Source organism: Trematomus bernacchii, unplaced genomic scaffold (assembly GCF_902827165.1).
Source record: "Trematomus bernacchii unplaced genomic scaffold, fTreBer1.1, whole genome shotgun sequence".
In the NCBI taxonomy this organism is placed as follows: Eukaryota; Metazoa; Chordata; class Actinopteri; order Perciformes; family Nototheniidae; genus Trematomus; species Trematomus bernacchii.
The window spans coordinates 17,321,899-17,464,565 of NW_022987689.1; the positions used below are offsets into that span (position 1 = coordinate 17,321,899).

Here is a 142,667-nt window from a genome sequence, read left to right on the forward strand (position 1 = left end):
ATCAAAGCAAGGTTACATCTGTGAGTTGGATGTAGAAGTGTCAGAATCAATATAGATTTTTCTCAGTCAGAGTAAATTCAGATGGAACATAGTAAAAAACCTCCGCCTCCGCCTACAAAAAACCCATTACTTATAGTGAAAACCACCCTTGGATGATGGGTTAGTAGACTAAAAGCTTTAGGAATCCAAACTATAACATATAATAAGTACCCTGTATCAAGATTGAGGCAAAACAAGTTAAATTTGACCTTTTTAGAGAGATTTAGCAAAAAAAAGTTCCAGGCGGAATAGGCTTTCGGCACATTTGGGTATATCTGGTTCCATCAGTGCCATTTGACCTTTTTCAGGTACCAGACTATAAAAATGATGTATTACATTGAATTATCACCATAGGTATTCATTCCATTCAAAGAAAAAAAATTAAAATTAAAAAAATTAATAAAAAATTAAAGAATTAAATTTTTTTTATTTTTTTATTTTTTTATTTGTGAACAAAAAAAAGACCCGCCGAGGGGGGCTTTGGGGCTTAACGACTAATGGCCACGCCCCTCTCAGAATTGATTGGTTTAAAAAACACAATGGGGCTCTAGGAGGAGATTCAGATTTGAAGGTGGGCGGGTGTTACCTTGGTTGGTTTGGCTAATAGTTGCACAACCCAAAAATAAACAGGACAGACAGGTTTTTATATAAATGGATCAGGACCAAAAGAGAGAGGATCTTTTTTCCTGAAACTTTCTGAATCTTTTCACAAAGAGGGGACAAATATTTATGTATGGAAGTCATGAAAAAGTGGATTTTGCATAATAGGTGACCTTCAACATGTCAAGAGGAAACAAAAATAAGGGAAATATACTACAAACATCAAGAAACATGAACATAAAATAGATAAATGACCATAAAAATATGTACAATAGAGCGGTGCAGTGATGATGTGTTTATGAAGGCCGCTGGTGAAGCATCACAAGGGCTCCCTCGACAAAAAGCCATGGCATTTTTCCATTTATGTTTATGATGCTTTGTTGACACCATTTGTTCAGCAGGATAATCTTCACATGTTGACACCACATTGTGATTTTTAAAGTGAAAATGCAACCGCCAGAAATAAAAAGCTACAGTAACAGCTAAATCCAGGTTGAATGGCTACACATCACCACCGCTAAGCTAAAGGCAGCTAATGTTTAGTTGAATTGAATTGGGAGGGATGAAACCCTCTTTAATGGTCACACATGCAGAGCACACAGCACACACAGTGAAATGTGGCCTCTGCTTTTAACCCATCTTAGTACCAGGAGTCTAGTACTAGGAGCAGTGGGCAACTATTGTACAGCGCCCGGGGAGCAATGGGAGTGAGGGGGGTGGGGGGTGTCCGGTGCCTTGCTCAAGGGCACCACGGCAGGGCAGGAGGTGAACTGGGACCTCTCCAAGTAGCAGTCCACACTCCATATTTAGGTTTGCTCGGGGACTTGGACCGGCGACCCTACGGCTCACAGTCCAAGCCCCTACTGACTGAGCCACTGCCGGACCTATTGTATTATTTAGAGACACGTGTTAGCAACCACCGTTTTAAAGACAGGTAAGAGCTTCAGGCGCTCACTTTTGGGGTGGTTATCATATTTATTGTGACACAACTTGAACATCTTGTAAGCTTGTATTAGACCCTTTTTTGGTCTGATTAAAAAGAAAACATTAACTTGGAGATAAGTGAGCCCAAAAGTGCTAAATGCTATCTCATTTCCAAGTTACTCTGTATAGCTGTAATATGGATGTAAGCAGGATGAGAATGAGAGCTGTTGAGTTTTGTACTTTAGTATAACTTCCCCTCACCATTAAATACACTTCTACATAAACAGTACTAGCATGGACACGTCGTGAGTATGTTTTTTCAGCCCTGCTTTAAGTATTTAGCTTTAAGTAAATATGTACCTGTTTGTACAGTAGTGAGCATACAGATTAAAGTTTGTAAAAGGATGTTTATATAGTTTTACTTTTGCTCCCATTTACTTAAATTCATCGTAACTTTTCTCTGTTTTGGATTCTTGGTTTGCCATGGAGGAATGTGAGGAAATGAAAGCTTATCTCAAGCATTCAAAGTTACATGGGGTGGGTTAATGACATACAAATAATAAGTGTTTCTTCAAGCATGTGGCTTCACATGATCTCCTGTCTGTACTGTGTATACGGTTTCGTTTCTGCAGGATGTGTACACACTGACGTCATCCTTGTGTGCATAAGATTTATATATAAACAGTCGTGTTTCTCACCACCATAAATTACATTTATTCAAGTGCGGTAATTAAGTACAATTTTGAGGTACTTGTACTTTACCTGAGTATTCTAATTTCATGCTTCGTTATACTTCTACTCCACAACATTTTAGAAGCCAATATGGAACTTTTTACTCCACTACATTTATTCGTCAGCTTTTGTCACTAGTTACTTTTTAGGTTTAGATGATTAACTAATACAAAATAAAAATTAATTATTAAATACACTTTGACATATATTTATAGGTTAAAATATCAAGCAGCAGTATAAAAAGGTATTTCAATTCGCTCCACTTTTACCAGCTATGATAAAAACACACCAATAACCCTAAGAGTAACCCAATAACTCAGTATATGAATCTGAAATGGACCATTATGCTTAAGGAGTACTTTTACTTTTGGTACTTTAAGTATATTTTATAGCCGATACTTTTGTTCTTTTACTTAAAGTGGACCTATCATGCTATATTTAAATTATATATTGTAGGGCCATACCTATATAAGGTATATTTATACGTTTCTGTTTTCAAAATACCAAACAGATCATGCATTTTAGCCATGCCTCATTTCGCTCTATTTGCTGTTCTCCAGCCCTGTTTTTGCAGGGGGCTGATTCTGTGAGCTGCAGCTGACCACGCCCCCCTGCAGGAGAGGGGAGCCGCTCTGATCAAGTCAGAAGAGGGGGAGAAAAATAGATCTCCGTCCTCTGTGTTTTATTATAGCCTATTATTATATAGAGTCGTTGTTTTTTCATTCATTTGTTTTAAAGCTCAATAAATAATAAAGAAGACCTTTGACCAGCACTTTTCTAATTTTGTCCGGAAGATTTCAACTTTAACGGACATCTTGACCGGCGAAAGAAAACCTAACTGAAACTCTACCGCACGGTCCCCTCGTTCCTTGGAAGAGGCGGAGAGGTGGGTGTGTGTCATCTGCTGGTGGACTAACCGGAGAGAATTACAGTGCTTGCCTCGACGGGGAGGGATTGCATTGAATTAAAGCAGCGGGAGCAAACGCTTGCCTCGGGGAGGGAGAAAAAAAGCCACAGCGGAGAATAAACAGAAGGGTAACCATGGTAACCATGCGCGGGAAGTCTTCTTCGCTGCTTTTGTGACAGACTACAGCGCCACTTACAGGCCTGGCATATGTACTACAGCGTCTCCAGCGCTTTCGAGCGGCAATGGCCGGCCGTGGCCCAACCCCACATTCCCCTGATAGGTGGAGAGTTGGCCCAATAGCCGTAGCGCCACCGTCCTGACGTCAGGACAGTGTTCAAATCTGGATCAGTTTTTATCAGATCCGTTGCAGCCCCTTTTTTTAGAGATTTGGGTATGGAGGAAAATAGAGAGGGTTGTGTTTTCTGACACTTGGTGAGTTCCCTGGAACACCGGGGACACATATTCATGTATAAAAGACGTATAAAAGTGCATTTTGCATGATAGGTCCCCTTTAAGTAAGGTTTTCAATGCAGGACTACGGTGGCCCTGAAGTGCAAGTCAAAACAGCATTTCAGGAAACACCACAGCATTTCACAAAATGCTACAGCATTTCACAAAACTGCAGCATTTCACAAAACGCCACAGCATTTGAGAAAACGCCACTGCATTTCAGAAAACACCACAGCATTTCAACTTATACGGAAAGGGTATTCCAAGTTTAGGGAGAACACTTCTTGTTTGTGATTGGACAGAGCCAGCCAGAGAAGCACTGCTGTGATTGGTTGTTTTTGCTGCCAGTCAAGAAATGATCAAATCAAATCAAATCAGGTTTTATTTATAAAGCACATTTAAAAGCGATTTTTGGTCGAGCCAAAGTGCTGTACATGTAATAAAAACACATTACTACAATCACAATAAAAGACAATAAATTACAACAGATATATATAAAAAATAAAAATAAAACACAAGGAAAAGTCAGGAGTCGTACTCCGCTCTAACTAGAAGGCCAGAGAGAAGAAGTGTGTTTTTAGTGTAGATTTAAAAACCCCTAGGGTCTGGGCCGACCTCACATGGAGGGGCAGAGTGTTCCAGAGCCTAGGGTTAGCTGCTGCGAAGGCTCGGTGCCCTCGGGTTTTAAGCCTGGTCTTGGGCACTACCAGCAGCAGCTGGTCAGCAGACCTTAAAGCTCTGGCTGGGGTGTAGCGCTGGAGGAGTTCAGCTATATAGGCCGGAGCCAGCCCATTTAGTGCTTTAAAAACAAATAAAAGGATTTTAAAATCAATTCTGAACCGAACTGGAAGCCAGAATAGGGGTGATGTGGTCACGCTTTTGTGGCCAGTCAGCAAACGTGCAGCTGCGTTTTGGACTAGCTCCAGGCGTTTAATTGAGGCCTGGTCCATACCCACATACAGAGCGTTGTAATAGTCCAGTCATTGAGGTAACAAAGGCGTTAATAACCCTTTCTAAGTCATTAAAAGATAAATACGACTTGGTTTTGGCCAATAGTCTTATTTTAAAAAAGCAGGATTTGACTACAGTGCTGACCTGCTTGTCGAATTTAAAAGTGCTAGTGAAGGTCACTCCAAGGTTCATGACAGAGGGGAGGATGTTTTTATTGAGGGAGCCCAGAATATCAACCGGAGAGGCTGGAGGTTGGGGTCCAAAAAAGATGACCTCAGTCTTGCTCTCGTTGAGGTTGAGAAAGTTTTTGCTCAGCCAGGATTTTATCTCTGTTAAGCAGTCCATCAACTGCTGTAGTGAGTGTTTGACATTTGCTTTTAGAGGCAGATATATCTGTACATCGTCGGCGTAGCAGTGGAAGGGAATATTATGTTTTGTGAGAATTGAACCTCGGGGCAGTATGTACAGTAGAAAAAGGATGGGGCCCAGAATCGATGATGCTTCGTGATTGGTCAGCACCCGACAGCGCAACATGTCCCGAAACATCAGCCGTTAGCTGTTAGCACACAGAGCTCACAGCTCCTCATATCTGTTCAGAAACTGGACAAAAGTTAAACATGAACAAAATACAGACTGTCTGTGTCCTGGCGAATACAATCACTGCTTTATTTATGTCTATATGCCGTTGTTGTGAGTTTGGACGGAGCAGCTACACGTTGGTTTATCCTGATCGATCCGATCTCCATTCAGAAAACATTTAAAAAGGTTTTTCATCTGCCGTCTTGTCTGCAGACTTGTCACAGCATTAATTCATGATTTTTACTAACCGGTATCAGTATGTTGTTACTTAGGCATCATTTTGAAACGTGTATTACAATTAAATCACGGTAAAATATGTTCATTTTGTTGTAGTTGGTATCTACCAAAGTATTTGCATGGATATAAGCCCCGCCCCCTCTCCTGCGCGTCTTGTTTGAATGACACAGCTGACAGCCGCGGTGAAACCTGAAACTCGAGCGATTAGAGCGATGCGAATATTCGGGGCTTATATCCATGTAAATACTATGGTAGATACCAACTACAACAAAATGAACATATTTTACCATGATTTAATTGTAATACACGTTTCAAAATGATGCCGAAGTAACAACATACTGATAGCCTACCAGTTAGCAAAAACCATGAATTAATGCTGTGACAAGTCTGCAGACAAGACGGCAGGCGAAAAACCTTTTTAAATGTTTTCTGGAGAATCGGATCGATCAGGATAAACTAACCTGTAGCTGCTCCGTCCAAACTCACAACAACGTATGTATTCACCATGACATAGACAGTCTGTGGTTTGTTCATGTTTAACTTTTGTCCAGTTTCTGAACAGATATGAGGAGCTGTGAGCTCTGTGTGCTAACAGCTAACGGCTGATGTTTCGGGACATGTTGCGCTGTCGGGTGCTGACCAATCACGAAGCATAATTTCTTGACTGGCAGCAAAAACAACCAATCACAGCAGTGATTGGCTGGCTGGCTCTGTCCAATCACAAACAAGAAGTGTTCTCCCTAAACTTGGAATACCCTTTCCGTATAAGTTGAAATGCAGTGGTGTTTTGTGAAATGCTGTGGTGTTTTGTGAAATGCAGTGGTGTTTTGTGAAATGCTGTGGTGTTTTGTGAAATGCTGTGGTGTTTTGTGAAATGCTGTGGTGTTTTGTGAAATGCTGTATCGTTTTCTGAAATGCTGTATCGTTTTCTGAAATGCTGTATCGTTTTCTGAAATGCTGTAGCGTTTCCTAAAATGCTGTTTTGACTTGCACTTCAGGGCCACCGTACAGGACTTTAATTTGTGGAAAAATATTGCTACTTTACTTAAAACATCTGAGTAGTACTTCCACCACGGCCTCCGATGCGAGGAATCCTAACACTCAGAAACATTATGAGACGTGGAGGAGGGCGTGGCATGCCTTCAGGGTCTGTGCACGAGACAGTGCGTCAATATTTATCACGGTCTCTGTGCTGGTGTCTGCACAGATCAGAGGTGGGAGAAGTACTCAGATCTTGTATTTCAGTAAAAGTGGAAGTACTCGGATCTTGTACTTGAGTAAAAGTAGAAGTACCAGAGTGTAGGAATAGATGAGAGTAACACCTACGTCACTTCCGGGCGAAAATTACGGCCCCGCCAACTTTTGGGGGGAAACAACGCTGTCATTTGAATGGTGGTCAATACAAATTCTGAAGTTTTTGCCAATCCGATCAGAAATTTAAGAAAACCGTGGATTTTTGGATCTTCAAAGAGCCCGATTACGATGGCCAGTCAGGCAAACAATTACATTAAATCATTTGAAATCGACAATCGGGCTCGATATATGGTTCTCCTGCCCTGCCGTGGTGCCCTTGAGCAAGGCACCGGACACCCCCTTCCGGCAGTGGCTCAGTCAGTAGGGGCTTGGACTGTGAGCCGTAGGGTCGCCGGTTCAAGTCCCCGAACAGACCTAAATATGGAGTGTAGACTGCTACTTGGAGAGGTCCCAGTTCACCTCCGCCCTGCCGTGGTGCCCTTGAGCAAGGCACCGGACACCCCCCACCCCCCTCACTCCCATTGCTCCCCGGGCGCTGTACACTAGCTGCCCACTAGCTGCCCACTAGCTGCCCACTGCTCCTGGTACTAAGATGGGTTAAAAGCAGAGGCCAAATGTCACTGTGTGCTGTGTGCTCTGCATGTGTGACCATTAAAGAGAGTTTCATCCCTCCCAATTCAAGTCCTGCATTCAAAATGTTACTCAGTAAAAGTAGAAAAGTATTAGCATCATCAGAATATACTTGAAGTACCAAAAGTAAAATTAGTCATTGTGCAGATTGGTCCATTTCAGAATAATATATATGATATGTTTTATAATAATTGATCATGAAAGTGTTCTCAAAGCTGGTAGAGGTGCAGCTAGTTTGAATGACTTTGTATACTGCAGGGTAGCTTGTGAATTTACTCCAGGTGTAACTAAAGTCTGATTTAACACTTGATTATATTTCACATCATTCATCCAAATCTGTAAAGTAACTAAAGGGATTAAATACATGTAGTGGAGTACAAGTACACCATTTACCTCTGAACTGTAGTGGAGTGGAAGTACAGAGTAGCAGAAAATTGAAATCCTCAAGTAAAGTACAAGCACCTTAAAATTGTACTTTACAGGATTTGAGTAAATCTACTAGTTACTCTACACCCCTGGCAGAGATGAATCTGGAGGGCTGATCTGGTTTATTAAACAGCCATAGTGCCACTGTTTCCTGTTTCCATTGGCTCTGCATGCAGGACATTTAAATGAAGGGAGGCACATTTTCCTTATTTTTCCAGAGCCTTGGCAGACAAACAGCACACTGCTGATTCATGAAGAAACTCTGCTCAGTGGACTTTGTCCTCCCTACCTGAACACGTAGGAACCTGCCCATTAAACCACAAGCAGTCAAGTTCAAGTTCACACTGCACTAAAGGGAAGACTTACAAATGGAAAGGGAACGCTTGAATGATATCAACAGTTAATTTCTTAGAGGAAATCCTTTTTAAGTGCAAACACAAGCATCCTTATTATCATTGCTGCTCCTGTCGACCAATCAGAGCCCTCTCTCCTCCTCAGACAGACCCACCCCCTCTCTTCTCCTCCTCCTGCTTCTTTACTACACATTAAAACATAAAGACACTCACTCCCACACTAACCTCCATCCGACTGTGTGCTTCTCTCTCCTGTCTGATTCTTTTCGCAAACGGTGAGTTTTTCCACTCGACTTGCACTCGCACCTTGTTTTCCTTGACTTTGATTAATCGCATGCGCTTTAGTAAACGTGCAGAGTTGTGTAGATCGAGTTGATTTGATGTGTTTTGTGCACGATTCAGTTCAGGATTTAAAAAACAAGTTCGGAAGGATTTCTCCAGATGTGTAAAAGTTTCCGTTCATTTCTCTCCTCTGAGTCACAGCAGCTGGAGAAAGCTGCCGGACACAGAGGAGGCAGAACCAATCCGTTTATCGTGGAAACATTAGTTATGGAGTTATTGCATTGCTTTTTATGATGACATCAATGTATTTTTTATTAACTGTAAGTGAGACAGCGTAAAATCCTGCAACAGAAGTGCAGGAAGTACTTGTTTGGATGTTATGTAATAGTGAAAAAAATATAAAAGCAGTCAAATACTACTTTTACAATTATTGTAGTCCTTTTTTCTTTTGGAGGAAGTGATATTTTGTGTCATGTTGAAATAGTGATTGTAGTGTATTCATATCCCCACCCATTCAGTACAAATGAAATGTATACGAAAACAATATTACTTGATAGATTTAACCCTAACCCTTCTAAAATAATAATAAAAGCAATAATAAATAACAATTAAACAAAAAAAGTACAAGATAACTTTAATTATGAGCATCAGAAGCAGAAAATGTAATACTTTTAATTAAACACAGTCTTCCCTGCAGTATTGAGATCAGTATTAAGATCAGTATGAAGTCACAGTAGTGTTATTACCGTGTTATAAAGAGTGCATCCTCATCATTTATCTGAGGGTGTGTCCATGATGCAGCATTTATCGATCAGCCTCTTACAGGAAGTGCACTCTGTTTCCTCTGCACTGAAACATGAGCCGCTCTGTAAACACACATCTGAACACACTCCAGTTAACACAACTCCTCTGGTGGTGTGTGTGTGGATTACCTGTGTGTGTGTGTGTGTGTGTGTGTGTGTGTGTGTGTGTGTGTGTGTGTGTGTGTGTGTGTGCGTGTGTGTGTGTGTAAACACCACAGCGTGCACAAGGAGCAGGTGTAGGCTGTAGTTAGTGTGGATCAGAGTGAAGTATGGAGTGTAAACTGTAATAAAGGATTGAGGCGTGGTGTGTCATCTCAGAGGACGTCAGTACCCATAATCCTGCTGCCACACTGATTTGTAATCTGGCTCTTGTGTAATCGGGGAAACCGGTATAATCCCTCTCTGTTATCCTGATATGAAGTTTATTTCTTTCAAATTGAACTTCCTTTGACTTCCAATACCAGACACTGAAGCTGGGCCACGGTATTTATTTATTGAAGCGGAGTTTAGTTCTGTTTTTACGCCATATCAGCAATAAAAACTCAAGATATGGGAGTAAGGAAACCAGGCCAAGTCTGTGGTGTTGATATCTGCGTCTGATTGACAGATGATGGATCTGATGATGGTTCAAAGTTCCTGCATCAATCAGCTTATGGTTATCTTTACAGACTTTAGTTTAGACCGTTTGGTGGGGTTTGCATTCTCTATTTTTAGAAGTGAAGATATTATCAAAAGCTTTAGTCTTTCTGGCACTTGTGACAATTAATATGACTTTAAATCGAACAGGAACCAAGAACGTCAAAGCAAGTCTTTAGCCTTTTTTGTGAAAATCCTGCAATATACAGTAACAAGCTTTTTGGCAATGCATTTTGGAGAATACCTAACATTTTATACTGTAAAAGAGAATTGAATCCTTCAGGTTATGTGCAAACTAAAAAAGAAAGTGATTTCTACCTGTCACATTCACATGTCTATTGCACTTCACCCAAATGACTAATGCATGTGAACGTACTAATGTGACAGCTGCAGCCATACACAGGTTTAAACTAGTTTGCCTGGTTCAGTCTATACACTGAAAGCCAAATATGGTGATTGCTTCCTGTCAACATAACCCATGTATTTATAACCACCGCAGGTCGGTGTTTTAGCTGCTGCATTCAGTTCAGGAAACACATCTTGATGAAAAAAATGACTTCTTCTCATTTTGTTATTTTAATTGTTGGCCGCATCCTGTTCAGTTCAGGGTTTTGCAAGGCAAAAATATTAAAATCCCTCCCTGCTCTTTCCATCTTCCTCTAGCCTCCACATTGACTCTCTTCCTTCTTCTTCTCCCTCTCCTCAGAGCCGTCATGGTGTGCCATAAGGAGTTTGCTGCTGCAGGGAAGCAGCCCGGCCTGCAGGTGTGGCGGATCGAGAACCTGGACTTGAAGCCGGTCCCCAAAGCTCTGCACGGCAGCTTCTTCACCGGGGATGCCTACCTGCTGCTCTTCACCACCTCCGCCCCCTCATACAACATACACATGTGGCTGGGTAAGACAGCGATACACACTGTGCACATAAGTACATGTTAATAAGTTAATCAAAGTATGTAAAATATTCTTCCTCTTTCTTAACAACATTATCATAGTCAAATCTGCATTTGCATCTTGCTTCACAAAAAGGATGTTGTCATGCTGTTTTCAATACAGGAACAGCATTGCATTGCATGTTTGCGCCTTCATTTGAGTGAGGACACAGTAGAAGGAGGTGAGATAGAATGAAAGAGAAAGGGGGGGGGGGGGGGGGAGAGGCTTGGAGGTTATACCATGCAACAAAGGTCCCAAGGTTTTGTTGGCGTCAATACACTGGGTAGCAGAAGCCATTTTACTGCATTTCCCACAATGCTATGCTTGGGGGTTTTCTCCTGTTATTCTCTTATTTCATAAAATGTTTTATAGTTAACAACTGTTATCTTATAGTTTCACCACTTCTCTAAGTGGTTATGTGATGTCTTAAGGTTTCTGCCAATTTCTCTTTGTATGTGAACTAAATGGCAATACTTATTGGATCTTGTGGTAAAGTTGTCAGTAACATTTAAAGGGTTCCTTCAAGGTTGCTACTTATGCTTATTATGTGTTTGCGGTTTCTATAAAAACATGTTTCCATATCTTACACAAAAAAAACCCCATTATCGTTGAATACTGTCTGCCTAAATATACTTGTATCCACCGTATGTCCTAAATGCTCAGTTTTAGCGCGTGTATCTTTAAAACCACTCCCGAAAATAATTTACTTTCACAGTGTTTATATAGCACATAGACCTGCTTTATATATAACTGTCCCCAAAGCTGATAAACAAGTGGTACGTGACCATACAATACACACACTCTAAACTGTTTTAGATCTTATGTGGTCGCTACACTATAGCTGGGCTCTCGAAATGAGGACAGATCAGATAAGGCATCTGATCTCACTTCTGAAACATCCTCTGCTGTATGTGGCGGAAAATGTCTTCTCACAAAGTCATACCACTTTGTGAAATTCTTCCACCCCCCACTCTACGCCCTCTCTGTACTGTCTACTCTCATGGAGGTTTAATTCAGGCGGGACAGAGCAAACTATGACATGCAACTTCAAATCCTTTGTGGAAAGTAACGTTTTCTCATGCTCTCTACTTTTCCTGCTACAAACCAATAACAGAGACTTAAATGAAACTGCTGCATAACTCCTGTGTGCCAAAAGAGACCAGTTGGGGGTGTTCCTGCCAATTTTCCTGCAGAGTCAGAACAGGGACAGTACTTTCTGTTCTCCACTCCCAGTGCAACCCTCTGTAAACGTGGAGGTAGAAATAACATGAGGACATAATTAATCCCTTGTCTGGGATCGATGTTAGTCATGTGGGATCATGGAATAGTTGAATCCCTGGTGAGTGCCATCTGACGGTTATAGCCGTATATAAGCTGCAGATGTGGTTTATGTGGTAGAAGCCTCCAGTCCTGACTCAGGAAATCAGAAACTTAAGTGCTACAGTAGTGTTGATGTAAAATATCTCAAAGCTATTGTACAAACTAGATCCTTAAGCATCTGTGTGATAAAAAAAACAACTAGGATAGGTTGGTTTGACTACAATTGTCTCTTTCCTGTAGGAGACGAGTGTTCACAGGATGAGAGTGGAGCGTTGGCCATCTTTTCCACACAGCTGGATGACTTCCTGGGTGGTGGGCCGGTGCAGTACAGGGAGCTGCAGAACTGCGAATCCAACACCTTCCTGGGGTACTTCAGGTCAGGAATCAAGTACCAGGTGAGGTCACTATACAATCAATAACGCTCAAAAGTGCCACAATGAGTAGTCGGTTTTAGTCTTTGCTTATTTTAATTGTATTAATTTCCAGATTCATCTACGTTTGTGTTAACGCATAACTCATGTGACCACTTTTTAGTGAAGCCTGCATGGTTATCAAGATGTTGTAACAGTAGGCTCACATTACATTTGTTCATACAAAAGTAATCGCTATTTTGTCAATTTAAACATTAAGCCTTTTGAGTTCTTGCGTGATATGACCTACCCTAATTTCCCTCAAAATACGATAACTTTAAGGTGTCTGGTAGGATGGTAAAATGTCTCATTTGGTAACGCGTAGTGTGGTCACAATTTTCCAAATCTCTGGGTTCGGAAAACATCCTCTATGCTAAACATCGGCGTGTTAGCAATGCCATTGTGAGCATGTTAGCGTGCTAATGTTAGCGTTTAGCTACAAGCCCTAGTGTACGTAGGAACAGCCTAACAACAGGGCTGCTAGCATAGCTCAAGTCTTGTTTTCTGTTGAAAAAATGTGTAATATTCAAATGTACTTGTTTGAGAAGGGAAAACTAAAATGAACTGTTCACAATTCAAACATATGCACCATGTGACAAGGGATTAACCAGTATACTTAATTTCACTATGAAATATTAAGTGAGCAATAATCAGTTACATTACATCACTTACATATACATTACGTATACAGTGAACGTTATGATGAACACAAATGGACTCAGGACTTTGTTTGACCTAAAAATATCTACAGGGTTTAATGATTGTCAGCCCCCGATGAACTTTGCCAAACAGTGAAGCGAATGAGTCTGAAGTTCAGAGGAAGCACAACATTCCCACGTCTTCATAGAAACACCAGGGTGTGTCTGCCAGAGTTACTGACTTTAACCAAGGCAACCATCCCGGGATCAAAGGAGGACATTTTGAAAGACTATGCCACATCGGAACCAGCCGTCTGTTTCCCATTTCATTGAAAACCATCCAAACCTCCTTCAGGAGCGAGTTGGGTATAATTAGCCTAAACTAAAGTCACACACACACACACACACGCACACGCGCACGCGCACGCGCACGCGCGCACACACACACACACACACACACACACACACACACACACACACACACACACACACACACACACACACACACACACACACACACACAGTAAGTTGTTTCGAAAAAAAGAGCCCGAGGCAGAACCTAAACTCATTATCCCCTCATAGTTTTGGTAAGTCCAATGTGAGGAAACAATCCAGTTGTTAAACAGAGCCTGCATTGTTGCCATGGAAAATGTTAGTAACTCTCTTGAGAAAGATGAACCTCGTGAATGTGGTTTCTATTTTGAGGAACCCACTGTTCCAGATGCTTACAACACTCCTGTCTTATTCATTGCGAAGCCCTCCACAGACAGTATGAGAACAAGGAAGTCCCTCTCTGTTCTGTTTGTTTGTTTGTAGCCTTTATTTAACCAGGTTAAAAAATCCCATTGAGCTCAACGATCTCTTTTTCAAGGGAGACCTGCGGTACATTAGTTACACATATAAAAACAATAGAAAACAAAAGGACATCACAACATAATTACAGGGGTATTCATTATCAACCTATTTACATTTACAGGTATCCAATAACATTTCATCCAGCCGTGCTTTAAAATGATGCAAGGGAATCAAAATGCTGAGTTTCAATATTTTTTGCATGGTGTTCCAAGCTAGAGGAGCAGCGCACATAAAAGCTTTAGTACCTAAAACAGTCCTAGCACTTGGCACATGTAATAAAAACACATCCTGGGATCTCAGGCAATAGCTACTTGCCACTCTCTGTGAGATCAAAGAGCATATATAAGTTGGGAGTTTACCCAGCATGGCTTTATATATGAATATGTACCAATGACTGAGCCTCCGACCAGTAAGTGAAGGCAGACCTGCCTTGGCATACAGGGTACAGTGATGAGTAAGTGCTTTACAGTTAGTAACAAATCTCAGAGCACTGTGATAGGCGGCATCTAACCTTTCCAGGCAATGGGCAGGTGCATTCATGTAGATCTAATCACCATAGTCTAGCACAGGTAAAAAGGTCACAGTGACTAGCCTTTTCCTGGCTTCAAAAGAGAAACAGGACTTGTTTCTAAAAAATAAACCTAGTCTAACCCTCAGCTTTTTAAGCAGATTAGTGACCTGAAGTTTAAAAGTAAGACAATCATCAAGCCAGATACCAAGGTATTTATAACAGCTAACCACTTGGAGTACTTCTCACGAAGGGACAGTGTTTGATGTCATCTTACTAAATATAAGAACTTCAAAGTATCAGGGCAGTCACACGGCTTTTCTTCCAGCAGAAAGTCTGTCTGTTGCTCATTTGCACTGAATCATTTGCATGGCTTGTAAATACCTGTTTTGTTTAATGGCTTCACCAAGGACGGCATGTTACGAGACAATCCCAAACCCCAGGTACACTGAAACAGACGTGATCCTCCTCTCCAGAACCAGCATCCTGTTACTTTCGTTTCCCCTGTGATAAGGTTTATTGGCTTTGCTAGCTGTGATTTATAGTACATTTCTTTATTGGCAGCACAATTTACAACCTTTTGTCCTTTGAGGATTTGACTGTGTTGTGTTAAAGTGAAAACAGACAGCCTTTGTCTAAATGGCAATGGTGTTATTAAGGGCTGCAGCCAGCAGTTTTTTTTCCGTTAAGGGTTGATTAGGATAAAGCTAATTATATCAATTAATACAAGATTTAGAGATAAAGTAAACTACATTCTTTCTCTGTCGATAGAATAATCAATTACTCAACTAATAACTTAACTAATCGTTGCAGCTCTAGAGTCAACAGCAATCGAAGTTACCTTTGTAATGATAAGATAAAAGCCAAATAAACCTTGTATATTGCAACTTTAATCTCATCTAACCCTCACTGTGCAACAAATGTTGAGTCTCATGAAATCATCTGTGTCCTCCTCACTTCCTCACCCAAACCTCTCCTTGGTGCATTTGTGACTGTTTACTGGACCTGTAAACTAAAACGTTACAAATGATGTGAAGTGTGTGCCCCTTTTCTTTACTTAACTGTGCTCATGTACACATTTACAATAAATCAGTTCCCTTTATATAACCTCATTTATTTGTGGCCACAGAAAGGGGGCGTGGCTTCAGGATTCCAGCATGTGGTGACCAACGACTCCAACGTGAAGCGCCTGCTGCACATCAAGGGCCGCCGGGCCATCAGGGCCACCGAGGTGGACATGTCCTGGAACAGCTTCAACAAGGGGGACTGCTTCATCGTGGACCTGGGCAAGGTGAGCCCCCCCCCTTCACTTTCTATCTAGCTGGATACTTACACTGTGTGTAGAGTGGCGAAGTCACGCCCATCTACTTCCGCCCCATGGGACCTTATTTCGGAAAAATAATGTATTGAAGTCAATGGAGAGAGAAAACTTATCTTTCGATCCCGTTTGAATTGTGCCATGAATTACACATATGATGTTTGTCAATCTTAAAATATAATTTCCATGTCAAAAAAGTCACAGTTTGTCGTAAAACTGTTGAAATATAAGACTATGAAAAATACGTAACTAGAAAGACTACAAATTCCAGAGTCGCGTAAGTGATGTCACAATTGTTTTCCTCCACTAAGAGATAGCTAAGATCAGCGCCATATAGATAATCTATCTATATGGCGCTGGCTAAGATAAGATCACTTTAACAAGATGCCTGTGTGCTTAGTACCAGGTTGTTATTATACCAGCAATGGGTCTTGCTCGTTCTTTCGCTTCCCGTCTGATGAAAGGTCCAGCAGTGTCTGGATCAAGCTAGCTAGTAGCTAGCACGTTAGTTAGCATTACAGCCTTGTCATTTTTATTAGCCTTAACATGAAGTAACATTAAGTAACCCAAAATGTTAAACAGTAAGAGTAGTAGTCATATTTCGTGAACCTTTTGAAGAGTACTGTCACCGGTGTGATCATTCTATAATACACAATTTAAGCCCGGGGGAGAAATGCTAACGCTAACGCTAGCATTGACGATCTTCTCTACTTCATGCTATCTGCACAAATGGTTGACATTAAACATTAAAACGACCAGGCAGTTCAGAGAGAATCAAAGGAAGGCAGGCAGGCAGGCAGCTTTGCATGACATTCTTCAGGACGTGTTTCATTGTGGTGATAGTGAGGGTAGTCAATCGTTTTGTTGACAAGACAGTAGTGACGGCCATCTTGGTGACGTGTGTTGTTGACCAGAGATGTAGTTCATTGAGCGTTTCACACAAACAAATGTGTTACTTCACAGTTTTACGACACATTTTTTTACTTGCAAAATTATCTTTTAAATTGACACACATCATATGTGTAATTCGTGGCACAATTCAAACGGGATCGAAAGATAATCTTTCTCTCTCCATTGACTTCAATACATAATTTTTCCGAAATAAGGTCCCATGGAGGTCCACCGGAAGGGGAGGGACTTCGCCACTCTATACTGTCATAGCAGTGTAATACATTTGTTGTATTCCATGAAATCAACCCCGTTTTGATACCATTTATGTGAAATAGAATGATCGACAAAGAAATAAAAAATAGGTAAATACATTATATACAAATATTTATATAAACATAAGTAGTTAAAGGTGGGTTAGGTAAGTTTGAGAAACCGCCTCGAGAAACACTTTTTGTTATATTCCATGGAATGCTCTTAACATCCCGATAGCAATGAAATGCTTTGACAAGAAATCCATAAAAAAATGTCATCTGTGGAAGCCGTAGTACTGTAAAAAGCACGACCAATCATTTTAGCCGGCCCGGCTAAAATAACTGGATGGCCTACCTGCCTGTCAGCCTTCCATCTGTGCACAAACTTATCTCGTGCCCTCATTGGTCATGTGCGCGTTCGTGTGTGTTGGAGGAGGGGCTCTGTAAGGAAGTGGCAGATTTTTTCCGGTTGTGTATTTTCAAATTCTAGCGCACTCGAGCCGGTTTCTCCAAAATGACCTACCCCACCTTTAAAGTTAAATGTCCAATAAAAACAAAATTGAATAAAAAAGAATACAAACATTTACATAAAGAAGATAAAGTAAAAATATCCAATAAAAGATAAAATAGAATAGAATAAACATATTTACTCAAAGATAAGAAGCTAAAGTAAAATGTCCAATAAAGAAAGAAAAATTGAAAAGATTGAAAAGAAAAATATATAAATATTTATATAAACATAATAATAATAATAATAATAATAATTCATTACATTTTTATTAGAGCGCTTTTCCAAGTGCTCAAAGCGCTTTACATTACATATTACACATATTGGACATGTATGTGTACATTGTAGTACATGATATATGACATACATATTATAATATGTATAGTTGTGTACTAGTATTATTAACATATACATGCTGAATTGCACAGCTGAAGAAAGTTTGGATGAACCAGAACCAAGCTGCTCATAAAATTATTTCTAAATCTTACATTTTAAAGTGCACATACATTTTGCTAGCCGGGTTTGACTACAGGTTTTGACCAACAAACACAGATCTCAATCACACTCTTGGTAACATTTGTCAACAGGACCATGCTACACATCATTTGATCAGGATAATGTATTTAATATCCTGTCCCCCCCCCAGGACGTGTACCAGTGGTGTGGCAGTGAGTGCAACCGCTTCGAGAGGCTGAAGGCCGCCGAGGTCAGCCTCGGCATCCGAGACAACGAGAGGAACGGCCGAGCCAAGGTGCACATGGTGGAGGAGGGGGAGGAGCCTGCAGCCATCATAGAGGTGACACACACACACGCACACGCACACGCACACGCACACGCACACGCACACGCACACGCACACGCACACGCACACACACACACACACACATACACACACACACACACACACACACACACACACACACACATACACACACATTTCTTGCCACACACTGGGGAGAAGCAATAAGTGTTGTTGATGCATTTCACGGCCGCTGATCAGTCACCGTGGGAGCGAGTGGACACAGTGAAGTCCTTTGTAATGCCCTGCTCATGTGCCAAGTCTGTGCCAAGGCGGTATTGTAAACACTTCCTTTACAACAAGAGAGGGGGGTAAACTCCACAGAGAACCGATGAAGAATATATTTTAAAAACATCAAGATCTTTATTTTTATTTGTTCAAACTTACTTTTTATTTGAACATCACAAGAACAAACATACACAATAGCCACATTTACATACTTTATTATCCTACACATACAGGTCATCTTACAAAACAATTCAGAAGAATACAGAAATGTTTGACAAGATCAGAACAATATATACAGAAGCCTAAACATAAGTAAAGAAAAGAAAAAAAAGAGAAAAAAAGAAAAGAAAACTTGCATCATCAATGATAACAATTATAGGGAGAGAAAAATAAAATAAACAAATGAATAAATAAATCAAGATAACAAGGTACGATGGTTTAGGGGACTAGGCCTTGATCCTATTCAATTAAGTATACTAAACACTACATTATTGTAGTAGCAGAGGCATTACAGGCATCTATCCATACGTTTATTATTTACTGTTATCTCTTTATATATATTGACTGTGAATACATTTATGTATATATATTTTATTTAGATATTTTAATTTTCGATTTCGATACTCCTGTCTGTATCTCACACACAGAAGATTGACAATAAAGTTGACTTTGACAATTCTTAAAAATATTTTGTTTCTGAAGGCTCAAGGCATATGTCATTTTTTTACCTTTCGTACAACTCCCAAACCTTTGGGATCCAGTGGTTATATGTTGGAGGTTCAGGTTTAACCGTCTAAATGTGATGCACTTGATGGCTGGATAGGATTTGAAGTAAATATGCTTAATCTCTGCCAGCAAGCTTGTTGCTGGCAAACCTTGTTTATCTCGTTGGCTGTCCAGTCTTCATCTGTGTATGAAATCATGATTGAATCTTGGAGTAGTGATGATCCTGACAGAAGAGGAGACTAATGATTCCTTCCTCTGGTTGTGAAGGCTCTGGGGCCCAAAACCGCCATAGCTCCCAGCAGCATGGACGATGATAAGGTGGACACCTCCAACAAGAAGAAGGGTGCCCTCTTCATGGTGAGTAATGTAAGTAACACGCTGTTGGTGTCAACTGAATTTATGTGCACTACACTGCATGTGCATGTGTTCATAAATCAGTTAAAGAGATACTAAGCAGTATATGAAATCAAGCCTGATGATTGTGAAATAAAAGGCTGTACTACAATCTGGAAGCACTGATTTGAATTAAAAAACACAACTTAGAACCCTCTATTTTTAGTTTTTTGTCGTATCTCAAAAACCTGCATGTATGCACTCATCTTTATGGAAAATGTTACTAATCTACATTTTTAAGGCTGCTTTAAATTAATATGCATGTACACTCTACAATCACAAAATAGGACATTAAATTACCTTTGCATTTACGGAAAGAAAAATGTGCATGTTGTAAGAAATGAAGAGGTTTTGAGGCCGTTATAGACACACGTCCTCGCTTACCTTGACGCTTTAAGAACAGAACTACTAGGAGTTGGGGTCTTTCTGGTTCTCAGGTCTCTGATGCCACCGGCGTGGTGAAGGTGACGGCTGTGGCTCCGTCCAGTCCCTTCAAACAGGCCATGCTGTCTCCTGAGGAGTGCTACATCCTGGACAACGGGGTCGACAAGAACATCTTCGTTTGGAAAGGTGACGACAGCAGTGCAGTTTTAAAAACACAGCAGGAAATGAGCTTTCCTTGCTGTTTTACCAATGATTCTCTGATTCTGATTTACTTAAATAAAAGGACGTACTCCTTCCTCAAGTAGCACATGGCACTATGTTCTCATGATGTCATGTCTTATCTGACTCCTACCAGGTCCCAAGGCTAACAAGACAGAGCGTAAAGCAGCCATGGCAACAGGCCAGCAGTTCATCAAAGACAAGGGATACTCCAACAAGACCCAGGTGACGCTGACATGTGCAGAACTACTCAAACACACACCAGGCTTAGAAAAGCAGCATCTTCTTTTACACCATTAGAGGATATGATTTTCTGTTGTGAAAATAAAAAATGATAATGTTGACATTTTACAACCTGGACATTAGTTTCCCCTATTTTTGTGTCTAAGAGAAATTAGGAAAACTATTGTTTTAATTGGTCCAGTATGGGGACACAGCGCTGCAGCTTAGTATGCAAAAAAAGGCTGCACTACTTGTGCCACTGGCAGGATCATATATTTATATATGTTTTGTGTCTGACTGAAAAGATCATGGAAATACAGAAACATTTTTGTCTTTACCTCGGGCCGGATCTGGTCGTTTTGTTAGTGTGTCAAGTGATTTCTTGTCAGCAGAACGGGGAAGATGTAAGTGAAACAGATCATTGTAACATGCCATAAACCCTTCTGTTTCAGCCCTGTTCCAAAAGTGCTGATTCTGTGTCTGTAACTTTAAATGCTAATGAGCTGCTGCTGGACACACCCCTCTGAGAGATGATAGGGTAAAAAAAACAACAATGGTGCTCAAGGAGGAGATTTAGGTGATAAGGTGGGCGGGTGTTACCTGGTGATTGGCTAATGGTTACACAAGCCAAAAAAACTTTGTGACATCACAAAGCGGACAAAATCTGATCAGCTCATTTTCAGACAGGTTTTTATATAAATGGATCAGGACCAAAAGAGAGAGAATAGTTTGTATCTTTATGAATCTCTTAACACAGAGGGGACATATATTTATGTATAAAAGACATGAAAAAGTGGTAATAATAGGTGACCTTTAACAGTGCAAGACTACAGTGCATGGGCGGTTCTAAGGGGTGGCCAACAATACATTTGCCCCCCCTGTGCCCAACTCCAAAAGAAGAATCTATAATAATATAATTTGTGATAGTGTTGCAACAAAGATTGATAACATCAAAACAAACATATAAGACACATATATGATAAGAAACTAATATTTGACATCACATTACAATCACTGAAGACAATAACAAAATACCAAAGTCACACTTGAACTAAAACCCCCTCTCTGTCCCCTGACCTTACAGATCCAGGTTCTTCCTGCAGGAGCCGAGACCACCATGTTCAAGCAGTTCTTCTGCGACTGGAAGGACAAAGACGAGACCACGGGCCCCAGCAAGGCCTACACCATCGGCCGCATCGCCAAGGTGGCCCAGGTGCCCTTTGACGCCTCCTCCCTGCACTCCAACAAGGCCATGGCCGCCCAGCACGGCATGGTGGACGATGGCAAGGGCAAGGTCCAGGTACGAGAGGGCTGACATCTGAAAAGAAGGTGAAGATGGATCATTGTTGTGAGGTTGGGGATAACAGGGTGTGGTCTTTGCTTCCAGATTTGGCGTGTTGAGGGGGAGAGGGTGCCAGTGGACCCCTCCTCTTACGGTCACTTCTACGGTGGAGACTGCTACCTGATCCTGTATAGCTACAGGCTGGGGGCCCGCGAGCAGCACCTCATCTACACCTGGTGGGTAAAACAAATGTGTGAATTACAAGCTGTAGTATTGGGAGCACACATGACCTCAAACACACCATGGATAGATAATGAACCAATGGACCCCACAACCACTCAGACATAGAAGCAAGACACACAGCTGTGAGCCTCTTTTGTTTTTGTGTCTCCTGTTAGTTGTGACTCGTCCCTCTGTGGCTCAGCTTTTTATAGCCTCGTTGTGTCCCTTTGAAGTTACAAAAGATTAAGATTAAGAACAACTACAGCAGTAGATAGTGCAACACAATAGTGCAAAAAACACATTTTTCCAGCGAATTGCAGAGTATATACTTTGAAGTCATGTTTTTCCATTATGTCTTTCACTTTGTAGTAGGTTTCTGCTCTTTTTTGATATTTTGAGTTTCTTTGCAAACATTTTTTGTGTCTTTGTTGTGGTTTTCTTCTTGTGCCACCTCGTAGGCACTTTGTCTCTCTTTGGGGTCTTTGTTGTTGTTTTGTGAATCTTTGAAATCCTTTTTTGTCTCTTTGGTTTTCATTATGTGTCTCTTTATGGTCATTTCCCGCTCTTTGTGGTTGTTTTGAGTCTTCTTGTGGACATTTTGTATCTCGTTGTAGTTGTTTTGTGTCTCTTTGTAGTCTTTACGCATCTATCTGTGGTCTCTGTCTTTGTGGTCATTTTCTGTCTCTTTGGTTGTTTTGTATCTCTTTGTATTCATGTTGTGTCTCTTTGTTGTCCCCATGTATCTCTTTATTGTTGTTGTATGTCTTTTTGAGTTAATGTGTTATAACTGTCTTGGTCTAATTGTAGTTTATTTGTCTCTGTTAATCTCTTTGCAGTTGTTTCCACCCTTCTCATAGTCATTATGCATGTCTTTGTCTCTGTGCGGCTGTTTTGCATATTTCTGTAGTCAATTTTTGTTTCTTTGTGGTTATTTTGAGTCTTTTCCTGGCTGGTACGTGTCTCCTTAAGCGGCATTTTCCGCCTCTGGGTGTGACCGGTAGGCCCGTCTAATGATCCGTCGGAGCACCACACCCATTCTAAGAACACACAAGCAAACAGACACACCAGTACAGTGTGTGTCCTGCTTCCAGTGGAAAATAATTCCGCCTGTGTGTGTGTTCCTGTCTCAGGCAGGGGCTGAAGTGCACAGTGGATGAGCTGGCCGGCTCAGCGTTCCTCACAGTGAAGCTGGATGACTCAATGGGAGGATCCCCCGTTCAGGTGAGCAATGACTCACTGCGAGTAAAAACAGGTTCAGATTCTGGACATTCCCATAGTGATCCTCAACAGAAACACCAGACTTACCCGTGACTCAAGAGCATTAAAGGACTAATACAAAATAAAGCATTGAGTGTAAACAATAATTATGTTAGGAGTTTTTTTCTCAGAAGCTGACATGACTAGACAAAGGTGTTCTCTTGAGGATTGTGGAAGTTGCAGCTGAGGTGTCAACATTGAGAACCAACCCAAATAAATTCACAATAACATAAAGGGTTTACCATCTTAACAATTAGCTAATTTCACTTTGAACATAACTTTCACAAAGTTGTTTTCCTGGTTGCTATAGATGGGTTCATTAGAAACCAAAGAGTAAAATGTCTGGCTTAACAGTAGCAGCAATGTGGGAAAAAAAACTACTTTTATTAAGGGATCTGCTTCTCAAATCCATTAAACCTAATAATCACACAGGATTAAATACAGCTGACTAAAACCAACAATTCAAAAAAATTATTGAACATTCTTCTGCCATGAAAAATAATGACATTGGACCACCAGCAGAGGGAAGTGTCGCTCTAATATTTGATACCACAATTAAAGTTAAAATGTAAAATGGTCATAACAGAGTTGACAAACAAATGCTGCACACATTGAACTCCAAATTTGATCAGTTAGTTAAAACAGATTTCCTTTATTTAACATTCAAAAAAACATTCAATCAAAAAGCAAACAACCTGACAATGATGTAATCCAAAGGTTTGAGATATTTATTTCATACAGGATATACTGATGTATTTTTTCAGCCTATTTACTATACATTACTCACTTTATCCTTCAATTTGGTTCAGTTCTCCATGGTACTGTGCCAAAATAAATTATGAGGGTATTGAAACTTGATTGAATCGTGTGATTACCAAATCTATATTCATTTATGTAAAAGTTCAACTTTGTAGAGATTTATAAATGTCTGTTCCCTTAATCCCTGAGCTTGAATTGATAATGAGAATTGATAAATAAATAAATATTTAATTACAATATTTATTAGATACAAAGATTCTCTTCTGTGTTTCTCTTTAGCAGAAGTAATGCATTTTTCTTATTTGTATATGTATATTGTTGAGATGTATACATTTAGAATGACCAAAATAAAATAAAATAAAACAAAATGAAATGAAATAAAATAAGTTTTCATTGACAAATAGTAATGGAAATATGACTTTTAATGTAAAAAAAACGTGGAATCAAATATATAATAAAAGAATACAAAATTGTAGATCATATTGCCATGTTCCTTCCTACCCATAATTCTTCATATTGCTGTTTTTTATATGACTGGATATGTGGACAATCTGTGTCACTTTTTCAGGCTAGCTAAGTTAGAAAACAGTCTACAACCTTCATTGTGATGTTTTCCTTTGAATGACCTATCCACAGGTGAGAGTGACTCAGGGCCAGGAGCCCCCCCACCTGATGAGCCTGTTCCAGGGAAAGCCCATGATCATCCACAGCGGGGGAACGTCCCGTAAAGGGGGTCAATCTCAGAGCGGCACCACCCGCCTCTTCCACATCCGCCAAAGCTCCTCCAGTGCCACCCGGGCGGTGGAGGTGAGCCCACTCCCAGTACTTGACCTTGTGTTGTCACCACCTTGAGTTCTACCTCTGACCTGTGTCTGTGCTCCCCCAGGTCGAGGTCTCTGCTTCCAACTTGAACACCAACGATGTGTTCGTGCTGAAATCCCAGAGCGGCCTGTTCGTATGGAAGGGCGTGGGGGCCAGTGATGAGGAGATGGATGCAGCCAAGCACGTTGTTGGCTTCCTGGGGGGCAATCCCACCCAGGTGTCAGAGGGCAAGGAGCCAGGTGGGTGTCCTCTGAGGAACTATAGAAACTGCTTTTCATCAAAGGTTGTGTCTTAAAGAGGCGCTATTATGCCGTTTGGGGTTTTCCCTCTTCTGTACAGTGTTCTGTAGGGTTGTATGCATGTTAATGGTCTGCAAAGGTTACAATCCCTTTGTTCCCTCCACACACACTCCCCCCCCCCCCCCCCCCCCCTGCCTCCATTGGACTCCTTTGTTTACTTTAGTAACATAGTGACATCACTATGGAACACTTGCGCTTCTATTGGCTAGCATTACAACAAATTGTATGTGATAGGTTAAGGGGCAGAACATCTCTAAGTGGTTGACCAATCACAACAGAGCCGGCCAGCTAACCAATCAGAGCAGACTGGGCTCTGGTTTCAGACAGAGGGTGAAAAGAGGTGCTGTATGAGAAAAATAAAGAGCTTTTTGAACATTAAAGCATGGAGACATGTCACAGTAGAGACACTACATACTGATATGAATCTGAAGATTACCATAATAGGGCCCCTAACTAAGGACATATTTGATTTTTTTCCTGCCCAATGATGATACTTTATTGGATATCTCTGACAACGCAACAAGAATGCATAACTCAGTGTAAACATCATTCTCATTAGCCTAATGTCTGCACAGTAGTTTAAAGCCAAAAGTTAAATGAACAGACTTTATCGAAGACATTGGTCTTATTGACAGAAGGATTTAGAGCAGCTGTTTGTTTTTGTTGTTTAGAAGAATGTCACTGATTGTCCTTATGGTACTAGAATTTAAAAGGCAAAAATAAAAGGCCCTTAGCCTGTTAAGCCGGCGGGGGCTATGGGCTTTTTTTTCACGAAACTGTGTCTCAGGGCTTCTTAACATTTAACAAACTATGAATGTGTCATACCCACCTAACGGGAAGAAACTCAGCTAACTGACGATGCGAACCATTTTTACCGAAACAAAACACAAGTCTCACAAGAAGCGTCTAAATGAGCCCTGAGAGAAAAAATGCTGACGCACTTAGCACAGAACTCACGGTATAAATACTTGATTACTTATCGGATCTGCACAAACAAGATATCAGATTAAAGCTGAGATTCCACAGATTCCAGAAATATAAGTATCATCACTGTGCGATCAGATTCCCGGCAGGGGAAGCAAACCCAGACAACACACGACGTAGCTTTACGGAGCAAAAACGCAATGCTTTTTCTGATCAAAAGTTGTGTTCAATGAAATTAAAACGAGAAAAACGCTGCTGAAGGTTAATACAATGTGTCACTTTGAAATGATTACTGATAATCCATCATTCCATTTTTGTCAAAAACTGAGATTTCATATTAGCTGCTATTAGCTGCTATTAGAGCTACAACCCAGCTTCCGGTTTTGGGCAAACTGCGTGCGCATCACTCTCAATCCTCAATGAAAATGTTTAGATGGATTTAGGAACTTCCCCTCGATTATATTGGCTCTAACGGTTCAAAAGAGGTGTCAATCATCAAAATCGACCGAGGGGGGCCAGAGATATGGCAAATTCACCCAAATGACCCCAGAAGTGTTTTTATTTGTTGCTAAATCTCTCTAAAAAGGTCAAATTTCACTTGTTTTGCATCAATCTTGATACAGGGTACTTATTATATGTTATAGTTTGGATTCCTAAAGCTTTTAGTCTACCATCCCATCATTCAAGGGTGGTTTTCACTATAAGTAATGGTTTATTTTTGGACGGACACTATAATTAAAAAAGTTTTACTATGTTCAATCTGAATTTACTTTAAAATAAAAAAAATCTATATTGATTCTGACTTTTCTACATCCAACTCACAGATACCTTGCTTTGAGAAAAAAGATGATTAATTTACCCCTTTTAGAAGTGAAGATATAGTCATTTGTTCTGGGAATGTCATTTTCGAGCCTGAGACCTGAAAAACAGGCTTGGGGCTTAACAGGTCATGTTTAATTGCTACATGCTGTGTGTTGCCATGAAGATCTAGCCTTTCTATTTGCCCAATGAGTGGCCTGATAGGAAGCAGATGCTGCAGTTACAGAGGAGTCATCGGCATCTATCTTTGGTGGAGGAAGTGATTCACCTCCAATTGAAGCAAACAAACTGCAAGTAAAAATGGGACAAATGACTTGATGCTGATAGAAATTGTGTTCTCTGCCCCCCCCCCCAAGGTGATTTCTGGTCTGCTCTCGGCGGCAAGAAGACTTACCAGACGTCCAAGAGTCTGCAGAACGTAGTCAAGCCCCCACGTCTGTTTGGCTGCTCCAACAAAACTGGAAGGCTTATTGTAAGTGAAATAAAAAAGTAGCTCTATCTTGGCTAAATTGTAGAGTGTCTATGCGATTAAATAACAAATTCACAAGAAAGATATGTGTCAAAAATCATAAATCCAAACAGTCAGTCTGAGTTTTCTCTGTCTGTCAGGTGGAGGAAGTACCAGGGGACTTCACTCAGTCAGACCTGGCCACTGATGATGTCATGCTCCTGGACACCTGGGACCAGGTAAGCTTTGACATGTGTGAAAATGTCTTCCAATGACTATGACGCACACACACCCCTAAAACTCTGTTTCTCTTCCCTGTAGATCTTCCTGTGGGTCGGCAACGATGCTAATGCAGAGGAAAAGAATGGAGCTCCTAAGATAGGTTAGTTGCATACAATAAGGAATAAACTAAAGTACCACACAGAGCATACTGTCTAGCTTCAGAAACATGTTTAGTACAGTAGAAACAGTTTCTAGTGATCACAGTAACAGTGATCAGCCACTTATTTGGATGAAAGCTTAGCACAGAAACATAACCATTTAGATGCTTTTTAAAATCTTTTTTTATGGTATCATGTTGGCCACTTACAGGTTTCATTTTGGGTCTTTTCATACATTGCAACATATGGAAAAACATTTTTAAATCATATATTTGATTTTAATATTTGACAATTGATAGCCTACCGTTTTAATTTAGGCCTAAAAATTGATCTCTGACATTACTGCGCTTTTCACAGTACAATACATTTGAGGCGTTAGACTAATAGAACTTCAGACTACAGTGAACTATATGTTATATTTAGTACTTGCCTTTATAGCAGCTAAATCATTAAGGGAATAAAACTGAATATTTTACTCAAAATAAAACTGCCACTGGGGCACCAGTTAGCAAATCTTGTCCAGATGTCAATGTCCAGACAAGAACGTAGTTTTTTTGCATTTATTTTGTAGTATTCCGATAATCCAATAGAAATATGGTTTCACCTCTGGCTTTTCCTGTTAAAGAAACATGTTCCATCTCTGGTGCGCCAGTCCCACCACCACCTGTGTCCAAAGTATACATAATCACCAGGTGCCCAAATATCTCAGTGCCCATAACCGCCTTCAAAATAAAAGCACAATGAATTACATGAACTAAAATAATTAAACTAAATAATAATACGTTTACTTTAAAGGTCCCATGTCATGGCCATTTCTACTGATCATAATTCCATTGTTGAGGTATACTAGAATAGATTTATACTGTGCAATGTTCCAAACTCACATTGGTTTCTCATACAGCATCTCTGTATAGTATGTGTATTCACTCTCTGTCCTAAACGGCTTGTTGGAGCTCCTGCCCCCCCCCCCTCCCTGTGAGCCCAGTGGCCGTCTGCGAGACAGCAAGACACAGCGAAACCCAGCCCGAAACACACACACACACTGGCTGGGAGTTTGGTTTAGCGGATTGGTCCAAATGTAACGGCTCCGCGGACGTTGCGTTACGTCACTATACCCGAAATACGTCACTATACCCAAGAAGTAAACAATGGAATAAGAGAAATCTCCAACGAGGCGTTCTGGGGCAGCATAGACAGGTCTTTTCTGTGTTAGAGTTTTACTCGCTACAGGGTGTACTTTGAGGGTTTGTGACTCTGCAGACCGTTTACATGCAGAAAAAGCTACATAACACACAAGGGGACGGGAAATAACCGGAAAAGCATGACATGGGACCTTTAAGAAAAAACTGCAGGAAATGTGACTATTAAATAATCAATGCGTAGCTCCAACACCTTCATTGTTGTGCATTTGAATTACTCACAGTACAATCAAATTAATTTGTGCAGTATTTTTAAGGGTTGAAACTGTCAATAAAATCAGCAGCGAGCTGTCAGTTTCAACACTTTGTGTTCCTATAATAAATATATAAATATTAGACCTAACGTCATTTCCGTTTCCCTGTCTGTTTTTCTACCCACCCCTTCCTCTACCTCTTGTCCTGCAGCTAAAGAGTACGTGGACTCAGACCCGTCCGGTCGCAGGGGGCTGCCCATCACCACCGTCAGACAGGAGGCCGAGCCCCCCACCTTCACCGGCTGGTTCCAGGCCTGGGACCCCAAGATGTGGGAGACAGATCCCTTCGACAGAATCCGTGCACGTTTCTAAAAACACAAAATTCCCCAAGCTCTTTCCACCTATCTGACTCCTTAGCTGGCTAGCACGTTCTATTGCCATTTATTTTAACCTCAATCCCTAAGTGCCAAAAACAAAGTTATCATCAGGTTGAATGGCAGCCTCTATATGCCTTGGTCATGTGCAGAGCATCGGACTTCATAACAGTATCATCAGTATCATCAGTATCACATCAGTAGTCAAATGACTTCCTGTTGCTACATCATTTGTAATTGATAACGTGGTTTATTGATCTGTTGCACCCTATAGCTAATTTGTATCTAAGCCACTATCAAGAATTAGTCTATTTGCCAGCTTATAGAGTCCTACTGTGAACCCGGAAATGTTAAGTACAACAAAGTTTTATGTTAGAAATGAAGAGTAAATATAGCCATATAGTAAAATGGCAGTTTTAACCAGAAAGTGACCATATTTTTACTGAGCTGATTTTGAAGTATTTTGGGTTGATTTGAAAGTTTTAGGGAACTTAAAACTGCCATATTTGACCCTAAACATTTCTTAAATTGATTCAGCATCCTCAATATGTCAGAAACCACACCAAAAATGTGCAAATCGGCCGGGCCATTTTTGTACTATTGTCTGCGTATGCTAATGAATGCTAATGAATGCTACTTATGCAAATTGCCCAACATATGCAAGTTAGCATCCGACAGTTTCTATGTGCTGGGGACCCGTACTGTACATTTCTATCATATAATTTTGGGGTACTCACACTGCTGGCAAGTAGACTAAATAGGAACAATTGGAAAGGAAGTCATTTCAGGGAGCCGGAGATCCTCTGCTTCTCTCTTTCACTTCAGAAGACACAATCATGCTTTCCTTTCAGTCTGTCTTCAAAGTTTTGTTTTTTTCATAGACTCCATTACTTTGCGGTGTTTACATGTGTTGTGTTTTATTTGGTACTGAATAGTTGTACACTTGCTATAAGTTGCATGTTGCATTGTTTTTAAATCATATCCTGTGCTTGTGAATTTTTAAAAGGCGAACAGCGGCGTTTCCGCTGTCTTTATTACTTGACCCTGAAATGCTAAATGGATGGCTTTTAAATAAAAACTCCCAGTATTTCAAATCTGTGTTTTCTATTTGAGTGAATGAGAAAGAATCCTAAGTGTCTACATTCTGCACCAACGCCATTTGGTAATTTCAGTCAAACCTACAGACTGTCAGAAGGTTTATCAGCTAGCTTTCACTATCCTTCTCTCTCTTCTCTTGGGAAGAGAGAATGGGATTTGGTTGCAGCTCTCAGCATCTGTCTAAGTAGGAATAAGACATGAAAGCTCGGTTCACAAACACAGGTTGGAAACAGCAGCCAGGAAGGATTACTACCTGGAAATCTCTATATGTTGATGTGATATCCCAAATTGAGACTTTTGTGATTTGCAGTCTAAATACATTATCCATAATGCAAATTCAGAAGATAGCCAATTAGCCCAACCTATAAACGAGAAAACTGTTCTTGATGGCTAAATTAGCTTTTAATCATTTACTGATTTCCTTACCAGGTGTGCTTGACAAAACACTCAGTAACAGTATTTGTAAGACATCCATACTGCAATACCATGTTCCCTGTGTATTTAAAATGGACTTAAAATGATACTCAGGAAGCACAGTTAGCACAACAACACAATATTCAGTCCCTTTTTCCAGTTTTAGGAAGGATTTTAAACATTGAATTGGGTAAGACAACTCAACTCCCCACTGAATGTAAATGTTTTTTCATGAATTTTAAAGAAAATAGGCTACTTGATAAGCAGATTAGTCATTTATAAGAAATTAAAAATGCAGCATTCAATGACATTAAGGTCAAACTTCATCTGCTGATGAACATCATGTCATATATTGGAATCTCTACAGAAAATTGATCTTGCTCCAAATTGGATTCTAAGGGGAAGAGTCAATGTTGAACCTCTTTTTGAACCAATGTGGTCAAAAGTATTTGCCAGAAAACATTAGATTTACGAAGCGCAGGTCCAGAACAGTTAATAAATTGACTTTGTGGTGAGACTTCTTTGATTCATAATAATACCCTATTCTGGTGAATGTGTCTTTCATTTTTATTAGCTAAATTCCAAAACTGTAGAATATCCCCATCTGTTTACATTTGTATGTATTTTATTATTTCTTCTTAGTAACAGATTTCACAAACATCAATTTTGCTCAATAATAGCTGAAGGACAATGTGTTGACGGTTATTGGCACTAAACCTGAGATGGGACTTCTAAACCTTGCTTTAAATAGCCCTGCAGGCTGTACCGCACAACAGGGGCGCTGTTACAGGCATTCAATGACACGGTAACCTGCATTACCAGCCTCTATTGCTATGCGGCGGCGCTCCACAGATCTCTCCCCCGCTCTAGTGTTGGCTGTTCGGGGATAAAGCTGAGTGCTAGTCGGTCATGTGATTCCTTTTTTTTCCTCCTTCGAAGTTGAAAGGCAGGAGCAGAGCGGTGGAGGGGGCCCAGCTTGCCTTCCTACTTAACGTGTTTGTCCATTTTTCTCGTTCGGAGTGATATTTGTATCCAAACCTTTCCTTCACAATGGCGGGGGCTATTATTGAGAATATGAGCACCAAAAAGTTGGTGATAATGGGAGTAACTCTGCTTTTGTTCCAGGCGTTTGCCTTCATGGTCGGCGGTTTAATTGGTAAGTTTTACCCCTTTTTTATACCTTCACTTTGATAATGTTTAGCTACCGAGTGTCTTTGTTCGCGCGTGCATAAATGTAAACGCTAACATTTGTCTTTGTGAGCGCGTGCACTAATGTGTTAAATGTAAACGCCAACGTCTCTACACGGTAAAAGCACAAAGTGTGCCTCAACAACAGCTTCAAACAACGTTTTAATACAAAAGAAAAGATGTTAGGATCTAACTTAGCTTTTTTTTAAAGAGTTGTGCTTAACAATGCGGTACTTTGACACCTTAGCTGCCGAAATGCACCTCAGTTAAATCACTGCTTTGTATCAAGGTGTCTGCTGCTGCATGCCACAACCGCTGGATTCATGTTTTGGCTAAAAATAACGTAGGATAACACATTTGCACTGGTGTAAAGTACCGTAGTACATTTTCTTAAGTAGGCTACTCTACCTAAGTATAATTTTGAGGTACTTGTACTTCACTTGAGTATTTCAATGTTTTACTTCTTTGTACTTCTACTTCACTACAATTCAGAGGTAAATCGTGTACTTTTACTCCACTACATATATTTTGTACATTTAGTTACTTTACAGATTTGGATTAATGATGTGAAATATAATCAACTCTTAAATCAGACTTTAGTTCCACCTGGAGTCAATTCACAAGCTACCCTGCAGTGTACAAAGTCATTCAAACTAGCTGCACCTTTACCAGCTTTGAGAACACTTTAATGATCAATCATTATAAAACATATCATATATATTATTCTGAAATGGACCAATCTGCACAATGACTAATTTTACTTTTGGTACTTAACTATATTTCGATGCCTCTGCTTTTCCTTGAATACAATTTTGATTGCAGGACTTCGACCTGTAACAGAGTATTCCTACACTCTGGTACTTTTACTTAAGTACAAGATCTGAGTACTTTTCCCACCTCTGCTTTTGCATTTTCAGCACTGTAATCTTTTGTGTTTTTTACTTATTTGATCCAAACTCGACAGCTCCCCCCCCTTTTTTTCCCCTTCACATACCTCCTGCTCTTCCTCCTTTACCCCCACCTCTCATATATAATGTCTGTCTGCTGTTTGGGGCCCCAGGCAGCATCTCTACCTTCCTTTCACTCCGTCCTCTCCCCCCCCCTGTGTAAAGTCTCTCTTTTTCCCCAAATCCCTATCCCCCCGCAGGCGGAACATTCATGTTTCCTCCTCTTCCCCCTAGTTTAATTTGCATTCAGACAGACAGCGGTGCACAAATATAAAACACAAGAGCACCCAGCTGTCAAAGTTGCATTTTGCCTTGAGGACCCCGTTGGAGTTGCTGTCAAGTTTCTTCAAATCCACCCACTCACACATGCAGCTACACACAAACACATTTGATAGAAAATGTGCCTCTTTCTTATGGGCTAAATCTGGAAAAACAGCCCCCGAACACCAGTCAGCCTGTCTCCGTGTCCCTGCTCTCGCTCACTACATAGCTGGTGATAAATTAGCTTGTTCGGTTCGTTCCTGGCTGAGATGGTTTTAATGAAGCCAGATTCCTTTGTGTTTGCTCGGTGGCCAGGGGCGGCAGGGGTAATTGAGTAGAAAGGGTGTTTTCTCCCCTTGTTTCCCCACAATCCCAGGGACACGGCATGGGGTCAGCAGGCTGAGGGGACGGTCATTATCCTGGACACACTGTGAGAGACAGGAGGAGCCGGTGGGCTGCCGGACTCACAGGTCACTGTATTCAAACTGCAAGGGGGGGCCGGATAGATAACTGGGTTTAATTCCGTCCGGTGTGTCATCTTTGTTGCTATATTTGCTTTTTTATGTTATTTTTACACAGCTGTTAACTCACTTACACAGTTGAAGGTTCCTTGAACATGGCCTTGGTTGAGTTTTATGAGTGTCTGTTAGCCAAAGGGTATGCAAACTGTTTGTGTAGTCCACCCCTCTTTTATGAGTTTGAGTTTGATTTTCAGGAACGAGCTATTCTGATTCTTTCTTCTTTGCTTACTTTTATAGTTTTCTTGAAGATATGGAAACCAGGAAGTAAGGAAGAATCCATTCTCAAAGCATTTACTCCTCACGAGTTGCTGCTTGCTAGGTTCACAGTTGACAGTGATTACAGCTTTGAGTCCTCTTAGATATGTCATTAATCCTTTTTGTAAGGTAAATCTGAATATTCTAGGCTTTCATGTTCCCCACCTTGAGTCGGTATACATTCCACAAGCACTGTAATTAAAGCTTCTGGAGTCTTCTTAGATAGATCCTAAAAACGGATGATCACATTTAGGAATGTAGGGTTTCTTTCTTTATTGTATCTTGGAGTTTCAATCAAACGCAGTGGAAGACTTCCGGTATGAGGTGTGCTGAGTAGACGCGTGCTCGACTGGCTCTAACTTTCCCACTCTTATTTACCTTTTAAACGTCGTCTTTTTTCAACATAATTTGTTTGCAACAGTTTTATAAGCCAGTGTTAACTACAAAGACCTCCGGCAATGTCGAAAGGAAAGGGAAAACAAGCTGCAAAGGGTCTCCGTCAGCGTCGACTCCTAGCATAACTCCAGCTTCGACTCCTAGCATAACTTTGGCTGACATTAGCTTGCTGCTGGATGAACATAGAGCAGCTCTCACGGCTGATTTCAAATCCTCATTCGAGTCTCTGACATCTATCCTGGACAGCATACACTCTACTATCACAGACCCACGGGCAGCGTATAAATTCTCTGGAAGCTAATGCTACTGAAGTCGACCAACGTCTCCAGCAACTTGAGGACGCATGCTCCGCTCTGAAGGGGAACAACGAGACACTCAAAACTAAGGTAGCGGACTTGGAGGGACGCAGCAGACGCCAAAATCTTCGGATTATTGGCCTACCTGAATCTATCGAAGGTCCCCGCCCGTCTGCCTTCTTCTCTCAATTCCTCGTTGATACCCTCGGCGCGGAGATTCTTGCTTCGCCCCCCGAGCTTGACCGAGCTCACCGGAGCCTCGCGCCCAAGCCTGCCCCAGGAGGGAGACCGAGACCTGTCATCCTGCGCTTCCAAATTAAGGACCTAGTGATCCGTGAGGCCCGCAGGCAGGGTGAGCTGAACTACAAAGGCCATAAGATCCGCTTGTATGATGACTACAGCCCCGACGTGTTAAAGCCGCGCGCCGAGTACAGAAGCCCCATGGCTGAGCTGTACAAGCGCGGGTACAAGCCGGCTCTCCTCTTCCCAGCCAAGCTGCGCATCACCCTGCCTAACGGTGACCGGACCGAGAATTGTTTGTCCAATGTTTTTTCAGTTAGTTTTTTTATTATATTGTTTAATTTATGTTTTCTTATCCTTTGCCTGTGGGCTGCTTCTACACATAATATATTAAACTCGGTCTCACGCCACACCTTTTCTCTCCCTGTTGCTTGTCAGCAGGCGGGGGGTGCCAGGTATGGGGACAGGGACATGCAGGTACACCACCTGCCCAGTACCATTTTATGCTGAGCTCTAACTCCTTAACAGCACCAAGTGGTGCTTTAAGATTTACTAGTTGGAATGTCAGGGGCCTGAATTCTTCTGTGAAACGTAACAATGTGATTAACCATTAAAAAAGTTTAAACACTAAAATTGCCTTTTTGCAAGAAACCCACCTCCAACCATCAGACCATCTTAAACTTCGCAGAGGGCGGGTGGGCCAGCTTTACCAGTCTTCTTTTTCGAGCAAGGCCCGAGGCTTTACAATTCTTGTTCATAAATCTGTCCCATTCTCTGTGTCCAATGTTATATCAGACCCAAATGGCCGTTTTATTATCGCAACTGGCAAAATATGTGGCAACAATCTGACGTTGGCGAACGTGTATGGCCCGAATTGTGACAATTAGGACTTTTTCAGATATTTTATTTTCTCCATTCCTGACATAAATTCCTGCCAGCTCATTCTGGGAGGTGATTTTAACTGTTGTATTGATCCTTCACTTGATCATTCTTCTAACAAGCCCTCTGCCCCATCCAAATCTTCCAAAGTTATTCAACTCTTCATCGAGCAATACGCAGTCTCGGATGTCTGGTGCTTTTTGAATCCTAGTGCCAAGCAGTTCTCCTTCTTTTCTCCTGTTCATGGTACTTTCTCCCGAATTTATTTATTTCTTATTGATAACAAATTGCTCCCCTCTGTTAGCTCGTGTTCATACAGCCCTATAGTTATATCGGACCACGCAGCTGTCATTGTTGACATCTCTCTTCCCGGCAGGTCCTTGTCACGTTCCCCCTGGCGCTTCAATTCACTACTACTTTCTGACCCGGATTCTATCAAAACTATTAGGAATCGCATTGACCTTTTTATTTCCACTAATGTTAACCCGGCTGTATCTGCAGCAACAGTTTGGGAAGCGTGCAATGCCTATCTAAGAGGGGAAATAATATCCTATTGCGCTTACCAAAGGAAGATCAATACTGAGAAGAGTATCTGCCTCTCCAGGGCTTTATCAGATCTGCAGACAAGATGTGTAGATTCCCCCAGTGCAGATCTTCTTAAAGAATTACTGACAAAAAGGGCTGAATTTGACATTTTGGCCTGAGAAGAGGCAACAAAATCACTTTTAAAAACACGCCATAATTACTACGAATTTGGAGATAAACCGAGCAAAATACTCGCCCACCAAATTCGACAATCCTCTTCCTCTCAGCACATCACTCAAATTAATACTGCTGATGGAATATCTATTAATCCTCAAACCATTAATTACCAATTCAAGGACTTTTATAGTTCATTATATACTTCTGAGGGCTCATCTGATGAGACACAATATGAACATCCCCTCCATTGATCCTGAAATATCGTCTGGGTTAGATGAACCCTTCACAGTTAATGAAATCAAAGCTGCTCTAATGTCGATGCAGAGTGGGAAATGTCCGAGCCCTGATGGCTTCCCTGCTGAATTTTTTTTAAAATGTTTGCTGATAAATTAACCCCTCTATTGCTAAATATGTTTAATGAATCGTTTCAATCTGGCACACTTCCCCCTACGCTACGTCAGGCTACTATTTCTTTTATACTGAAAAAGGACAAGGATCCTCTTTGTGGTAATTTCCGCCCTATATCTTTGCTTTGTGCTGACGTCAAGCTTTTAGCTAAGGTGCTAGCAAAACGTTTAGAATCTGTTCTAACTACTATTATCTCCACAGATCAAACCGGGTTTGTTAAAGACAGACACTCTTTTCACAATGTCAGACGGTTATTTGACATATTATATTCACCCTCTTCTCCTGACTCCCCGGAAATTATTATTTCAATGGATGCTGAGAAAGCTTTTGACCGGGTAGAATGGCCTTATTTATTTCACACATTGAGAAGATTTGGATTTGGCGACACATTTATTTCATGGATTAGGCTTCTATATACATCCCCCCCTAGCTTGCGTCCGCACAAATAATGATTATTCTGATTATTTTCCCCTCAAACGTGGAACTCGGCAGGGTTGTCCACTTTCTCCTCTTTTGTTTGCCATTGCCATTGAGCCGCTGGCAGTGGCCCTCAGGTCCAGTCAGATCAGATGCGGGGCATCTCAAGGGGGAGAGTTGAGCATAAACTTTCCTTGTATGCTGACGACCTTCTGCTATTCATCTCGGACCCAGACAAATCTATTCCTCCAGTATCGGCTGTGCTGAGGGAGTTTGGGCAGATTTCAGGTTATAAGTTCAATTTTAACAAAAGTGAACTGCTCCCCATTAACGCTTCAGCTACAGCCTACCCCCTTTCAAAGTTACCGTTTAAGGCATCTCTGGCAAGTTTTAAATATCTGGGCGTTTGCTTGACCAAGAGCTTCTCAGATTTGTTTAAGTGCAATTTCTCCACTCTGTTGGTTTGACTGAATCAAGACCTCCAACGTTGGTCTCTCCTACCTCTATCTCTGGCTGGCAGAATAAATTGCATTAAAATGAATGTGCTCCCCAAATTTCTATATCTTTTTCAGTGTATACCAGTTTTCATTCCGAGACATTTCTTCCATTCACTTGATCGCTCAATTTCTCAGTTTATATGGAACAAGAAAACACGGAAATGGGTGGATTAGCATTGCCTAACTTTTTATTTTACTATTGGGCCGCGAACATTCAAACTTTATTGTCCTGGCGTTGTATTAACAATCATGGGATATATATTCAGGGTGCGTACGGGTGCTGGAAATCCTTGAAAATGCTTGAAATTGTACGAGGTGTTTTCAAGGTTTGAAAAGTGCTTGAATTTTGGGAATGATGCTTGAATTTGGGATAAAGTGCTTGAAATTGTAAATGCTTTACTTCGCTTTTTAGATTAAAAGAAAATAAAGAAGTCGGAGCGCGCTTAATTGCTTCGCTTTTACATAAAACAGCTCCGCTCCGGCCTTCCCGCGCAATGCGCGTGACCGGCAAGTGTGTTTGTTACGTGTGTGACCTGGGCATTCTGATGAGAGTGATAGATGACAGTATGCCAGGAGGTTGCCGTTTCAAGACAAATAGCAGAAGACAAATACAAGCCATGGCTAAGACGAGGGTCAAGCGAAGCCCAAGAGTAGCCTCCTGCAAAGTGTGCAACAATAACGATGCGAGAGTCTGCGCTGACGAGCCACACACCACACAAAAGGTACGCCAGAGTAGAGCATTTTAGATTAGGCTATCGTTGCATGTAAAATACATGACACTTTTCTCTGTGCGCGGCAAAACAAGCTCGCCAAAATGGCTTCACTAGTCTGGCAGTATTTGAAGTGTCCGAAAATGACAATAAAATAGCGGTATGCAACGTGTGTGTGAAGCAGAAATCCTGCAGCTCCACCCGCTGTGACGGACCGGTGAGCGGAGCAGAACACACATTAAGAGTTAGACCTAACACACTTAGCTATTTGATCTACCTCTGGAACAAGCTGATTCCCAAAATTGGCGATCGGAGCATCCCTAATAATTATATATGATATGTTTTATAATGATTGATCATGAAAGTGTTCTCAAAGCTGGTAAAGGAGCAGCTAGTTTGAATGGCTTTGTATACTGCAGGGTAGCTTGTGAATTTACTCCAGGTGGAACTAAAGTCTGATTTAACACTTGATTATATTTCACATCATTCATCCACATCTGTAAAGTAACTAAAGGGATTAAATACATGTAGTGGAGTAAAAGTAAACCATTTACCTCTGACTTGTGTTTACTGCCCACCTAAAAGTACCTCAAAAATAGTATTGAAAAGTTATTTGGCTGATTGTTTTATATTGGCTCAGCCAGGTTATATGGGATGCCCAGTCTACGTACAGATGGGTCACTCATTTTGAAATATTAAACTTAGTTTTCTTTTCTAAAAATTTAAATTTTTCATCCTCATGTAGAATGCTATTATGAAACACACATTTGGTTGTTTATATTATAAAGAACATCAGATTTAATGTGAGGCAGGGAAATAATCATTTGAGTATAAGTATGTGTATATAAATATGTAATTTACAACAGCTGTAAGATGCTTGAAAATGCACCTTGAAAATGCTTGAAAAGTGCTTGAATTTGACTTTGGAAAAGGTGTAAGAACCCTGTATATTTTTTGAATCCTCTGGAGCAGAGAGAGGAGCTGTGGATTATTGTTATTGATTAATGCATCATTGTTTCTTAGGGTCAGAAACACTAAACTCACAATTTAAAATGAAAGCATTTAGTTTATTTAATAAAAGAGCACATGTGAAAAGTGACAGTAGATATAGATTAGTTGCAATTTGGTGATGTGTGTGTGTGTGTGTGTATATATATATATATTATATATATTCATATTCATATATTCATATTCATATATTCATATATGAATATATATATATATATATTCATATATGAATATATATATATATATATATATATTCATATTCATATATTCATATATGAAATTCATTATATATATATTTTTTTTTTATATATATATATATATATATATATATATATATATATAAAAAAAAAAAAACAAAAAAAAAAAAAAAATATATATATATAATATATATCTATATATATATATATATATAATATATCTTTTTTTTTATACTATCTATATATATCATCTATCTATATACTATATATATCTCTATATCTCTATATCTATCTCTACTCTCTCTCTCTCTCTCTCTCTATCTCTCTCTCTATACTCTTTTCTTCTTTTTTTTTTTTTTTTTTTTTTTTTTTTTCTCATCTCTCTCTCTACTCTCCTATTTTTTTTTTTCTCTCTATCTCTCTCTCTCTCTCTATATATACATTTTTCCTTCAGCAACATTTGTGATGGCATTATCTCCTTTTGGTAAGGTATAGTTCAGTGAACTTTTAACTCACTGACACCTCCACTCTCAAAGCACTCAGATGTCGTTCACATGGACCTTCCAGTTTTAACAGGACACTAACGTTTTTGTCTTCGCATGATAATGATGGATCATTTTTTATTTAGCCTTTATTTATACAGGTGTTTTTTTCGGGAATTCTCCCTTCCCGTCACCTCCGAGAGGGAGAGCTTTGAAACCAGGCAGCTTCTAAAACACTGTTCAAAGTAATTTCCAAAGTGTTTGGATTGGATTTGGCCTAAACCCAAGCTGTTGACTGTTCCTAATGGTTGCTAAGATATTAATATTGTCCTTGCACAGTTCAAACCCGAGTGCTCAAGTTTTATTTATTGATTTCTACTCAAACTTTTCTGGATTTATTAGTTTGAGGAGGCATTTGGCTTGGCAGGACCTTGAAACACTTTGCTGCGGTATTTCAACATGACACCTCGTCTAACATTACTTTGTTTTTGTCTCTCCAGCTCCCAGCCCGACCACAGCGGTCCACTACTTGGCCACGAAGTGTGTGGACACGACCAAACACCGAGAGGAATCCAAATGGTTCATGCCCTGGGGTCCTAACCAATGTGACAAGATCCAGAACTTCGAAGAGGCCATGGCCAAGAAGATTGAGGCCAACAACATCGTGTTTGCTGTTCACATTCCTCTGCCCAACAAAGAGATGAGCCCCTGGTTCCAGTTCATGCTGGTCATCCTGCAGTTTGACATTGCATTCAAGATGTACAACCAGATAGGTGAGAACCAAGGCTTTCTTATGGGTTTTAAGCACAACACAGCTCATGTTTCACCCTCAGGACATGGCTTTTAAGAGCTATGAGCAGGGGCGCCGCCAGGGATTTTGGGCCCCATGAAACATATCACATTGGGCCCCACCACCAGGCACAGGCCACGCCAACCAAGCACAATTGCTGTAACCACACCTCCAGAACCCAACCGACTCATTTATGCTTTAAATAACTCTACCTGTACAGGCTTGCATCCATCTTGTAGTCCAATACTAACTGCACAATATTTACTGACACTGAGCGGTGAAAATATAACACTGTGCAGACTGCAAATTCTACTGCAACATTCTGCTGCAGTAGAATTCAGTATTTGATATAACACTAACATTCCTGACAATAGACCTCAATAGTAATCTTTTATGGTGTACATGCCTTTTTAATAACATTTTTTAATGGAACATTCATAAATCAAAATAAATATAACTTAAATATACATGACCCCCAAATTAAAATAAAGTGAACATTAACACCAATATTATCATTTATAAAATGCTACAACAACAATTACATAAGCAGCAGATTGTTTTATTAAATATACATACCAACTACAAAATAAGCGGGTATTAAAGTGTAAATGGACAACAAAACGGAAATGGAAATGAAAAGGCCTGATGGTGATGCTAAATCAGAGCCTATTACCTGTTCTCAGTCTTTTTCTCATCATGCATCTTGTGTGTAGTGATCCAATATCGTTACCATAGCCTTGCCCTTTAACAGTTATTACGAGCCCTTGCTCAGCCTTATGGCGCGTTTCCACTACACGGCCTCGCTCGGCCCCGCTCGGTATGGCTGGGCCTCGTTAGGACTGGCTCACTTTATGGCGCATTTCCATTACAGTTTAGGAACTGGGGTAGTATCTATAGTAACGCAGTGTAGGCGGAGCCGTGACGTGATCTTCAGAGAACCCCAGAAAAACAACACAGCCGTTAGCTGTTAGCACTCAGAGCTCACAGCTCCTCATATATGTTCAGAAACTAGACAAAAGTTAAACAAGTACAAACCACAGACTGCCTGTGTCATGGTGAATACAGTCGCTGCTTTATTTGTGTCTGTATAGGCCGTTGTTGTGAGTGTGGACGGTCGGAGCATATACTGCGTTAGCTTAGCCAATCTCCATTTAGAACACACGCATTTTAAAAGGTTTTTTGCCTGCCGTCTGTCTGCAGACTTGTCAAAGCATTAATTCATGGTTTTTACTAACCGGTATCAGTATGTTGTTACTTCGGCATCATTTTGAAACGTGTATTACAATTAAATCACGGTCAAATATGTCCATCTTGTTGTAGTTGTAGCCCCCTTGCCAGCGATTCTCTCTCTAGTTTAGCATACTCAGCCCGACTCAGCCTCGTTGTCTCTGGCCCTAGACCCGCGATTTTATGAGGCCAGAAAAACTGTGAATTAGGACCCGCCGGCCGGTACTAGGCCAAGTGGAAACGCAACCAAAGACGGGCCGCTGACGTCACAGCCCTCTTAAACCGTGCTCCGCGCTGTAGTGGAAACGCGCCATTTCTCACCAAGAGCCCAGCGCCTAGCCTTCTTACAGGCAAAGTCACTGATCTAGTCCTCGAAGTCCAGCTTTCTAGCCAACTGGCTTTCAATGGACAGCATGGCAAGACTGCAAAGCCTTATGGGGGGACAGGGCTGCTGAGCCTAGAGATGGATCTGTTGGTCCTGGCACCAGGGGGAGGGACAACTGATTTAGTATGAATAGCTCCTAAAAATGTACCTGCATTTATTAAATGTCAGCTAAAAGAGCAGTGAAATGGAAAAACCTCTGAATTTTCTGTGAAGATATTAACAGTACTTAATGTCAGCAAAACATTTCAATTATTATTTACAATGGACTAAGCTTAGCTAACAGACTAATTTCCACCACTCATGGACCACACCCACCTTTTCTTTTGAAAAACTGGGTGACATACTGTCGCCCTTTAGTCCCTCTCTCTTGTCTTTCTCCCCTTTCTTTTCTTTTTTGAAAGCCTGACTTTGTTAGTCGTTGAGACATCGTACACACGTAAGTACTAGCATCCCTCCTCACATGCTCTCACTCTCTGCTGCTAGAAAGTGCGGTGCCGCACAGCGTTTGGAGGCAGGACCAAACCATTACATGTAAATAGAGGGGGGTGTACAGAGGCTTTGGATAATTAACTTTTGGAAGACAAAAAGTGAAATGAATCGTAAGTTTAGTGAGTACATTATCGATATAACGTTATATTAATGTTAATTATTGATGATTGATGAAAGGTTACTTAAACATTTTTTCTTAATGTTCTAAAAATGTTTGGGGCCCCTGTCAGTCACGGGCCCTTAGAATCGTCCTAACTTTTCACCCCCCCTTATGGCGCCCCTGGCTATGAGAGGGTAGAAAGTCTAACTAAGAGGCAGTGCTAACTTGTATTGGATTGGTGGTAAGTAAGGCTGCCCCCTATCTGTCGACCACACGTTAGTCGGCTCAAAAAGTCTTAGTCAAGCAATTGTATTTTTTTGCATGGACATTTAAAAAAACAAAACTCCATATGGGCGCTGTGCATTGTCACATTGGCCAGAAAACCCCTCGCACTTCTTTTTGGGAGCTGCGCCGAGTTGTTAAGTACATTTTGTCGGGCAGGAAATCCAAAGTTTGGGATCATTTTGAGCGTATAAAGCATGACATGCAAACCCCGAAAAACATTTGCCATCGACATCCACGTATCCTCGGAAGTGCATACTATCAAAAGCCGGCTTCACTGTGAGCGAAACCTGAGGTCCCCTGACGATGTGTTTCTTTTTTCTTAATGTGTAGACTGGGATCGAAGGTAAAAAGCAGTAGTAACTGACAGCGAGTCAGTCGGTAGCCTGGCCTAATATTATAATATATAGACCTATAATATACAATAATACTGACCTTTGGAAAGAAAGACATTACAATTGTATTCCATGAGGACTTCATGAGCCATATTTCCATTTTCAAGTGTTCCGTTTTGCTTTGGTTTATTTATTTAACTGTATCCATCATTCAGGCGCTACGACTGTTTGCATAGTCACACACTACCGCTTATCACGTGTCAAATTGTAGCTCTGGAAATTAAACCATTTTGTGATGCCAATAAATAAATAATCTTATCATAGAAGTGCGACGACTAGTCCACTAATTACTTGAACTGACGACTACTGGTTAACTAAGCAATTCGTGGTAAGGAATTCTAACATAAGAATATAAAGCCATCTAGGTGGTAATGAAAAAATTATTAATAACTTTTTAACGCCTTCCATTTTTTCAGTGTTTTCAACTTATTTCCCCCTACTTTTGTCAATATTTTATTGCTGGTATTTCTTAGTTTCACAATCTGACAGCAAATATTTGAGGCCCAATGAGACCAAGCTAGCGTCTCAAATATTCACATCTATTGTCACGTCTCATCACACGCATCATAAATTCATTCATTCCAACTGTACCAGGAATACTTGTTACATATTACCCTGCCGGCGAGACGTCCTGGTTGGATGTTGTCTTGTGGTCTCATTTCAGTTTATCAGGGGAACGCTTGAGGGACCAACAGAAAAGTGTCTTATTCAGTAGATTGGATTTCTGTTACGCTGAAAGGTGGCAAACAATGATGGATGCCCTGCTGGTTGTTCTCTATAGACCCTTCGGGGGTTTAGACTGATTTAGAGGACACTCTTGAGACGAAATGAAGATAGATGACTGATTTAAACCAGAGCTGTTTCTTGTTAGTTGCCTCTGAGCAATGATCTCTTATGGCGCATTTCCACTACACGGTCGGCCTCGGCCACACTCGGTACGGCTCGGTACGGCTTGGCCGCGTTGGGCCTTAACAGGGCCGACTCACTTCATGCTGCGCTTCCATTACAGTTTAGGAACTGGGGTAGTTACTATAGTAACGCAGTGTAGGCGGAGCCGTGACGTCATCTTCAATGAGAACTCCAGAAACACAACACAGCCGTTAGCTGTTAGCACTCAGAGCTCACAGCTCCTTATATATGTTCAGAAACTAGACAAAAGTTAAACAAGTACAAACCACAGACTGCCTGTGTCATGGCGAATACAGTTGCTGCTTTATTTATGTCTGTATAGGCCGTTGTTGTGAGTGTGGACGGTCAAAGCATATACTGCGTTAGCTTAGCCAATCTCCATTTAGACAACGCGCATTTTAAAAGGTTTTTCGCCTGCCGTCTGTCTGCAGACTTGACAAAGCATTAATTCATGGTTTTTACTAACCGGTATCAGTATGTTGTTACTTCGGCATCATTTTGAAACGTGTATTACAATTAAATCACGGTCAAATATGTCCATCTTGTTGTAGTTCTAGCCCTCTTGCCAGCGCTCCTCTCTCTAGTTTAGCATACTCAGCCCGACTCAGCCCTGTTTGTTGGCCCCGATAGAACCACAATTTTCTAGGGCCAGAAAAGAGGTGAAAAAGTGGCCCCGCGCCGTGCCGCGCCGGAACTAGGCCTAGTGGAAGCACAACCAAAAAAGGGGACGGCACGACACGGCACGCTTAAAGCGAGCTCCGCGCTGCAGTGGAACTGCGCCATTAGTATAACCACAGCTAAATGATTTATATACTTGGTATATAAGATCACGGTTATGGAAATTCACAGCTGACATTTGTCTTTTCGACGCTTTTAAAAGATGTCATTAATTGTTTTAACTATTTCTGAAATGATTTGAAACAGTCGAATTTAAGTATTATTTCATTCTTACACATCACTGTTTGAATTGGGGAGATCCCCTTCAAAGTGGGGTTACATTTGTTGCTGTCTATTCTCCCAATTGTGTTCAGGGGACAGATGCAATAGTCCCCATCGTCCTGCCATTTGAAGTTTTGAGTGCTTTCACACCTTACCTGTTTGGTTCAGTTCAAACAAACTTAACCCTTTTGCCTTAGTACATTAATTTGGGCTGTCTATTGAAGCCCTTGTGCTGATCACACAACCAAAGACTGTTTTGAAAGATTTCAATCGTGAAAGTAAACAAACTAAACACAGGATTTATTAAAGCATTTATGTGATTTACGCATACTTTCTTAACTACTAAGAAATCAGCTGATTTTGAATATGTTTAGAAAATATCTTATACGTTTATCTGTATAAGGCCATGTGTATATACCTCTTTAGGCAAACCATTTAGTAACACGTATGCATGTGAGCCTGGGTGTTTCCTGATTAATGGCTCAGATACTGCAGAGCTTGCATCCAACTCTGGGTAATTTGTCACTTCATTAAGTCCCTTAATAAGTGTGTGACATGGATTCCACGGTAATGAGCCCACAATCAATACTGTACCTGTTATTCTTTATTCATTACATGTGGGCGATTTCGTGAAAAATATACACATCGGAAGCATCAAAGTGCTGCATAACTTTGTCAGATACAGATGCTGTTTTCCACAGAGTAACGTTTGAGTGTGTATAACTTCATGTTTGTGTACTACTCTTGGTTGGTTTTTATAAAAGTCTGAGTGTACACAAATCAGAGAAGAACTAAATGCTAAATGCACATGTATTTTAAAGCTCTGAGGGTTGACAGAAGATTTTTCAGATTTTCTTTAACCCTTTTAATCCAGAGGGACTTAATTTTTTGCCCTGGGCTGTTTCAAATATCTCGTGTCTATTATAATGAAACCCACCAATGAGTGTCAGGGGTTAGAGACAGACCTTAGCATCAGCTCAGTGCTTGAATGAGGGGAAATGGGGGAGGAAAGGGGAGATAACTAATGTCTGGAGGAAGACAGGGTTTGGTATCCTGCTAGGGAGCTAGGGATCCTGGTAAGAGGGATTAGAGGATGGTGACAGAGCCTCATAAGTGACTGGATCACCAGCGGAGCCTGGGAAAGAGGTTTTGACTCCTAATCACATCTTCCGCTTCAAGGCTTAGAGTGCATGCACATTCTTGCTTCATAACAACCTCTGACACACAGTCCACACTGACAAATACCCATAATACTTGATTCATCCAACTTAGGCTAGTTTGTAATAAAGAGGAAGGTAATTGTAAACATATTTGTGTTGTCATTTTATATGACCCGGCCTTTCTGGTCCGGCCTGTCTAAACAGTCATGCTCCAATGGCGGCCTACTCATCGGCATCATTTGCTTGCTCACATTCTCAGCCTCAGTGGAGCTGTGCTGCGGGCTGTTTACTGCCTGGCTGCCAAACAGAGGAGTGGTGAGTCAGGCCGGACCCCCGACCGCTCCGTCTCACACTGACTCTGTCTGATCTACATGAGGTGCTGCGAGAACAAGAGTACATGCTGCTTGTAGTAGAAACCTTCTGCAGTGTGTCTTGACTGTTTTGTTTCTCCTGAGGGGAGTTGTGCTTGAAAGTACTAACTAACTTGTGTATAGCACACTCAAGCCTTTGGCCTGTTGTGTAGTAATTATAATAATAAAGTAATATCTGCTTGCTGCATGGTAGGTGTAACAACACTTGATGCCTCGGCACATCGATGGAGCTTTCATAGATATCCTTCTCAAATATGACTCTTCACACCTATTGGTTTCATGAAAAGTAAAATCAAGCAGTACATTGAAGGAACTTAAACTACTATTTACAACATCCATATGTAGCACGAGTCTTATAAAATAACTGCAGTAATTGTTGGGTTCTGATGGGTGCTTTTATTTTGATAAAGGCAAACATGTGTTTATCTTAGTGTTGACAAATGTAATATGCTCTCCTTTAGGGAATATCATATTCAGATAGTCATTTTGCACAATACCAAAAACTAATTATTTTAGGTAAAACTTTTCTTAGTGTTTCAGTTTAAGCAAGTTACCATCTGAAAAAAATATGGAATAAGGTTGTCATAGAATCTTTGCCAAATTACAGAGAAAGTAAAGGGCTTTCAATCATTAAAATAGTTGTTACTTTTACTCCTTAAACATGTTGATATGAAACCTAAACTGAGTTGATACGATATAGATTCCTTGCACTAGTTACATCCTGGAATCAGATTTAATAAAATGCTAATAATCCCCAATATCTGCTAACCCAGGTCCTCCTTAATGACACCATGGCATCAGCCTGTCTGAACCATGACTCTCTGTGATGAATAAACACAAGTCTGTCTCTTCCCAGTCTACCTTAGCTGTGGAACAATGTGCGAGGCTCGCCCTTATTAACCACTCCACCCACCTGCCCCACTCCACCCGGCTGAGAGCACCCCCTTGGCCAGAGTCCAGCAATAACACAGCTGTTGAGGAGGCTTAGTCTCCGTGGCAATGGCCGCTGGACTGGAGTGGAATGTTAGCATGAAGCGGGCTCACGTTGGAAGGCCTCTGTCTCCACCAATGGCAGAGCGGAGGGCATTACACAGACAGTCGGCTGCCAGTTCTCATCTGGTTCCTCCTCCCTCTACTTTTTTTTTTTCTTCTTAACAGCACAGGCCACCGAGTTTCTTTCTCTTCACTCCAGCTTGTTTCATAACGGCCAAGAGGCACTCTGGAGGAGAGAACACTTGGCTTTGTAATGTGATCTAAAGATGCAGTTCTAATAGCTTGGCGCTGGATGTTTTTGTTGGATTCACCGGGATGGGATATTGGAGGCCACCTCAAGCTCTTGTTGAAATGAATGTCAAGTAGGAAGTAATCTAGATTTGGGCCACCATGGAGCGCACACTGAATATGTTTACATGCTGAGAAATAATCCTGGTAATCTATACAATTCCTCCCAGGTGACAGGATTAACACTGAAATATTTGACCTTGATTGTTTTACAATAAACCAACTATGAACAGCCTAGTTGAAAATCTAGCCTTCATATATTAACATTGGTTAGAACTGCAGCAATGGAGCACTTTGATTTGATGATAGGTTTAAAATGTCCCTCCTAATCCTTTTTACACTGTACCAAACTGGAGTGGTATCAGCTTATAAAAACACTTGCGTGGTACCTGGATATGAGCAGCAATGATATATATTTGGGACTGTCTCCATGTCAGTGCCAGCAGTGATGTCTCTGTGCTCGTTTCATAATTAAAAGGCAGTGGCTGTCTGTCATCAGGATTTCATTTGATCCTATCACGAGAATAATAACAGCCTCTTCTTTGAGCGAAGGAGGTATAATAAGCAACGGATTACAACAACAAGAATGTCTTGTGCCCCTTTTCCACTGCATGATACCATCATGGTTCCACTCAACTTGTTTGGAACTGTCCTTTTTTGGTTTTCTACTGGCAAAAGTTGTGGGTAGTATCGGGTAACTGGTCGATTTTTTTGTGTGGTATTTCCGATGTCAAAGATCTATCCGAGCTAATTTAATAAAAATTGAACTTGCTGAAAATTGCTTTTTATGTTTTGTATTCAATTTAGGCTACTGGGAACAATACTCTCGACCAAACTCCAGTCTACCAAGATTTTTGGTTGACCAACGCCCTTGCATTCTTGCATTTTTTTCTGTTCTTCTATTGGTCTTTATTATGGGCATCTGTGAGTCAGGGTCTAAATGTGTGTCTTCCAATCAGAGGGTTAGTGGTTCAATCCACAGCCCCTGCACTTTGTGTCAAAGTGACCTTGGGCAACTGAACCCATTAGGCGTGTCCATGGAATTAAATGTAAATTCCTTTGGATAAAAAGGGCTGTCAGTCGATTAAAATATTTAATTGTATGATGTCCATAGTTAATCGCACATTTTGTATCTGTTCTAAATGTACCTAAGAGGAATGTTTTTCAAGTTTTTAATACTCTTATCAACATGAGTGGACAAATATGCTTTATGCAAATGTTTGTTTATCATTGGAACAATAACAAATATTCTCCTGAATATTCTCAACACAACAACCTGGAACCTCTCTCTCTTACACTCTCTCCCAACCCTGTCTACTTCTTTGCACTGAGCCAGTTGCTCAAACAGACAGGCCTGTTTACAGTTGTCGGCGAAATGCCGCTCCTCTGTCTTCATCTTCAGTCAAAGCATGAGACTGAAGTTCCCACTGTGGGTCAAAATAATGCGCTGTGATGTGCAGTCGACACGTTGGATGCGATCCGAATTATCTAACGCAGCTTCTCGTCCTCCACAATGTTAAGCTGTAGCCACCCATTTAGCTATCGCTGTTGTTGTCCAGGCGTCTCCCCGGCAAACTTTCAAGCGTGATCTGCCGCAAGCGAGCGGCAGGAGCAGGGCTGTCAGCATCAGCTGTGTGCTTGGCTTGCTGTTTAAAACACCTTTTTTTGTATCCATATCTCTCGCTAGAATCTCCCACCATCCAACTAACAACAACAACAACGTCAAGCCTTTGGGCTCTGAAACTACGGGACGGGCCGAGGACAAATACACATGCGTTAATCGCACGTTAAAATAATTAGTGGCGTTACATTTTTTGTGCGTGAACGCGTTATTAACGTGTTATGTTGACAGCCCTAATAAAAACACCAGCTGGATGACATTTAGGCCCCGTCCACACGAAAACGAAAATGAAAACAAACCGATGTCGATATCAAAAAAAGTATTCCGTCCACACGGAATCGACTCAAGAAACGTGTCCGTCCACCAGAGTTCCCGTTAGAATATTTTTTTGCCGGTCAACATGTCCGACAAAATTTGAAAAGTGCCGGTCAAAGGTCTTCTTTGTTATTTATTGAGCTTTAAAACAAATTGATATGATTCGATATTAAACAAACTAATTATAGTAGATTAACTATTCAAAAGTGTACAGTAATTTATAATAACACGGGAATAATAAACAGAGTGCTCTCTCCCTCTCCTGACAGCCCGCCAGTATCATGCAGCTCACGGATCCAGTAATGAGTGACCCGACAGTAAAACTAAACATAGGCCTATCTATAACTAGTTTAGGTAGTTTGAGAGGTAATTAAAATAGCTACGTGTGATGTTCTAACCTGAAGTGTGTGTGTTTTGTTCCGCTCACCGCTGCAGGTGATCATGCAGCAGCTGATCTCTCCCGTCAGATTAGACTTTACTCGCGTTTATGTCCATATCGATCAGATCTAGCTAGTTCTAGCTAATGATATCACTACCTGCTTATTAAAAGACACCTAAACAATAAGCGTCGCTATGCAACCGGGTGAGGCCACAAAGTATAGCGCAGCATTATGCATTTGTTTACATGCCCACCGGAACCCTGAGGCATTACCAACAGATCAACCCATACAGGACATCTCTTTCTCCACGTGTTGGACATTAGAATTGACTATTCTTGTCCGTCACATGCTCTTTTGTCTGTCACATACTATTCTTGTCTGTCACATGCTCTTTTGTCTGTCACATACTATTCTTGTCTGTCACATAAGTGGCGCAACTGATGCGGTATTGTGCTAAGGTGAAATTATTTTGACCGGACATTTTGACCGGAGAGATTTAGATTTGCTGGTCTTCAGCATATTTTACCGGTCATAGTCCGGTAATTACCGGCTAACGGGAACTCTGCCGTCCACACGAGACCGCTCGACCCGCTGGAGGCGCTGTAGTACATATGCCGGGCCTGTAAGTGGCGCTGTACTTCTGCCACAAAATACACCAAAAGCAGCGAAGAAGAACCCCCGAGCATGGTTGCCCTTCTGTTTATTCTCCGCGGTGGATTTAGCAACATGTAGTTCATGTTGTTCTCCATGTCCACTTGTTGCTGATGGTTGTGGTAGAGGAGCTGTAGATTTTGCACTAACATCTGTAGCATGGTCAGTAGCGTCTGGAGCACGAAGGCAACCCTGTGATCCGCCATTGTTGTTGTTGGCGAAACACATCAGCAATGTGTTTCTGAGCAGCAGAGGTGGGGAGAGGCGGGGCTATGGCGTCATCGTTATCATGAAATGATCGTATAGGGCGTACACACGGAGCCGTTTCGTCCGCAGATCTACCCACCTTGGGAGCCGTTATCACAGGGCTATCGGATCGGGCTCCGTATCCGCGTTTCCGTGTCGGCCTCGTGTGGACGAACCTTCTATACCAGGGGTCTCCACCTTTCTTCATCTGAGAGCTACTTTGAAAAAATGAAAGTGGCCAAGAGCTACTTGCATCACATCGCTTACATTTATTCACATAGCACTCATCAGTTGAATTAAGCTATACTTTTGTACACGTGTGAAATTGCAATACCCAAAGCTTATCAAAAATCTTAACTTCACATCAAGGTCCAAGTAAACGACAATTTCTCACATATTATTATGGCCCACATAGTAAGTACATCACCTTAATCACCACCTTACAAGCAGCTTATGGCACATGTGTAAAAAAAAAAAGAAGTGCATTCACTCTTTTTTACAGTTAGTGAGATGACTGGCACTGCATGGAGTCCACCATAGAGGTGTATGCTGGACCCACTTAGGTTCACTCTAATAGAGTCATTTAAATGTTCATCAGTCAGTCTTGTTCTGTATTTAGATTTCATGACATTCATGTCAGAAAAAGCTGCTTCACAAAGGTCTGCAGAGCCAAATAAAGCAGACATTTTCAGTGCTGCTTGGTCACTGAATGTCCTGAATGTGGCATCACAAACATGACTTGAGTCTGAACACAGCAGACAACAGGAGTATTTACAACAGCATATAAAAACAAAAATAGTGCATGTGGGTGCACACCTATTCTCTGTCTTACTGTTACATAAATCCCATGAATGTATGAGATTAAGTTAGCTTCATCATATCTCAATCGGTGATTAAGTGAATAATAACGTTTCTATCAGGTTACTATCAGCCTGTCACTCATTATTTTCAGGGAGGGGTTTGGAGGAACAGAGGAGACGGTGATCGCGGAAGCTTTTTTCCTCCTGCCTTCACAAACTTTACACAAGTATTTATCAACTGAAAATAGCAAGAGGACATTCATACTCTGTAATCCAAGACTTGATTAAATCCACCAAAATCCTGACATGGTGCTAACGAGAGTATTTTTAAAAAAATAAATCCATGTGTGTCTGAGCCGCAGGGACACGGACTGATTCAGGTGCATTTATTGTCGTCGGATTTTTTCTACAGTCTGTGAACCGCGAGCGGCGAGATACTGAAAAGCTGCCCTATCGACGTGTTGGAGACCCCTGCTCTATACGATAGAGAACGTTGGCGGATACAACCCGTTTCGTCTCTTGTGTGGACGGGGCCTAAGTGTAATGATTGAATAAGTAGTGAGCACACGCATACAAATTAAGAACCTAAAATCATAAATCTCTATCACAGTAACAATTGAGACGGATCAAAACACTTTTTTGAAAGGAACACTCCTCCTCTGCAAGCTCTACGTAATTTTTTTAAACTAATGACTTTGCGCAAAATATATTTTGATTGGGGGACATTAATTGACAGACAATATGTTTGTATTGATCTGAAAGTTAATTGCTGCTGTGGTCTTTGTTCCAGAGGATGGATCGCTGGCCACCATCGACGTGGGGCTGGCCTACAGAGACGACACGGTCAGCGAGTGGACGGAGATGGCTCACTCCTTCGAACAGAGGAAGCTCAGCTGCAACTTCACTACAGCCAAGGTGATCATGACACTCTGAGCCTCCCCATGATGCATCTTTAGAGCAGTGGGGTGCAGGGATGATGTACTTTTGTAGGCCGACCCGAAAGTTAGCGTCATAAGGGCTCCCTCGACTGAGAGCAATTTAATTTTTCAATTAGATTTTGGAATATTACAATAATGACATATGTGGCAAACAGTTGTTCAGCATGAAAATGTCCACATATAAACACCACATTTTATTTTTGAAGCATAAATGCAATTGCCAGGAGTAAAAGCTGACGCTATAAACAGACTACAAACAGCTGCGCATCACCAGCTAAAGACGGACTCATCTTTGGCTTGATGACATTCAGTCTTATTTTGTCAATTGTTAGCAACTGCTGTTATAAAAACGGGTAAAAGTTGCAGGTGTTTACCAGGTTAAGCTGTTTACTTATGTATTTTAAGTCCTAGAACAAAACGTGAAAGTATGTTTTGCTTGTGTTAACCACAATTCTATTGCATATGGTAAAAGTAATTTTTTTTATATGGTTTCTAATCGAACCTTAGAGCTTGTATTGTTGCAGTTTCATGATATGACAGTCATCACACAAAATGTTCTGACTTTGGATGCTGCTCATAATAATGAAACTTTGATGTCACCAGTGTTGGCTTACTTGTTTTATTTATTGATGCGATTTAAAAGCTACATTTCTTTTGCAGAGGGTTTTACAGTGCAGTACATCTTTCAGTTTTTAACCAGATGGTGTGTTGCTGTGTGTTTTTCAGACCTTTGAGAACGAGGGCCGTTACTATGAGTGTGACCTGCTGCCTTTCATGGAGGTGGGCAGCGTGGCCCATAAGTACTACCTGCTCAACATCCGCCTGCCTGTCAACGAGCGCAAGAAGGTCAACGTGGGGATCGGAGAGATCAAGGACATTCGTCTCGTGGTGAGTTGGCATTTGATCGGTAACTTCTTAAAGGTTACGCATTAAACTGAGGGTGTTTGCCATCGAGTGAGGTGGTGTTAGCGCCTGCTTGGGAACCAGGAAACATTCAAAAAGCTAATATTTGACTTTGGTTCCTTTTTTTCTTCTCCAAGAGCATCCACCAGAACGGAGGCTTCACCAAAGTGTGGTTTGCGATGAAGACCTTCCTCACTCCAAGCATCCTCATCATCATGATCTGGTACTGGAGGAGGATCCTGATGATGAGCAGACCTCCTGTGCTGCTGGAGAAGTAAGGCAGCTCCCTCACTGATATTCCCTCTATACTGTTGTATTCTTAGCACCATATGTCATCATAAGGGATGCACCTATACATTTTAATTTGATCAATTTATTGCAAAGATCCTATTTCTTTTTTTTGGTTAGTAATTTAAGACAAGGCATGTTTTATATAGCAAAAAACATATAAACCGAATATAAAATGACATTTGAATATTATAATAAAGTAATTAAAGCCAAAAGAATACAAGTTAAAACCAGCTAAAATAGAATAACACTGGTATGAAATATAAGTTACAGTGCAGTGTAAAATATGAATAAGGCAGCGTCAAAAAGAAAAGTCTTCAATGTAATTAACTATTAATAGTATATTATATTTAGTTATAACCAGGACTAAAACGAAATGTATCTCACAAATCTACTGGTTTTGCTAGTAAATTATTTAACACAATAATTATTGTACCAAAAATACATACCATAAACTTTTCTCATTTATATTTCAAAATGTTATTTAATCATCCTCTCTTAAAACCAATCAAATGTTACAAGATGTAAGACCCTGTTTGTCAGATGCTTTAGGAAAAATGTACTAGACCACAGAATAAAGTGAATTATTTATTTATTAATTCAATACCTTAATGTCATATCAGCCTTTTACCTTAACTAAAGAAACCGTATCTTTATGATGTGCTGAAACGTTGAATGTTCAGGACATGGATTGATTTAATCTCTGTGAGAAATATGCAGTTGGGAAATCCCTGGCATATGTTTATACTATGGGACATGTAAATAATTGAAAACATTTGCAGGGTGATTGAAAACACGAGGTATTTGTGTTCCTTCCTGTAACAAACCCCCTGGAGGTGCGAGCAGCAGCACAGGTATTCCTGCCTGCAGCAGACAGTCTGAGGCCCCGTCCACATGGAGACGAAACGAAAACTAAAACGGAACCGAATTCGATATCAAAAAAGTCTTCCGTCCACACGGCTCAAGAAACGTGTCCGTCCACATGAGACCGCTCGACTCGCTGGAGACGCTGTAGTACATATGCAGGGACTGATCGTATAGTTTTCAAAGTGTGAGGCGCGCCTCCCTGGGGGGGGGCGCCAGAGAGCTTCAGGGGAGGCGCAGCGTGAGAAAAAAATAACGAGAAAAAGATGAGTAAAGTGTCACTTGCACACTTTTGGCTGTCTGTGAAGACCGAGTTCCCCCAACTCGCCAAAAAGGCTGTAAAAGTGCTCATTCCCTTCACCTCCACCTACCTGTGTGAGTGCGGGTTTTCCGCATTGACTTTGATCAAAAGCAAGTACCGGTCAAGGCTGCAGCCAGAGGATGATCTGCGTTTATTCCGATCTACATTGCATCCCCGCCAGAGTCCTGCACGGGTCTGATTTTCAAGACCCGCTCCCGCCCCGTACCCGCGATGTGCAATAGCGAACCCGCCCCGCCACCCGCACATATTGCCAATTAGTTCTGCAAACCGACCCGACCCGTCGGCACAAGATCCGCAAACCGACCCGAACCCGCATATCCTAGGAGCACTGAAAACATGCAATTATTAACACACACAGTTGTGTATTTGGCTCAAAAAGCGTGGGATGTTGGTTATTTTCTCCATCTAGGATGAAACCAAAAGCCCCCCAGACGTTGGATTTCTTGAGGAAGAGTTATTTACAATGCTGTATTCTCCGCTAGAGAGCTTCACCTCAGCCATTTAGAATGTGGCGCGCTCAGCAGCAGATTGATGCGGTGCAGATGCTATCATAATGCGCGGTCCCGCAGGGGAGAGGTCTGAGGAATCTTTAAACATTAAACTAAATTATTATTATTTAAATATATTTATTATGCAACACCCGCGACCCGACCCGCATCTTCTTTGTTTTACCCAGAACCGAACCCGGAAAAAAATGTTTGAAAAAATACCACCCGCGAATCACTTTTTTTGGGGGTCACCCGTCGGGTACCCGACCCGATGCATGACTCTGATCCCAGCATCATCCGCCTGTGCGCATCAAAGACGCAGACTCATTGTTCCCACTAAAGTAGGGGTGAGTGTAATAAGGAGGCAAAGTTGAGTGTTGCCGGGAGCATATAAGGATTTATCCACGATGTTGAAAATGTTAAAAATGTAAAAAAAAAATGTTTAAAACATAAAAATGTTTAAAAAAAGTTATTGTTTAATGTTTTGATGTTCTGACGCTACTCAGCCAATCAAATCGGGGCAGTCTGTGACTAATTTCAAATGGCGTGCTCAAAAAAGAGAAAGGTAGACAGCGAAAACAGAGCATTTAATGAAATGTTCTCTTACTGGACCTCTTTGAAATGCAATTGAATACCCCTGCATTATAGCAACAATAATAGTAATAATAGCAATAATAATTGGGAGGGGGGGCGGGCTGTTATGTTCTCTGAGGGGAGGCTCACCTTCCCACACTTTGAAAACCCCTGGTATAGGGCATACACACGGAGCCGCAAGCGCTTCGTCCTCAGACCTACCCACTTTGGGAGCCGTTATCAACGTGTATCGGATTCGGGCTCCGAATCCGTGTTTCCATGTCGGCCTTGTGTGGATGAACCGTCTAAACCAGCGGTTTTCAAAGTGTGAGGCGCGCCTCCCCTGGGAGGCGCCAGAGAGCTTAAGGGGAGGCGCAGCGGGAGAAAAAAATAACGAGAAACAGTGAAATCTAGTTAGTTAACTTCAGCTAACTTTATGCGAGCGGCAACATGGATCGATTTTTAGTGAAGTTACCTAAAGTGAAAGAGGAGACAGCGTCTGGCAGAAAACGTCAGCTTTGTTTTGAAATAAAAGTTGTGGCTCATCGGACATTTATGAGAGAAAATCCCTAATGTGCAAGTGAATGCAGCACAAGACGAGAGCCTTGTAACCCCTCCCCCGGCCCTGAACGGGACGGCGCATTTGGACCCCAAGTAGACGGAAGGAATGAGGTATTTGCGGTCTACAATGACAGAGAAGAGACTGTGAAGTTTGGCTGGACTCAGCATTGAATCAAAACGCACTAAAGCTTTAGATCTTAATAAGTTTGTGAGGCGTTTTGCTGAACAAGATGGTAATCGCCGCATTCAGCTGTTATAGGCATGCCAACTTGATGCTCTGCTCACGGATGACTCGATGAGCATAACAAACTGTTAAGATGATGACCTTACGTGTGTAAATATATATTTTTCTTTGTGGGGGTGTGCCCCCAAAAAACAGTTTTAAGTCCTGAGAAAGTCAAATAAGACGGTGTGTAAAACTACACTGCCCAGCCAAAAAAAAGTAACCACTTTGATGTAACTAGGCCAGTAGGTAAGGGCTTTCCACTGGATAATAATACCCCTGCATTATAGCAACAACAACAATAATAATAATAATAGCAATAATAATTGGGAGGGGGGGCGCGGCTGTTCTTATGTTCTCTGAGGGGAGGCTCACCTTCCCACACTTTGAAAACCCCTGGTCTAAACGATAGAGAACGTTAGCGGATTCAACTGATATCGTCTCCGTGTGGACGGGGCCTGAATGTTGGAGCTCTGCTCTCAGCCTCTGTTTGTCTAACCCCCCGCTGTGCTGGGAGGACAGATCAGTCAGAGGCGCCACAGGAAGTGCCTGGCCAAGCATGAAACAAAATCTGCAAGCTAGCACTCAGCCGACACATGCTGCAAACACACATTCTGGGCATAGACACACACGCAGACATGTCATAGTCTCTCTCCTTCCCTCTGTATCTTCCGGCTCAAGGCTCTCATTCCCAGAGGAGTCGGCAGGCTCTCAGGATCTTGTACATTATTTGTGGACAGCAGATTATTTTTTGATGAACCAAAAAATGGCACACCTTAGATTATCTTTCAATTTAAGAGGGCACAGTTTTGAGAATCTTAGCAGAAAAGGTTGATGGAGAAGAAGATTAATAGAAAATCTCCATTTATTACAGAAACATCCATCAGCTGAGTCAAACTTTTCTTAAAATGTACAGAAAACATTTCTGTGGTCCGCAAAAAGCAGAAGTGCAACACACACTGACTTTAAATAACAATACCCATGGCTGTGTTCAGTTACATGTCAGTGAGTCAGCAGGCACAGCAGCAGAGCCCAGGAAGTGTCTCACCCAGATGGAACCAGACATAATTAATGTTATTAGCTACACCTGTGCTACTCCTACCATCACATGTCGACAGGGGTAGAAAAGTACTAAAGTGCTTTACTTGAGTAAAAGTAGAATAACTGTCATCTTAAAATACTGTATTACAAGTAAAAATCCTGAATTGAAACACTTAAGGCTCTTTTTACAGTGTTTTAGAATAATATAATTTAGTTGTTGTTCATAGAAAATACCTGCCAACGTATTGCATCACCTCATGCGTTTTCATATGCACAAAGTTGCTAGTAATTATGAGCGTTTAATAATTGTAGTAGAGTACAGAGTAAAATACTTGTATATATATATATATATCTATATCTATATCTATATCTATATATATATACTATATATATATATATATATATATATATATATATATATATTATATATATATATATATATATATATAATCTATATATATATAATCTAGATATACTATATATATATATATATATCTCTCTATATCCTCTATCTCTCTCTATCTATATCTATATATCTCTTACTATATCTCTATCTCTCGCTCTCTCTCTCTCTCTTCTCTCTCTATATATATATGTATATCTTCTCTGTGTATATATTCTATATATATACTATATATATATATACTATATATATATATATAGTATTAAATGAAAATACTCAAGTAAAGTACAATTATGTTAAAATAATACTTTGGTACAATACTTAAGTAAATATACGTTCTCAAATTCCACCACTGCATGTCAAAAAGTCCTGTGTAAAAAAAGAAAGAAGAAAATAGTCTATTTAATTTATAACGATTACACATTAAAATGTCAAGAATCGACTAGACCTACATTTTATATATTTGAAAATGTGTGTACTTGCATTTTAATTTGAGGAATCCCAAATTTGAACCAAGGTAACTTTGCTTTTCATTCAAACCTCTGTAGTGCATCTTCTTTGTGCATGCGTTGTCTGCCAGAGGCTGTCATATAATCACTTTTCATACAGTTTTAAGCCACATTTTGACAAAACACACTTTTAGATCTTGGGCCTTTTTACCTTTTTATATTTGGGCTGAAAAAGGATGTAAGCAATCAGACGTCTGTATCTTAAGATATCAGATAAACAAGCTGAGCCAATGTTAGCAGTTAGCTTACACCCTTTGATCCCATGTCTGCTTTGCAAAAAACTCTTTTTTTTGTCTTGATCGAGAAACCGCTGGTGGCAAAAATGACATATTTGGAAAGAATTCTACTACCAACCCTGAAAACTCATCTGTTCAACATAGCCTTCCAACAATAACTCACTCTCCCCCCACTGCAATGTTACACTTCCATTTCTGCCCCCTGTTTTATGTTTTATGTTTTTTATGTCTTGTCCTTATATGTTTCTTTGTAAAGAGACCTTGAGGTTATGAAAGGCGCTATATAAATTATTATTATTATTATTACTACATTCACTTTTTTTCTTACCATACCCTTTGTCTTACTCTACACACACACACACTCACACACTCTCTCCTGTCTGTGGTGGTGGTACTCAGGACACATTCCTAGCATACCAGCTGAATGTGGTTTCACTCAGTACGCTCCGTAGGACATCGCTGACGAGCTGTCTGGAGCGGTATAGCTCAGAACCTGTGTTACATTACTTAGGCTGGTGTCCCACGAGGACAAAAACGGGTTGTATCCGCATATTTCTCTTGCGTATAGCAATATAATAATTTTGTCCGGAAGATTTAAACTTTAACACACGTTGACCGGCGAAAAAACTCTGCCCGGTTCCCATGGCCCCCACCAAGGAGAATAAACAGAAGGGCAACCATGACAACCATTCTTCTTCGCTGCTTTTGTGGAGGAAGTTACAGCGCCACGTACAGGCTCGGCATATGTACTGCAGCTTTTCCAGCGGTTGGAGCTAAACGGAGCTGTCTCGTGTGAACAGACACTATCCGGTGTATATTGCGTGTGGACGGAAGCCTTTTTTGCGTTTGTGTATGCGTTTTCCCGTATGCGTCCTCGTGGGGCACCAGCCTTATATTACCCAGAAAAAAGTGTACTCGTGCTTTTAGGCCACCTGTTTTATCTACAGCTTCCCCCTCTCTTCTTCTCTCTCACACCTACACACTGCAGCTCTGTTTTGCCCTCTTAACTATCTATTTACGATCATCCTTTCATCTCCTGGCGGCGTGCAGAGACCTGCTGCAGACGCTTTGAAGACGAGCTCTGTTCTTTCTTTCTGAAGGCCCATTGTTCTTAGTTCACCCCCATTTCTTATTTCTCTCTAAATGTCTGGATTTCAAAGTTGAGGGAGGTTGGCTGTTAAAATGAGGCTATTTGGAAAGATAATAAATTATGTAGATTTGGACAGTCAGTGGGAACACACTGTGCTTGTAGCTGTATGGATAATCAAATCAATAATGAAAAATGTCCCGAGATCTAATGATCCTCCTAGAGCAGTTGGAGATGTAGCCCCGCTATAAAACATTGATTGTGTCTGAGTAGTGTAAAGCAAAGTGACCCTATATTTAATCTGCAAACACTGTTATAGACCTCATTATCCTGATTGCTAAGAAAAGTTTATTTTCTTTCTTCAAACTCCAGTATTTCTGCTAAGGCTACATCAATAATACTGCTGTTGACATTCATTTAAAGAGGACATATTATGCTCATTTTCATAATTGTATGTTGTGCCTCTACTGCGACATGTTTACATGCTTTAATGTTCAAAAAGCTCTTTTATTTATTTGTTCTCATACTGCCAGCACCTAATTTCACCCTCTGTCTGAAACCAGAGCCCATTCTGCTATGTTGTGATTGGTCAACTGCTTGGAGATGTCCCGCCCCTTAGCCTATCACATACAATGTGTTGACGCGAGTGTTAGGGAGTAATGTCATTATGTTAGGGAAGTTAAAAAAAAGGTGTTCAAAGGAGGTGTTTCAGGCTGGAGGGGGGAGTGTGTGGGAGAGAAACTCTCTGGAGGGAACACAGGGATTTTAGCCTTTGAAGACCATTTACATGCACCAAAACCTATATAACGCACTACAGGAGAGGGAACAACCCCAAAAAGCATAGTAGGGCCCCTTTTAACCACCCTATTATCTACGAGCATAAATAGATGTGTATTAAAAACGTTTTTTTTCATGATGCCACATATGTAGGTTTTGATGGTAAAAAAGGACTGTTTTTGCTCCGTCAGGGTGATCCTTGCTCTCGGTATCTCCATGACGTTCATCAACATCCCAGTGGAGTGGTTCTCTGTTGGCTTCAACTGGACCTGGATGCTGCTTTTCGGAGACATCAGGCAGGGCATCTTCTACTCCATGCTGCTCTCCTTCTGGATCATCTTCTGCGGGGAGCACCTCATGGTACTGTACCAGGAACCTTTTACTTCATGTTTGATGGTTTTCTCACTCACCTGCAGGGTGACTTGCTAATTGTTTGAAGTTCCATCATAGCCTTTCAAAGACTAGTTTATGTTGTTGAACTAAAAGAAGATAAATTGTCAATCGAGGTTAATGTAAGACGGTGTAAAGCACTACCAGCTTGACCAAAGGGGCACATGAATGCTTCTAGTTGTATGTACCGTTTTTTTTTATCAGATTAAGCTTTGAAACCAGTGAACCTGAATTAGTTGTGATCCTTACATTTGCTCTCTCCTTTTCTCTCAGGACCAGACAGAGAGGAACAGGTTCTCAGTGTACTGGAAGCAGGTCGGACCCATCGTGTTCGGCTCCTTCTGCCTCTTTATCTTTGACATGTGTGAGAGGTGAGAGCAAGTCTTTTCTACTTCACTGTTGAGTCTAAGAGACTTTTTAAAAAAAAAAGTGGTTAATCAGTATGTGACCAGTAAACCTTCTAACAATCTCGTGAAAATCTACTATTGTTTTTAAGTATCTATTCTTAGGCTTAATTTTCACATGCTGTGTGTTTTTCATGAATATTTGTAATACAGTATTGACACTTAAGAGTAGGTAAGCCATAACTGTTTCTGTTTTGTGCCTCCAGAGGGGTCCAGCTGACAAACCCCTTCTACAGCATCTGGGCATCTGATGTAGGGACTGAGCTGGCTGTATCCTTTTTTTAAACAGTTTGACAACAGTATCAGAGAAAGATCACTCATGCAACCAGCTTGTCTGATGGCTATGATGCTGATAAAATCACAAGAGTGTAAATGGCCTTATAATTATGTTTTAGTTTAGTTACATAAAAGTGATAGTTTGCATGCTTTTAAAGTGGGGTTTGAATGAGGTCAAAAGCCATAGTTAATCAGAGATTTACTACATGGAAGCAAAGCAATGTACTGCTGTGAACACCTACAATAAATGCACACCCTTAAAAATCAATATAAGTTTAAGTGTACACTTAAAGTGGACCTATCATGCTATATTTGAAAAATATATTGTAGGGCCATACCTATACAAAACATGTCTGTGAAGTTTTTTTTTTCAAAATACCAAACAGATCACCCATTGTAGCCATCCCTCATACTGCTCAAACCCCTCTTTTGCAGCCCTGTTAGAGAAACGCGGATCTTGGGTCCTTAGCTTGAAGAAAAAAAAAGAAGAGGAGGCGCAGCTAATGCCTGATCAGAATTCTACCGGAGATAAAGTTAAATTCGGTTGTGATAAAACGCCATCCTGTTTAAACCACGTCAAGGATTATTTCTGAAATAGTATGGAGCTCAAATGCTGTTTCTCTTGCAGGTTTATCACAAGGTGAGTTCTTTTTTTATTTCCTGCTTTTTAAACACATGTGCTCTTCACAGTACAGGTTAGCTCTGAGTGTTAGCGAGGCTTGCTAATGTAAACAAAGACGAGATTACGTCCAAAACACGTCAGGCATTGTTTCTGATAGCAACTTTCTGTGGGTCCGGCGCCGATTTGACGTCAGTTCGGATGGAAATCTGTATTCACTCGTTGTACACCCGTTTTTAAAAGATTTGGGTACGGAGGAAAAGAGAGAGGGTTTTATTTTCTGACGCTGTGTGAGTTCCCCGACGCACCGGGGACACATATTCATGTATAAAAGACATCACAAAGTGCATTTTGCATGATAGGTCCCCTTTTAAAGTGATTTTTATTTTATTAAATTATTTTAAGGTGAGCCTTTTTTTAATTCTAGTGTTACGTTTACGGTGTCCACAGCAGTACTTTGCTTTCCTTATGTGAGGTAACTTAATTAATACATAGACTATTGAAAAGTACCTCATAAAACTATTTACTGAAAATGTAACATATCCAAATGATCCTCCTTAATGCCCCACTTTCAGTTCTTGCAGTATTTGTTTGTGAAGTTCTTCCAGTTGGCTTAAACAAGAACTGGCAACGGTCTCTAGACTAAAAGATGAGAAATAATTCAGTCATGCCATATGTGAAAGCATTTCCCAGGGCGTCAGGATGATGTGTTTATGTGCTCGTACCTGTTAGTTTGCTTTGCTTGCAGAGCTGAGCAATGCAAGATTCATCAGTACATTTAATCCAAAAAGGTTTCCAAAGACTCCATGTTTTTCCCTTTCCTGGTTTTCAATTAAGTTCCATGCAAAGGAAAAAGCAGAGTCTACTTGCTTTACAATGATGTTTGATGAATTGAAGAGATTACATCCATATTTCTACAGTATGCTCCACCACTCTTCTTAAAGAGGGTGTTATTTGGTTATTTCCTTGACTGGAGTTGCCTCAGATGGCGTTCATCATTGTGGCAGGGATCTGTGCCTGTCTCTACTTCCTCTTCCTCTGCTTCATGGTGTTCCAAGTCTTCCGCAACATCAGCGGTAAGAGGACGTCCCTTCCCGCCATGTCCAAGGCCCGACGGCTGCACTATGAGGTGGGTGTTTTCATATTGTGTTTGCATTTTCTGATTATGCATCATCAACAATTCAAAGAAATCCCAAATTATTAGGTCATGACTGTATACCAGGACTTCTCTGCTACACAGGTTCATTTTCCTTAAATGTTTTGTCCCCTTTATCCCCCTGTTTTATAGGGTCTGATTTTCAGGTTTAAGTTCCTCATGCTGGTCACGCTGGCCTGCGCTGCCATGACTGTTATCTTCTTCATCATCAGTCAGGTGAGTGCTGTAATGTAATGACATCAGATATAATGCCATCCACAGAAGTATTTATGCAATGATGCTTATGGATTTCGAAAAGAATATAGAAGCTACTTTGCTCCTGTCCAAATAGAGCTGTGCAGTAATAAGTCCTAAAACTCGGGAAATTAGTTAGGATTTTACCACTTCCGGTTCCCTCGTCTTGATGTCAATGTTTTTTTTTAACCTGTCTTCGGTTGGTTGCCTGAAATAAGGTCTGGGGTTAACACAAGCCAAAGAGATTTTGTTCTACGACATAAAATGAAAATGAATACTCCACTGGTGAATTTCCAAAGCTTCTGTGTCGTGAATAAAAGAGACTGCTAAACGTCATCACGCCGAACATTAGCCACCTTTAGCTTAGCGGTGGTGATGTGCAGCCTTGCAACCGTGATGGACTTTGTTTCTAGCCTACATAGATTTTTACTTTTTGTGTTTATTCGCACTTCTAAAATCATAAAGTGGAGTTAATATGTGGAGATTATTATGCTGGACAAAACGTAAACGATAAACGTTTGTTTGCCACAGATCTATATGATATGTCCGAAATCCAACAGAGAAATTCCATTGACTTTTCTCAAGGGAGCCGTTGCAATGCTAACTTCCGGGTCGGCCTACAAAAAAATGTCATTATTTCACCACTCTATATGTTCAACGCTCCAACCTAAAAAGTGCGTGTCTCCTGTGTGTGTGCAGGTGAACGAGGGCCACTGGCACTGGGGGGAGCACACGGTGCAGGTGAACAGCGCCTTCTTCACCGGCATCTACGGCATGTGGAACCTCTACGTGTTCGCCATCATGTTCCTCTACGCACCGTCCCACAAACGCTACGGAGACGAGCAGTCCAGTGGGCAGTGCATCACTGGTAACCACACCTTTCTACTCACTTTTTACAGTAAAAATATGGATTCTGTGTCTCTGCTTTATTACTACAATAGCTAAAAATGTTAAGCATTTTACTCTCCACTACTATAACGTTTTATAGAGTCTAGGATATAAACTAGAGAGAGACTTAAATATACCATATACCAGGGGTCTCCAACACGTCGATCACAAGCTACCCGTAGCTCGCAAGCCCTCAATAAGTAGCTCGCCAAGCAAATCCAAAATGTAAAAAATACACACAAAAAAAAGGAAATGTAATTAAAAGAATCTACCCTATGCATAAACAAAACCTCAATCATAGCGAACTCTATCTACTTACTACAACTCTATATCTATCTAACACCCCTCCTCCCCCCACCCCCCACAATGAATATCGACCAATCACGGTCTTGCTTGATTTGCGGGACCAGCGTTGCAGTCGGGAAGAAAAGCAATGTGGCACCTCCCCGCTGATTTTCCTTCTGGCAGAATCTACACAACACATCAGCCCCACTGAACACAGCCTAGTCGTGCCAGCCTATACAGCACATGAGGGGCAGAGCTTTACTCTGTGTGTGTTGCAACTTGCATATATTTATTGCACACATACGCATGGCGTAATTTCCACTGGGGACAGGGGGGACATGTCCCCCCCACTTTTCGAAATCCTGTTTCCCCCACTTTACAAATATGTTTATTTATTTTTTGCGCAAGCCGTCATCGCCATAGAGGAGCACACATCGTCTGTGAGCGAGCGAGACAGAGGGAGAGCAAGAGAGAGAGAGAGCAAGAGAGCTAGAGAGAGCACACCTTTATCTATTTAATATAGTTGTAAAAGATAAAGTAAGAAATCATTCCAATGTGTACTATACATAAATAAAAAGAAAGAATACTAACTAGGTAACATAAGATAAGAATAAACAAGTTTAAATGATTTGTTATTGGTTGTGATCATATTCTAAAGATGTTAGGATTATTGAAAAGTATACAGCTCCCTTTCATCTGAGTCTTGAGAACTGTATCCATCAATTCATGTTGTGCTCCAGATTGATGCATTTCACTTCAACATTTAAAATAAACATCTTCCCGGGGGAGCATGCCCCCGGACCTCCCTAGAGGATGTGAGCTCCACCCCCAAATAAAGCAGGTTAAAATAATTAAATTGCATACATGTTCTTTTAGTAAACACTGAAAACGGGTCCCACAGACCCAAACAGCACACAAAGGTTAAAGGTCAGCATATCATAATGTTAAAATGTGCTAAATATATACACTGCAAAAAACAAAAAAAGAGGAGTAAAAGTAGCTCACGACTTGTTTTATTTTTTTAAAGTAGCTCTCATCCTAAAAATGGTTGGAGACCCCTGCCATATACTATAAGAATACATATGTTTCAAATATGTCTAGGTTATATGTTTAACATAATCATGAGTCTAAGTGTCTATATATATGAGTTGGTCTGATAGCACTTACTACAAAATGGCTGACCAAAAAGATATCAATGTGTTTTTCTACCAGTACTTTCCTTTTTAACCTTAAATTACAATAATCTGCCCTGGGGAGACAAAGAGATAAATAAACAAAGAATAAATAATTTAAGAATAAAGAGAATAATTTAAGAGCTGCAAGATGATTTGCATCATGTTATATGTTTATTATAAACATCAAATTACATTTTAAGATCTGGTAATTGGCGATACTTGTATAATGTCATCTTGGGAAATCTACTAATTCAGCAGGATCATAGTGCTATTAAAACAAATTAGTTTGCATCTCTAACTTTTCTTCTTATAGTTATTGTCACTAGTGTCCCTCTTTATTCCGTCAGTCCTCTGCTGTAAAGCTGCCTATTCATCCAGAGTTGGTTCAGGAGGAAAGGGGCGGGGGGGGGAGGTTGGTGATAGTGAAGGACCCAGATTCCCAGGGGAAAGAAGGATCTTTGGCCAGAGAGGGTAATTCTAATGGACACCAGGCTTCCTTCCAGACAGACAGAGAGGGAGGGAGGGAACAGTGAGGAGGGTGGGGGGAGGAGCGGGGGAGTAATGAAAACCATCCATCCATCTCCTGACGTCAGGGAGAGAACAAGAACGTTTGGAGATCTGGAAGAGTTCCCTGAAGTGCGTCAACCAGTCTCAGGCAGGCTCTATCCAAGTTTCAGTCTGCATGTTGATTTACTTGAGTTTCACTTCTGTTTCAAATAAGCTGAAAGTATCTCTGTTGGTGAAGTTCAGCTCAACTTGTTATGCAACAGATCTCATGCCTGCAGTAAAACAAGGGAATGTGCACAACAGGAACCCAAAGTACACAATATGAGGGATGAACCCAAATATTTGATTCAAACAGATAGTTATTTTACCTGAAGGAAAAGAAGTTTATAATTGAAGTCTGGGCATTTTTTATTTCTTCAAATTGATTTCAATCATGTTGGATTGCCACAAGATAAAAAAAAAAAAAAGATTCTGTTTTGAGAAATCTGATTTTGATTTCACATGGTCTTTGAAAAGTTTGTCTGAGGGGGGGAAAAAATGTTTCTGTAATGGTGAAAAATAGATATGGATCAGTCAAGTGATTGAATTCATATATTTTATCCAATAATAAAATGCAAAACATATATAATTTGATATAACATTTGTAAATGGGCAGGTTAAAAAGCAAGCGAGATGGCTAAGTTTTAGATATGCCTTAAACATTTAAATTATTGGACTTGTGGCTTACTAAAGACATACAAAAACTGCCTTAATGGGATCCTCACGATATTAATATGGCCCTATGCAGAGCCGTCAAGAAATCTATACAAGTTCATGACCTTGATCTGTGTCCAAAAATACGCCTTTCTTGACCTGCTTGAAAAGTCCTTAAATGTATGTTTAAGAAGGTTTCACTAATTAGTCGTTTCATTAAATACATGTTATTGAAAAGGGGTCGCTTCAGGCCTGTTTGTGTTCATTTAAAATAATTTGTTTTACCCTGTATTTTAGACCCCATTTACACGGGAACGTTTGCGTTTACGCACCGTATGCGTTTTCAAAAAAGTCTTCCGTTCACACGCATTCGATTCATTTAACGTGTCTGTTCACACGAGACCGCTGGAAACGCTGTAGTACATATGCCGTGCCTGTAAGTGGCGCTGCTGCCGCCACAAAATACACCAAAAGCAGCGAAGAAGACCCCGGAGCATGGTTGCCCTTCTGTTTATTCTCCGCGGTGGACGGCGTGTGCTCCTGCTGTAAATCTCTCCGGTAGTCCACCAGCAGATGAAAAACACCCACCTCTCCGCCTCTTCCAGGGACGAGGGAACCATGCGGCAGAGTTTCCGTTAAAAAAAAATTGCGCCGGTCAACATGTCCGTTAAGGTTTAAATCTTCCGGACAAAATTAGAAAAGTGCCGGTCAGAGGTCTTCTTTGTTATTTATTGAGCTTTAAAACAAATTGATAACGACTCTATATAATAATATAAGAATAATAAACGGAGCCTCTCTTTTCCTCCCCCTCTTCTGACAGCCCAGCAGCTGATCTCTGAGCAGGAGACGTGGGGAGAGGGAGGCGGGGCTATTTCATCGTTATCAGAAAATGATCGTGTAGAGGCGTAAACACGGAGCCGTTTGACCCCCCAGAGCGTTCAGTTTGCAGATATAATCAACCTTGGGACCCGTTATCGTTTGCGGGGTACGTTTTTATCGTTTTGTTACAGCCTCGTGTAAACGAAAGGGCTATACGCAAGAGAAACTATGCGGATACAACCCGTATCGTCCTCGTGTAAACGGGGTCTTAGTCAACATTCAATCCTGATTCTGTATGCATCAGCCATAGGTTGCATGTTAAACTCAATTTCGTATTGGTTAATATCCCCAAATTAAAGGTTTGTTGTGGTGGTGGGGTTTCATAAGGATGTAATACGATATTTAATATATAATTAAATGTCATTATTCAATCAATTTGATGCTTTGAATAAGCACAAATTGCATTGCATACTAATGAAAATGAAGTTAACTATTAAACATTAGCATGATTTAACCAGACTTGGGTAAAAAAACATCCCCACTGCCGATCTTCTATCCTAATACAGAGACAACTTTGTAGTTCGAACAGATAATGACGTCTTCGTACACCTCGACGTGTCTGATGGGTTTATGTTTGCAGGAGATAATGGAGGAAACAGTGGAGAGGACATCCAGCTGACCACTACCATCACACATGTGGACGGCCCCACTGAGATCTACAAGATGACCGGCAAAGAGGCCCAGGAGTAGATGTCCCACTGTTAATAAACCCCCCTCTACTACCTACTGCTCCAACAACCCCCTCCCTCCTATATGTAATCCAACAGGCTTTTATTTTGACACTGCCCGGCAATAAATGGCATCATAGATCCAGCTCCCATTTAACCAGTCCCATGGCTGAATATTATCAACACTCCTGTCCTTTTTCATTTCACGGTGGTACCCTTTTCTTACATTTCATACTTTATGTAAACTGTTATGTTTTTAAATGTTGCACATTGTTTTTTTTACACCCAAAAATGAGATTAGCATGTAAAGAACATCATTTCTTGTTGGTCAGAAGTTGCATCTGGCAGCTGTCACACTCCTGATCTTTTTTTTTAGAAGTACAGTTCTGTAAAACTAAATCCTTTTGACAATGGACCGCATTAATAGGTAACGTTTTTCAGATACATTTAGTTTAATTTATCGCTTAATTTCCTTGTTGTATTCTCATTCAAGGCCTCGGAGCCTGTCACACATATTTTTCCATAGAAAGTAGATCATGTTGAGTCCTGCTGTCAATCATTTGAGATCTTTTTTTATATCATAAATGTACAGACCACATAGCCACTTTGGGAAATGCATACTGTACGTTCATTATGTTACAATGTAGATATCTATTTTTTATAAAGTGCTTATTTTCAACTTCACAAAATACATGCATCAAGCTCTATCAATTTTTTTGAAGTGGGCTGTAGCCTATTATACATGGTTCTTAGTTTGTTTTTGCTTTTTATTCTAATTTAAATAAAAACACTTTGACTTAATACCCTGATGTATTGTCATAATGTTTACTCGGAGTGAAGTCCTTATTTTTTACACTTATTCACAAGTTTAAAGAGGAATAAAACTAGGAAAGGGATTATCAACAAAATATCCGTAATTCAGTGTGTCTTGCTTTTTGAGATTTTATTTGTTGGTATAAAACATTTGCTGCAAGGCTTTTTAAATATAAACTAATTTGTTGGTAATTGCTGTCTGACTAAGCGTACATTTATAGGGAAAGGCCGCCACTGCATGGCTCATAGAAGAACAACAACTCCACTTTCACTTTTCTCATTGGTTAAGCTAGCCAAAGAGAGCAAGTGTGAAACCGGAAGTCCTATTATATTTGTGTTTTTACAGATTTTAAGCACAGGATATTTGACATTAACAATGATTGTATTTGCGTTTCTACAACTTCCTTTTTCTTAGCTTTGACTCCACTAATTATTGGAGGACTATTTTAATAATAAGTTGCATGTCAAATTTATTTATCACAAAATCAGAACACAATCCAAATGCATTAATTGATTTGCTAGCAATTCGTTCTTCGTTCGCCAAACTTCTTGGCCAGGTCAGCATTGAAAATGAGATTTTATCTCAATGCTTTTTTATCTGGTTAAATAAAGGTTAAATAGATTAAACTCTAAATGGTATGCCTAAAAGCCTAATCTACGTTGTCTGGAAAAATCTTTGTATTGGCCTAAAATAAGTAATAGTAGTAGTAGTCGTACATTATACTGATTATAGCCTACATAAATGGTCTCACCAAAATGTGTAATCTCACAGGCTGATTTAGAAAAATATTGAGGGTATGACCAGTCTCAGTATTAGGGCCCTGGTTTATTATTTGCACTACGACGAGCATATACTCTGTTTAATTTCCCCCTAAGAAAAGTTGTAATACTCCAACCGGAGTTTTATTTTGACAACCTTACCAGGACGTAGTACTAAGAGAGCCATTAGCTTGACGCTGTGAACATCCGCCAGTGTTTCTCTCGGTCCGCCTTCTCTCCTCCCGACTCAATTCAGCTGTTTCGTCGTGAAGCGTCCAAGTAGCGGAGGAAAGGGAAAGGAGAGGGGGGAGACTGATGTTCTAGAGAAGGAAGAAAGTAAACGAAATTAAATATTAACACCACCCGTCAGCGGAAAGTTGAAGCGGCACTACTTTGAAGTCGCCGCTTTGGTCCATGCAGAGACAGCGTATGGTGTAAACACGTTAGTGGAGTTGTGACATTCCGCGGTGAGCGACACGGCAGAGGGAAAGGTCTCCTCCCAGGCTGTTGACGGATACAGCTCGGCTCCAGTGAAAGAAGACACGGCCGGACCTGACTGTTCACTACCTCGGCCAGGTAAGACTGCCATGTGTCGATAAACTGTCACATTCATTAACAGCTTCTTACCTGAAGCAACAGTTGGTCTGCTCTACTATGAGACATATTTGCTGTCATTGCTGCCAGCTTTCACAGTGTTCATCCGCAACACTTAGGTCGCACAGTTTACCTAACATAGTTTAAATGTCGTTAAAGCTGTGACTTCGGTGACCACACACATACATATTCAACTTCATTCATATTAATGTAATATACTATTCAACAGGTGATAGCTTGAGTTTACTCAGTGCTCTCTGGGCCTTCTGCCCTGGTTATTCCCTACAGGCCCCACCTACTGTTGGCCACATAATCACTTATTTTGAAAAAGCCAATAGATTATTCCAGAACAGAAAAGCACTTTTATAGACCTAAACTAGCCTCTTCCTTCTCAAGAGCTGCAAAGATACATCCGTTAGTTAACTTTCAAATACATGTCCAACTATTTTGATAATCGTTAAATTAGTTTTCAGGAAAAAGAGTATAGCCTACATTCTCTGATTCAAGCATCTTCAAAGAGACTACTTTCTGGGTTTATTTACTCTATGACAGCAACATATACAACTCAAATATCTTTGACTTGTGGAAAAAACTATTTGAGGGTGTCATCCTCGACTTTAGGAAACACAGACTAAACTCCCCATTTAAGAATAAAATAAAATAGATAAAAATGAGAATACAATTATTTATATAAACATTAAAAGTAAAAGAAAGAAACGTGTAATAAAATAATAAATAAAATAAAAACGAATTAAAAAAACATAAATACAAACATAGGTTGAATCTAACATTTCCAAATTAAATAAAAGATCTGTGTTTTTCCACAAATAATCATAAAAAAGCACCACATATCTCGTTTTAAAAAGGAGATGTTTCAGGTAGAATAAAAAACCAGTGACCACACAAGTATTATCCTCACTGCTTCATCAGTATACTATTCAACAGGTGATAGTTGAGCTTACTCAGTGCTGTCATGTGTTTGCCACATCATTGACTTATTTTGGAAAGCAAAATGGATTATTCCAGAACAGAAAAGCACTTTAATAGACCTAAACTAGCCACTTCCTTCACATTAGTCGATTATGCAATAGGTAATCGCTTGTAACACTACCTGTGTAGTCCAACATGAACCAATTAGATGATGTGATGGTTGAAGTGGCTGAGATGTTGACATGAAGCCGTAAGCATCAGCAGCTCTGGCCGTGAGGAGGACAGAATACAGACCGACCATTGATAAGGCCAACTCATTAGTACCCCATTCACAGCATCAAAGCTTCCTCTCAACGCCCATCAGCATGAGTGGGTCGCTACACACACTGGAAGCAGAGGATCACACACGTCCTGCCTTCACGCTGATTACAAGGGTTTGGTTTTGGTGTGACACTCATTACGTTTTATTATACAGCAGCATGACGGACACTGGCCGAGAGTAAGTGCCTCAGAAATCAGACCAACATGCATTGCTGATATTAACTAGAGCTGCTAAGATACATCTGAGATGTTATGCTCATTTCCAGGTTCATATTTGTATTTATTTAGTTCCTCTACTGTGCTTTAATGTTCCAAAAGCTCTTTATTTGTCTCATACTGCCTGTGCTGCAGCACCTCTTTTCACCCTCTGTCTGAAACCAGAGCCCAGTCTGCTCTGATTGGTTAGCTGGCCGGCTCTGTTGTGATTGGTCAACCACTTAGAGATGTCACGCAACTGAGCCTATCACACACACAATGTGTTAAAGCGATAGCCAATAAGGCACGAGTGTTACAGTGATGTCATTATGTTGCAGAAGTAACAAAGGTGTCCAATGGAGGCGTTTTAGGTGGGATTTGAGCGTTTGCAGACCATTTACATGCACTAAAACCTATGTAACAAACTACAAGAAAGGGAAACCCCCAAAAAGCATAATAGGGCCTCTTAAACTAGAGATGTGCTCATTTGCCAGGAATAAATAAATCAACGATAACGTATTATAACTAGGGATGTCCCGATCACCTTTTTTTGCTCCCGATCCGATTCCGATCATTTGATTTTGACAATCTGCCGATACCGATTTTTCCCGATCCGATCTTTATGCAATGCATTAAGAGGAAAAAAAAGGTAACAGATAACGGCTGGTCATCCAACGCGATGAATTCCGCTATCTTGGCTGTTCTGGGGTAGTTTCTCTTTCCTTTTAAAAGTCTCTGAAAGTGTCGGTTGTTTCAGTGCCGTTACCTGAGTGGCCGCTGTGTACTCGTCGTGTTGTTGTTGGTGGTGTTTGTATTAGATTGGTCATGTTGAACGTAGCTCTGTTCTTTCCACCACGCGGAACCTCCGCCTTGCAAACATTGCATCTGGCTGTTACACTGCCTTCGCTTTCAATTTTATAATACTTCCAAACTCCTGACATTTTCTCTGTCCCGACTCCCGAGTCACCAGCTGAACGTAGCCTCTTGTTAGCTTACTGCTACTATTAGACACTGCGCCCTGCCCACTCTGTTGCCAGATTTGAGAGAAATAAGCAACCAGGTCTATGAAAACAAGCCCAAAAGAAGCAACACATACATGATGTTGTGTAATTTTAACCCAAAACTAAGGCCTCAGGATGACTTTAAGACGTGAACATGGTCATTTTTGTTTTGTAACATTAAATAAAATGTATAAAAATATTTTATAAAAAAAAAAAAAAAAAAAAATCCGATCCCCGATTTTTTTCTCCCGATCCCCGATCACGTGATCGGATCGGGACATCCCTAATTATAACGAGTAATGTACTTAAGAAATCCTATCATGAAAAGCTGCATGCTGTTCATTAGAAATGAAGATGATGACGTCCATGAACAGCTGCCTTGTGTAATGCTGTCAGGTCTGATCATGAGCCTGTCTGCTGCAATTCCTCACAACAAACACTAACCGCTTGTTTTATTCCCAATCATTTTTCATTTCATCAACACGTTTCCTCAAATAATACTTTCCGAGACGGGTGTGTTTTCAAACTCTCTCTAGCAGCTTGCTGGTGGGTTCTCCCAGATTGCTGGCAGGATTTAACGTGACGTGTGATGCATGTCAATTGATTAGTAACAGGAGGAGGGGGCTATTTGGGAACAATGGCTCGCCTAATGCAAGGATGAGATTAAAAAACTCCTGGTTTTAGATTTAGGGAAGGATGGATTTTAATCTGATCAGTCTGTCTCCATATGAGTTTAGGTTCTGAACAATAGATGATCTGTTGGGTCATGTGGGAAGTAGCCGTAACCAATGCTGTAGTTTGGCATTTCTCCTACAGAAATGGCAGGAAATGCTGAGTTTCTGCCGCTCAAATATGGAGATTTCCTGGCCTGCCTTTCTCTGTTTAATATTGACGAATCCTCTCATCTATATATCACATTTTCTTCTCTGCTCAGTTTGGACTCACTTTCACCTTTCTTCCTTTTATCTACACACACACGCACAAAGTCCTGTGAAAATTGATTGAAAAAAGACAGGCCATGATAAGTGGACCAAATCTATTAGAAATATCCCAAAAATCGCCAACTCTTTTGTTGATTGTTTTTCGTCATTTCTCATACAAAAAATGATGTTTTTTTCCGCCTTTCAAATATGGAGATTTCCTGCTTTTCTCTCTGTTTTATATTAAATCAAAAATACATATATTTGTGTTTATTTTAAATGATCACCTTGACTTAAAAAAAGTAGAATGGGCATTTAAAGATATTTTCTGCTATTATAAAGACCAAACAATGAATTGAAAAATCCATAAAATAATTAGCAGATTATTCTATAATGAAAAAAATCAGTATTTGCAGCCTAAGCAGCTACTTGCATATTGCTGCTCCTAGTTTTGAGCCCTGCTAATAGGATCAGCGCGTGCGGTGGAAGTGTCTCCTGTGCCTGTCCTCTGACAGAATGCTGCCCGACCCGATCGGCAGCTCTGTGGCGACTTGTTGTCGAACAGGAGGAGGACGCAGTGAGGCGGGATCCTCTCTTCAGGATCCGTTTCCTCATAGAGCGGCCCCACAGCCCTTTCTTTCTACACACTTTGTTGAAATAGGGGTGTGTGTGTACATGCCGGCGTCGTGTGTACTTGCTTTGGTCTGTTTAGTGTGAACTTACTACTTCCTTACATGGCTGAGTGAGTGCTCCCATAATCTGTCCAGCACACAGACGCAGAACTTAAGTATATGTTTCTAAAAGTGACTGTTTAAAGTACATGTTTTTACCTCATCAAAGACTACATCACACTCTCTGCTTCTACACACTCATCAACACTTAAATAGTCCTGTCATGCACATGTTGTGTATTCTTTGAAAGAGTTTAGAGTGGAACCAATTAGTCGATTGATCACATTTCTTGATTAAATATATATATATCATTGGTGAAGAATATCTTAGGGGTCTTTCCAGCTGGTTTTGTTGGTTCTCTAATGCCCCTTTCACACCAACGCGGTTCCCGTTCTAGCTCCGTGCTTGCGCTCTTCTGGTTCGGAACCGGTTTTTCTTTTCAGCCCCCGTTTTGTTCACACCGCCCAGAGCCCGACTGGTGCTGCCGCGGCTGCGTCATGACGTCACCGTTTACGTCGCTGATTTTCTCCCCAACGGCGACAACAACAACAACAATGGGGGACTGCGTCGGGTCGATGATCGTGTTACTTTTAATCATACGAAGCCAGATTAAATTAAATAACTATTTCTCAACCCTTATACTTTTCTCCAGAGTGCCGTGGTGCGTGCGTGCGTGCGTGCGTGCTTGCTCTGCATAGTGCATGTTGTAGTCACGAGGCCTGCAGTGGTTAGCTTGAATTCCTCCCTCCCCAGGAGCAGATGCTCAGAGGAGTGGTGGTGACTTAGCGGATGTACAGTCACACCCATCTGTTGGTTTGGCAACAGAGACATGCTTTCATGAAATACCATTGGTAACTGGATCATTTCCTACTGACTTCAAAGCAGAAACACTCTTACATATACTTTCATTTGTTTGTCATTGTAATCTGCACATTCACTGTAGGCAATGATGGTAGATTTTTCACTGCTTGCTTCAGGAAGCACTAATCAGACATAAAGCTCAGATGTTACACATTGTTTCAAGGCCAAGCAGGAAGTGTTGTCATAGCAACCATCTCAGATAGGTAGTTAGACCTAATTTCCCCTCATTCCTGTAAATGTGTCAAGAGTTTTTGTGAATCATTGCTATGGTTTCTCTTTGCCTTTACACTGAAGTTGTGCATAGCTTTTGTTTGTCAGTCTAAGTTGAAGACACAGTTGACAATTAGAAAGAGAGAAAAGGCGTCTCCACCCAAACCAGGAGCATTATAATCCACCATGACCTGCTTTAAAACGACTTCCACCTGCTCACAGCTACAGAGCTTTATCACTGTCGTGTGTGGGTCAGGATAGAAAGCAGTTGCATTTAGTTTGGTTCAAACTTTGTGTTGAATGATCTTACCTTTCAATCCTTACAAGTTAACAAGAAAAGGCTACTGCAACAACATGACAATCATTTGTTTCAGTTTTTGTTACCTGTAGCTATACGGTGGCCGACAGGTGCAAACACGCTACAACGACCCGCAACACTTCCATTAGGAAAAATGCGCTGCACTTTCAAAAACAATGCAGGTATAAAACACAAATGTTCTAAAACACATGCAAATGAGAAAACATCTTCACCAACTCGACAATCATGCACAGCATTTACTAAAAGCGCTGCATAAACGAAACACTGCAAAAAAATCAAAGCACAACGGAAACGGGGACACTAAAAAGTGACGCACACAGCTCTGAGCAAAACGCTTGTTTATGCTCCGGGTTTATAAAGTTGGACAACTGTCACCGTTGCATAGTTGGTCTGTTTCATATTTGTAATAATGTTGTCAGTATATTTGAAATGACTAGGTTAGCTAGGTTAGGTAGCTAGCCTTTACTTCTCCTTGTCCTCTTGTCCTCCGTTGTGTTTTAAGCACTGCACATGTCTCGTCGAGTTGGTGAATGTTTTCTAAATGCTGTCCTTGTCTTGTCAACTTGGTGAAGATGTTTCATGTGTTTTGGTACATTTGTGTTTTTAAAAGATGCATTTTTACAATTTTCTAGACTTTTTCTATATACATAGATTCTTGTAGAAAAATTAACTTCAGTTTTTTCAGCCTAATTAAATCATTGTTAGGGGCAGTCCCAAAATCAATCGCATACTTATTAACTTTTGTTAATTAGTTTTTGTCCAAATGTACTATCAGTAGGCAATATAGTATCAGTATCTACTTTTCTTCAATAAAATGTTGAAAATCAGCAAACGACAAATCGACAAAGACAAATCAGTGAAGCTGGAAAAAGATTTTTTTCCATGTGGCTTTGAGCATTACCTCATGAGGCGGCGACAAGTCACAACACACCGTGGTGTGTTGTGACTTGTCGCCGCTTCCCAGCACTGTGGGCCTGTGATAGCATGTCGTGAGCTAACACAATAACCCAAAATGCATCACTTTAGTAAAACACACTTTTGGAAGGTTCTTTCTTTGATGAATCTACAGAATGAATGGTGTGTGTGTGTGTGTGGATTCTGAGCACAGGCTTATGACATTACATTTAGTTTACGCTGTTATCCTAAGCAACTGACAATAAGTGCAAGCAGCGATTAAGAAACCAACCCAAAAGCAAGAGTCCTGCAGGAAGCTATTTATTATTGCCGCATGCATCTTAAATAAGCAAAACAAAAGATAATGGTTGGCATGAGCAACAATGCCATCTTCAGTCTGTGTTCCCCGTCGTTTTAGCAGAGGAATTTCATTAGCTGTGGATAAATATTGAACTATGTATGAGCATTTTTAAATATTTATTCAGCCTTTTTCTGAGCTTTAAAAAAAAAAAGAGAATATATACTTTTTTTTACTGACATAATACAAATGCCATGAGGACATGCCTACACAATGACACTAGTTTGACCTTAAATACACTCACTCATGTCTCTTCTTAACATTATAAGGACCTAGGGCAGTGCTTCTCAAAGTGTGGTCCACTGACCACTGATGGTCCGTGAGCGCCCCCTAGTGGTCTGTGAGTATATTGGTAACATTTCACATTTTAAATTAATTAATTAATTAAAGTTTTCCGCACTCTCGCGGGAATAACTCCGCAATGGAGCGAGCTTAAGTTTCACTTTCGATTGCATGATATAGCCCAGCGCAACACCTTCATCACACATGTTGCCACTTGTTTGTACCATTTTCAGACGATTTGTAATCTGTTCTAGAAAAACCTATGTGTTTTTGGATATTTGTGGAGTTAGGTGGTCCGCGAGTGTTTTTTGATTGGTTAAGTGGTCCTTGGTATGAAAAGGTTTGAGAAACACTGACCTAGGGGGTGCATACCGATACGATGTCAATTTCGCCGTGAAACTCCGCAAACGAGTCACTTTAGAAAATCTAACGTGTGGCTGCATATGACTGCCAGTCTGAATGGTGAGGTCTGTAAACACTGCAAGTCTGAATGGTGGGGTCTGTAACCACTGCCAGTCTGAATGGTGGGGTCTGTAACCACTGCAAGAAGTTTATTTCTGGGAAAGGCGGCAACACATCCAACCTCCAACCAATGCTGTCTCGTATGGCAACCAAGTACCTTTGTGTTCAGGGAAGCAGCGTGCCAAGCGAGAGAGTGTTCAGTTCAGCAGGTGATATCCTACGCTGTGAAAGGGCCCGTTTGGATCCAGAGAGTGTGTTCAGTTCAGCAGGTGATATCCTACGCTGTGAAAGGGCCCGTTTGGATCCAGAGAGTGTGTTCAGTTCAGCAGGTGATATGCTACGCTGTGAAAGGGCCCGTTTGGATCCAGAGAGTGTGTTCAGTTCAGCAGGTGATATCCTACGCTGTGAAAGGGCCCGTTTGGATCCAGAGAGTGTGTTCAGTTCAGCAGGTGATATGCTACGCTGTGAAAGGGCCCGTTTGGATCCAGAGAGTGTGTTCAGTTCAGCAGGTGATATGCTACGCTGTGAAAGGGCCCGTTTGGATCCAGAGAGTGTGTTCAGTTCAGCAGGTGATATCCTACGCTGTGAAAGGGCCCGTTTGGATCCAGAGAGAGTGTTCAGTTCAGCAGGTGATATCCTACGCTGTGAAAGGGCCCGTTTGGATCCAGAGAGTGTGTTCAGTTCAGCAGGTGATATCCTACGCTGTGAAAGGGCCCGTTTGGATCCAGAGAGTGTGTTCAGTTCAGCAGGTGATATCCTACGCTGTGAAAGGGCCCGTTTGGATCCAGAGAGCAGATATGCTCATCTTCTTGAAGATGAATGCACAAAACTGAACTGTGATGGGATTTGTTTTCTTTCATCAGGCAAATGTTGATTTGAATGATGCTATTTGTTTTATGTGCAATGCCGAGATCTCATGATCCTTTATGTGTTCTCTGGTCAGTCGAATGCTATTTTCTTTTTGAATTGACAAGATGTACTATTCCCGAAAAAAAGGACCTACATCTGTATTGTAGGGCTGTGCGATTATGGCAAAAATCATAATCACGATTATTTGGGTCAATAATTGATATCACGATTATTAAATACGATTATTCATTGACTTTGAAAAAATCCATTTATTGAACTTTAAAACAAATACAAATAATAATTTGAACAGTATCTTTTTAACTGTTGATTACCCTGAACGTATAATTCAACTGAAAAACCAATACAAAAATAAATTATACATTTAAATAAATAATATCAAAATAATAAATACCAATAAACAAGGTCAACAAATATTTTGGAGCGCACTTCCCCAAGCTACTAAACATATATAAATATGATAAATACAAATAAATGAGACCAAAATTAATTAGATCAAATATGTTCTAGTGCACTGTCACAACCTAGCAAAGCAAAATAATTGTTTTTTTCGATTATTTTGTTTTCGTAATTGTGGCAGGCCAAAATCGTAATTGCGATTAAAATACGATTAATTGCACAGCCCTACTGTATTGGTAATAAAAACATTTTGTATAACATAACCATGAGCGGCACATGTACTGCACCTCTCTAAACAACTAAGAACAATACAATAACTACGATATTAGCCAATCAATAACCAGTGTGATATTATTTAATGTAAAAAATACAGTAAAATCGAGTGAATACAAAACAGAGTGAGTTATGGCATCACCTGTGTAAATAGTGATCATCTTTAAACAGACTTGTTTGTTTTCAGCAGTAAGTGTGCTGTGAGTTCTCCATGATATAGAAATGTATTTGTACCCTGTATACATGTATTAAATGAGGGGCTGCGGCCTCACTATACTTTTTCTGCTATTAAAAGCGTAACTTTCAGTAAGCAATTTAATCTGTCATATTATCAGATAGTATACCAAGTTTATAAATGCCTTTTTGTTTTTCGTTTATTAACATTAATAAAGGCCAATAACAAATAACAGTGTGTGGTTTGTAATAATGAATAACTTATCTTAAATACTTAAATAAAGTAAAATGATGGTAGCATAGTCTTCACCAAACAAATTGAATTGTGCATGTTATTGATGTAAAATAACCCCTTGCATTGCAGAATAACACCTGAATACTACTACTACTACTACTACTACTACTACTACTACTACTACTACTACTACTACTACTACTACTACTACTACTACTACTACTACTACTACTACTACTACTACTACTACTACTACTATCATCTTCTATCATCTTCTATCATCTATCTTCTATCAGTCTGTTGTGGCTAGTGCACTCTTCTTTGCTGCAGTCTGCTGGGGGGGCAGCATCAGAGCCGGTGACACCAGCAGGATCAATAAACTGATCAGGAAAGCTGGGTCAGTCATCGGCATCAAGCTGGACCCCTTTGAAGCTGTGGTGGAGAGGAGGACACTGAACATGCTGTTGTCCATCATGGATAACCCCATCCATCCTCTCCACCTGCAGCTGGACAGTCAGCAGAGCTCCTTCTCCAACAGACTGCTGCAGCTCCCCTGTCACAAGGACAGATACTGGAAAACATTCCTGCCCACTGCAATAACACTGAACAACAAATCACCTCTGTCTGGAAGAGAACTCTCTGCTCCATAGTTTCTCTTGAAATAAAACCACGTTGTACATTTTACTCTATAATCTGTTTCATATTTAATACTCCATATTCCATATATTTTGAATATATATATATATTTGTATATATATATATATATATAATATCTGCATGTATATTTTCTATTTCGACATGTATATTTTATATTTTATTTTATTTTTCTTTCTATTCTTGTATATTTTGTAGTTTTGTTTTATTGTAAAATGCCTTTTATGCTGCTGTAACAACAACAATTTCCCAATTTGGGATCAATAAAGTACTATCTATCTATCTATCATCTACTACTACTACTACTACTACTACTACTACTACTACTACTACTACTACTACTACAAATACTACTACTACTACTAATGATAATAATAATAGTTTTCACACCAACCCTTGGATTACAAATAGTTCTTGAGGCCTCTGTTTTCTGCCAGTGCTGCACACAGCTGTCCATCCTCTGCTCTGATTGGTCAGAGAGGAGGAAGCAGATAAGATAGGTGTGTTTAGAGTGTAAACCGTCCAAGGTTGAAGTTCCCCGTAGACACTGATCTGAGGTTAGATTTCCAACTGTCAAGGTTAGCAAATCAGTCAGCATTCATCAACTCCTTCCGTGTGGAGATGACAGGTTCATATGACTGATAACATAATACAGTATATAACATCTCACACAAATGTAACAACACAAATCCAAACCCAAGATTGAATCATTGAACATAAGTGATGTTTGTAAGTAGAACAGTACATATATTTTCAATTCAAAAGCAACCAGTGCTGAAATAATTAGTCGATTGGTTAAATAGTCATGCCGGCGCTGTAAAAAGCACGACAGCCTACCTGCCTGTCAGCCTTCCATCTCGTGCACAAACTTATCTCGTGCCCTCATTGGTCATGTGCTCGTTCGTGTGTGTTGGAGGAGGGGCTCTGTAAGGAAGTCTGAAGGAAGGGGCAGATTTTTTTCAGCTGCGTACTTTCAAATTCTAGCGCACTCGAGCTGGTTTCTCCATTCTTACCTACCCTACCTTTAAGTTAACTTTGACTGGAAAAGGGGGAATACATGCATTTAAACCTGGCTTGCTAATTAGCTAAGGGCTCAGCCTGAGTACATGGGGTGGCTCCTAATGTCTCAATCTCCATTCTGTTCAAGTCCCATTTCTATTTCTATTGCACTATCAACTTCCAGAGCTACTTCTGCATTTGTATGTGAGGCCAGCTCAAGGTGTTTCACTGAAGGCTGTTAGATTCCTCCTGGTCTGCTCTCTGGTCTGCTCTCTGGTCTGCTCTCTGGTCTGGTCTGCTCTCTGGTCTGGTCTGCTCTCTGGTCTGCTCTCTGGTCTGCTCTCTGGTCTGGTCTCTGGTCTGCTCTCTGGTCTGCTCTGCTCTCTGGTCTGGTCTGCTCTCTGGTCTGGTCTGGTCTCTGGTCTGCTCTCTGGTCTGCTCTCTGGTCTGCTCTCTGGTCTGCTCTCTGGTCTGGTCTGCTCTCTGGTCTGGTCTGGTCTCTGGTCTGGTCTCTGGTCTGCTCTCTGGTCTGCTCTCTGGTCTGCTCTCTGGTCTGCTCTCTGGTCTGGTCTGCTCTCTGGTCTGGTCTGCTCTCTGGTCTGGTCTGGTCTCTGGTCTGGTCTCTGGTCTGCTCTCTGGTCTGCTCTCTGGTCTGCTCTCTGGTCTGCTCTCTGGTATGGTCTGCTCTCTGGTCTGGTCTGCTCTCTGGTCTGGTCTGGTCTCTGGTCTGGTCTCTGGTCTGCTCTCTGGTCTGCTCTCTGGTCTGCTCTCTGGTCTGCTCTCTGGTCTGCTCTCTGGTCTGGTCTGCTCTCTGGTCTGCTCTCTGGTCTGCTCTCTGGTCTGCTCTCTGGTCTGGTCTGCTCTCTGGTCTGGTCTGCTCTCTGGTCTGCTCTCTGGTCTGGTCTGCTCTCTGGTCTGGTCTGCTCTCTGGTCTGGTCTGCTCTCTGGTCTGCTCTCTGGTCTGGTCTGCTCTCTGGTCTGCTCTCTGGTCTGCTCTCTGGTCTGCTTTCTGGTCTGGTCTGCTCTCTGGTCTGGTCTGCTCTCTGGTCTGCTCTGCTCTCTGGTCTGCTCTCTGGTCTGGTCTGCTCTCTGGTCTGCTCTCTGGTCTGCTCTGCTCTCTGGTCTGCTCTGCTCTCTGGTCTGCTCTGCTCTCTGGTCTGGTCTGCTCTCTGGTCTGCTCTGCTCTCTGGTCTGCTCTCTGGTCTGCTCTCTGGTCTGCTCTGCTCTCTGGTCTGCTCTCTGGTCTGCTCTGCTCTCTGGTCTGCTCTGCTCTCTGGTCTGGTCTCTGGTCTGCTCTCTGGTCTGCTCTGCTCTCTGGTCTGCTCTGCTCTCTGGTCTGCTCTCTGGTCTGCTCTGCTCTCTGGTCTGCTCTGCTCTCTGGTCTGCTCTCTGGTCTGGTCTGCTCTCTGGTCTGCTCTCTGGTCTGCTCTCTGCTCTGGTCTGCTCTACTCTCTGGTCTGCTCTCTGGTCTGCTCTCTGGTCTGCTCTCTGGTCTGGTCTCTGGTCTGGTCTGCTCTCTGGTCTGCTCTCTGGTCTGCTCTCTGGTCTGCTCTGCTCTCTGGTCTGGTCTGCTCTCTGGTCTGGTCTCTGGTCTGCTCTCTGGTCTGGTCTGCTCTCTGGTCTGCTCTCTGGTCTGCTCTGCTCTCTGGTCTGGTCTCTGGTCTGCTCTTGAGGCAGACACAGCTCCTCTCCAACAGGCCTTTCTTGACAGGTGATAGCAGGAAAGCACAGGTGTTACTGAGGCACGGACCTGTTCAAGTGAACAGAAGGTCCTGGCAGTGTGACAGTGAGTCCACCTTAAACTAAAGCAGCATGTTCAAGCATCATTTCATTGATCCTGTCCTCCTGGGCTTCTCCTACTGTCAACTCCAAATGGTTTGTGTTGTTGGCCGTTTTTAGTTTTGGACTGATGCTTTGAGCAAACAAGAAATGTGTAGGGCATTTTCTTTTTGGGATAAAGATGAAATAATAATTACAGATTCATTTATTTTAGAAATAATCATCATAATAATTTCCAATTTGAACTCAATCCTTTCAATATATTTTGTATGAATATAAAAACATTTCTATTGCAAATATGGGCCTGATTTTCAGGGATCACATTTAGAACTCAATACGATTTTCTTTTGTCTTAATTCCAGATTCATCTGTTCTGATCGGTTGACATGTACATGTAATGATCATTTGATTGATTATCCTTTAGTCTATCAAATGTCAGAAAACTGTGAAAAATATCCCTCCAGGTTTATTCATATCCAAGCTGATCCTTAACTTTAATGTTATAAAACAGATCAAGAAAATTGTATTTTTAACAAACAGCTTTTCTCACATCTTTGCAAAAAAAAACAGTTGGTTGTCTTTAAGGTATTTTTTGGCAAGAGGGCCTTTTTGGAGAAAGGGGGACACAGAGGGAAGGACTACTAGCCAGCGGTGACTGCATGTGGGCCAGCAGCTCAAACCTCTGAGCTATCTGCCGGCCCTAGTTGTCATTTTTGATTATTCTAATAGCTATAATCGTCAACTAATCGTCATTTATATCTAACAGAAGGCATGCTTCACACGAGTGTGTGTGTGTTTGTGTTTTTCCTGTTCATAGGGGCAGTATGGAAGGAAGAAAAAGTGAAAATAAGGGAAAGAGGAAGGAAATGTTTCAGATCAGTTGTGACAATAAGAAAGTCTATCTTAAGCCCATTGTCATTTTCAACCTGACACATGCAGGAACGTCTCTCTAACGTCCGCCCACCTGCTGCAAACTATAAGCTTCAAATACAAATAATATATAATAATACAAAATGTCTACCAAGTCATTACTGCTAACTCCTGCTAACGGCCACACTCCTCCCAGTGCTCAGCATGAGGGGATGTTGTGGTAATGTCACCGGAGCAGATGACGTGTGCAGTGTCAGAACAGCCAGCACATATCTGTAGGAACACATGAATAGTGTCTTTTTTAGAACATCAAGTCCTAAAGCACATTCAATGGGCTCTGCTTTGAGAGCTGTGTGTGTGCTTTTATTACATACTTCACATAACTTGAAGTCAGACCCTGAGGTAGCAGAGGAAACACTGAGGCTTTGTGTGATCATATCATCGTATTCATATTCTGTACAAACTGTAAAGTCCACTGAGACAAATGTAACATTTGTAATATTGAGCTATATAAATAAACATTGATTGATTGATCACATTAATAGATTCAGCACTTTGTTGGATTTTTGCATTTATTATGAAAAATATCAAAAGATGCATGATTTTGGAAAAACAAACTAAGTACGATCGTTTTAAATGAGCTTGCAGTTGAGATATTAATTTGCAACTGACAATTATAATTTAATAATGTATTCAAATGAGGCTCTGTACCATACAAAGATTTTTAGTCCTCAGAATACTGTTTGTAGGTCTTCTAGCACCTCCATATTTCATATATATTACCTTAAATATGTATTGCGATAACTGCAATTTGGATATTGCGCGAGTCCAAATTGTGATTTCCATAACATTTGATTTATAATGCAGCCCTATAAAAAGAGCCTTTCATAAGGTGTAAGTAAAAACATAACTAAATACTGCTGGAACTTTAATATCTGGAACTGTCACAGAATAATATAAGAATAGTCATCCACACACCTGCAGTAGCTTCTTTCTGCCACATGGTGGTGCACTCTGACTGCATCCTGCCTCCTGCCTCCAGAGCTGTTGCCTGCTTGAAAATGTTCAATGGCCCCTCTTTTACAAGGGGCCTGAGTGAGCTTTTAGTGAACACACGCTCTCTTAATACACACACGTACACCATCTGTCACTTCTGAATGTAAACGTTTCTATTGGACTCATTCATATACATTCTCCCTATAAAACATGTCTGTGAAAGAGCTTTTGGTGCAGAGACGGTGTGTTGTGTGTCGTGTTGCACCTGCACCCTGAGTCAGTGATCTGACAGCTCCGACAGTGTGTGTGCACCCCTGTCCTGTATATCAGGTTACTGTCTGGACTAGTTACTGGACGGACTCTATAGTAACAATACAAGCAGAGTGTCAGTATCACACGGGCCGACAGGTGAGGTTCCCTCTGTAGAGGATCCGCTGTTTGTTGGTAATCTACCTGCAGTTACACTACAGTAATGGCTGCCAGGTTGCCATGCCAACAGATAAATTGCGTCTGGTTGTTGTCATAGGCAACCACTTTTGAACATGCTTTGTTCTCCATGCATACCCTTCAGAATACATGGAAGCCATTTATCTATAAGCACATGCGAATAGTCACTCTTGTATCTCAGCGTTTCCTGTGCAGTGGATTTTGTAGGAATGTCATAAAGCCAATCCTTGTTTCTGGTTGGACCGGGCTTTGAAGTGCTCCCACTCACAGGAAGACACACCTCTGTGAGGACACACACTCTGCACACTTATGCCATTTCCTCTGACTTACAGTACACAGCATTTGATAAGACTGCAGCCCAAATATGGGCATATCCTGTCAGAGGTGTCAGAAGGCTTGAACACACTTCCTGTCTGCCAGGTAGGGAAATATATGAATTATGACTTCATATGTAGATCTAGACAGCATTGTTTCAAGCAGCATGTGCTCCTAAACTAACTTTGGGAGGGTCTCAGATGCAGCAGATGATCCATGCATTTAAATCAAACTCTCTCCATTCCTTCCTTTCCACCATTATGGACCCTTTTTGGTTACCAAACGGGGGGAAAGGATCTTAAGGGAGAGATGGTATGTCAACACTATATGTCACATTCTACAATATCTGAAGCATGGAACATGAAGATGATTTGAGAACCACCTGTGTCAAGTTTGTATAGTCTTTAATGTGTAATAAAATAAACCTTGCGTAAAGATCAGGCGCCTATTCAAATGTTGACGGTTAATATTGTAGAAAGGCTTAAAACATGATGTCATACGTAGTTGTGGCAATCTTTGGGTTGATACTATTTGTTAAACAGATTTGATGCAAAATGTAACCATTTTCAAGAATTCCAAAATGATTCAATAATACCACATTTAACACCAAGACCATGAGGAACACCATGTCAAATAAATCAAACAAACACAATAAACATTTACGTGATTTGATATCATAAACCTTTGTCAAGTAGCAAGCTTGTATTGTCCGTATACCGAGGGATGCCATTGTTTCTCTGAATGCCCTTTTTACAATATGCAAAAATAAGAGATTGATATTGCATGCTTAAAACGGCATGGTATTGGCCCAAACTGCATTGGATTAGCATACATTCAGGATTCCAAGTTTCACATTAAAAGGCTTTATTGTCTTTTGGACAATAGTGACAGCATGTTTTTTTTTTATATATATATATATCCTTTATTTAACCAGGTAAAAGACTCATTGAGATTAAAATCTCTTTTCCAAGAGTGACCTGGCCAAGAAGGGCAGCATGAACAAAGTTACAACAGATAAAACACAGACAAGACAGGCAGACAAATACAGCTGTAAAACACAAATCAAATGGCATATTAGCCAGTCAATATGCAAAATAAAACAAACTATTAAAAATCATTCAAAACTGGCAACATTTAAAACGATTTTTGGATATACGAGCACTCGCATCTACCAATGGTGTCGTGTTCTCTGTCCTTTAAGATGGACCTGAATTCCCCCATAGTGATTACATCTGAGAGTTTCAGCTCCTTCTGTTCCAAGCTGTGGGGGCAGCATATTTAAAAGCTGTTTTAACCAGTTTTGTTCTCACTGTAGGAACCAGCATCTGAATCACATCTTGGGAGCGCAGGCCATATAGACTTTCTCTTTGACACATATATGTGCAAATGTAGGAGGGAACCAACCCAAGCAGAGATTTATAAATAAAACCCAACCAATGGGAAAGTCTGCGAGCAGACAAAGATGGCCAATTAGCAGCAGCATATAAAGTGCTATGGTGTACTCCATATCCACATCCAGTAATAAATCGTAAGGCGAGCTCTTTAGGCACTGGTCAGAGCCATTCATGTATAGCAGATCACCATAATCTAATACAGGTAAAAACCTTGCAGATATCAAATGTTTCCTTGTCTGAAAAGAGAAACAGGATTTATTTCTGTAAAAGAAACCTAATTTTATTTTTAGCTTTGAAACAACATTTTCCGTGTGTAACTTGAAAGACAAGTTCTGATCAATAAGAAATCCCAGATATGTGTAAGTAGTGACCCTCTCAAAGTCAGTCCCTTGAGCAGTACAAATCTTGGGTAGAATAGATGGTAACTTTTTGCCATACGAAAATATCATCACTTTGGATTTTTCTGCATTTAATACCAACTTTAGTTGATATTAATGGGTTTGTATGACATCAAAGGCAGACTGGAGGAAATCTAGACTTTGCTCTATAGATCGTTGATGGCAATGAAACTTTCCTCTAGAACTGCAACATACAATAGACTTAAGACATAAAGTACTGCGAGATACTAGTACAAGAAGTGACACAAAGGTGCAAGTACAAATATAGAGAATAAGTCAACTATGTATTCCTGCATTTGCTCCGATGTGTCCCTTGCACTACTTCCCTGCACTAAAAAGTGCATGTCTGTGAAAGGGAGACTCAAGGGTATCCATTGAACCTGCTTTTATCTTTAGGTGCAAGGTCAAGTGACCCCTGTAAATATGGTCACGTTAATTTATCCCCTCCCCATTATTTTACTTTGGAGCATTTTTGCCTTTTTCCCTACAAGCTAGCATATGCTTAGTCCCAACGGATGTTAAACTGAGCCTGGTTCAGATTCTGAAAGATGGTCCACCGAGGACTCCGGTTTACTAGAGGAGTAAGAGGGAAAGGCTCCAATTACAAATAAATCATTCATAACACATGCAAATCCAGCTGAGTGTGTGTGTGAGCAGGGTCAGAGAAACAGTGTCACTTTGATGGATTCTTTAGCGGCCTTTCTGAGTCTATGGGAAGTTTGCTGGCATCCCAAACAAAGGCCAGTATGTGTGCCTCCTCACTGAGGCCTAGTTGGGACTCTGGAGAAGAGCTGGACACCTGTGGCAGAGGGGCTCGCATCTACTGTGAGGAAGAACCACCACCCCTTTTTGTCCCTGGGCCCCAAACTTTTTGTCCGAGGCCACACTGTGTCACTGTGTTTCCAACAAGCAACAACAGGTGTCCTACAGATACACAATCCCCGCCTGTCTCAATGTCTGCTCCGTAAACATTTGACTCGTATTTGACGCACATTAAAGAGCTCCAAGGCTTTGTCTGATGGAGTCTTTCGCTGTGTTCTGGTGCACGCTGGAACATGGGCCTCACAACTTGTTCAGCTTCTTGTACAGTGGGTCCTTGTGCAGTTACCTCTCTGGGTAACAAACAGGCAATGTCCCCTCTGCACAGACTTCTCGTTAAAAAACGACACTTATCTGATTGTGTGGAACATTTATTTTTCCTTACCAGGAGCAGTCAGCCTCAGAATCTGCAAATCAGACATTTCATATTGCCTCCATTTGGAAAAGATGATTACATTTGTGCGCACACATCCCTAGAGGTTGAAGACTTTTCCACAGTGGAGCTTTGTCCGCGTTTTTCCACTTTACCCTTGCAGCTTTCTGTGTATTTTTATGTATTGAATGTCTGTTACTTGAACTAGAGCTGCATGATATATTATTTCAGCATCAACATTGCTATGTGTACATAGTATAGTATGTAGTATGAGTGGTGCAGAAATGAGTCCTAAAACCGGGAAATGAGTTAGTATTTGAGCAATTCCTGTTCACTCCTATCACAAGACAATGGTCTGAAGAGATTTTCACTTGTTCTACGACATAAAACATGTCACCGAACACCTCTCTTGTAGTTTCCAAAGCTTCTATTGTCATAAAAACAGCAGTTGCTAACAAGTGTCTAAATCAGACAACTAAACGTCATTGCGCCAAACATTAGTCACCTTTAGATTAGCGGTGGTGATACGCTGCCATGTGGGTGTGATGATTCTTATTTTCTGCAATGTTTTCTGAGTTCCAAAGGAAAAATAACATTGCTTTTTGTCAAGGGAGCCCTTGCGATGCTAACTTCCAGGTCGGCCTACAAAAATACGTTGTCAATTCAACACTCTGTATTCTGAACACAATTTCAGGTAAGGCAACAAATATCTCAAAAGTGTCATTCTACACTTTCTTCCTGCTTGATACAAGAGTAGATGAGCAGTCTGAGTGATAGAACATGATGTACCCTGATTTAGCGCTTCTTGGATACACACAGTGTGTTGCCCAGTGAGTAACATGCACAGCAAATCCTTTTTTAATCAATCCATCAAACCACCAAGGCACGATCTGCTAGTTGTTGACCACAATCTGAAAAATATGCAAGGGACAAGAGAGAAATACCCCAGAAGAAGATGAACGTGATATAACAACATGTTAGCATCCCCGGCTGAATGATGGTCATACTCTCAAACTGATGCTAACTGTTTATTTGCACAGCGTTTGAGCTATAAAAGGAAAGATGAGCTATTATCTCACTAATAAAAAATGTGCCATCCTTTGCATTTGTTGGTCTTACATTTAATAAAAACAACGAAATATTGATCTCTAACTGAAAATAAATCAAGTTTTATTTCAGTAAATAATCTTTTCAACTGAAAATGAGCCAAAATGAAGTACTCGTGAATTTGTAGCGCATAACATTAAACATTTGTATTCACATATGCAGCTTTAACCATAATTGTAAAACACATATGTAATGCTATATTTCTTTATATTAGCAGGCAAGCAACGCTGTGCAAACTGCTCGCCTGTCCCTGCACCTTTTCCCCTCCTGGAAAAAACGTGTTCAAAATAAGAGCCCAGATTTGATCATTAACAAAACAAAAAATGTACTATAAGAACATATTTGTACAAAAATACAATTATATCTATAAAAGGTCAAATATTTTGGCATTTTGACAATTAGCATTTTTAGGATAGAAAATGGCAGTTTTAACCAGTAAGTGGCCATATTTGTACTCGGTGGGCTGATTTTGACTACCATGAGTAGTGTTGCGACCATTGGATATAGAGAGCGCAAGATGACAATTATGACCACTACTTCTGCCTTTTTTTTCTTCTAATAAATAAAGAAACCGTCCAATCCAAATGATCCAGAGTCTCCTATCATTTCCAAATCGACCAAAGATTAAGCAAAATCAGCTATTAGGGATTGCAAAAACTTTCTGGTTAAAACTGCCATTTTGGATCCTGAAAATGTCACAAATGTATACAGCATCCTCAATAACCCCCCCAAAAAAATAAAATGTGTCCAAATCAGCCAAGCCATTTTTAAACTATTGTCTGAAAAAGGTTATAATTTAATGCTAATTGACGCAACTGATGCTAATTGCCCAACAATATGAACAATATGCAAGTAAGCTCCCCCCGTACTATACATTTCTACCCTAAAACTTTGGGGTACTCAACATTTCCGGCTTCACAATAGGACTTATATGAGCTGGCAACTAGACTAACTTTAAAGGTCATTTACAAACATAATGTGCAGCTCCCAAACTACTGGTATGAAGTAGACAGGTGGACCCAGTGACCTCAGAGTTGACTAAGTTGTGCTGAGAAATGGATAGAGCATGAAGGGAGAGGAAGTAAAGGCAGAGGGAGGGAGGATGAGTAGGAGGCTACCATCAGTTGCGGGGGGCTGCAGAGGAAATGGCCTCAGTGTGACCCACACAGCGAGCCTCTTCCTCCACCCCACATCTCTTTGAAACTGGGAGATGAACGGAGTGGCCGTGGTCGGAGGGAGGAGCAGCCATTCATGTGGCTTCTGATTAATAGTATCTCAGACCCCTTTGTGTGTGCACGTGTGTGTGTTTGTGTGTTTAGTGGTGGGGGGTTTGTAATTCAATCTGGCTGCCTGAGAGTCTGTCTGTCTCTATTCTTGATGTATTTTACGTAGACTAATCATTTCAGCTTTCATGCTTTGCTGTCTTTAATGTCATGTGACAACACTCAATCTACTTAATTGATCTGACTTGCTTCCATTCGTTTTTTTTTGGACGTGTCTTTAAATGATGCAAGATGGCTGACAGGATTCTTACTTTCCCTTTCTGTTTTCTCTGCCTCAGTAACATAGGTTTCAAAAGCAAAAGTACTTTTGACTACAGTGGAATGATTGGTTATTCCTAGGTTATTCCTTTGCAACATGATGCAATATCTTGAATGACTTCAGGGTTCTTAACGGGGATTTTGTTTGGATTTTTATGCTGTGAGGATGTTTTTAGTATGTATGCAGTCATGCCCTCACCTTCTTAAAGGGGCAGTACACCAATTGTATACAATGAGTTCAGTTAACTCCCTGTTGTATACCGTCTTCCTTGAATTTCAAGTTTCTTTCCAGCTTTTTTTAAAGATGAAAAAACAACCCTAATGATGTCATCAGGTTATTTAAGCTTGGACTTGACACTTCATGTCCTACAAAACTGACTTTTAATCTACTGCCACCAGCATGTTTAAACATTTGTACTTATCCCGAGAAATATGTCCACATCTACTTAGTAGGGATGGGAACGATTAATCGAATATTCAAATAATCGAAATTATTCAGGTATTCGAATGTGAGAATATGAGTTATGAATATTTTTATTGTACTTTTTTTTTTTTTTTTTTTTTTTTTGGGAGGGGTGCCTAATTTGATTACATATTATCAAATGGAATAATTCAATGTATACGACAGTGCCATAGCTAGGTGTGTTAGGTCTAAAGGTGTGTTTTGCTCCGCTCACCGGTCCCTCACAGCGGGCAGAGCTGCAGGTACTGATCTCTCTCTCGCGTCCGGTTATACTTCACTCGCGTTTATGTCCAAATCCATCAGAAAACCAAGTTATGTTTTAAGCATGAAAGCTGTAGGCCTATAGCTGTTAACTGTTCAAACTGTGATCACCAGTTCAATACATTTGACAAATTCGACTTGGTTTCTATACTTATTTGAACATGTATTTATTTATTTATTGTATTTATTTTTTTGTAATTTATTTCCCCACATTTTTCTTTTTTTTGTAATAGGATATGTACATTTCGGTTAATCGGTTAACCGTTTTTTTGGGGGTCGAATATACATTTGCTTTCAAATTCCCATCCCTACTACTTAGCAGAGTTTCTCAACATTTGGTACAAAGAGTCAAGGTCACAGTTCTAAATTCCAAATTTAAAGCGTTCATGTATTTCTCCAACAGTTACCCCCTGGTTAACACTGATAGCTCTGTTAGCAACGTTAGCCACCTGAGCTGTGTAGAGGATCATATCAATCATAGATATACTCTGAATTTCTAATGTAGCACCTTTCCCTGGAGGTGTGAGAGAGCGGGCAGAAGGCTGGAAGTCATTCTTTTCCTCAACTAGGAACTAAAAGTCTGGATATCATTCAGATGCTTCAATTTTAACCTTTTTTTGATTAAACATTTAAAAATGTTAAAGGCTTTATTGTTGATTGCAGTTGTTGGTTATAAACATATGAAGTCCCAGGCTCAGTGCAGCATGCATAATATACTCTACACAATAGACTTACAACAAAACAAAGAAAAACTGTGCAAATGACACATTGGTGCAGTCAAATGCTGGATTCAATAAACGATATATAGATATATATATGTTAAATAGAAAAAGATAACACAGGATTTTAAACAGATGTATGTGCTCTGAAGACACTTTACAGAGCTCAAATCAATCTCTGGTGGGTTTCCAAAAGATATGAAAGTCTAACACTGCTATGGGAAATCTTTTATTTGATCTTATATACATTTGAGAAAATTAAATAATTGCTCAATGAAGTCACAAAAGTGTCATTCTTTCTGCTCCTGGTTTTTAGTCCAGACCATTTTCCCGCTCGGCACTGACCAAGGTCATAAAGTCAGTCACCTGGCCTTGTGAGGATTGAGTCATGAACTGATAATACTAATTAGTTCGTCATTCAGATATTAACTTGCATATTACTGTTTTCAGCTGTACTCAAATCATGTCATGAATGCTATGGTCATAGTGACTTTGGCCTTTTTCTTACTAGGAATTAGGCATCAGCACTCTTTCTGAGACACTTCCCAACACTGCGTTCCTGTTTTACAAGTGTGTGTGTTCCTGCACGGGTTACTCCTCGTGCAACTTGTCTTGGGTTATCACATGCGGTAATCTTATGCCTGTCATTCCTGTCCTTGTTTGGTTTGTTCAGAAATGTCCCTTCTTTTCTCGCAGATAAGGACGACCATTGGTTCCTGAACTAAACTGAGTCATTGCTTTAGTTACAGACTATTAGAACATGCGACTCGTCGTCAGTTCTCACCCACTCCCTGGGTGTTTTTAAGATTCTTTTAAGCTTTGTGTGGCTTGTTTAAGATATGAGGAAAGCAACACATGCTGTACAGTTTGTCTCTTGCAGACTCTTTATGACTCTGAAACTCTCGCCCTCTGTTCTTTCTCTTATCTAAGGTCAGTACAGAGATGATACACAAGTAAGTGAAACTGCTCAGACTCAGGAAAAGAAAACGATACTTTCACTGACCCGGCCTGCCCCGTTGAACTCTGACCTTCAGGACAAAGGTCGGCAGTTTGTAGACAAATACATTTCACCCTCCGAGCGACACACTGGAGTAAGCACGGCTTCCCAGATATCCAGGATTTATTGCAAACATTGACTAATGTCTCGTGCAACAGGAAGCTCTGAAATGGGAATGCAGGTGCAGACTCAAATTATGGGTATTTTGGGTCAGAAATGGTGTTTGTTTTTTACACATTTAATCACTTTCAGCTACATTTATTTTTAGTACAAGGTCCTTTAAAGCTCTCATGAGATAGCAGTGTTAAATCCAATTTGATTGCATCTTCAAATTGCTTGTTTCTGCAATCCTCTGCTACCAACTGAAACATACTGTATTTCTTTCACCCTGACAAAGAGAAGCAGCAAATACCCACTTTTGAGAAGCTGGAACAAGTGACATGAAATGGAGTGTGTGTGTGACATGAAATGGAGTGTGTGTTCCAGCTTTATTGAGCTTTGGTTATATTCCTCAGAGTTGACATCATTCTAGTAAGCAGGAGTACTGCTCGTGATGGCTCTATTTACACTCTGGTTTGCAGTGGAGACAGTTTTCCAGACTTGTGCTGCTGAAACTGAGATACTGAGACTTTCTTCATTCTCAACGTTCTCTACATGCATATGAAACTTGTATAGAGAACAGCAGCTGAGCGCTCACAGTTCTGCTGCTTTCCACACGGTGTCTCTGGAGCTGCTGTAGTCCTGACATCATGTATTCATATTCATTTGAAAAGGCACACGTCAGCTGCAGCAGCTCCACGTCAGCTCCACTGATATGCTGTAATCCCTTAACTCTAGGTCAAACACTTTCTGATTCCATCTCTCTCCCACTACTGAAACAAGTTTCTTTGCATGACCATAATGAGCAATGGCTTTGCCAATGCATTGTACACATCATATTTGACATTCATGCATGTTTGTATACACATTTGGAAAATATCATTGAGCTTCTATACATTTTCAACAGATTAATTAACATGTTTTCTATAATAAAATATATACTTTTGTATATCAGGGCTCAACGCTAACTTTTAAAAGTGGTTGCCAGGCTGGCAACCAGGCATCAGCTTTTGAGGTTTGGTCACCTTGTATTTTAAATAATTAAGATACTATACAGTTATACATCAATTTAATAATGAAAATGTGACACAAAAGAATATTCAAATGCTTTACAATAAGTAATTAACACAATTAATTGAAACTTAAGTGGTAGTAAACTTGTCCACCCTCAATTGCTGGTATACAAAATGCCAGTAGTGCAGCTGTTGTCATGTTCTTCACAGATCCCTCACAAATGAATTGAGCAAGTCACTAGTTTCTTGGTCATCTGTTGTCTCCCTTTCAAATGTGGGTTTTCTTGACCTCTGTGCTGACCCCCACCATAGATCCATTGGCCCTTCAGCATTGAAGTCTTGGATTGGCCAGACTAATACATTTAAAATGTTAAATAAATGAAAACCATTCACAGTTAAGAATTAGATATTCATTATTAATGCTGTAAGTTACCTTTAATATGTCTAACTATATTTAAAATGTGTTGCCTTTTTATAGAAGTGATTATATTTGTATGCCAATATTTTCCTATGGTAAAGTTTCGTTTAGCACTTTTATTTTGGTAGTAATAAGATCGGGACTCTTATTTTGAAGGAACTTTTTCCGGAAGTGAATGCACAACGGAGCAGAATGTACATATATTTTGCCTCCCAAGACTTTACACATTTCCTCTCTGCTTTCGTTCGGATTCACCTTGCGCTTTATCAATTGAATCACTGGTCACAACAATAATTACATATCACTCTTAATACAACAAATAATTAACATTTATCTCTTTTGGGGTGCACATTTTGCTGTTTGCTGTCCTTATTTCTTTATGTTAAAAACTGGTTGCCACTGATGGCGACCAAAGGCCAAGAAGTGGTTGACATTTTTTCTGAATGGTTGCCAATGGCAACCTGGCAACCGTTACTGTCGAGCCCTGGTATATACCTTTTTTGAACTTGAACAAACAAATGTTACCAAATCTCCCCCCACCACTGTCCTTAACACTGCAATTTGACAATAACAGCATGGATCATAGGCGAAGTATTGATTATTGTGCAGGATATAACTGATACATATACACCCTCTCTCTTCTCTCTCTCTCTCCCCACTCCCTCTCTAACCCCCTGACAGAGAAAACCATGCAGCCTGCATTTTCCCACCACTAATCCCTCGGTCTGGTATGGCTTCTAGCTGTTTTTGGTTTCACAACAGAATGATTTCACAGTACTTTTCTTAACATATTCTGCTTTTTTGATTTTTCTTTTCCTGTAGTATTTTATATAGGTTTTTGTGCCTGAAACGCCTCCATGTGACTAATTTGTTAACTTCAGTAACATAGAAACATCACTATACAACACTCTCGCTTCTATTGGCTAGCTCTCCAACACATTGTACGTGATTGGACATCTCTAAACGGTTAACCAATCAGAGCAGCTCTGGTTTCAGACAGAGGGTGAAAAGAGGTGCTGCAGCACAGGCAGTATGAGAAAAATAAAGAGCTTTCTGAACATTAAAGCATGGAGACATGTCCCAGGAGAGACACAGAATACTGATATGAACCTGAAGATGAGCATGTGTCCTCTTGAATAGCGTCTCTTCACTTTAGCCTTGCAGTAGGAGCCCATTAACAGGATCTAATCTATTGATTCCAGAAGGAGCGTAATCACAAGACAAACACCATCATTATCTTCAATTTACTGCTACTATTTAACAATAACGTGTGTTTTCCTCAATATCATAAAAGCTTCATACAAATATGGACTTTGCACTCTCAGTCACACACATGCATAATATTTTCTCCCACTTGAATACCCCCATATCCCCCTGTGACTAATCTCATTTCCTCTTTACTTGAAAAGCAAACTCTCCTTTTACAGCCTGTTTTGTAATCAGCTGTTTGACGTCCACGCCCATTATCAATAATTCCACACTGTTGTTTAACCCTTCCTGCTGCTATATGACAGACAGCCGGCTTTACCACAGACTTTGGCCTGCCCTGCTCCACCTTCACTGTAGCAGTGACATGCAGCCCAGGGGTGGAGGCTGGAAAGACTGCATGCGTTTGTTTATTGTTCCATATAGGCAGGGCAGTGTCGGAGATCCATTGTGTGGTATCTCCCTGCCTTCGTCATGAATAGCAGCTTTCAGACGCTGAGGCGAGGGAAAGAGCTCACCATAGCTGTACGTTTTACTCCGGCAGCCTTTTGGCATGGGTCCAATTGCAACATACACACAGCTGCATAGTTTCTCCATCTCACACACTCTTATCTCAGTCACAAGTCTTTTTCTACAGCCCTCTGCCCCTCCATTCATTCCTGCCCTGCATCCATTTCCAGCAAACTCCACTCAGCTTGCACTGAGCTTTCTTTTGTGCAGTTTTTTTTTGACAACAATGCTGTTTGTTTTCCGAGGGCAGAGCAGAGAGAAGCTTTGCCTCCTGCATGTCAGCCTCTGTGCGTCTGCAGTGACGTCTGAAGGGCATTATCTGCCAAAGGCCACTGTTTGTTTTGGGCTGCTCCAGGCTTGATAATGGCTCATTACTGGGGGACCACAGTCCCATAGGCACCGTAGTGGAAACTGATAATCTGGATGACGGCCAGCTGTCAGTTTAGTAACACGTTGCTACTGCAGGAGTCAGTTTTAGCTGAATCTGCTCCACTGTAGCCAGAAACAACACAGACCTGTTGGCTATTTGTAGTGCTAATTATATCACTGGCTGCCCTTTGTGTCGTGTTTTCCTGCTGCTCCCAGACGTGTGGCATGCCGTGTGTGAAGCCGGGAGTTATGTGCAAGTGTTCACACTTTTACATCACAAGCTCATTACCTCCGGACCCTCCCCTGGAAGGAATGCTAGGAGTTCTGTTGACGGTTGCATCGAAGAAAAGGACAAACATATTTGTCATTGTTGTCAGTTTCGTTCTTTCTGCGTGCCTGTTGCAGTTTCTCCTCGTCTTGTATTGAAACAATCTCTGGCATTATATAAGTGTGAAGTGCAACCTCACAATCTTCATTACACTAATCATTTGTTACTATTCTAGGGGTGGGAGGAAAAACAGCATGGTATTGCAACATCAGTTATCAGTATATATCATGAAAAATGTCCACTTTAATTCAAATAGTCGGGTGCATGCAACATTATGACATTATGACATTATGCGATACTGTTGGTCAGTTGCTTAACCATCCCATGTGGCTGCACTAAAGATGATGTGAAGGGCAGGCAGAAATAAATATGCTGATAATATTTGACTCTGTTGAGATAGAAGTTTGATGCACAAGGTCACTGGCAGAACAGGAGTGGTAGGCCATCGTAGTGCATGCACGAATCCTTACTGTAGCGGTTCCACACCTTTTTCTGCAGGCGTCCTCTTTAGTAAATACAAATGTTTTTGTTCGGTAGTTACTACATAAATGCATCTCAGTTTGTGACATCTAAAGCTGCATTCAAGGCTGCATCGTCGTTGTGTTTCTACCAAGAGAGCGATGCCGCCCGACACAATTAGTTTCACTTTTTGATTAAAAAATGCTCCTCTGCACACAATTGGAGAGTGAACTGCCCTCACTTGGGATAAAGAAAACTCAATCTTTTCTCTGCAAGCATTCTTGTCTCTCCCTTTTTCCCATTTTCTTTTTCCCAATCAGGGATGAATAAAGCATATCTAACCCGAACTCTTGGTTAGGGGACCTACACTAATATTCTACAATTGGTTTAGTAGGAAAGGGAGTTGGGTAAATATGATTTTAATATTGAGTTTCAGCCTCACATACACTTTTCAAGATTCAGTCTTGGTGCACCCCAGACTGACCCCCCCCCCCCCCCCCCCCCCCCCCCCTCTACTCCTGCTGCAGGTACCCATTACACCTTCACTACACTAGCACTACCCCCATAACATTAAATCACACTGCTGCCACATTAAGGATTACACAACTGATCATTTGCCTTCTCAGCTAACGGCTAACAGTATAGCTGACAGTGCTAGCTTACTCAGCAGTTCTGGAGAAATGTATCAGCCCTGGCTCTGGAGTGTGGAGAGAGATAAAAAAGAGTCAAGGATATGTTTTAGGCTGTTGTGTAACTGGTGCGAAAATAAGCCGATCATTTCTCTGCATAAGCAAGTGAGGGTCAATGTGTATTCATCCATAATAAACTCATGATTAGATCAGGACAGGGATAGAAGGACTGGAGTGCAGGGAATCTCTGCAGGCCCCACTGTTTCATGCATCATGTAGTAAATATGCTCCACAACTTGGGCTGCTCCATTATGGCAAAAATCATAATCTCGATTATTTGGGTCAATAATTGATATCACGATTATTCAAAACGATTATCCATTTACTTTGAAAACATCCATTTATTGAAAAAGACAATTTGAACAGTATGTTTTGAACAGTCGATTACCCTGAACTTTAAGTATAATTCAACTGAATAACCAATACATTTTATTTTTTTTTTAAATCGTTTTATTTCGATTATGTTGTTTTCATAATCGTTGCAAGCCAACATCGTAATTGCGATTAAAATACGATGAATTGAGCAGCCCTATCCACAACAGACTGTGACCTTAACCCATCTTATTCCCTACACATACATACATTTAAGACTAGGAAAGTAATCTTATGAATGGTCAAATATGTCAACTTAAATGTACAAGCTACTAAAAAGAGCTTACGGTAGCAGTTGTTAACTAAATATATCAAAGCTTGACTACAAAGGGGTCTTCCAAACAAGCTACCCTACTCTAAAACTGCATTTCATTTGCACCATTATTTTACTTGGGTCATATATCTGTGTTTAGTATATGTTACATATTTAGAGTCTAAATATTTCATCAGTCTAAATGTCAATGTTTGGGTACAATTAGGTAGTTACTGTATGGTTAGACAGTGGTTGAATGTAATGTATATTTACTCGAGTACAATTATGAGCTACTTGAACTGACTATTTCTATGTTATGCTAATTTATACTTCTACTGCACTACATTTATGTGACAGCTTAAGTAGCTATATAATCAGATACAAAATATACAGCTACAAATAAACCATTGAAATATAATTATAGTCTAAGATAGCCAGCAGCACTTTATAAAGTCATTTAAATGAATAAGCTCCACCTTCACCAACTGAGATAGACACAACGATGCATCAATAATCATAATCTAGTCATTTCATATATGTTTAGGGTTTTCTTTAGTAAATAAGTGTGTCTGTATAATGCATTAGCTCTCTCAAATTGGAGATGTGTTAGTAATATATATTGTAAATGCATTCTTTTTAGTGTTTGGGATAGCTTGGATAGTTTATCCCGGTGTCTTATTTCACATGTCTCCATTATGTATATTAAGGGGCCATATTATGCTTTTCTGTGCATGTAAATGGTCTGCAAAGGCTCAAATCCCTTTCTCTCCCACACACATGAACCTGAACATGAGCAGAATATGTCCTCTTGAACTGTTTGGTAATACAAATGAATTGAAGTCTAAATAAGGCATGATTAGTCCAGTAGGCAAGTGTGTGAGTTGTGCTATCGTAGTGGAGCCTAAACAGAGGTCGCCCAGATTGTTTTTCTCCATGTGAACTCTCCTCTGCTTAATCTTTCCATACTGCAGCAGAGTGTTACTTCCCCCCTGTGTTATCACTGCTATCTGTCATTATGTCAGGCAGGCAGAGTCCCCTTCACTAACAGCCATGTTCACACTACCCTGCTGTTAGTATCATCATGTTTAAGAACACTGATTAGCTTCCTTAGCTTGCTATCACATGAACCTACCTTATCTAACTTGACATGCAGCTTTTTTAATATCTTTTGAATTGAGTTCATAACAAACGGTGTTGTAATTCCTGCAGCACCTACCGTCTAGTCTGTGCTTGGAACAAGGGATCATTCAGAGTGTATTTGGACAGGAATGAGCCTCGAGTAATTGCGCATGAATTTAGGATTTAGGAGCCCTGCAGGAATGAGTCCAGTCTCGTCTTCTGTCTAGACACTGAGTGACTGTTACAGTGTCTTTATCCTGTCGAGCCGCACAACTTACAGGATTGTGCACTTTGTCAGATTCTGAGAACCTACTGTATGAGGCTTTAAGTCCAACTGAAGGGTTTTCATGGCGATGCAGGGAAAACAGTGTGGCGCTATGTGCAACGCCACATGTTTAATCATAGATTTAGATTCCATTAACCATTTGCAAAATCCTGCAGCTTTTCCTGGAAAGCTCTGTTTACACAAGAATAATGGAGACCCTTCAGCCAATCATAACCCGGCAGCGCTGCATAGAGAGCACTGTATTTCCCTGAGTTCTCTTTGTGCTGAGGGTGCACCCGCTGGCCAGGGTGGGGACATGTCCGCCGCAACTTATCTCAGCAGCCATTCCTGCTGCAGTTCCGTGGCACGTCATAGTTCCCCTGAAATCTCACTATCTACATTTCTGCTTCGCTCAGATGTACCGTCTAGGTGCCTTTTTCAGAATTTGGAATAATCTTGAACACCCAAAACAGGTGTTGTTCTTGGCTGAAGTGGAAGAGTTGAAAAAAGTATAAGGCAACAAAGTGCAATGGCAAAAATATTAAGCAGAAGATTTATGACAAAATATCTGACTTGAACATCAGTGGAAACATATTTGGTGACCTCACATTAATACATGAAAACACAAACACACATTTATTTTGACGGATTCTATTCACACATTTAGTTTGAGGTTCCCCAGCGGTCTTTTAGTTATGTCTGGTTCCTCCCTTTTATTGTGCAATGTTATTACAGTTTTCCATCTGGACAATTAGCCTCACCTACTGCCTATCTCCATCAACCAACTCCTAATAATCCAACAGGAGATGGCAACACGCATTTAACCGGCCCTATTCTTCTTTTTCGGGTTTCCCTTTCCTGTAGTGTGTCCTATAGGTTTTAGTGCATGTAAATGGTCTGCAAAGGCTACAATCCCTGTGTGATAGGGAGTTTCTCTCCCCCCCCCCCCCCCCGCCTGAAACGCCTCTGTTGGACTTCTTTATTAACCGTTACATAGTGACATCACTATGTAACACTCACACTTCTATGGGCTAGTGCTCCAATCACAACAGAGCACTTTTTTTTCTTTTGTTCTTGTGTGTCAGTCATCCACACCAATCAGAAGTGCTGTGCTCCACATGTACCAGCCATTGTTAACCAATCAGAAGTGGCCCATGATAGAAGGTGATGGACAGATTCATCCAATCACCTGCCAAGTATTTTTGAAAGTGCCTGCCCTTTTCCAAATGGCTTCCAATGGAGCTTTCCTAGATGGTTTGGTGAAACAAACCACCTGAGTCAGGTTAGTAATGCTCCATCACATGTTTCTATTACAGGGTGAATCTTCAACTGAAGCTTGACTATAAAGCAACCCAACGGAAGTTTCATGTAAGTTTAGTTCTTTCACTCGTAGCTCGGGCTGCGGGGGTGCTAGAGACGGTAGCACGTTGATACGACCTTCCTAGCCGGAGATATGGCCACATTTTACAATAAACCGTTGGGTTGCTTAAAAACAAAATCGAATCGCAATATCTGTCAGAAAAATCGCAATTAGATTATTTCCCCAAATCGTGCAGCCCTAGTGCTGCAGCACAGGCAGTATGAGAAAAATAAAGAGCTTTTTGAACACTAAAGCATGGAGACATGTCACAGTAGAGACACTACATACTGATATACACCTGAACATCAGCAGAATAGTGCACCTTTATTTTATATGGATCGAAAAAGCTACAGCAAGCAAATATTTGATTTTGTTCTTTTCTTGTTTGAACAACTGCAAAGGTAAATCAATTATCCTAAGTGTTGCTGTTAGTATTCTTTTGGATTTTGCCTTTTTCAATGTCAACTCCATGACAGTTTCTGCCTCAGAAGGAGAACAACCCACCCTGTCCTTAGACTAGACTTTTCCTTGTTTCTGGTGGGAAAGGGTTGATGTCACTCTCTGGTTCTCACCCCATCTCCTCCCTGCCTCACCCGTTCTCCTCCACAAACACAATCCCACTGTACTCAGCAGCAGGACTGATGACTGGAGTATTATTCAGTTTGATAAGGCTCGGCGTCACCAAGTGAGAACAGGCCAGTGTTTATAGTAAAGCGGGGGGGGGGGGGGGGGGGACATTATCTCTGACCTCATATGCTCGGCAGAAACTCCAGCACAGGGTCATGTTTTAGGTGTGGCAAAAGAGAAGTTTTTATTCAGCTGGAAAAGTGCTGACTGACGGAAGAGAGAATGAGAAGGCTACTTTTAGCTTGCAGACTGGGGAAAAAGGGAGGGGTGTACATGAGAGAGATGACAGTTGTGTGTGTGTGTTGGTGTGGGTACACAAGGGAAACAAACCAATATACCGGCTTATGGCTGCGGCCCAAAGCTTTGAACTCTCTTTGTTGAAAGCAACAGACATCTGTCTAGACTCCAAATATCGTCTTTCCAAGATCCCCTGTTCCTCAGACGCCAGGCGGGAGAGGTTTGAGGGAGTTTTTACATGATCACCACAAGTGTTACTGCCAATAAAATGGCAACTTTGATTGGTATTCAAGCAGATAAGGAAATAAAGTTCTCATGCACGATCACTTCAATCTGCAGTCTGTGCAGAACCAGACTGGTTTCAGTCTGAAATGCTAGCAGCTCTTTGAGGCTGCACATTGAAACAGCAGGGGTGAGCGCTACAACCATTAGCAGAATATTACATTTCAACAATGAAGTAAGGTCAAATCATTTGATAAATGCTCAAGATGCTTGCAAAATAGAATGCTAAATGCACATCCTAACGGCCAACAATTGGACGTCTTCATCATCTCAGGACTTATTTTTATAATAGGCGCTTTCACACCGCAGTACTTTTCCCACAAAGGTTCATCAGAACTTAGTTCATGAGAACTCTTTAGATCTCATGAACTAAGGACGGATCGCGTTCACACCGGAATAAGTTCCTGGGGGAGGATTAGGCAAATGAAGCCGCTGACGTCACTTCTTCTTCTTCTGCTTTGGGTTTACTGGCAGGCCACAAACAACTTAACGGCGTATACTGCCACCCGAAGTCCCCGGCCGGAAGTCCCCGGAGTTGGGGACTGACTTCAGTAGAAGCCAGACTCCCAGCAGCTTCTACTGAAGCCTTCCGAGTAAATCGCCAGAACGCCGACACCTCCTCATCTCCAGCGCTCCCATGTTTTCTTTTGTGTTGCCATAAGTTAGTCTCTCTGCGTTTGTGCGCTGGGCTAATGCTAATGCTAATAATGCTAATGCAAGGATAATAAAATGGCGGCTTCACAAAACTTTTTGGGAGTTTTACGGGGCGTGGTTTGCAATCCGCCCAGCCAATCAGAAATAGGAACCTTTTTCTCCCACGAAAGTCCCTGCTCTCTAGCAGGGACGGAAAAGGGGGTAAAAAGGTTCTCATGAACTCATTTTAGTTCCGGATTGTTTTGGTGTGAACGCAACATTTCGGAACTATATCGGAACTAAAGTGGGAAAAGTACTGCGGTGTGAACGTGCCTATTGTTGTTCTTTACTTGCTTGTAAAAGAGTTTATGAGCACTGTGAAAAGCACTATATAATATCATGAATCATTGATATTCTCACCTTAAATAATCAATTAATTTAGAAAACAATCTGCAGATGTAGTCAATAATGAAACGGATCCTAACGGCCCTATAGTGTAATGGAAACAATAGGCGCTTTCACACCAAGTACTTTTCCCAGGAATAGTTCTGGAACTATCTAGTAGATCGCGTTCACACCGGAATAAGTCCCTGAGGGAGGATTACGCAAATGAAGCCGCTGACGTCACTTCTTCTGCTTTGGGTTTACTGGCAGGCCACAAACAACTTCACGGCGTATACTGCCACCCGAAGTCCCGGGTAAATCGCCAGAAGCGCCGACACCTCCTCATCTCCACCGCTCCCATGTTTCCTTTTGTGTTGCCATAAGTTAGTCTCTCTCCGTTGGTGCACTGGGCTAATGATAATAATGCTAATAATGCTAATGCGAGCAAATAAAATGGCGGCTTCACAAAACTTTTCTGAGTTTTACGGGGCGTGGTTTGCAATTCGCCCAGCCAATCAGAAATTGGAACCTTTTCCTCCCCAGGAAAGTCCCTGCTCTCTAGCAGGGACTGAAAAGGGGTGAAAAGGTTCCCGAAAAAAAGTTCTAGTTCCAGAACTTTTTGGTGTGAACGCAAAATCCCAGGAACTATCGGAACTATTCCTGGGAAAAGTACTCCGGTGTGAAAGCGCCTAATATGCTCCCAATGACTGCACATGGACGTTCCAAATATCATCCTGACCATAATAATAGCATCATATTCCAATATCAATTATCCATACAACTTGCTTAAAAATCATAAAATTGCTCTAAATCATTCAGGAATCAAAGATATTTATATTGCATCACAAAAAGGACGTATTTATATTCTAAGTGAACAGTCCTTTTCTTTGAAAAAAATGTAAATATTATTATTATATTTAGGGCTGTCAGTCGATTAAAATATTTAATCGCGATTAATCGCATGATTGTCCATAGTTAATCGCGATTAATCGCAAATTAATCGCACATTTTTTATCTGTTCTAAATGTACCTTAGAGGGATATTTTTCAAGTTTTTAATACTCTTATCAACATATGAGTGGACAAATATGCTTTATATGTTTGTTTATTATCATTTGAACAATGACAAATATCCTCATGAATATTAAACACAACAACCTGAACATTACAAATATTCGCCTCAATTCAACCTGGAACCTCTCTCATACAATAATAGTGTGTGTGTGTGGTGTGTGTGTGTGTGTGTGTGTGTGTGGTGTGTGTGTGTGTGTGGGTGTGTGTGTGTGTGTGTGTGTGTGTGTGTGTGTGTGTGTGTGTGTGTGTGTGTGTGTGTGTGTGTGTGTGTGTGTGTGTGTGTGTGTGTGTGTGTGTGTGTGTGTGTGTGTGTGTGTGTGTGTGTGTGTGTGTGTGTGTGTGTGCCGCTCAAGGCATATATGCTCGAACGGGAGCTGCCTGGACGCTGCAATCATGTAGCGCGTACTATCCGTGCTGAGTGAGCTGACTTTTCGTACAATGTCCCACTGTCTGGCTGCCTGCATAAAGTCAAGTGCTCGGCGCAGTTGTCGGCGAAATGTCCTTGAAACAGCTCCTTATATCCATTAGCGCAGCTAGCTAGCACCAGATGCTAACAACAACAACACGTAAGGTGTGCCTCGCTCACGCGAGTCGCGCCACACATACACACTCCCTCCCGGTCCTCCCGATGGCCAGTCCGGGCCTGCCAGTGAACGTGGAAGTGTGGTCTGCCACAAGCGGGCAGCAGGAGCGGGGCTGTCAGCATCAGCTTGTAGATGGTGTTTTAAAACTCGATGCGCTCTGAAACTACGGGGCGGCGAGGACAAAAAATACACATGCGTTAATCGCGTTAAAATAATTAGTGGCGTTCATTTTTTTTTGCGTTAACGCGTTATTAACGCGTTAACTTGACAGCCCTAATTATATTATATTATTATTATATTGTTGATACTTGAAGAAAATTAGGCTGATAATACTTCTTTACTTTATTATTATTATTATTATTATTATTATTATTCTGAAATATTATATTATCCATTTTGCATAAGGAGTACTTACATTTTTGTACTTTAAGTATATTTTTAAGACCTTAGTATTTGTACTTTTATTAGTTAAAGAATCTGAGTACTTCGAACACTGATTGTTCTGATTTTGCGTATGCAATAAAATCCTATATCCTCCCATCCCTATTCCCACAGCACTTTGACATTTCGGAGGGGTGTGCACACGCTCCTCTGCACCCTGTAGTTACCCATAACACCTTTCTCAGGTCTGAAGGGACCTTTAACTAAATCCTCACAGAAGTTCAATATCATCCCCAGTCTATATAACACAAGCCCTCTCCAATGTAGTGAACCTAATGAAGCTTAAAGCTCAAAATATTGCATTGATACACAGATATCTATTATTATTCCTCCTTTAGGACTGAGGTTGCTATCTGTGTGTTTACCAGCCGCTAAAGAGAGGGGAGAAAAGGGCCGGCTTGTTATTCCGAGGTGACTAAATGGAAGGCTTTGGATGTGATCTTTACCTCTCATCGCCTCCTGCCATGTCTGAGTGCAGCTGGCAAAACTGAAGCCCTAAAGCAGTTTATTTCCAGCGGTGATCATTTATTACAAAAGCTGCTCCAGTGTGAGAGCCTCAGATGCTCTGTGAGCGGACCACACACACTGTACAGCTCACAGGACAGACCCTCCTAGCCTCACTAGCTATCCTTTGTGTTCTGCAGCGGCACATTTAAGAAATCTCTTTGGGTCAGGATGCAGTGATGTACAGTGTAACACACACACACACACGCCGTTTTTCATCTCTGGGTGTTGGTGTTAATGGCACTGAGTCATACAGGCTCCCTGTTCTTAGCACTTTGAACGCTGTGCTAATGAATCACATGTGTGCGGGTGCGTTTGTGTGTGTAATGTAGAGCATGGGGGGCTGTGCTGCTCTGTGCAGTAGGTGGTCTGTGTGTGTGTGTGTGTGTGTGTGTGTGTGTGTGTGTGTGTGTGTGTGTGTGGTGTGTGTGTGTGGTGTGTGTGTGTGTGTGTGTGTGTGTGTGTGTGTGTGTGTGTGTGTGTGTGTGTGTGTGTGTGTGTGTGTGTGTGTGTGTGTGTGTGTGTGTGTGTGTGTGTGTGGGGGCTGTGAAAGGTGGTGGTCTTTTTCTGATCCTTGGAGGTAACGTTTTTGCAAGGCTTCTGTACTAACATCGAGGTGCTTTATGCCACACACACACACACACACACACACACACACACACACACACACACACACACACACACACACGGTGCCCTCCCATAGAGTTTCAGTCAGTGGTGCTGCTGGCATCACTTCACAGGCTGTACGGGGTTCTCGAGGTGCCTCAGTGGGGATGGTTGCCTGCAGGAATCACTCCTCTGTGCCGCTGGGATTTAAATGCCTCTTCCTGATTTAGCTTCTCCACATGCTGGTTATAAATAAAATGTTGGCGCCAGGAGACTATAAATTATATTTCACAGTAATTTAAAGCTGTGAATGGTTATTTTTCATCTGGAGGCTACTTCACAGCCTTGTTAGCTTATTGATCTGTTCTGCACAAATTAGGGATGCACGATGATATCGGCACGTCAAAATGGCAACTGTTGCCACCGTAAACATGCGGAAGCAATAACATACGATGTTGACGGTGTCTCTTGAAGTAATTTTCCTTTGCCTCGTTAATGCGTGCATATTATAAAGCATTGTATTTTATTTCTGCATATGCAAGTGAGCCATCAAAATAATTGTAGTCAATTCTATTCCTTTCACTCTAGAAAGCGATTTGGTCATCTACATCAAGGTTAAACAAATAGAGAGGCGAAGTCCCACCCATCTACTTCCGACCCATGGGACCTTATTTCGGAAAGATTATGTATTGAAGTCAATGGGGAGAGAAAGATTATCTTTCGATCCCGTTTGAATTATGCCACGAATTACACATATGATGTTTGTCAATCTTAAATATAATTTCCAGGTCAAAAAAGTCACAGTTTGTCGTAAAACTGTTGAAATATAAGACTATGAAAAATACGCAACTAGAAAGACTACAAATCCCAGAGTCCCGGTCCCGCATGCTGGCTCTTGGAACCGACTAACTCCCCTTGTGTGTATATACAGCTCTCAACATGCCCAGACTTGTAGTGATTTCCACCTCTTTTAATACTTTTCACCTCATTCTGAAAGAAAGAGGTGAAATGTGCCAACGTGACGGCCGTCTTGGTGTGTGGTGCGAGACGGGAGATGTAGTTCATTGAGAGGTTTCACACAAAATAGTTTTACTTCACTTTTTTTTTTTTTTGACTTGCAAAATTATCTTTTAAATTGACAAACATCATATGTGTAATTCGTGGCACAATTCAAACGGGATCGAAAGATAATCTTTCTCTCGCCATTGACTTCAATACATACTTTTTCCGAAATAAGGTCACATGGAGGTCCCCCGGAAGGGGAGGGACTTCGCCTCTCTATATGTGCATATTAGTTTAACACCATCAGCAATTGGGCAAAGAAAAAGGGGGAAATATTGACATATCTGTATAAATCCAATAACTTGCATCCCTAGCACAACATTCCTTGAAAAACCTCTACAATTCTACTAAAACATTAAGGTTTATTAATCAACCTGTCCATATTTAGTCATAACAAAGCAGCACATCTTCAACCTCTAATAAAACATTAAAGGTTTATTATGCATATTCCTACAAATACAACTTCTGGTTAGTGCCATTTGAAAAGCACATTCCGGCATCACTTTGATAAACATCCTTTTCCATTTTTGACATACATATTTATTATACTCTAGACCAGGGCTTCTCAAACTCCGGACCAAGGTCCGGATCCGGACCGAACTGCAAATCAATCCGGACCGAACCCTGTGTCCCATTATAACATTTTTGAATAAAAGACAACAAAACATTATTTTCAATAGGCAAGTATGCAGAAAATGTCTATTGTGAGTTTTTGTGACAAAGTAAATAAGAAGACAACTTACTTTATTAATCCCCAACTTTGACTTACTTTTATCACTCATATTACTCATGAACATGCACAAACAGAACCACATGCAGGATAGGAGAGGGTGAGTGAAGGGTTAGCCAGTTTGCCGGTGCCCAGAACAGTTTGGGGGTCGTGCCCTAGCTCATGGAGGTGGGACACTCTGTATTTATACGGTTCCCAGGCCAAATCCATACAGACTGAGCAACTGCCGTCCCAAATACAGTTTGAAAAGAAAAAACACGACCAGTATAGCCTAAAACGTTAAAATAACATTGCATTAAAGTAATTTCATTTCGGTGGCGTTTTTTTTTTATAGATAGATATTTCCAATAAGTGCTACAAAGCATAAAGATACAAACTGAGAACAACAAGAAAAGTGCTGATTCACTTCAAATGAGTGAAACCTTGTAAGTGCTGGTGCATCAGTTTTACTGGCAACTGCTTAATAGTTCTCAGAACCACTAGTTGGTATTAGTGGTTACTAATTACTAGTAGTACCCTAGCTTGGCTACTTTCGTCCCCCAAATCTTGCCTTGCAGGTTGTAATGGTTCCTCCATAGTCCCGGGGTGTTTCTCAATCTCGAGTAAAGCTGCTCCAGAGCCACTATTTCAAGCATACTACGTCATCGAGTGCCGCCGAAGGACTGTTCCAATGTCCAGCATACTTGGAATTCTACCGAGCCCGGCGTACTTCGTAGCGAGAAATTTCGAGGCTGCACATGTGTAGACTCCGCGGTGTTAAAATCCCCACAATGCTTTGCTTTTAGCTAAGAGAGTGCTTGTGTCCTCTGAGCAACCTTGGCGTGTGAAGGCTGTTTGCATTACTCATGTTATCTTTTTATTCATGGTGTCTCGATTAGCAGGTTCTGTATTGTGTTTGCATATTGCACAATTATAAGCTATGCAATCTGGTTTGTTTGGTAGCGCCAGGAAGCTGGAGTTCTTACCTAGCAACAGTACATTGTTTCCTTAGAAAAGCATTGACCAAAGTGACTAACCTGTTCTGCAGTTGAATCAGTTCAAAAGATTAGTTTGTCATTTCATATTTGTCAGTAAAGCAAACATGGCACCCAGTTCAATCTGCAGACTCCTCCACACTTCAGAAATATAAAACACCTTCATACATCATGTAGGATAAAAGGAATTGTCCATGTTCACCTGTGGAGCCTCTCCTTGATGACTAAGCTGAGCATGCTTCCCTAGCAGGATTGTTCACTCTGCATTGTGCGGCACGAGCCTTTCATGTCTCACTTTCATGTTCTCCATAACATTTCTTCTCTTTGAGTCATCTCTCCGGCTGCGTTTCCTCTGCACTGATTGCTTATCTTCTGATGGAACTACAACTCTCTAATCAGGCTCTCCCCAGCAGAAGTCAGAAGATCCACATTTTCCTTTGCTTCCTGTTTCTGCTTTTTCTATCCTCCCTTCCTCTTTGAGAAGATCCACACATGAAAGGCGTTGTGGAGGGACTGCTTCCTGCAGACAGGGCTGAACAAAACAAAACAAATGTGGTGTGCTATAAAAAGATGGCCACACAAAGTGACTGCATGTCACTCTGAACTGTTGCGTTCTGCACTCACCCGTGCCTTCTCCTTTTCTATTTACGGTAACAGTGACCGGGGCCTGATTACACAACACTGCACTCATTGAGTTTATTTATAACAGTCCTGGAAACATTATGGCAATACGCAGATGGAACACAATGCCTTTTGAATTGCTATGGCATGTCAAAGAGGCCCTACTCTGCTTTTTGAGGTTTGGTATAAGGACCAAACTCTTTAAAGTAGAGACACTACATACTGATTTGAACCTGAACATTAGCAGGAGAGGACTCTTTAAAGTAGAGACACTACATACTGATTTGAACCTGAACATTAGCAGGAGAGGACTCTTTAAAGTAGAGACACTACATACTGATTTGAACCTGAACATCAGCAGGAGAGGACTCTTTAAAGTAGAGACACTACATACCGATATACACCTGAACATCATCAGGAGAGGACTCTTTAAAGTAGAGACACTACATACTGATATACACCTGAACATCAGCAGCAGAGGACTCTTTAAAGTAGAGACACTACATACTGATATACACCTGAACATCAGCAGGAGAGGACTCTTTAAAGTAGAGACACTACATACTGATTTGAACCTGAACATTAGCAGGAGAGGACTCTTTAAAGTAGAGACACTACATACTGATTTGAACCTGAACATTAGCAGGAGAGGACTCTTTAAAGTAGAGACACTACATACTGATTTGAACCTGAACATCAGCAGGAGAGGACTCTTTAAAGTAGAGACACTACATACTGATATGAACCTGAACAGCATAACAGGGCCTCTTTTAACAGACCACTTCTTTTTTTTAATTGTATACATCTGTATTTTAAGAAATAAAACCTGAGCCTGCAGAAGCTTTCACAATAAACTTCTGAGAAACTGTACCCGAAGCTTCCTGTTCCCTACTGAGAAAGGTTTGGGCCAAAGCAAGAAGTGTGTTACAAACATTTTAAAGGAAGTATGTGTGTGTTTTTATGAGAAACACACACAAATGGCAGTAAATGGCAGTAAAAGGAAGTAGGGGCAGGGCGAGTCAGAGGAGCCAGAGCTCCCTCATGGAGCTGGGATGTGTCCGGGCTTGTTCTCAGCCGGTCTGTAAATGATTAGCAGGAAGTGGAGTTACATCCCAGACTACAGGGCTTCAACGCTCCCACACATCAGCGTCTCACACACACTGACAATCAGACATATTATCATAGCTGAGGCTTTTTGTTTAAATACAGATATCCTGCAATGTCAGACTTTCAGTCTTTGTTGTATTTTGGCGCCTATAAGCCTAGTTTATATTTCTGTGCACACTGAAGACAGTAGCATTATTGTGCCATGTCTGCAGACCCAAACAACAACAATCAGTTTGCATATGCATGGGTGTGCCTCAGCTTTGTGTGTACTTCTTAATAAATAACCCTTGTAGGTGATGTCACTTTTGGGAACTACCCAGCAGAGGAAGAGGAAGCGTAGAAGAGGAGTCATTGAAACTCACTAAACCAACAGCTGCATGCTTTACAACCATGGATGTGTAGTATGGCCGCCATACGCAGTGTAGCCATGCTTCAGAATAGTCTCGACATGACAGTGATTAAACCCCAGTGGGCAAAACAATATTTTCTCTATCAACCATTATTATATCTCAATAATGCACCTCAAACCACAATGCAAAAAACGACATAGTATACTATTTGCCAAAAAAACACATACGTTTTCAATTTCAGGAATAAACAACATAGTACGCTTAGTGGAAAAACGCCATGCTACATACATATGTCGAAAATGTCAGGAAAAAAAACATAATATAGAATGTCGAAATTTAAAGAAAAGGGACAAGTTTATAGTTGGTCATGTAGTATGTTGAAAATATCAGAAAGAATGTCTTACATTTAAGAAAAATACCACATAGTATAGTTTGTCCAAAATATGCATAAAAACGTCCTACAGTATACCTCAAAATGCAAACATGCTCCACAATGACTCTTTTCATTCAGAACCTTTGATCCATGGAGGTTTTGAAATCTGTAATATATACAAAATAACTCAATGGTTTTCTGGCCCATTGTCCTTTATTCTCTGCTTATTCATTTGGTTGGTTTTATCTGGTACACAAGATGCTATTTGCATTGTTATTATTTTGGTCATCTCAAACAAGTGTGTTCTTTCCCAGACTTAGTGGTGTAGAAGTGCATCCTATCCCCTACGCACTGTAGAAGTGCATCCTATCCCCTACGCACTGTAGCAGTGCATCCTATCCCCTACGCACTGTAGAAGTGCATCCTATCCCCTACGCACACTGTAGAAGTGCATCCTATCCCCTACGCACTGTAGAAGTGCATCCTATCCCCTACGCACTGTAGAAGTGCATCCTATCCCCTACGCACACTGTAGAAGTGCATCCTATCCCCTACGCACTGTAGAAGTGCATCCTATCCCCTACGCACTGTAGAAGTGCATCCTATCCCCTACGCACTGTAGCAGTGCATCCTATCCCCTATGCACTGTAGAAGTGCATCCTATCGCCTATGCACTGTAGCAGTGCATCCTATCCCCTACGCACTGTAGCAGTGCATCCTATCCCCTACGCACTGTAGAAGTGCATCCTATCCCCTACGCACTGTAGAAGTGCATCCTATCCCCTACGCACTGTAGCAGTGCATCCTATCCCCTACGCACTGTAGAAGTGCATCCTATCCCCTACGCACTGTAGCAGTGCATCCTATCCCCTACACACTGTAGAAGTGCATCCTATCGCCTACGCACTGTAGCAGTGCATCCTATCCCCTACGCACTGTAGCAGTGCATCCTATCCCCTACGCACTGTAGAAGTGCATCCTATCCCCTACGCACTGTAGAAGTGCATCCTATCCCCTACGCACTGTAGAAGTGCATCCTATCCCCTACGCACTGTAGCAGTGCATCCTATCCCCTACGCACTGTAGCAGTGCATCCTATCCCCTACGCACTGTAGAAGTGCATTCTATCCCCTACGCACTGTAGAAGTGCATCCTATCCCCTACGCACTGTAGCAGTGCATCCTATCCCCTACGCACTGTAGCAGTGCATCCTATCCCCTACGCACTGTAGAAGTGCATCCTATCCCCTACGCACTGTAGAAGTGCATCCTATCCCCTACGCACTGTAGCAGTGCATCCTATCCCCTACGCACTGTAGAAGTGCATCCTATCCCCTACGCACTGTAGCAGTGCATCCTATCCCCTACGCACTGTAGAAGTGCATCCTATCCCCTACGCACTGTAGCAGTGCATCCTATCCCCTACGCACTGTAGCAGTGCATCCTATCCCCTACGCACTGTAGAAGTGCATCCTATCCCCTACGCACTGTAGAAGTGCATCCTATCCCCTACGCACTGTAGCAGTGCATCCTATCCCCTACGCACTGTAGCAGTGCATCCTATCCCCTACGCACTGTAGCAGTGCATCCTATCCCCTACGCACTGTAGCAGTGCATCCTATCCCCTACGCACTGTAGAAGTGCATCCTATCCCCTACGCACTGTAGAAGTGCATCCTATCCCCTACGCACTGTAGAAGTGCATCCTATCCCCTACGCACTGTAGAAGTGCATCCTATCCCCTACGCACTGTAGAAGTGCATCCTATCCCCTACGCACTGTAGCAGTGCATCCTGTCCCCTACGCACTGTAGCAGTGCATCCTATCCCCTACGCACCCCGGAGTTGTAAAAAAAGCACAAAACTTCAGCGTATTTCTGAATCCGTGTTAAAGCCTCAATGAATCTGCCGTATACCAATGTGTTAAAGCTTTTCTTTATGGTCCTTCCTCAGTGGGTTCCCAGGATGTCTTCGAAGGCGCACAGCTCCAACAGCATCGCCCACGCCCGGCGGACGGTGCAGCAGCTGAGGATAGAGGCGAGCATCGAGAGGATAAAGGTGCAGCCATCTCCCTATTCTAAAGTCACTTTCAGCTCTTTTCTGTCATTTCCTCCCTTCTTGCATATCTAACTACTATGCTAAATGCTACTTGTGATGTTATAGAGTTCGTTCAAATATCACTCACTTACAAACAAATAATATCCAAATAATGACCACAAAGGAACGATGAACATTTCTTAAAAAGAATGAACCATGTGGCAGATGTAGGGAAGGTCTTGGTTCTAATTGGCTGTCCCTGCTCTGAGCATTTTGGTATATATCGCATAAAATAAGATCTGTAGCAAACACATCTTAGCACGTTTTGTTCAGCAGGATAATCTCCACATATTAACACCACTTTGGGATTTTTGAAGTATAAATGCGATCTCCAGAAGTAAAAAGCAAACTTTAGGCTATAAAGGAAGTGCATCACGGTCACATGACTTCACTTAACGTCACCACCGCTAAGCTAATCGCTGCTAATGTTTGGCCTGATGACATTTAGTCGTTAATTTACTCCCTTTTCAAGACATAGAATCTATTGACATCGACCAGTACAATATTGGCTGACAAGTTTTATCTTATATAACAAACGTTAAGATCTGGCAAGCTTGAGTTAACCCATCCAAAAAACCCTTGACTTTGAGAAGAGGGAACCAGAAGCGCTAAAATGCTAACTCAGTTCCAGGTTTTAGGACTCATTCCACACCACTCTTCTTGGGTTGGGTTCTTAACTCTTTCTCCCTGTGTTTGTGCAGGTCTCCAAGGCCTCTGCAGACCTCATGAACTACTGCAGTGAACATGCCAGAAACGACCCCCTCCTCATGGGCATCCCCACCTCAGACAATCCCTTCAAGGACAAAAAAACCTGCACTATATTGTAGTGGATGCCACTTAGCCTTTATGTGTTTTATTGTGCTTATTAATGTTGCTGTACTCTTTTGTTGGGATAAGTGCGGGGGGGATGGTATCATTACGTTCACATCTTCTCTGAGCAGGGTGTGAGCTCCACTAACTGGGAGACTTTGCTGCATAACTTAGCGTCCTCCTCAGTGATGCGTTTGATTCTTCTTAATGTGTGTAAACATGTCTCCTATTCATTCCACAGTGACTGTTTCTGTCTCTCTTGCCTTAATGGATTCATACAGCCAAAGCTTCCCTTCAGAATCTTAAATACTTTTTAATTTAAGGCGAGACACAAACATTTCTCATGCTCTTGTCAATTTTTGATTGATTGTTTTTCTCTATCATGTATCTTTTTAAAACATTCAAAATACACATTAAGATCATTATTTTACCCTTTCTGAGTATGTGGATTCCTCCTAAATTCACCCAAAGTTAGCATTTGATAACGTCATTATTTTTGGCATATTTCTACATACACTTTCCGAACAACTTATAATACAAAATACAATTGTCTTATTGTATGTGAATATTTGAGGAAGTCTCATACTGATATATATTAGTTTCTAGATATTACTGTCACCTGCAAAGGCCAAAACCACTGTGTCCCTCCCCTGCCTGAAAAGCCTGCTAGCATTCCAACACATTGTAAGTGATAGGCTAATAGGCCATCTCTAAGCGGTTGACCAATCATTCATAGCCTGATTTATATCAAATGTTATTCCAAAACTCCCAGTAAAGAAATCTTGAATTTTGAATGGCTGGCTTTATCAAAGGCTATTTGCATATTTCACATATCATTTCGAAACAATCCACCTGTAGTGTCTCGCCTTAAATGAATAATAATGGTTCAGACTTCCCATCAGTGTTTTAGGGATGATGTGCAGTTTAGCCGTTATTCAAATGTTACCATGAAGTATCTTTGATTAATGACAGTGCTAGTAACACTCAGTATTCTGCATCCTGGCTCTGACTGGTCACGATAATCCACATGCTGTTTAACCCCCCATGTTCCTAACAGTTGCAGTATGCACCATGATACAGTGTTGTCTTAAACTGAGTTAATGACCATTCTGAGACATTCATTCCATATCAACATCTTCAATCCAAGAACATCTGCTCAGATTCAAGCCATTGGGATGATATGACTGTGTTGTCAGCTGCACAATATGGAGTGAATGAAGCAACAATGAAAAAGCTTGCGCACATTCTTTTATAATTTTGTAATGAAGACCCCCGAGAACCAATCCAAACCAATTGTACTGCATTTAAAAAACGAGTGGTGCAGTAATGAGTACTAAAACCTGGAAATGAGTTAGCATGGTGATGCACAGTCATACCATAGCAACCCAGTCTCACGGCATTTCGTGTTATAGTCACGAAATTAATCTATTGATTCGTGTTCACCAACACGATTTCCCCATTTTTTTCGTGTCACACAGAACGATTTTAAAAGCAATGTAAATAATAACAAATTAGAAGGAAAAAGACATTTAAAAAAATACAGATTTAAGTATTCTGACACAGAACGATTTTAGAAGCAATGTATTTCTATTGGTAGTATGTTTCGTGCCTGCACCAAATAATAACAAATTAGAAGGAAAATAAAAAATACAGATTTCAGTATTCTGAGGCTCTGAGCCATTTCTTTTCCTCACGGACGGCAAAAAAAGTCTGACATTATACAATTTAAAATAAAAACAATAATGGTGGCTTGATATTGAGTAAGAAAATGTTTTTATGAACCACACAGCTTCTGGTCTTCCAAGACCCGACCGGACAAAAAGACGTGGTGCAGGCACGAAACATACTACCAATAGAAATACATTGCTTTTGGGGAAAAAAATGGGAAAATGGTGTTGGTGAACACGAATCAATAGATTACATTTATTTCGTGACTATTACACGAAATGCCGTTAGACTGGGTTGACCATTGTGATGTAGTTTAATTATAGCCTAGCATTAGCTTTAGCTGATAGAATTGACACTTCAATAATCACAAAGCAGTGTCAATATGTGGAAATGATCCTGCTGAACAAAGTGTGTTAGTATCATAAAGGAGCCACAGAGCTTCTTTTCTGCATTATAGCAACATCTAAAGGAAAAATCCCATTGCTTTTTGTTAAGGCAGCGCTTTGCGATGCTAACTTCCGGGTCAGCCTTCAAAAACAGGTCATCACTGCACCACTACAGGCGTCTGAATGAGGCTATTTGTAGCTGTTCCTGCTAGATAACTTTCTGTGGTACGATATTTTTGGGACACGCAGCACTGTGAGCTACGCTAAACTTCAGTGTGGAGCGAATGTGCTATCCTAAAGTGTTTTTGGCACAAGTGTTGTAAAGGTACAGGCGCATTCGTAGTGTGCATTAATGACAACAACCACTCTCCCAATTCTGCTCTTGAATTTGAAACGTGTGTCGGTGCAGGTGTTCAGACTAACATGTTGTGATTCTCTGGGTGACATGTGACAGAAACATTTAGAATTTCTTACACTTTTAAGCCTTACTTATGTTTGCCTTGTATTATAAAGAACTCTCCTCCCGGAGTACTTTCTTAAAAAAAAGTTCTTATCAAATGTGTCTACCTGTGGGAGGATGTGTAACACCACTGTGCCATTTGTTTTGGTCTACGTGTCACTAAACATGTTTTTCTGTGTTCCCCTCGCCTGGTGCTCCACTCTTCAGTATCCTTATTCTCTTTTTAACCAGTGGGGTTTTTTATGATTGTCTTTTCTTACTTGCAATAAATAAATCCTACATGCCTCTTAAAGAAAAGCTCAGATCACCACTGCCATGTCGTGATGTTTCTGTCCATTCAGCGACTCCGTAACGGCCTTACTGCACCACTGATAGATGCATTTAACCGTCAAAATCTGACTTTTGATAAATGTCTTGATTAATATACCGATGTTTGTATGACGACTTACCTGAGATGTATAAAGAGAAGCATTCCTACAGTTCTATGCTGTGCTAATATCTCAATAAAGATGTCAGAAGAGGACCACTGCTGCCTGTTTTCTTTCTGTGCCCTCAGAGTTTCTCGGGCCACTTCCTCTCATTAGCCTTTATTTATATCTGCCACAGGAAGGCAGAGACACCGGGCCTCTCAGCGGCTGTCAGAAGGAAAGCAGAGAACACAAGAAGGCTCAAAATAGAACGTACCAAACCCTGATTTCCGCTCTTGGAGAGTAGAGAACTATTTTGGGTGAACGTCTTTCGGGAGCGTGGTTCCTTCTCGCTGGTGGCCGCTCTGACCTTGCTCCTGGCCAGCTGCTGGACAAACTGCTTGTTAAATCTCTCCTGCACACAGTTGGAAGATCACACAGGAATAATACTCATTGTCACATCTGCAGAAACACTGAATAGGACATGATGGCTCTCACACTTCAATCAGACTAATGATGAAAAAGCATTGTCACCTATTCTTCATTGTTTAGGACTTACCATCCTTTTGCTATTTTCTCACAGATTGTGCTGTTTTACTGGAAGATCCCTGCAGGAACAGCCAGGTGCATTAGCATTGTGTAGACGGCAGAATATTTTTTATTGAATGTCAAAGATCAGAATCAGGTTTTTTTCCATGAAGCATACAAGGAAATTGTGTTGGAATCAGAATCAGAAATCCTTTATTTGTCCCACAGCTGTGGAAATGTACAGCGTTACTGCATCAGTGACATATCTACGGGGGCCGACATGTGCGCTACAACGGCCCAAAACATTTCCATTAGGAGAAACACACTGCAGTTTAAAAAATGATGCAAACATAAAAACACAAATGTTTCAAAACACATACACATGAAGTAAATATCTTCAGCAACTTGACAACACATGCACAGTGTTTACTGAAAGCGCTGCATAAACAAAACGCTGCTAGAAGCTCAAAACCCAAGGTAAACGGGGACACTAAAGAGTGACGCACACAGCTGGGACCGGAGCGCTTGCTGGTCAGACATTATGACGATGGCAACTGTCACTGGAAACGTAACTACGTAATATGTACGTTTAATCGGCTTATTTTAACCATGTCATGTGATTCATTCCGATATTTTAGCAGAATTTCTGGGAAGCTAGCTGACAGTGACAGATACCAACTTTATAACCCCGAACATCAACAAGTGCTCCTAAGCAGATTAAAGGCAAATATTAAAAGAGTAGGCTAACATATTAAATATAGAGACGAGCATTAACATTTTCTATTAAAAAAATAATAAAAATAATTTAAGCAATTTTACATTAAAGAAAATAAATGTATATATTAACAAGGAATTTAAATATTAAAAAAAAAACTAAGTACCGTAAAAATATGAAAGAAATATAGTGTATTAAAAAATAAAAACAGTGGAGATTGGGGAGTTGTGCAGATGACCATCTCACACACTGAAAAAGAAGTCAGAGTGCATGCTTTAAGGTAACTTTTGAAACCAAAAGAGGTATTTCTCTGATGCCCCAGCGTGGAACAGTCTGCTGGGTTTCTCTGTGTCTCTGGTTCTGCAGGCAGGTTTCCACAGAGGCTCATGGTCAGGGGTTCTCACATTGCTGCACAATGACACACTGGGATTACTGCACAGGCTGGGGGGGGGGGGGGGGGGGGGGCATGCTTCTGGCCTTCAGAGGCATTACAGTGTCAGGGTGTTGGAATGTGCTGATGAGGGGGAGAGGAAGGGGGGTCCGAGGGGTGGGCGGGAGTGCAGTGACACCTCTGTTCCTCTGGTGGGCTCAGCGGGTGTAGATAAAAAAGCATATCTATAGATGCACAAAGAGTACTTAGTTAAGGTTGGAATTAAGTACCATTTTGAGGAACTTAACTGGAGTATTTATACTTTTACTTCACTACAGCCTCTAGTTACTTTGCTTTGACTTTAAAAAAAAAAAATGTTATAAAACATGCTGCATTACTTCATATTAAAGGTGGGGTAGGTAATTTTGGAGAAACCAGCTCGAGATCGCTAGAATTTGAAAATACACAGCCTGAAGAAATCTGCCACTTCCTTACAGAGCCCCTCCTCCAACACACACTAACGCGCACATGACCAATGAGGGCACGAGATAAGTTTGTGCACAGATGGAAGGCTGACAGGCAGGTAGGCCATCCAGTTATTTTAGCCGGGCTGGCTAAAATGATTGGTCGTGCTTTTTACAGTACTACGGCTTCCACAGATGACATTTTTTTATGGATTTTTTGTCAAAGCACTTAAGATATTCATTGCTATCGGGATGTTAACAGCATTCCATGGAATATAACAAAAAGTGTATCTCGAGCCGGTTTCTCAAACTTACCTACCCCACCTTTAAAGACCCTGCATAAAAGATTTATACATTTGACATTTTGGCCTTTGGGAGCTCTGTGGTATGACTGGTAAATGGGCCACTTTATACTTTACTAATTGATTGAGTACTCGATTCTGTTATTGCAACCTTTTGCTACGTGTCCATTGCTATGGACAGAAACCATTTCGGACCACAGCAAGGCATGTTTTTTAAGAAGAAGAAATAAAATCATTTTATTGTATAAAAGAAATAGCTTTATTCAATATTTGGGTCGAACTACTGTTAACTTTAGTAATTAGTAGTGTGATAAGCAGGATAATGTACAGCGAGTCAACTGTAAAATTCCCTCAGTATGATTCCACACTGCTCATCCTGTCAGTGTTCATTTCGTAATAATGCAGTATAATTGCAGTGAATGAACCCTTATTTACATGTACATACTTTTACTTGGAAATTTACCCAGTATTTTACGATTTAAATATTTTTATTGTAACTTAAATTAAGGATCTTGAAACTGCTATCACGACCATTAATGAGTATTTGTAGCAACAATTGCAAAATGTAAACCCCGCCCTTAATTGGAATGTGGATTATATTTATACTATATTGTTCAGCTACATTTTCATTAGAGAATTAATTTATTAAATATTTAGATTTCACAAGGATGTTAGGACATTTGAAGGCTACGCTCAACTACATTTCAAGCAATACATTTGTAAAATAAAACTTGCAGATTATTTTATTTGCAGATGTAGAATATATAACTTGTTACACACATGGAAACATTTATTGAATGGTAAATGTCGCCTTCATTCTGCAATACTGTTATCTTAACCTGACGTTGACCTGTTCGCCAGTGCTTTGATTCCTGTAAGATGAGCCACCCCCTTTATCTAAGGAACTGTGCACATTTGTTGTCATGTGGCCATTAATTCAGGAAGCACCCATCATTTATATGTGGCTGTGATGGAGAGAAGAACATGGTAAAGTGGTAAATATGTTTTTTTTCTCACAATAAACCATGTTTTGTCAAAGTACATTTTCAACATGTCAGGTATAATTACTGTTTTGTCAAAGCAAATGTATCCAGGTCAGAAAATATGTATCAAACATGTTGGTTATTTAGCAAGGTGTAAAACCATGTGAAGCATTTAGCTAAAGATTAGCAGGAATGACTCAAATAAATATTCTAATCTAAAAATACAGAATCTTGATAGAATGAATTATATTCTTTTAGGTCTAGATTGGTTGAATAATTTGAAGGCATGCTACCATCTTTCCTGCCGTATGCCTGAAGCAACATCTTTAGAAGGGCTGCAGCCTTCAATAAAACGACAGTGATAGAGAGATGAGAGGATCACCACGATTTAAATCATGAATAATTATCACTGACTATAATTATATATATAATTATCATTTAAATCAGTAACGTTTTTTTTAACTAAGGCTCAGGTTTAAACTTTAAAGTGGTCAATTTACCCCCAGATGGCTCACGCCACGTTTACACGGAGACGAAAGGGAATCGATGTCGATATCTAAAACGTCTTCCGTCCACACGGAATCGGCTCAAGAAACGTGTCCATCCACACGAGACCACTCGGCCCGCTGGAGACGCTGTAGTACATATGCCGGGCCTGTAAGTGGCACTGTACTTCTGCCACAAAATACACCGAAAGCAGCGAAGAAGACCCCCCGAACATGGTTGCCATGGTTGCCTGGTTGCCTGGTTGCCCTTCTGTTTATTCTCCGCGGTGGATTTAGCAACATGTAGTTCATGTTGTTCTCCATGTCCACTTGTTGCTGATGGTTGTGGTAGAGGAGCTGTAGATTTTGCACTAACATCTGTAGCATGGTCAGTAGCGTCTGGAGCACGAAGGCAACCCTGTGATCCGCCATTGTTGTTGTTGTTGGCGAAACACATCAGCAATGACGCGGGTGACGCGGGGGTGAGCAGGAGAGGTGGGGAGAGGCGGGGCTATGGCGTCATCGTTATCAGGAAATGATCGTATAGGACGTACACACGGAGCCGTTTGGCCCCCCAGAGCGTTTCGTCCGCAGATCTACCCACCTTGGGAGCCGTCATCGTTTGAGGGCTCCGTTTCCGTGGTTCCGTTACGGCCTCGTGTGAACGAACCGTCCATACGATAGAGAACTGTAGCGGATACAACCCGTTTCGTCTCCGTGTAAACGTGGCATCAATGTACCCCTTGATGCGGATCAACTTACCCCTTAGATGGGGCAAGTTAAGCCAATCGTTTTTGAGAGGTCATATTTTCATGGCCCTTGATAGATGCATTGTTTTGATTTTGATTGACAGAAGACATCCTGAAGTAAAGGTTGTTGTTGTCATTTGACTTCTATCAAATGTTTCCTTGCCTGGAGGGACACATAACAACAAATTGGCTCATTTTACCTCACTCTCCCCTATGTTATAATCTTTGGCACAATGTCCGAGTATAATACAATTCTATATGCATTACAGCACAGCAGAATATGTTCCTCGTGTTGCACTATACAACAATTCAAAGTGCACCGTGACTTATCAGAGGAACATCTGCTGTAGTGAGCAACACATGATGTACCTCCACCTTTGTGTCGTTCACTGGGAGGCCTCAGAGTCACACTGAAACTTACGTCAGTCCATCGCTGCTCCTTAAAATAACCTTTTCCCTTCCATCACAACAATGCAACGTTACATCAGTCAGCGTCACACCCTGCAGTCACACACACAACCTTTCACACACAGAGGCTGAAACAAGACTCTGCTGGGCCCTTTCCACCATTATCTGTAGGAGCAGTTTTATCATCCTGTCATAAAGTAGTGTTTATTCAAGCGTCCTTTATACTGTCCATCAGACTTCATCAGTGCTGCCTGTGTGTTGGATGAAGGCGTGCATGTGACCTCATAACGTTTAGATCAGTGGTTCTCAACTGGTGGGTCGCGACCCAAAAGTGGGTCGCGCTCCCGTTTCGAGTGGGTGGCAGATGTGTGAGTGAAGAAATAAAATAAATAAATAAATAAAAATAAAATAAATAATAATAATCATTCTTTCAATTTTATTTTTTTTGGAAAAAGTCAAACATTTATTTTGAAGGCCCGATTTTCTAACGCTGTGCATGCTGTAGGCGTTGGACTGGAAGTACCCTCAGGTAGTGATCATCTTCTCAATAAAATATCGTTGCCGATGTTTTTTCGAGTCTTCTGGCCAATCAGAATCAAGATTGTTGCCGGAAGTCCCCACGGAGAATAACTTTGCGGTAGAACTATTCTTTATACACCCATGGGTACAACTTCAGATAAAAATGAACACATAATGAAATATGACCCCCGGTTTGATGATTGACAGGTCACAGAACAATGGGGGCTATCTACCCTTACCCACAATTTAAAGTAATTCACACAGACTATCTCCTCTTTGCTCTTCTCTCTGTGAGGAGCAGCAAGTTCAGCTGTCAGAACAAAGTGAAAAACAAACAATGACATCAAATATTATTAAAGGTGGGGTAGGTAATTTTGGAGAAACCAGCTCGAGTGCGCTAGAATTAGAAAATACACAGCCTGAAGAAATCTGCCACTTCCTTACAGAGCCCCTCCTCCAACACACACGAACGCGCACATGACCAATGAGGGCACGAGATAAGTTTGTGCACAGATGGAAGGCTGACAGGCAGGTAGGCCATCCAGTCATTTTAGCCGGGCCGGCTAAAATGATTGGTCGTGCTTTTTACAGTATTACGGCTTCCAGAGATGACATTTTTTTATGGATTTTTTTGTCAAAGCACTTAAGATATTCATTGCTATCGGGATGTTAAGAGCATTCCATGGAATATAACAAAAAGTGTATCTCGAGCCGGTTTCTCAAACTTACCTACCCTACCTTTAATATGTTGGGTAGTAATAGATTTATTTATTTTCTTCTCAGAGTGTACCAGAATGCGTAGTTTATATGTTAGTATTTCTAAAATAGGGAGAATCCCCCCAGACCCCCCCTACACGTTTTTCACGTGCGGTGAATTTGCAGGATTGGCTCCAAGTCTGCCTTTGTATTTTAAAAGCATACTTTAGTTCTGTGAAGGGATATAAGGGATATATGCCCTGTACTTCACTTTAATTAATATTGTATGCTGAAAAGCGTATATATTACAGCACGATTTTTTGTTGAATAGATTTGAGTGGTTCAAAATGTTGGGTCGCGATTTATTGACCAAGGAAAAAGTGGGTCCCGAGGCCTGACCAGTTGAGAACCACTGGTTTAGATCATGAACCTGCCATGTTTAATGTGTCAGTAATTATGTTAGGAAACGATAGTTACGTCTGTAACTACGGTTCTGTGAGTCCCGGATGAAAGGAACAGATCCTCTGACGACACCGGCAGATATAGCCGGTGTCACGTGGGTCACAGGTGACTGTGGGTGTTTCTCAATCTCGAGTAAAGCTGCTGCAGAGCCACTATTTCAAGCATACTACGTCATTGAGTGCCGCCAAAGTACTGTTCCAATGTCCAGCATACTTGGAAATCTACCGAGCCCGGCGTACTTCGTTTGGAGAAATTTCGAGGCTGCACATGTGTAGACTCCGCAGTCTTAAAATCCCCACAATGCTTTGCGCATGGACCAATTTCCCCAAATCTGTGGCGGAAGATGTAAGGTGGGGCCTCTCATATGACGCACACCTGCACACTTGCTCGCCTGTTCCACTCTTTGTTTTCCGAATGCCAGGAAGTATTCTTGCCTCGCTTCGGAAGCAAGTGACTCGGAAGACATGTGCTACCAAGCAAGCGTACTCGAGATTGAGAAACACCCCTTGTTGTTATTGGTACTCGAGCTGCGCATGCGCGCGATGGACATATCCAGTGCTAAAGCACCGCCTCTGGCGGTCAGTAGGGACGAAATAGAACAGACATTTAAGCAGTGATGGAAAGTAACTAAGTACATTTACACAAGTACTATACTTGTAACATTTTGAGAGACTTGCACTGTACTTGAGTATTTGCATGTTATGCTTCTTTGTACTTCTACTTCACTACAATTCAGAGGTTCACAGATCTGGATTAATGATGTGAAATATAATCAAGTGTTAAATCAGACTTTAGTTCCACCTGGAGTAAATCCACAAGCTACCCTGCAGTGTACAAAGTCATTCAAACTAGCTGCACCTTTACCAGCTTTGAGAACACTTTCATGATCAATCATTATAAAACATATCATATATATTATTCTGAAATGGACCAATCTGCACAATGACTACTTTAAGTATATTTTGATGCTAATACCTTCGTACTTTTACTTGAGTAACATTTTGAATGCAGGACTTTTACTGTAACAGAGTACCTATAATAATACATGACTTCATAATATCTTGTTATTAATCTGAAATCAATGCAGTGGAGTAAAGAGGGCCTCTGATTTGTAGAGGAGTAGAAGTATAGAATAGCAGGAAAGGGAAATACTCAAGTGAAGTACAAATACCTCAAACTTGTACTTAAGTTATGTCATACCATTAAGTTATTTAGCTACATTGCACCATTAAATACAACATAATATTCTAAAATAGGCTGTTGTGCAGAATGAGTACTTTTACTCTTGGGACTTTTTGTGCATGTGGTTGCTAATGATTTTGTACTTATTACTTTTACATAACATTTTGAATGCACAACTTTTACTTGAGTATTTCTACACTTATGTGTGACTACTTTTAACTTAAGTATGATATCTAAATACTTGACCCACCTTTGCCTGCATGCCTCTGATTTATCATTATCACATATTGTCACATGACCTCTCTTCCATGATGTCTCTGGTTGTGTAACTGAAGGCCAGCCTCTTCTCGTGACCATGACTCGGCACTTCCTGAGGGGATTGCCTGCCTTACATGAGCCTATGACATCATCACACCCTGCTCCTGGGAGATCACCTGCGCGTGTGTGTGAGACACAGTTGGATAAGAAAAGGGAGCGTGGGGGGTGGGTGAAGCAGTTCAGACCGGCTTGCACAACACATCGCATGCCAGTGTCTCCTTAACGAACAATTTTCCAAGTCATGTGCTCTGCAGTCAGCCACACACACATTCTGATCCTGGGGGCAGAGCCAGTGGTCTACAGAAACACTGATGGCACCACGCTGCCTCAATTAAAAAGTTATATTATTAATATTTAGAGCACTGCTATGGTGTCAAGACTCAAGAGTACATTTACTCAAGGAGGGTACTTCGCGAGATACTTGTACTTTACTTGAGTTTTAGCATTTTATGCTACTTTCTACTTTTACTCCACTACATTTATTCATAACCTTTAGTTACTTTACAGATGTGGATGAATGATGTGAAATATAATCAAGTGTTAAATCAGACTTTAGTTCCACCTGGAGTAAATTCACAAGCTACCCTGCAGTATACAAAGTCATTCAAACTAGCTGCACCTTTACCAGCTTTGAGAACACTTTCATGATCAATCATTATAAAACATATCATATATATTATTCTGAAATGGACCAATCTGCACAATGACTACTTTTACTGTCGCTACTTTAACTATATTGTTGATGCTAATACTTTTGTACTTATACTTGAGTAACATTTTGATTGCAGGACTTTTACTTGTATTGTACTTGTCTATTCCTACACTCTGCTACTTCTACTTTTACTTGTGTACAAGATCTGAGTACTCCTCCCACCTCTGCTGCTATATGTGGAATACAGGTATTGTGTGTGTTTCTTTGTGTGCAGCTGATGTCACATGCTCTTTTTTTAGGAAGTCAGCTGGGTAAACGCACACTGAACTGTCCAACAAATCAGTGAGAATCGGTGAAAAGGGAACCTGTGTGGATGAATGAGCGAGTTCCTGCTGAGCGAGCAGAAGCACGTGCAGAGAGCGCAGAGGATTATTGTTCTCTTCAGCTCAGAGATGGCCCAGGGGCCACAGAGGCCAGCGTGACCCCTCTGATCCGCACGTGACCCCTCTGATCCGCACGTGACTCCTCTTTACAGCCGTCAAAGGCCACAACAGCTGGGCGTTTACTAACATTTCCAGAAATGGAAAAAAAAGGAGAACAGTTCTGGATTCCAAAAAAGAAATACTTTTTTATTGACAGCAATACATATGTATTCAGATTTTGCGAAGTAAAAAAAAGGAACATAAATACATTTAAATATCATTAGAAATAACTTATATTGTAACAAAATAATTATTTTGACTTGTGCCAATAAAACAGCTGGCATAGGAAGTACACACAATGTCTTCACTGGATGTGGAGCCCTTCCCTTTTTCTTTTTCTTTTTTTAATTTTTTTTTAAATAGGACAATAGCAACGTCAACATTTACTATTTGAATGAAATAAGTGAAATTGCATAAAAAGGTCCAGTGTTTCAACAAGTGCTTTGTTTCTGCAGAGAGGCCTCGTCCACTCCACAGACCCTCCTCTCTCTGACTCGGATCAGAGGCTTCCCCACACAGACATGATAGGATCCTCGAGTACAGGAAGTGTCCGTGCTTTTTGAAACGTCCACCTCATGACGACACAAGTGCTTCCTCCGTCTCGTCTTCAAGGCTGACAGAAGCAGCTCCAAAACAGTCCACAGAGGGAGTCCATCCCCCGGCTTTTTTTTCTTCTTTTAAATACATCCCATGTAGAAGCCAGAGTCTTTTTTTTCTTCTTTCCCCATCAGCAGTGCTTTGGAATTTGATCTCTGGGTGGCAATGTGTCCATCAGGGTTCACACCACGCTTACTGAGCAGATATAAGTCCTTTCCTCAGGTTTCTCATGCTCAAAGTTCATCGCTCGGGCAGGTTGATGATGGGAACCCACTGGTCCATGCAGCGGCTCTCCCTGCAGAACCGGTTCACTTTGGTCAGAGCAGGGTCCTTCCATGATGTCGAATGAGGGCTCTGAAAATATAAAAGAAGAGAAACATAAATCATCTGAATTCAGTGTGCAAAGTTTATTTTTTGGTCCATGGCATGTGAATGTTTTATTTGACCAGCCTTTATTGCATTTGCATTTATTACATGTTCATGTTTGGCAACGGTAACAAACAGTGCCCGACTGTGTGTGTGTGTGTGTGTGTGTGTGTGTGTGTGTGTGTGTGTGTGTGGGTGTGTGTGTGTGTGTGTGTGTGTGGGGATATTAAAGGTATTCCACTCTGCTGAAATTCCTAAGAAGTCATATGAGAGAGGAGTCATGCACTTGTTTATCACAAGAACAAGTACAGGCAAGTTCTTCTTTGAGTGTCGTACACTTGACTTAACCCCTTGTATTAAATCATTACAAAATGTATTCAGATATGTGAAATGAAACTTACAGTGACTAGGACGCAGTGCAGGTCCATAGGTTCCCCCCCGCTCTGTTTTCCTCCTCCACCCAACATTTCTGCCAGGCGCCGGGTGTTGTTGACTCTCAGGATGTTGATGTCGTTCTCGCAGCAGAAAGCCTGAATGAGGGTGAAGTGGATCTGCAGGGCCACATCTTTCACATCTTCATCATCAGTGGCCAGGATGCACAGAACCACATTATCAGGGTCCCTGGAGAGGAAAGGAAGAGACACTTAGTCTATTTAGATTTAAACAAAGCACAGGATAAGTACTATTGTACATAAGCACAGTAGTTTTTAGTGAGGGATCTGTGGTGCCTGTCAATGGGTGATTAACATCGTAACCTTGTACTTACACATTGAGGGACTTGGCAGCCTCATACACTCCGACAGTGATGCAGCCCTGTGGTAAGGCAGAGGCGAGGACCTCTTCCAAAGCTTTCGCCACCGAATCCATTCTGCAACACACAGACAAATAATAGGACCAGGTCAGAGGTGGAAGAAGTACTCAGATTATTTACTCAAGTAAAAGTATACTGCAGTGTAAAAAGTATGCAGCAGAACTTTCAATGATCTTGCTTATTTGAAGTGAATATGTCAGCACTGTTCTTGTTGTCCTTAGTTTGAATCTTTATGGTTTATTGCACTTATTGTACGTCACTTTGGATAAAAGCGTCAGCTAAATGTAATGTAATAATGTAAAAAATAAAATACCAAGTTACAAGTAAAAGTCTTGCATTCAAAATTGTAATTAGGTAAAAGTAAAAAAGTATTGGCATAATACAATACTTTAAGTACCAAAAGTAAAAGTATGCGTTATGCAAAATGGTCATTTTAAGCACCAAATATTTGTAAATGATTCTATTACATGTATTCAAATTGTTGATGCATTAATGTGTTTAACACTGCAATGGTGCACTCAGCAAAAGTGGGATTTATTTGAATTACTTTATACACAACTGGGTAGCTTAACCGATACAAATATAATATAAATAACACCACTGTAGGACATCGTTAAACCATACCACTAACACTTTCCTACGTCATTATGCCCTGGCTAACATTCAGTTAGCTTCACTGCTAGCTAACCACCCGGCGTCGTCTCAAACTGACAGATGTGCACGGGTTGGTTTCGCCACGTAAAAAGTTAATATAGTTTTGACAGGTGTGGGAAACTAAACCGGCATATTCAATGTCGTGTCATGTCAACTTTCCAGATACTTTATATTATTTTTAACAGCGTTGTGTTAGCTAGTGAGTGAGTGCAAAGTGTCTCGCGACATGTTCTCATCAGAAGACCAGTTAGCTAACCTGTCTGCCTCAACGACACTGTCAAGTAGTTGTTAACAAATAAATATCTTTGAAGTCACTTTTATCGTGCATTAATATATTAAATGCATGGAATGCTGCTGCAGACAACCAATATGATGGCAAAATCAGCGTAGCAGGTCGGTAGCAGTAAGCATGCACCGATGTTTTAAAGAATAAATGGCATATAATTTACCTTTCTTGAGAGTAATCCCCACTTAGTTCCTCAAATGTCATGTTGTACATATAATCCAAATCCACGCAAGAGCAGAGAGAGTGTAGTACTGGCGAGTTATCCTGGTATCTTCTCGACTAAACACACACTTTATCTGTAGTTCACTATGCTGCAACTGAGGGATAAAACTGGCAACTCCACATTAAAACTGTCCGGGACAATGCAAGTCAGGAGAGAACATTTGCAAAACTGCGATGATTGGTCGTATGCTAATCATTGGGCGTGCCCTCGAGTTTGATTGGTTGGTCACACAGCAACAGGCGTGTGTGTCTCCAACCGGGTAACCACCGTAACTGCAGCTGTCTGCTGACTGCTGGCCTTTCACATTTTTGGACTAACATTAAAATACACTTTTCAGTAGCCGGGCTGCAAAACTCATCTACTCGTGGAGCCATTCACAGCTGTTGATTTCCCTAGTGAACTCCTAACTTCCCCAAAACTTTGCACAAAAAACACACAAGTATCTTGACTACAAACATATTTCTTCCAATCTAAGAACAACCTGAACATAAACAGGACTCCACATTATATAACCCAAAGTGAATATATATCTACTTTAACTGAATAAATAAGAACTCACCCTCGCTGCCGGACAGGACAAGACAGGTTTCGGGACCACTGCATGGCAACGGGACGCTCCTGAGGAATTCTGCTCTCTGATTGGTCCTCTGTAGAGCGTGCGAAAAACCCACTGAAACTGCGCGCGAGATCCAAAGGACTGGCGCGAGAAAGACAGGACCTTGGAGCGAACCACGACCAAACTACTGTGACTCACCGGACATACTCTGCTTGGGACTATTTAAAACTAGGGCAGTATCATTCCTGGCTACCACTTTTCCCACTAAACCAATTATATCTGTTGGGGTTCCAGAAATCAAAAGTCCTATCGTCCCACAGAATAAATGGGTAAATAAAGAGGCACACGTTAAACAAATCAATTAAGTACACATCCAAGTAGAAAAGATAAATTGCATTATAAAATAGACATGCAAAAGTAATGAAGTACCAGCTAGTTATAGCTGTGGTTAATTGTAATCTTTGTAAAAGCACTTGATACATAACATATATTATCATTCATTCTTACTAAAGTTATAGCAATCTATGTTTACATTTGATAACTTTAGAGAAGTTGAAATTACACGGTTATTCATATGTCAAGAGCTGTAGGTCAATGGGTCATATGAGCACGAATATGAGACTAATAGGACTAAGTACCAAAAATATAATATTAAAAATAGGATTATTCAACTCATAAACATCCTTAGAATTAGAGAGGTGGGAACCGTGATACTTTCAAAAAAGCTAATTGCTTAATCGTTTACACTCTTGAGTTAATGGTATGAAGAAAGGCAATTCATGCAGGATGACTCAGGAAGTGAAATGGAGCCATGCTGTGGATGTTATGGGATGTCCTGCTGCCCCTTGGTGGCTGCAGGCAGCACTCAGGACAAAAGGCTGCACATTAGAACTCGGGAGGGTTCTACCAGGTTCTACCAGGTTCTACACATGGACAAAATAAAGTGTACTTTGGCTCCACCGGTACATGGCAACCTTTTTAACATACATGAAAAGGTTGGGAGTGTGTACTCTTCCTCACCCACTCCTTTTCTTTTCTTTTTTAACTGAATTAGAGTACAGATTTGCTTAAATCATCTGTAACTACGATTTATCTTGACCTTTTTGACATCACAATATGTGCATTAAGTTTACAATTGACTGATGTAAGTTTAAACTATCTTATACTGTTTAGATGTTGTTAATAATGATAATATCGGCACTGTTATTATTTATTTATAATTACTCTATTTATTATTATTATTATTATTTTTATCTATTTGTCTTTTTTGTTACTGTTTTTATTATTATTATTTTTATGAGATATTTCAACTCTTAGTTTGTTTATTATTTATATGTTTTTTATACTATTACTGCTTTCTTGTTCTGTACAGGGGAAGGGAATGGGTGTAAACATGCACACTCTTGTATTTTGTTTTTATACTTTCTGTATTTCAAAGTTGCTATATTGTTTAAGTATACTATACTGTTGTATCATTCTGAGGTATTTATACAAGACACCACGGGCACCAGATCTTTTCAATCTAGAGATTTGGGGCTATTTCATGTCTTCTTTCAGAAGTAGAAAAGTACACATCCAAAATACATATTTAAGTGTTCATTTTGTCTAACTTGGTTTACCTATATACGTTTCCTACTGAATTCACCAAATGTTAGCATTAGATAATGCCTAATTTGCATATTTACACATGTATTTTCCAAAACTTGTAAAGTTACTGTTGCCCCAGGTAGGGGAAAATTGGGATCGTATAGTGTTTCATCTCTGTATTTATGAACCTCATACCTGTATCATATTTTTGACAAAGGGATTCTGCACACTTCGATTTGTTAAGTTCTTTGAGTTTACCTGAGTGCAAATATAGGTTCAGAGGTAGGAGATGTGTTATATTTGTCAATGCTTACCCAGGATACTGGTGTTTGTAGTGAGAACCAGCAGGAGGCAACAGAGAGTTGGGCTTCCCAATAATACCATTGAAGATTTGGTAGTGCCAGACCTCTCTCATAGGGGAGATACAACACAAATATGGTAGGCCTAGCCCTTCTATTATTCCAGATGAACCTACAAGACATGCTTTTCATTTTTGCAAAAAAGTTAGTAGGGGGACTAAGAGGAATGGACTGAAAATCTGAAAACTTGTAATACAAGAAATAATAGTCTTAACGAAAGTACTCCACTGGGGAAGTTTCATGATGATATATATTTTTCACATTTTTTACCCATTCACCAATATATTGAATAAGTTAAAACCACTAAGTGTTACATTGTGGTATGCTAAAAGGATAAGACATTTTATAAAGATGTTCTTCTTTTGTTTTCAGGTGTTCCCGAAGAACACTTTGTTGCCTGCATACCTTTTGTGAATCAGCAATTCTTAATATTCAAATGAAAAGATATAATAATAATTCACATGTACACAACATTATGACATCCATTATAAAAGCAAAAGCTCCTTTTGTTCATGCCACTATACATCGTATAATAATACAAACTTATTGATTTTCCAAAAAATGACCTGATTACCTTACACCTAAAGCTTCCAATTCATAATTTCTATGTTATGATTTATTTAAAACAATAGATTTAGTTAACCATTCTCCAAATTATTATGCAGATAATAAATCCAACATCAACATACAGTATTCAGTTGTGTTTATTTTGTTTCATAATCTCTATATATTAAACACTATGTCCTCAAGTGCTCCACCGACCATTTGCCCGCAACTAAATCCGAAGGTGGTATACATTTAAAATGTAAACTATAATAGCCTTTTCCTCTGTATGACGTTCATGGGGCTAGATGGGAAGAAAGCATGTGTGAACTAAGACATTTGATAGTCAAATGTCAAATGTTAGCACTTCGGGATTTGAAATCAAATATGAAGTGCTTTATAAATGGAACCCATTATTATTATTATTAGAATTGTCTGACCCATACTCAGACGTGGTATCCATTGCACCACTAGCCCTAGACATTTGCTTTTGCCTTGTCAATGACGTGATGATGTATAAGTTAAAGCTCTAACATACTGGGCCCCCAGATTTGAACTGTAGTCAAGGGCTATATTAAACCTATGTGTTCAGATGCGTATTAATAACCTGGGAAATTACTGTATTGATAAACATTGTTTATCAATGCGGCACAGCCCAGAGCAATACACACTATTTCAATCAGGAGAGACTTCATTTTCTGCTTAAAGAACATTTATTGACACTTATTCCATATGATGTAAATGTTGATAATCTTTGGCGATTAAACCCCGATCCTGATATCGTATATCTTAAAGGTCCCATGACATGCTTTTCCGGTTATTACCCGTCCCCTTGTGTGTTAGCTTTTTCTGCATGTAAACGGTCTGCAGAGTCACACACCCTCAAAGTACACCCTGTAGCGAGTAAAACTGTAACACAGAAAAGACCTGTCTATGCTGCCCCAGAACGCCTCGTTGGAGGGGCGGGAGCCCCCTCAGCACCCCCCCCTTCCCGCGTCCATTCGCGATGTCTCGCTGTCTCGCAGACCCCACGCAGCAACCAGGAAATGACACCAGCAGTAACCCAGCTCACACTGTCCGCTCCTCGCAGCAGCGAGCCGCGCAACGTCCTGCCAACACGGCACCCAGACCCCACGCAGCATTCTCATCTGTTTGTCATTACTGGTGTCATTTCCTGGTTGCTAACGCCATTGTAACACATAATCACTGATGTTCTGCTGTAACGGTGGTGATCTCATCAGAACAGAGTGGGCGAGCTGAGCTGACCAATCAGAGCACAGTGGGCTCATAGGGAGGGGGGGGGGGCAGGAGCTCCAATAAGCCGTTTAGGACAGAGAGTGAATACACATACTATACAGAGATGCTGTATGAGAAACCAATGTGAGTTTGGAACATTGAACAATGTAAATCTATTCTATTAGACTTCAACAATGGAATTATGATCAGTAGAAATGGCCATGACATGGGACCTTAAAGGGGGAAATGCAGCCGTGAGTATAATAGGAAAACCCCAGGGGATGTAGACACTGGTGGTGATGTTGAAGATCTGGATTTGATGAGGAGATGGGATGAAGAGGATGTTGAAGATCTGGATTTGATGAGGAGATGGGATGAAGAGGATGTTGAAGATCTGGATTTGATGAGGAGATGGGATGAAGAGGATGCTGAAGATCTGGATTTGATGAGGACATGGGATGAAGAGGATGCTGAAGATCTGGATTTGATGGGGAGATGGGATGAAGAGGATGCTGAAGATCTGGATTTGATGAGGAGATGGGATGAAGAGGATGCTGAAGATCAGGATTTGATGAGGAGATGGGATGAAGAGGGTGCTGAAGATCTGGATTTGATGAGGAGATGGGATGAAGAGGATGCTGAAGATCTGGATTTGATGAGGAGGTGGGATGAAGAGGATGCTGAAGATCTGGATTTGATGAGGAGGTGGGATGAAGAGGATGCTGGAGATCTGGATTTGATGGGGAGATGGGATGAAGAGGATGCTGAAGATCTGGATTTGATGGGGAGATGGGATGAAGAGGATGCTGAAGATCTGGATTTGATGGGGAGATGGGATGAAGAGGATGCTGAAGATCTGGATTTGATGGGGAGATGGGATGAAGAGGATGCTGAAGATCTGGATTTGATGAGGAGATGGGATGAAGAGGATGCTGAAGATCAGGATTTGATGAGGAGATGGGATGAAGAGGATGCTGAAGATCTGGATTTGATGAGGAGGTGGGATGAAGAGGATGCTGAAGATCTGGATTTGATGGGGAGATGGGATGAAGAGGATGCTGAAGATCTGGATTTGATGGGGAGATGGGATGAAGAGGATGCTGAAGATCTGGATTTGATGGGGAGATGGGATGAAGAGGATGCTGAAGATCTGGATTTGATGGGGAGATGGGATGAAGAGGATGCTGAAGATCTGGATTTGATGAGGAGATGGGATGAAGAGGATGCTGAAGATCAGGATTTGATGAGGAGATGGGATGAAGAGGGTGCTGAAGATCTGGATTTGATGAGGAGATGGGATGAAGAGGATGCTGAAGATCTGGATTTGATGAGGAGGTGGGATGAAGAGGATGCTGAAGATCTGGATTTGATGAGGAGGTGGGATGAAGAGGATGCTGAAGATCTGGATTTGATGGGGAGATGGGATGAAGAGGATGCTGAAGATCTGGATTTGATGGGGAGATGGGATGAAGAGGATGCTGAAGATCTGGATTTGATGGGGAGGTGGGATGAAGATGAGGTGTGATGAGGTCTTTGGATTAGCTCTCCTGGCACTGGACATGATGACAGGGCTGGATGGGGAGGAGGCGGGCGGCAGCATGAACACCTGAAATCACAGCTGACTGCAGGAGAGAGGAGAACCATTTTAAAGTTTGACTGCAGCACGATGATTGGCTGCTGGAGATTGAGCTGAAATGTAATTGGTTAAAAGATAAATGCAGATCATGTGATCAGGCCCTCTTAGTTTACAGAACAATGGAAAATACATGTCTTGTTTTTTTGACAGAAAGCGGAGGATGAGAGAAAATACATATTTATTGAGCCATCTGCTGCATATCACCTGATAATAGTAATTAAGTGAAACATTTGTATATTTCAAGGATTTGACATATGGATAGAAATTCATCAAATCACAAAAAAAGCTTTTGCTTTATTTACCGATAAAAATATACACAAGGGAAAACGGGCTCAGTTGGTCGTTCTTCCGATTATTCCTCAAGGATTCTGGTCTTGGAGTTGGCATGAAACAATGACCTTGTGAATTGTCCTTGTTCCCAACAGACTTTTTCCACCGTAGGAACTAATAAAAGATGTTGTGCATAAATTGCCAACAGTTTGTGCTTATTTTAGGAATTTATGGAGCTCACTCAAAACATCATACTTTAAATCATAACATCATCAGTTTTGAAAAAAAAAAAAAATCAATTAGTGGTTGCTACAAGCCATTCCAGGCAAACGTCTGACATTGTGCTAAATGCGAGTACAACTAACCAAAAAACTGTAACCATTAGTTTTATAGTTTTATTACTGCATCCAGATCGTCCAGGGCAAACAAATCTTACTCCTTAAAACAAAGTAAGAATAAAAGCCAATAGTGTTTGGTAAGAGGAAATGAAAGGGACATGGAACTAGGGGAACCAGAATCTGTCAACATGAAGATAAAACATGCATAATTGCAATGTGCTTAATAGAACAAACTGGATCATTATGGCACGCAGAATTACATGTTGTGTTCAGGACCAGCAGGGTCTGTAGGTTTATTTGTATCTCATGTTAACAAAAGAGTAAAAGAACATCTCCTACAGTCAAGAAAGAAGTCAGTATCAGAGCCCAACAATAAACCTAACTCTTCATTTGATCTTAATCTTGTGACAGTCTTTGAATTAGCTGGAGCCAGTAAACAGTGTTTTGGAAGCTTTGGGAATAGCAGTAGAATAGTCAGATCTGATTGAAATGATAACGTGGTTCAGATATGTCAAAAAAAGCCCCCTTAATTCCTGTTTTTAGATTTGATCACAGTTTATAGATAATCAAACTTGGTCTTAAGGCCAAGTCATAGAATTGTAATATTATCTTTAGCTTTTCTTTTCATCCAATTATCAATAGTGGATTTGCGGGTTGTAATCACGTCAGTAGGGTCTTTGATTTTAGAAATGCTGAGATCATAATTATTCATTATGAATGTACAATAGACTGTTATTAGCTGTCATAATTCACAGTAGAGAGAAAAAGGGTGGACCAAGACCACTACTCAGCACTGCCCCACAAAGGTTGTGATCTCTGACACATTGTATCATAGCTAAGGTTGTTAGGTTCCTGCAGTCTAAGAAATGGTTAGAGATCACCTTTCATTGTTGTTCCAGAGCATGACCATGAAACTGGAGCTAATCCACACTGATCCACATTTGGGAAGATAATGCTTCAAGGTCTTGATGCTATGGACACATATCTAAGGTTTTACAACCGTATCAAACAAGTGAATAATAGGAATTCACAAATGAGCAGAAGCTAATAAGCCATAACTCATTTTGGACATTAGAACGTCAGGACCTTGTGTGCCTTCCTTTCTTCTTTCTATATTCATGCCAAATGTATCATTATCATTCTCTTAAAGGTCCCCTATCATACTGTTTTTCATCAATATATTACAGGTCTCAGATATATACAAAACATGTCTCTGAAGTGTTTGGCTCCAAACACCAAACAGATCATTGCAGCATCCCATAATCCCCTCTGTTTCAGCCCTGTTTCAAAAGTGCTGATTCTCTGTCTGTTACTTTAGATGAAAATAAGGAGCCACTCCCCACGCCCCTCTGATACCTTGGTTGGTGATTGGCTAATGGTTACACAAGCCAAAACATCGTTATGACATCATAAAGTGGCCAAAATCTGATCAGCTCATTTTCAGACAGGTTTTTATAGAAATGGATCAGGACAAAAAGAGAGAGAATCTTTGTTCCTGAAACTCTCAGAGTCTCTTTACACAGAGGGGACACATGTTGATGTAGAAGAGACATGAAGAAGAGGGGACACATGTTGATGTAGAAGAGACATGAAGAAGAGGGGACACATGTTGATGTAGAAGAGACATGAAGAAGAGGGGACACATGTTGATGTAGAAGAGACATGAAGAAGAGGGGACACATGTTGATGTAGAAGAGACATGAAGAAGAGGGGACACATGTTGATGTAGAAGAGACATGAAGAAGAGGAGGACACATGTTGATGTAGAAGAGACATGAAGAAGAGGGGACACATGTTGATGTAGAAGAGACATGAAGAAGAGGGGACACATGTGATGTAGAAGAGACATGAAGAAGAGGGGACACATGTTGATGTAGAAGAGGACATGGAGAAGAGGGGGACACATGTTGATGTAGAAGAGACATGAAGAAGAGGGGACACATGGTGATGTAGAAGAGACATGAAGAAGAGGGGACACATGTTGATGTAGAAGAGAAATGAAGAAGAGGGGACACATGTGATGTAGAAGAGCAACATGAAGAAGAGGGGACACATGTTGATGTAGAAGAGACATGAAGAAGAGGGGACACATGTTGATGTAGAAGAGACATGAAGAAGAGGGGACACATGTTGATGTAGAAGAGACATGAAGAAGAGGGGACACATGTTGATGTAGAAGAGAAATGAAGAAGAGGGGACACATGTTGATGTAGAAGAGACATGAAGAAGAGGGGACACATGTGATGTAGAAGAGACATGAAGAAGAGGGGACACATGTTGATGTAGAAGAGACATGAAGAAGAGGGGACACATGTTGATGTAGAAGAAACATGAAGAAGAGGGGGACACATGTGATGTAGAGAGACGGACATGAAGAAGAGGGGACACATGTTGATGTAGAAGAGACATTGAAGAAGAGGGGACACATGTGACTGTAGAAGAGACATGAAGAAGAGGGGACACATGTTGATTGTAGAAGAGACATGAAGAAGAGGGGACACATGTTGATGTAGAAGAGACATGAAGAAGAGGGGACACACATGTTGATGTAGAAGAGGACATGAAGAAGAGGGGACACATGTTGATGTAGAAGAGACATGAAGAAGAGGGGACACATGTTGATGTAGAAGAGACATGAAAAGAGGGACAACATGCTTGATGTTGTAGAAGAGACATGAAGAAGAGGGGACACATGTTGATGTAGAAGAGACATGAAGAAGAGGGGACACATGTTGATGTAGAAAGAGACATGAAGAAGAGGGACACATGTTGATGTAGAAGAGACATGAAGAAGAGGGGACACATGTTGATGTAAGAAGAGGACATGAAGAAGAGGGGACACATGTTGATGTAGAAGAGACATGAAGAAGAGGGGACACATGTTGATGTAGAAAGACATGAAGAAGAGGGGACACATGTTGATGTAGAAGAGACATGAAGAAGAGGGGACACATGTTGATGTAGAAGAGACATGAAGAAGAGGGGACACATGTTGATGTAGAAGAGACATGAAGAAGAGGGGACACATGTTGATGTAGAAGAGAACATGAAGAAGAGGGGACACATGTTGATGTAGAAGAGACATGAAGAAGAGGGGACACATGTTGATGTAGAAGAGACATGAAGAAGAGGGGACACATGTTGATGTAGAAGAGACATGAAGAAGAGGGGACACATGTTGATGTAGAAGAGACATGAAGAAGAGGGGACACATGTTGATGTAGAAGAGACATGAGAAGAGGGACACATGGTGATGTAGAAGAGACATGAAGAAGAGGGGACACATGTTGATGTAGAAGAGAAATGAAGAAGAGGGGACACA

At 40.9% G+C, this 142,667-nt stretch overlaps 4 protein-coding genes across 5 annotated transcripts; 3 read left to right on the forward strand and 1 right to left on the reverse strand.

Moving 5' to 3' along the window:
* The first annotated feature begins 8,256 nt into the window (after positions 1–8,256).
* Positions 8,257–30,475, forward strand: scinlb (scinderin like b). Of its 2 annotated transcripts, none has more exons than XM_034138122.1 (17): positions 8,257–8,357; positions 10,510–10,697; positions 12,293–12,447; positions 15,593–15,754; positions 18,078–18,227; positions 19,452–19,550; positions 20,015–20,147; positions 20,317–20,405; positions 21,487–21,702; positions 21,790–21,920; positions 23,037–23,127; positions 24,559–24,729; positions 24,809–24,983; positions 27,143–27,258; positions 27,396–27,473; positions 27,556–27,616; positions 29,219–30,475. In XM_034138122.1, exons 2-17 carry the CDS (start codon positions 10,517–10,519, stop codon positions 29,377–29,379), a joined length of 2,169 nt encoding a protein of 722 aa, XP_033994013.1. In that variant the 5' UTR covers positions 8,257–8,357; positions 10,510–10,516; the 3' UTR covers positions 29,380–30,475. The 2 variants fall into 2 exon arrangements, with proteins under 2 accessions (XP_033994013.1, XP_033994014.1); XM_034138123.1 differs by having other exon boundaries at positions 19,452–19,541.
* A 1,229-nt stretch (positions 30,476–31,704) lies between these two features.
* wls (Wnt ligand secretion mediator) lies at positions 31,705–70,826 on the forward strand. Its single transcript, XM_034138125.1, has 12 exons — positions 31,705–32,049; positions 40,798–41,070; positions 53,429–53,553; positions 54,303–54,464; positions 54,617–54,753; positions 62,043–62,211; positions 62,515–62,612; positions 62,852–62,915; positions 64,526–64,669; positions 64,829–64,912; positions 65,630–65,798; positions 69,938–70,826. The coding sequence occupies exons 1-12, from the start codon at positions 31,944–31,946 to the stop codon at positions 70,045–70,047; spliced, it is 1,641 nt and encodes a 546-aa protein (XP_033994016.1). The 5' UTR covers positions 31,705–31,943; the 3' UTR covers positions 70,048–70,826.
* A 982-nt stretch (positions 70,827–71,808) lies between these two features.
* On the forward strand, positions 71,809–118,788 carry gng12a (guanine nucleotide binding protein (G protein), gamma 12a). The gene is made up of 3 exons (XM_034138055.1): positions 71,809–72,173; positions 116,694–116,798; positions 117,539–118,788. The coding sequence occupies exons 2-3, from the start codon at positions 116,706–116,708 to the stop codon at positions 117,662–117,664; spliced, it is 219 nt and encodes a 72-aa protein (XP_033993946.1). The 5' UTR covers positions 71,809–72,173; positions 116,694–116,705; the 3' UTR covers positions 117,665–118,788.
* An 11,224-nt stretch (positions 118,789–130,012) lies between these two features.
* Positions 130,013–132,949, reverse strand: gadd45aa (growth arrest and DNA-damage-inducible, alpha, a). Its single transcript, XM_034138255.1, has 4 exons — positions 132,761–132,949; positions 131,613–131,714; positions 131,248–131,467; positions 130,013–130,834 (listed from the first exon to the last, which is right to left on the reverse strand). The coding sequence occupies exons 1-4, from the start codon at positions 132,808–132,810 to the stop codon at positions 130,721–130,723; spliced, it is 486 nt and encodes a 161-aa protein (XP_033994146.1). The 5' UTR covers positions 132,811–132,949; the 3' UTR covers positions 130,013–130,720.
* Positions 132,950–142,667: the final 9,718 nt, after the last annotated feature.

What these genes read in the sequence shown, in the direction of transcription:
- gng12a (XM_034138055.1), top strand. Translation starts at nt 116,706, where the DNA reads ATGTCTTCGAAGGCGCACAGCTCCAACAGCATCGCCCACGCCCGGCGG. An exon ending in CGAGCATCGAGAGGATAAAG is followed by an intron (nt 116,799 to 117,538) that starts GTGCAGCCATCT and finishes GTGTTTGTGCAG; the next exon opens with GTCTCCAAGGCCTCTGCAGA.
- gadd45aa (XM_034138255.1), bottom strand. Translation starts at nt 132,810, where the DNA reads ATGTACAACATGACATTTGAGGAACTAAGTGGGGATTACTCTCAAGAA. An exon ending in GCTGCCAAGTCCCTCAATGT is followed by an intron (nt 131,468 to 131,612) that starts GTAAGTACAAGG and finishes TTTCCTCTCCAG; the next exon opens with GGACCCTGATAATGTGGTTC. An exon ending in TGCACTGCGTCCTAGTCACT is followed by an intron (nt 130,835 to 131,247) that starts GTAAGTTTCATT and finishes TTATATTTTCAG; the next exon opens with AGCCCTCATTCGACATCATG.
- scinlb (XM_034138122.1), top strand. Translation starts at nt 10,517, where the DNA reads ATGGTGTGCCATAAGGAGTTTGCTGCTGCAGGGAAGCAGCCCGGCCTG. An exon ending in CCCTCTTCATGGTGAGTAAT is followed by an intron (nt 19,551 to 20,014) that starts GTAAGTAACACG and finishes TCTGGTTCTCAG; the next exon opens with GTCTCTGATGCCACCGGCGT. An exon ending in GATACTCCAACAAGACCCAG is followed by an intron (nt 20,406 to 21,486) that starts GTGACGCTGACA and finishes CTGACCTTACAG; the next exon opens with ATCCAGGTTCTTCCTGCAGG.
- wls (XM_034138125.1), top strand. Translation starts at nt 31,944, where the DNA reads ATGGCGGGGGCTATTATTGAGAATATGAGCACCAAAAAGTTGGTGATA. An exon ending in GCAACTTCACTACAGCCAAG is followed by an intron (nt 53,554 to 54,302) that starts GTGATCATGACA and finishes TGTGTTTTTCAG; the next exon opens with ACCTTTGAGAACGAGGGCCG. An exon ending in ATGTAGGGACTGAGCTGGCT is followed by an intron (nt 62,916 to 64,525) that starts GTATCCTTTTTT and finishes GAGTTGCCTCAG; the next exon opens with ATGGCGTTCATCATTGTGGC.